The sequence below is a fragment of the Emydura macquarii genome, unplaced genomic scaffold (assembly GCF_026122565.2).
Source record: "Emydura macquarii macquarii isolate MOO-44397 ecotype Brisbane River unplaced genomic scaffold, CSIRO-AGI_Emac_v2 contig_431, whole genome shotgun sequence".
NCBI lineage: Eukaryota > Metazoa > Chordata > Testudines > Chelidae > Emydura > Emydura macquarii.
In genome coordinates, this window is record NW_027130568.1 from 13,382,508 (window position 1) to 13,526,686 (window position 144,179).

Consider the following 144,179-nt stretch of genomic DNA (forward strand, 5'->3'; position numbering starts at 1 on the left):
TGGTATGTCGGAAATCAGGCCTATTGATGAGCAAAATAATAAAGAGATGGGCTATTCCAGCCATCCCTCTATTTTGGGGGGCCTTAAAGAGACTTCAGGATAAAAATGGGCTACTGGACAAGTTTCAACATCTTCCCACACAGTCTCCTGGGACCCCGGATCTTCATTCTAATTCTGAAAGATGTCCTGACAAGACCAGGCCAGAGAGAGGGATTCAGATGACATTGACACCTCCAACAGTCCTGGCTAAAACCATCTAGGATGTGAGACTTTGTCACACACATTCCACTCCCTCTAGCATGTACTTTTCCTTCCCCACCTTATTTCTTTTTTTCTATCCTTCTCCTTTTGCTTTCTATCAAATAAAAGTCTGGCTTAGCTGGCCAAGCCTATGTATTTTGCAGCCTTGCTATAAGCCTATGACCAGAAAGAGGCAGCTAAAAGCGGTGCCCCAAAGAGCCCAATGCTGGTAGAAGTTTGCCAGGTCTCAGAGTGGCTGATAATGCATTGGTGTTCGTTTTTCGCCAGTGAGTTTGTAAGTGAGACACAAAAAAAGGGGAGAGAAAAGAACATCAAAGATAGAAAATGCAGTTCCTGTATGTCTTGTTTAGTATTCTAGGAAATGGAAATGGACTTTAGCAACAACAGCAACAACAACATCTCCAGCCCATATCAACAAACTTCTCTCTTCCCCTAAAAGGTCATTATTTCCATCTTTGATATCATCTAAAAGACTAAAACAAACGGGTTTTTCCTTCTAAAACCTCTCTCCAGCTAAAGGGAAAGGGAACGAGGTATCGTTGTTAAAATAATAGCTTTCCTTAAAACGTTATATTTCAAATGCTTTAACTGGTTTTCAGTATATTTAATAAAAGGTCAAAAGGATTTTTAATTGTGTGTTTGCTATGGCATTGAGCAGGCTGAGGGCTCTGTAGACCTCCACAAACCTTGTTTAAAACTCTTTAATGTTGGACAGTTTCAGAGTCATGTCGACATCTTTATCTCTTTGGGCCCATTTATTCATGTAAATTAATACAACAGTCCTCGTCTCTGTCCTAGGTTTTGACTATGTCATCAGCTGTAGCAGAGAAAACAGAGATCCCTGAATTCTGATCTTGGGTACTAAAAATGCATTTCAATTCACTTTGTAAATATATTTTCGTTTTTAAACACTGTCTCCCATGAAATATACTGTAGGAGAACAAAGAATGCTTCACCAGCAAGACGGTGTATAAACAGAATGAATAACATATGAAAATAGGAATAATATTTTTACTTACACTTGTTAGGAAAGCACTGAATAATTTTATTTATTGCTCCATCACACATAAGTTAATTATGAGATTTTCTTAATTTATGTAGATGATTATAATATCTGCTGTGGCCTTTATCCATCCTCCATTCCATCAGAAGTTCAAGATGGTTTTTCTAGAGCAATGGTTTTCAATCTCTTTACCATTGTGGGCCACATATGCAGCTCTATGTGTGTTATGTGGGCCACATCCACACAATATATGTGTGCCCTGAGGCTGTCACATGGGCCACAGCTATGCACTGATTGGGCCACAAGTGACCCACACACTGTAGCTTCATTCTACTGTATATTGTGTTTGTTTATGAAGGAGGATTATATTGCGGTTCAGAGATGCAGATATATAGCGCACGTTATGGGGCATTTTTCCAGCTGGCTCTTAAAGAAACTGAAGATGAAGGTTTTAGAGAAATGTTCGGTACTGGAAGACAGTGAGGAAGTAGCTAAAGCATTAGATCCCAGTTCCTTTTTGCTGGTGCACTGCTTTCTTGTAATGAACTAATAAATAGGTGTCATCTTTATGCCACTGGCCCTATTGTAGGATGGTGATGAACAGTGAATGAGCTCAAGTAAGGTTAAGCAATACACATAGTCCTCCACACTGAGTGGAATTAAATGTTAAGCCAATACCCACTTCCTTATCCTCAAGAGTAAGTGGTGAGAAGTGGGGAGTGGACTGAAGCAAGCTAAGAATGGGTAGTTAAGAGACCTGAGGCCAGATTTTTAAAGGTATTTAGGTGCCTAACCCCATAGAAATCAGAGGGGATCAGATACCTAAATACCTTTAAAAACTGTGGCCCATGGTCTTAAATATCCTCCTCTTGCGAATGAGGTGCTTAGCTGCGTGTTCCATTCTGAGGCTTTGCCCCTACTACAAAACAGGGATAACTTTGGAAGCAGGTAGAAATACTTTCACTAACGCAGGTTCATTTGCCCTCCTTGTCCCTCTTACCACCTTTTACCTTGCACTACTGCACATAACATCCACACCTGCACCATGCAGGATCGAGCAGTCTCAGAATATGAACATGCCACAACTATATTGTCATAAGGATATTCAAGTGCTAAGAGAAATGCTTTCTTTTCAGGGAAAACTGCTGTTCATCTGCAGACTGACAAAAATATCCTCTCCTTTCTTATTTCATTCTAAATGAAACTCACACTTACACTAAACTCAGAGGAGGGAATTTCTACAAGGACATAGCTGCAGAAAGGAAATATATATGTGAAGTGAAAATGTGCTTTTTCTGTACCTTACTATCATTTATATCCCTTTGATGTTAACTGAAGAGATTTCATTTTAAATAAGATCTTTCTGCCTCAGACATCTAGAGCTATGTAATTTTGCAGCAAAGTTACAGTTCTTTCTTTCCATCAAATCTTTTTTGTTTTAGAAATAACCATAGCACAGAGCTACATTATGATTTCATGGCAGGATTTGTTTATTTATATTTATAGGCATTTCTGTGGTATACATTACCATAGCATTTGAGTAAGCTGGAGGAAAAGATGTAGAGGTGCACTCTACTGAAAGAAAGACACCTTGTTTACATGTGATTGTGTTTAATAATTACTGCTTGGGATGGTAATTTGGCATGCACTTTGGGAAATATGAGAACCAGCTTAAGCATCAAGCTGAATTTATCTGATGGTTCAGATCTTTTTTGATAATTACTTTTTCATATGTGTACCTGATCCCAAGTCTGTGTTGCTTCTAAAGGCCATCAAATTAGTTGCAGATCTTTATATGAAGAGAGTCTCTGAAGGTTTGGGCTCCAAGGCTTCCCTGTGTTCAGAGGTGTGCAATGCATTCTGCAAAGCTGTGGGATTCAGGGAAACCTGGTAATGTACAATTTGACCAAAGAAAAGTACATTACATTACATTGATTCCTGTTTAAATTTGATAGTATATTGTTACATAGGCCCCAGTGTGATTGTACCCTGAAACTCAGTGATTTATTCTGATCTTTAGCAAACCGACAGTGTTCTAACAGAGCTTTCACTCTGAAGTATTTGTCTTACACGCTGCTGTCAGGTAAAGTATGTCACACACATGCCCCACACTCTATGTGTCAAAAATGACCCTTGGAATTATCACAAGAGACCCAAATCTGAACTAGTTGATTTTTTTGGTTTGGTGTGGATTTTTTGAGGCTGCAGATGCCTCAAAACTTGCATGCAATTTAGATATTCAGAACAGAAATAAGCTTGTTTCAAAGCGACATAGCATATTCAGTCAATTATTCACAATTTTATTAGGCTCTGCAGGTAAATATAGTACAGCACCATGGTGCACTAAGTACATCTGACATTGTTAGCTCCTTGGAATTTTCTTTTTAATTAGAGAACTTGACAAATAAAAGGTCTCCACTAACTAGACTAAAATAGAAGTGCAAGAGCAATGTTTATGGACACAGACATCCAGGTTAAAGGTTGTATGAGACAACATCAGCTGTGAGTCCCAATGAACCTTTTAAATATTGAAAAGGTTGTGTGAAGGATGACGTATGTTCAGTCTTGTTAATTGTTATGGAGTAACTTTGGCCAGCTGCAGTTATCATCCCAACAAAGAAAAGCATTACTGTATCATCACAGGATATTTTCTAGTGACATTCAATGGCATTCAGAGGCTTTAGCTGTTTGTTTTACAATTAACAGAAATGTCTTTTTTACACCATGGCTGCAATTCAGGTATTGCAAGCCTTTTGAAATTATGGTTGAAAATATACTAACTGCTAAATGAAGCCTTTTGCTCTCAGAATATCTCAAAGCATTTTACTACCTAGGGCAATGACACAGTGAACTGTGCATTACTTTGCTTTGACAGATGGGTAAACTGAAGTTTTGAAGGCCAAGAGTGAAATCCCAATTCCACAGAAATCAATGGCAGTTTTGTCCTCCTTGTATTAATCCCTTCAAATGGGATCCACTCTACGAGTCCTCTCCCTCCGAAGAGCTATGTTCAGTGCCAGATCCTGCATCGCACCACATGCTAACGTATCTTGCTTTGACATCCCACCGCTGCTTCTTCTTGGGTTGGCCTGTCTGTCTTTTGTCATTGACTGCAGTGGGGCCAAGATTTTTCCCCAGATTTTTAGAAATGCACACGAGCATTTATGAGCCTAATTTACAGATGCATCATCCATGATTGTGCATGCAATTTCATACCCAGATGGCCATGTATGCATCCAGCACATCATTTGCTCATAGTTATGATTATGATGATGGGGTGTGTACGTGTGTGTGTATTAACACTATTGAACATGGATTAACATCTGATTTTGTGTGCGCAGTTCTAAAAATCTAGCCCCTATGTAATTTGCCCATGATGAGGCTTGGCAGAATTTGATTTTTATTCTTTTATAATTTCAACAGCTAATATCGATGTTTATTTTTTAAGCATATTTTACAATTTTTATCAATTTAAATATTTACAATTCTGCAAAATTATGCAATTTTTAAATACTTTTTTAATTTAAATAGTCACAGTAGTGGTGTAATGGGGTGACTTGCCCCGCAGGCTGGAGAGTCTGGGGCCACGCCTACTCTGAATACAGGATGACCCCACCTGAGTGGAATCAGGTAATTCCCTACAAAGAGCAGCAGGTGGCTGCAGCAAGGGAGACAGGCTGAGGGAGAAGAGAGTTTGCAAGGAATGAGCAGGCTCCAGCAGAATCCTGGAATTGGAGACTAAGGATACGGTACAACACTTGTGAAAAAAGACCTGCAGCAGTGAGTCTCAGAGCATGGGTCAACTGACTTGGACTGGCGGGGCTCATGCTCTGGGACTAGAGATAGCAGTGTACGTATTCAGGCTCAGGCTGGAACCTGGGCTCTGAGACTCACCCCTCTCGCCAGCTGTCAGACGCTGGGCTCCAGCGCGAACCCAAATAGCTACGCTGCTATTTTTGGCCCTGTAGCGTGAGCCCCCTGAGCTTGAGTTGGGCTCTGAGATTCACGGCTGCGCATCTTTTTTTGTTGCGTAGGTGTACCTGAAGATTCCAGCCAGGATGGGCTGCGAGTAGTAGCCTGCTAAGGGAGGACATACCCTGGGCAAGAAAGGGAAAGCTCTCCAGTCAAGGAGGCCTGGGAGTAGGACGGGAAATGTTTATTTGTGGGACATTAATTTGGGACTTTGAGTTATTTTCTGTGAATAAATCCAGACCTCCAGGTTGGGGCATTTTGACCTCAGAAAAGAGCGTGGAGGGTGTGTAAGGAGCCCTTTGAGGGAGAAATTATTAACAGGGCACCACAGAGGGTGGCAGCCCCTGCTAACAAGGGGGCACTTGGGTGGCAGCCAATCTTGCTACGTGTGGAAAATTAGGTGGGGTCAGACAATGGGGGGATCCGACAATAATTATTTCATGACAGTAGACACTGAGATATAAAAAGTTAAAGCTTTATAATGGTTAAAACCCAAATTATCAGCATCACAGGTGTGATATAGCAAGGGCAGTAGGGGAGTGTTTTTTGTTTTTTGTTTTTTTTTCCACTATACTCTCTTTATTGACAAAAGGATAGTAGTTTTTTTTTTTTCTGGATTAAATCATTTAATGCAGCTTAGTGTAAGTCACTGTTGTACCTTGGGGAGAAATCCCCTTCATCTGTAAACTCCAGTGTAAAGAGATTTTATACAATATGAAGTCCAATGGTTTGGTTTGTGCCATATTGCACTAGACAAAATTTAAAATCACAATCCAAGTTTAGGTGAGAGTAAAGAGTTGAAGATTCAGCCAGTGCAAAGAGGGAGGAAGATACATTTTCAGAAAATGAAATGTACCTAATTAACTTCTTACAATAATTCAGGACAGCTGAATGGCTCAGGGCATTGAGAAAGTGCCATTCATTTCCAGGTCATTGGTATGAATTTGGCCCAGAGCAGTACTGACTGAAAGTTGTCACTATTGACACTGATTCAGTTGTACCTGTGAAATAAGTTACGCTCCCATCAGAGATCCTCATGTATGATAATTAACCAAAACTACATTCACTGCAACTGGCACCTTTGTTGGCATGCTGAGAGGCCATGTCTGCATTACAGTGGCACTGTTGTGGTGCTGAAGCTATAGTGTAGATGCTTCCTTCGAAGGGAGGTATGTAAGCCCCAAAATGCTCAGGGCTCTGTTCCCTGCAGGCTAGCTAGAAGTCATGAGGGGGCAATTAGGAGCAGCTGAGGCCAATTAAGGACCCGCCAGGTGCTTGATAAAAACCCTCTGCTCCAGACAGACAGGGTACGAGCTGGAGGAGTAGATGTGCTGCGCTGCGCGGAAGAGCAGAGGAGTCCTGAGAGAGGTGCTGGACCCAGGATGGGGGAAACCCACCCCTGACAGGACTGAGATACTCCCCCAGACACAGGGGCCTGGGTAAGGAAGCCCAGTCCAGGTGGCATGGAAGCAGGGCTTGAGAGGCCAGAAGGACCGAGGGGGGGAAATTAGTCCAGGGGAAAAAGACTGCAGCTGCGAGTATGGTGCCAGCAGCTCATAGCTGCTACTCATAGGACCCCTGGGCTGGGACCTGGAGGAGCGGGTGGGCCCGGGTCCCTACCCCCCTCTCTGGGGAGATGGGGTAACTGGTGACGCCCTGGCCCACTACAAGAGGCAGAAGCGTGAGACCCACTAGGGCGAAGCTGGCTATCTGCCACACATGTTAAAATGTACAAAGTAAATATCCTTAAATTTAAACTCTAATAACTTCTCAAGCAGCCTTTTTCTCTGTGCCTGTCTGTAATTTTAAGTTATTATCAATGGAAATATTTTGTAGTCGGTTTCTGTGTGTTTGGTGAAATCACTTTTATGAACACTTAACAATAAAAAACTAATCCTTCCAAGCCCATCCATGATCATCAACTGAGTTGGCATCACAGTCAGCAATAAAATTAGAGTCCAGACACCCAGCCCTCTGCTCTATCTGCTGTATTACAGTCATCTCAAATATGCAGTGATGATTTTGTAGTGCCTTTGAGTTTTGATTAAAGCATATATATAGAAGACTATTGTAGATCTTCCAACTACTCACTGGTGTATGGGAGATGTGTTTGTGCATGTGTATATATAATATAAAGAGAATATACATCATGTAGAGAGCCAGCTCATTAAATAATTTTAGTAGGAGAACTCTCTGCTGGGAGTAAAACGTCAGTGCTCCCAGCTTCTCTGGCACATACGCGCTATAGAAGACCATGTTAGCATCAGCTTTTCTACCTCATCCACAATTCTTTCTATTGTTTCCAAAGAGTTCCCACAACAACCATCGTGAATCAAGACCATAAACTGGGTACCAGTGTAACCTCTACAGCAGTATTTCACTGGGCACTATCACATGATTTGCTACCATACAGTGCCAAATACAGAATGTAAATGAGGTTAGAAAATATATATAGTGTATACATTGTCAGATCCCAGGTGCATATGGTAGTACAGAGCTGCAAGAACAGCTCTATAGGCTTAACCCACACAGAGACTCTGTTATAGCTACTCTTCTTTTCTTCCATACATATAGGCCATTGTTACATCTTCCTTCCAAGCAGAGCTTCCCTTTCTTGACCTTTACCCTGTAACCATCATCCTTTCTGCAAATGACAAAGAAACAAGAGGGCAGAACGTCAGAAGTAATTAACAGAAGGTTGTTTCAGCTCTCTGAGATATTCCTCACAGTGCTACTGTTAGAGCTTCAACAGGAAAGAAAGTATAAGGAACAGGAATGAGGAGAAGAGGGGGGAGTGGTGGGGAACTGGAAAGAACATAGATCAGCAAAAATGATGCCTTTGAGCTCTGTTTTATTAGTTGAAATAATGTCAGTGGAATTAATTATAAGTGGTGCTATTTATGTTGATATTTTTATAAGCTATAGCTGTTCAAGTGGGTTGCATAGTTATAACTCCATTCCAGCTGCATGGAAACCCTGAGTCACATGGCTTTGGGCTCCATCAGCTGAATAGCATTAGGAAAAAATTCTGTTAACACTGAGTTATTCAACACAGCATGGTCAGGTTAGCTAGATAGATATTGTAGACAGACAGACAGAAGAGGAATGTAAAGCAATTAAACAGCATTTCCTAGTTGATTAAGCTGTCCCATGAGTAATACAAGAGCCAATATAGATTGGTGGGTTTGAAATATATATAGAACAATGTATATAAAAGACACTGGTGAACCAATTCTTTGGGTATTATTAATAGGGTTTGGGTAATTAGTGAAAAGTTCTTGGTTCTGAACTGCAATTCTTTTAGTTGAAAAAAAGTAATGGCAAAACCAGAATATGTGGAACTGGAAACAAAACAAACAAAAAAACCCCCACTAAAAACTAATTACGATGGGAATAATATTAAAAATATGTCAATCAGTCTTTCATTGTAACTCTTCAATATTTTTTTTGTCTCAGGCAATATTTTAAAAGGAGAGCAATATATTCATGCCTTCTAGCAATGCTGGCTGTTTCTCAACTATTTAATAACTACCTCCTGCAGTGACTTACTATCATACCAAAAGAAGGTGAGGAGAAGGCTGAAATATCCACTGCATATTAACCAATGTTAGCTATCATCTGCTGGTATAATTGACTGCAGTTATGAAATGAAAAAGGAAGGATATTTTCCATTTGCAGAGTGAAATTGAAGGCCAGGGAAAAAGGACAAATACCATCCAATCAGTAAAGGGCAATCTGACATTGGGCCCAACTGAAGCCCTGCCAGAGGTGGAGAATTTATTTCACTTGTCTGCCCAAGTACACTGATCAAATTGCATCCAAATCAGAGATCGTTGATGGAGGAGGCTATAACCAGAGCTGAACAAATAGTGAAAAAAATGAATTTGAGAAATTATTTCAAGGGCAAAATTAAAAAATGTGCAGCAAATACTATTTTCAATGAATTATTTCCATCAGGTCTAATAATCTACCCTGCATTGGTTTGCTAATTAAATGGTGATATTTGAAGATAATAATCTAAGTATTTTATATGAGGCTGCCTCCTTTTTCCTTACACTGCAGTGATTAGATTCTTTCCCTGAATTGTGTCCAAAGGGATGGGGCTTAGCAATCCTATAAATACAAGATTGCATTGGAACTATGGCCACAGTGGTACAACGTGTGTAATTTCCCTTTCTACTACCCCATTGCTGTTGTTCTGAGGTGCATTGTGGCTGATTGCAGTTCCCTATTAAAAACTCTCATGAGAGAGAAATCTCATGTTCCTCTCCCCCTAGACAGTAGGGGAGCTTAGAACACTTGAAGGGAATGAAGGGGTGCCAAAAGTGACTGAGCCTGAGAAGAGCCTGGGAACATATACTGCCCTGAGAGCTTACAAGGTGGGAGCTAGCTGTCTGTCTGCCTTTGTTCCCATTTTCTGTATGTTTTTTGCAAATCAGCACATGGTCCAGACACTTACAAGTAGAGGTATTTGCAATTCTTAGTTCATAGCCTAAGGGTGAAAGAGATGGCAGTTAGGAAAAGCTGTCATAGACAGGACTGATTTGCTAGAGATTTTTTTTTTTTTAATTTGTAATTGTGTGCTACTATCAGCACTCACTGGATGCAGCAATGCACACTCTACTTTCCTGGCCAGCCAGCACCATACACTGTAGGGTGGTGCTAAAATACCTGCTGGCCCCCAGGCAAAGGGGAGTTGTAGCTGCTTGTGCAGCCGTAGTCTCCCTCCTAGCAACTGTCAACCCGAAGTAGCCCTGTTGCATTCAGTGTCACCCAGGCAGCGCCTCCTGTAGGGAAAATAGCACTCTGGATGAACTTGTAATTTGGTGCCCCTGGCCCCTGCTGCCTCCCCATCCATCTCCCCGATCCCTGTTGCCTCGCTGGGCTCCCTCCCCACCCACTCCCATTGCCCCTGACCCCCGCTGCCTCCTCAGGCTCTCTTCCCATCATTCCTGGGCCCCCCTGTCTCCCTGGGCTCCCCTCCATCCCATTGCTGCCAGGCCCCACTGTCTCTCCCAATATTGCCCCGAGCTTCCTTCCACAGCCTCACACCCCAGGCCTGCCCTGCTCCTTTCCTCTTGGTCAAGGTTGCCCCCCTGACAATGGCACCCTGGGCAGTCACCCACACTGCTCATCTGTAGGGCTGGTCCTGCACCCAGGGATGAGTTGAGCCCGAATTTCCATAATTTGTGAAAAGGTTAGCTGGTTTTTAATATTTTCAGAGATGAGAAGCAGGTTATAAAAAAATTATTTTGCATGTAAATATTGTGATCACACACCTTCCTAGCACCCCTCCTTACGGCATGAATCATTGCTGCAGAAGTTCTGCCTCAGTGTCCCTACACCCCTTCAGCTGATCAACCCAGATTCCAACACCTTCCGGCTTGCGGTGACTTAGCCCGCCAGGTACATCACATAGAAGTTCCACCCCTTCCAGGGTATGCAAAATCCAAAATAAACCCAGTCAAATAAACTTTTCTCTTCTCTGCCCTGAGAGACAGCAGTCCTTCCTCAATTTCACACCCCACTCAGCCTTGTCTCACACTCCACTAACTCAGGGGTTGCTCTCCTGCCCAACCAGATAGCAACTGAGCTGGGTTCTTCCTTTTCAGCTCCTCCCTTCAGGCTTGACACCTACTGCAGGTGTGACAGGGAGGGCTGAGAGAGCCCACAGGCTCTTGTTAACCCCTTTCTGGCCAGTGTGGGGTATGGTGCACCCCATGAAATACCCATGAAACAACACATGACATTTTCACACAGAATTCAATAGACAGCTAAAGTAGCAAATACTTAGTACTGAGGCAACTTTACAAAGTTGGCTCCACACATCTGAATTTCACATCTCTTTGCAACTATGGAGTCTGCTAGGTCAGGCCAATCTTCTCAGCCATAGGAAACTTGCATGACTCATATGCTCATGTTCTCCCAGGAAGGTGCATGAATGTATAAGATTGCTCAGGTGTGAAAAAAATCCTTTCTTAATTGAATACAAGTAACTGTGTTTTGGTCTCCTGAATTGTGTTTAATATAGTATGTTTTCTGCATCAACAGTATATTATTATAAGGGCTCAAAAGCAAATGTATTGATTTATCCTTTTGGTCCCAGTATTTGCAACCCATCATGCTTCCTTTCCTTATATGTTACATCAAATTATGACACCCATGGGTCTGCCATAGCAGGTGATTTTTAGAAGCAGCAGAATGTGATATAATTATTAGAATCTAAAGCATTCAGATACAGTTCTGCAGGGCAACTATCTCTTATAACTTTATTGAGAAGGACCACTCTGAAATGAAACCAGTGGATCAAGGTGAAGCAGATGGCTAAGTATCCATCTTATTTGAATACTGGTACTTACTAGGAGCTGGCATCTATCCAAATAATTTGATCACTTTAGTTCACATCAGCTTCCTTTCAATTTTTCTTTTTGTATCTATCTGTTTAAAAAAACTGACATTAATGAAGACAGCAGTAGATTGTGTTAGGTAGTAAGACCTTCTAAGACATCTACCTTTTAAAATTAGACTGTATAACTGATTTTCCAAAGGTCTTTGGGAAGATATGCAAATGCTTCAGAAAAGAATAGTTTTGAAAACGAGGAGAAGCAAGATGGTGAATTTTGTGCTGAGAGTCTCCCCATCATTGGAGTGTATAGACACTACATTCTGTTGGCTGGCTTCCTTGAAACTGGAGGGGACTGGCCTGTTTGCCAAAGGCCAAATGGCTCTAGAGAAGTCTGCATTGTGGGTTCCCTCAGACCTGGAGTGCAACGAAGAGGGAATGCTGGCTGGCTTGACTGCCAAAGACCAACTAGTTTGGCAGAGACAAAATGCTTCAGATTAGTGAAAGCAAAATGCTGGCCAGGGCTGGAGAAAGAGATTTCAGTCCAAGCTTTGGGGGAACCCAGAACTCAGTAAGAAGGTACAGGCCAACAGAGTGCTTTTTTTAAATCTCAGAGAAGGAACAACATGACCCATTGCTATTAACAATCAATGCGTTACCTAGCATGCTGGAGGTAGAGGACAAAAATTTCAGCTTTTCTATGGCTTTTGTGTGCCATGTATGTCAATCTATGATACATTACCTGGTACAGCAGGTAATGCACTCTTTTGGTAACAGTGTGCTAAATTAATACTCTGTTATAGTTTATATAGCAGAGAAATATTCACATCCAGTACATGCGCAATGACTGCCATCTTGGCTGACACTGAGAATTAAGGATATAAGAACAGCCATACTGTGTCTATCTAGCCCAGTATTCTGTCTTCTGATAGTGGCCTGTACCAGAACTTCAGAGGGAATGAACAGAACAGGCAATCATAGGAGTGGACAACCAGGGATGGATCACTCAAACTTCTGGTAATCAGAGGCTAGTGACACACACAGCATGGGATTGCATTACTGACCATCTTGGCTAATAGCCATTGTTGGACCTATCCTCCATGAATTCATTTATTTATTTTTTGAACCCCACTATAGTTTTGGCCTTCACACCAATGAGGTTGACTGTGCTTTGTTTCAAGAAGTATTTCCTTATGTCTGATTTAAACTTGCTGCCTATTAATTTCATTGGGACCTAGTTCTTGTGTTATGTGAAGGAGTAAATAACACTTTTCAGTTGCTTTCTCCACACCACTAATGATATTTACTGAACTGGGGACCTCCAAAAGCATGAGTCTCTACGGAGTGAGCAAAAGAGCCAGAGTCTCAAACTGAGAGCTGTAACGGTTTCACATTCTATGAGGATCAGGTATAGAGCAGGACATAGAATACACATTGATCAGTGGGTTACACATTTTAAGAGTGCTTCACATACATACACCCCAGAGAATATACCCTGAAAAACACCCTTTGCCTGACTTTCAGAAGTAGTCACCAAGTTGGCACCCAACTTTGGCAGGGGCCAATAACTGTGGGTGCATTTCAAAGCATTAAGTTCTATGCCGAGGTGGTCAGTTTATAGCTTCATATGTCGCCCTGCCAACAGCACCTTGCCTTAGGAATCATTTAATCCAAACTCTGCCTGGGAACTATGTACTTACTAGCTCTGGATCAATACCATATCAAAAGCATGTCAAGTTCAATCTGTTGTGTTCCTCCATTTTTTCATGGCTTCTACTGGAGTTTTGCCAGGCTAAAAACCAGCACTAGGCGTTTTGCCATCCAAGGCAGTCTCTTCCACTTGGAAAGTGTCTGTGGGTGGAAGAGAGGAGCAAGCAGCCAAAGCTGCATTGGTGTGGAACTTCTTGGACATATGGCTGGGTTCCATTAAAGTGACCACATCATAAAGCTGTGCTAGAGGGAGGGATAGCCATCACAGAGCAGTGCTAGTGAGGTTCCAGGCAAGGAGGAATGAGGGGAGCATGAAGGGGTCAGAGAGGAGGCTAGGCCAGAGGTGTCCCAAAAAAATCAATGCCGTGGGTGGCCTACATCTAATGCTGGTCAAGATCGTGTAAGGAGTTGGATCCCACATGAGGAGTTACCATCTCAGACTACGTACAAAATGAAGGCCATGTCTACACTACAAAGTTCAAATGATACAAGTTACCTCAGTTTACAGCCACTTCCGTCTGTATTTCACTTGGGTGCATGCATACATGCTTGGCTGCTTGCACTGGCACTGTGCACACTCACCATTCGTGCTTGTGGTGATATAAAGTGCGATGCACCATGGGTAGATAACCCAGTGTGCCCTGCACCACCATCCAGTGCAATGCCTTTTGAGACCTTTTTCAGTACTTTGTGGGTTGTCACAGGTTCACCCAGGGATTTCTGGGAGCTAAGGGTCAAGTTTCCACCATGTCACTTTCTCCATCCCATATAGTTTCTATTTTCCATGATTTTTAGATCTTTTTAAAACTCCGGCAGTCCTGCAAACTGCTTTTCCATCTATGTCATCTCTCTGACAAAAATATGGACCTATCAGAGCGCAGCACAATTCTCATGTGCATTGCTGTTATAGGCCACATGAATTTCCAGTATTTGCAGAGTTTGAGGGAATACACTCATCATTGTGGTGAGGAAGATATGGAGATTCTTGAGTACAATAATTGAAAGCTGATTGACATAATTAAAAAAAGACCCAGTTTGCTGCTGGCGTTCAGGGATCAACTCCACATGGTAGAACACCATTTCTGGGCCAGAGAAGTGAGCAATGTTTGGTGGGATCATACTGTAATGCAGGTTTGGGATGATGATCAATGGTTGCAGAATTTTTGGATGTAAAAGGCCACTTTCCTGGTTCTGTGTGCCAAGTTCACTCCAGTCCGCCGGTATAGATACACCTAAACAAGATCTGCATTGACAGTGGAGAAATGAGTGCCAATCATGCTCTGGAAACTTGCAAAATACCTCATTGCTACTGGTCAGTGGGCAATCATTTTGGAAATGGAAAATCCACAAGTGGGGGCTGTTATGATCCAAGAGTGTAATCCCATTAAACATCTCCTGCTACACGGGACTGTGACTTTAGCAGCATATAGGAAATAGTGGATGGATTTGCAGCAGTGGGGTTTGCAAACTGTGGTGGGGCAAGAGACGGCATACATCCCTATTATGACACTAGCCCACTTAGCCACAGAGTGCATCAACAGAAAGGGCTACTTTTCTATGGTTATACTAGGGGATGTTTCACAGTGTGGGCTTGTCAGAGAAGGTGCACAATGCTCGCATCTTTAAGAACATAGGACTTTTCAAGAAGCTGCATGCAGGGACATTCTTTCCAAATTGGCAGATTACAACTGGCTATGTTGAAATGCCAATAGTAATCCTGGGGGAACCCAGCTTACCCCTTCTTCCCCTGGCTCATGAGGCCGTACAATGGCCACCTCGACAGCATCAAGGAAAGATGCAGCTATCAGCTCAGCAGGTGCAGACTGACAGAATGGATGTCCTTTTGGTAGACTGAAGGGATGCTGGTGTGGTTTACTCATCAGATGGGATCTCAGCAAGAAAAACACACTAGTGCTTATAGTCATGCTGTGTACCGCGTATCTGTGAGGCAAAAGGAGAAAAGCGGGCACCGAGGTGGAGAGGCAAGGTATCTGCAGTGGTCAGCGGTATCCTGGTATGGTCACTGCCAAGTAAGGCATGCAGTTCACCGTAAAAGCAGCAAGTCCGCAGGCCAGCACCAACTTTTGTGTGGCCCTCCCCTTGCTTTGTGGTATGCCCGGCATAGTTCCTTCGGCACTGCTGCTGATCCCTGTCATGCCCCTTTGCCAGCACCCGCTATGCAATCTGCTTGTACATGTCACTGTTTGTGTGGCTGGTCTGTAGCTGTGATTGTACAGCCTCTTATTCCCACAGCCCCAGGATATCCAACACTTCCTGCTTGCTCTAGGCAGGAGTGTGTCTGGTAGCTCTCTGTGTGCGTGTGGAGCCAGCATGGTTGGTTGAGAAGTTGGCTGCACACAACAAAGGTGAGCTGGTACAATGAGGTGGGCAATCAGGAAAAGGCATTTCAAAAACACACAACAGTTTTAAAGGCAGGGGAGTCTTCCAGCCTCTGTGACCCTGGGCCATAGAATTCAAAATTGTAAACCAAGCAGTCACTCTCCCGGGGACATGGGTGTTGTAGAATACCAGCTGGAGGACTGTTAGAGTTGACACAACTAACACTGGCTACCCTCGCACTGCATCAACCTAAATAGGTTGACTGTGACTCTGAGGTGATTTTACTGCATCGCTGAAAAGGCTGCCCGTGTCTGCAGGAAACAAATTTTAATTTGTTTAATGAATTTTCACATTCATAACTCTATCCATGCAAGTGGACTTACATCAGTGTAATTTTGAAGTGTTGCTAATAGGACAAATCCTGAGTCCCTTATACAGATACACAGCAGATTCTGCCTGGCCCTTACAGGTGCCCAGTTGTGGTGAGAGAAGGGCACAAGAAGAAGTCCCCTCCTGCCTGTCCTTGTGCTTGGGGAGTACAGGCACTGCTCCATCCCTACTTCCCTGGGTGCACACCATACCCCAAAGCTACAAAGTCTGGGATACAGGCCTGCACAATGTATTGTAGACCCTGGAGCCCCAGTTTGGGACCTAGGGTTCAACAATTCCTAACCTTTGGGTTACAAGTGAGTGTAACCCAGGGCTTGGGGAGTACAGGTCCTGGGTTAACAACCCAGCTCAAGCCCTGGGCTAACAAATCCAGGGTCTGTTAACTCGAGTTATACTAACCCTGGGCTTACATTGCAGTGTAAATATAGCCAGTGTTTACTTGGGTTTTATTCATCCTTATTCAGCCAGGTACCCACTGCAATCAAGGAAAGTTTAACCTGAGTAAGGACTGAATACAAACTAAAGACCTGATTCACTTTGAGAAGTCCTATGAGTTAGTCCCACTACTCACAGGAGTAAGATTCAAGCCCTAAATAAAGACCTCAGGATTTGACCAAATGTGTTCTGATGAGATATGTATAAAGAATGATCATGGTTATTTAAAAAAATAAGATTATTCTATATAAAAAGTCTAACGAAATCTAACCCACAATAGAAATTAAGTTTTATAGTGTCAATAGCCATTTGCAATTAAATGTAATGCATAAATAACAAGGGATCACATATTTCAACTGCATCATGTTTCAATTGGTAGAAATAAGAAAAAGTATTACTTTGCTGCCACATGTTAAATTCAATAATAGTCACTGTGCTGGAAAGAAAAATGAGAAATCTTTTCCTTGGGTTAGCAGAGTGAAAGCTAATATCTGTCAGTGAATCCTATTATGATTATTATATATGACTCTGGGTCAGATTCATTCACAGATTGCACAGATATTACTAAATAAGACTTCAGGCGGCCATACATGAGTTTTCGTAAATTGTGATTGGGCTTCAGTGCAGCGCCTGCCAGATAATGAATTAACGAGCTGTCCGTGTGAAATTCATTCATTTCTCCTTATCATTCTGAGAGCAGGTGTCCTGTCACTCTCTGCCAGTCTCCATGCACCGTCCAGGAAGACTTGTAGCCTTTCCCAGAGAAATGGAGGCAGCAACAGATTTCATTTATCAGTAATAACATTCTGTTCATGAATTCTGACCTTTCATATCCGACACCTATGTATCCTCGGTCAGTCTCTGCCATTGATGCCTGCAATTTTTCGGTTGGGAGAGATGGTGGTAAATGCACTGGAATAGGATAGGTTCACAGTATCTGAATTTTGAAAGCTTGGAAGAAGGGAAAATAATACGTCCATATATGTATGTGCATGTTTTTGGAGGACACAGGGACTATGCTTCATTGAACCGCATTCTCTTGAACACACACGCACATGTGTATTGGCTTCAGTGGGTTCACAGGGGAGATAAGTCAGTGAAGGATTTGTCTTGTTCTTCTCAAAGAATCAGCCAGTCCCACAAACCTCTGCAGCACAAGTGGTGTAAATTCAGGGATAATTAAATCATGTGAATTAGACTGGCGGTGGGATTTTTTTTTAAATAAAAAAGCTAAACTGATAGTGTTTTGTTTTATATAAAAGAAAAATAACAGTTAGCACTAAGCCAGTCAGGATTTTTTTTTTTTTTTCTGTAAAAAAGCCAATAAAATGTTTGGCTTGGAAAAATGAAAAAGGGTGGGAAATGAATTCCATTTTGACCTTCAACTCAACAGCTTGTCTGATTGAATCTCCGTATACTGAAAGAGAGTGCTTTCTTTCACTAGGCAGTACCTTGGTGGGGCTGCACTTCCTACCCTTTCACAGTGGTTTGTTTGCACAGTTTATTTATAAAATGACCTCAGTGGCTTTAATGCACCGGCTACAATTGCACCATTCCCAATGTCAGACACTGGGGAAGCCAGGACAGGGTCAGAGAAGGGTAATGATCACCAAGCAAACTGAAGAATAAATTAGCTCAATGCTGTGCTGTGTTTCCTATGTCTTTCCATGAAAATAAAGCACATTAGTACACGATTTCAGAAGGGAACTTTTGAAAGGTTTTGTAGTGCCGCCTCCCTCCGGTGTAAAAATATGTATGTAGCTTTGGATTTTGCAAAGTAGATAATTATCCCTAGAACACCAAATCATGGTGGGGATTCCTGTCTCTGGTGAAGAATGCCCTTCTGTAAATGAGTCAGTTGAGATATTGTGGAAAATGAAGCAGTTTCTTTGACAGTATTATAGAATTAGCCATCAAGTGAAGGCTGCCTTGTCTGATCACTTCATTTTATTTTTCATTTTCACAAGAAAATGTTTCCTGCCAGCTAACAAAAGGATCCAGTATGAATTGTAAACCAGATGAATTGTTAAACAAGTGCAGAAGAAAACTCATCCTGAAAATAAAATTATTCACTCTGTTTATTTTGTGCCTCTCTATCTGAGCAATACTCACAGAAGTTAAGGATGTTGAAAACTCTTTTCTGGTGTCCCTATCAGGTGGATACCCTCAATTTTTTGAGATACTTGTATCTGCCAAACCCTTTCTGTAAATAATTGCCACCAAAACATTTGTGTTTTGTAGGTGTGCAATCACATATCCCCTGTCATTCCTGAAAGTCTTACCGCTGATAACGGTATTCATCGAGAATTATTTTACTTTGTAGCTGTTCAATGTGACATCAAGAACATAGGTATTTTGGAGTTGCCCCTATTGTGGCTGAAGATCATGTGACCACCTCATCATGTGACCACTGCAAAAACCCTCTCCTGATAGGAACTGCAGTACTGATTTGTCAAAGCACTGCAAATTTAGTCCTCCCCACTCAATACCATGGAACACTGAAAATAGCATAATTCCCTTAGGAACATTTTTTCCTTTGATCCCCTAGAACAGGGCCAGTTCTTGGTCTCAGATATAGCTCTTTGTGCTGTTCCAGTGGTACTAAATGGATGTAAAGCTGCCTTGGCTGGACAGCTGAGAACTCCCCTTGCTTGGGAAAACCTCTGGGTGGTTTTCCAGTGGTTTTCTAGCACAGTTGACACTACTCAACTACCTCTGACTGCCCGGAGCATGAGGCGCAGGCATGTGCAGGGGAGAAGAGGGCATGGCAAAGGGCCACTGAGTTCTGGCTAATCCTGAGCTGGTGTAACTTTGAACAGCCCTAAAGATGCTCTGTATGGCACCAGTGGACAAATCAGTTCCCAGCAGATCCTGTGATAACAGATGTACAAAGCTGGTGGTGTACAACCATCTTTGTCTCTGGGTCCTTCACCAAGTGCAGCTCAGATAGACCTACAGATTGGGTCTAAAACAGATATTCTTCTTCAAGAGGTGTGGTCCCTATGTGGATTCCATATGTGGGTGCGCCAGAGCTGGAACTGTTTGAAGTAGTTTCTATCAATCCACATACCATGCATGGTCCACCTGATTGCATCCAAGGTCTTCTGAGGCTGCGTGGGTTGACGCCCCCTCAGTTCCGTCTTACCGCTGCATGGCCAGAATCGGAACAACCTCTCCTCTTTACCTCGAATCTGTGTAGCTAAAAGAAAAAAGTTAGAAGAAAGTTAGTTAGTCGGTAGTTATAGCGTATATAGTTCGTATGAGTTAGTCAGTCATTTAAAAAACCATAGAATTGTTCCCTGACAAGTTGGGTTCAAGAAATGCATTTCTTACCCACTTTCCTTCTCGGTCAGTGATGACCATCAACACATTTGAATGAGGCTCATGTTGTCGCATGGTCTCCATTTGTCGGTCCTTCCCTACGAAAATCTCTGAAGCTAGGGAACTCAGACTCCGCAGGCACCTGTTAGAAGAGGTAATACATCTGGGTGCACACTCTGGAGTGGAACCGACGAACCCATCAGAACACCCAGCCGAACTGGCTGTGCATTTGTCTTCCTCCAGTACATCACCGGCAGTACTGACGGCTCCAGAGAAGACACATAAGGCCCACAAAAAGCATGGCCATGGGCATAAGGGAGGTTCCCTGGGCCGGGCAGCCCAAGTGCTGCATTCTCTCCCCGAGCCAGGACGAGCCAGGTGAGAAGTAGTGCACTGACCCTGAAGCACCTGCTCCAAAGAGGTCTAAGGCAGAACAAAAGACTAAACACCTCGACAAGCCCTTGCTTGCTGGTCCCCCACAGCCAGCACACCGCTGGTCCCTCCAGCCCCGTTGACTCCGCCGGGTCAATTATCACCCTTCTGGCAATACTGAACACACCCCCGGTGCCTCGCACACCAGGCAGATTCTGACTGCTGACACCATCAGTGGAGCTATTTCGACCGCTAGACAGCCCACCACAGTTCAGGTGTGACCTCCTATTTGGCGGATGAACCACTATTTTTACTGGCACTACCACAGAGAAGACCCAAAGAAATGATGCAGATGGTTTTGGCACCTCTGGCTCCATCAGTCCAGATGGCACCACCCTTCCCGGAACAACACTCAGACTCTAATTGGTCATCGAACCCAGGACCATCCTTCTCACTGGCACGCAACCCACGGTACCATCACCCATCATACCAACCATCATACACTCCCCCAGCAGAGCAATGGTTTCAGTACCCCAGTGGCCCACCACTGCCACAAGGCCAGCACACCTGGCCCTATTGACATCATTGGGATCCATATTGTGGCAGAGCAGCACCACCTCAATATGGATCCCCCTCAGATTTTACTACCTCAGTATATGAGGAGCCACAGGGGATTGTTCTGGTGCCAGCACCGGCAGAATCGATGGAGCCAGTGGAACCACTGGTACTGACTGGAGCGTCGTCTTCATGGGACAAGGTCCTCATTTCCCCAGTACTCTCCCTACCAGATGATATGGGGCAATACCAAGACCTTTTATGCCATATGGCTACCATCCTCAGTCTCATGGCAGAGGCTGTGAATGACCCCCAGAACAAGTTCCAAGATATTTTACAGCTGGCAGGACCATCCCAGATAGCACTTCTCATACACAAGGTGATACTGCAACCAGCCCAGACAATTTGGCATGTGGCAGCATCTTACACCCCCACACCAAAGCACTGAAGGACGCTACTTTGTCCTAGTCACGGACATGGATTTTCTCTTTACGCATCCACAGCTCAACTCTCTAGTGGTGCAGGTGGCTATGAATCGAGCTAGACAACAGCACTCCCGGTCCACTCCATCAGATCGGGCAGCCAAAAAATTGGACCTCATTGGATGGAAAGTATTTTCCTCCACAGGCCTACAGTTCCTCATAGCCAGTTATCAGGCCATACTGGCAAAATACGACTTTAGGTCATATATGAAACTGGCACAGTTCCACTCCTCCCTTTTGAAGGACAAAGAAACAGAATTCCAGGCCATTGTCAATGAGGAAATTGTAGCCAAGTTCGCACCTCAGGCAGCAATCAATGCAGCAGACACAGCAGAACAGTCCCTTTCCTCAGGAGTTGTGTTCAGATGGGACTTCTGGCTCCAAACCTCAGGATTCCCCGTGGAGGTGCAAACCACCTGGAAAGACCTCCTGTTTGATAACAACAAATTATTTAGTGACAAAACAGATGAGAGCCTACACTACCTTAAAAAATCTCGGGCCACTCTCCGGTCACTGGGCCTGTATATGCCAGCCCCTGCCCGATATCAAAACAGACCATCTTTCAGGCCATGCTGTCCCACTCGACTGGCCTACCAACCCTACCCATCACGCCAGCAAGATGCGCCGATGTTAACAATCTCAATGGCCCAGATTCTTGGCTACCTCTACCTCCACTGCATCCACTTCCCAACAACACCCCTCCAGATACCCCTTGTGACTCTTACAACAATAAACGTGAACCATGCCCCTACTCTTCCCCGGTTACCCAGTTGGGCTATCTTGCTATTTTCACCCACAACTGGAGCAAGATTATCACTGATCGCTGGGCGCTGGCCATTGTTCACAATGGATATCTTATAGAATTCCATACGTTTCTCACATGCCACCCTCCACACGGCGAACAGACACGCCCAACACAACTGGATCTCCTCCAACAGGAGGCCCGCAAGCTCCTCAACAAAGGAGCCATAGAGTAGGTCCCACACAAATATCAGAGCCATGGCTTCTACTCCCCCTACTTCCTTATACCAAAGAAGGGAGGAGACCACCCCATTCTGGATCTTTGGGCATTGAACCGATGTATCTGTAAATTCCATTTTCACATGTTTATTTTTCCCAAAATCATTCCTTTTCTATTCCCTGGGGCATGATTTGCAGCCCTTGACATGAAGGATGCATACTTCCATATAGACTTCCATCCTGTCCAGTGCAAATTCCTCCACTTTACGGTGAACCGTTTCTACTACCAATTCCATGTACTTCCCTTTGGGATCACCACTTCCCCTTGCATGTTCACAAAGGTCTTTGCTGTGGTAGCTTCATAGATGAAACACTCCTCACCCACCAACCAGGCCAAATCTGCCACCCCAACCCGCACCCTCTCCACCTCATTGCAAGATATTTGGATGGGGCTTGCAGGTAGAAGCAGCATGCTCTACACCAGTGTGGGATGCACTTTCCCACAGTAGATGCTCCTCCACCAGGGCATGATACCAAGTCAAGTAGCAGCACTTCAAGGAATGGGCAACCATCACTCCCTGGATACAGTGCCCATAACAACGATCCTTAACTATCTACTCAACCTTTGCCACTCAGGCCTCACCCACTCCTCTGTTTGAGTACACTTCGTGGCAATCAGTGCTTTCCTTCCACCAGTGGACAGCATCTTGATCTTCAGCCATCCAACCACGATGCGCTTCCTCTGTGGCCTCCTCAATTTCCCTTGATTAGGAAACCCCCTTGCCCCGTGGGACCTTAACCTCATGCCCTTGGCACTCACCAAACCATCCTTTGAACCTCTGGCCACCTCTTCACTCACTCACCTCTCGATGAAGGTGATTTTCTTAGTGGCCATTATGTCTGCCCACCAAGTTAGCGAATTGGCAGCGATGATGGCGGAACCCCTGTTCACAATATTCCATAAGGACAAAGTCTCCCTACGACACCATCCCAAGTTTCTCCCCAAAGTGGATTTGCCATTTCACCTCAGTCAGGCCATTCATCTTCCAACCTTTTACCCTAAACCGCATACCTCCACCAGAGCACATATCTTACACTCGCTTGACGTCCACTGTACGCTAGCCTTCTACCTCCAATCCACCCCACCTTCCAAGCCTTGCCCAGACTCTTTATCACTATAGAGGAACACGAAATAGATCTCCCGCTGCATCACGGACTGCTACTCCCTTTCAAAAGTCTCTCCACCATCAGGCATCACTGCCCACTCTACGAGTGCACAGGCTCCACATCTGCCCTACTCACAGACGTCCCATGGTAGGAGATTTGTAAAGCTGCAATCTAGTCCTCCATCAACACATTCACAGCTCATTATCCCCTGACCCAGTCAACAGCAGCAGATGCAGCTGTGCGTCAGGCAGTACTGCAAACTCTTACTCCTGCAGAACCCTCACTCCTGCCTCCCAACTGAATCCACATAGGGACCAACACTCAAAGAAGAAAGGGCGGTTACTTACTGTAACTGATAGTTCTTTGAGAGGTGTGGTCCCTATCTGGATTCCAGTCCCCCTCCGATCCCCTCTGCTATGGGCTTGCAGCCTGCTGGTAAGCGGGAACTGAGGGGGTGTTGACACATACAGCCTCATAAGACCTTGGACGCAACCACATGGACCATGCATGGTACGAGTCAACGGAAACTACTTCATACAATTCCAGCTCTGGCACATGGTGCGCATTCACACCCACATATGGAAACTAGATAGGGACCACACCTCTCGCAGAACCATCAGTTACAGTAAATAACCACCCTTTCCAACACAAAAATCTGCTATCCATGTGTAAAGATAGCTGAGACCCGTTCCTAACTGGTGTACAGACTAAAAACACAGGAGATCCTCAGCTGACAGTCTTCAAACAAATTGAACACTGCTTTTGTACCTCATATTTGAATGAATACGCTCTCATGGAATCATGAATCCTGGCCGAGGGCTCAAGATGCTACACAATATAAATGTTGATTAAATAATAAAATAAAAATTTACATGGCAACTTTAACTTTAACCAGTGCAAATAGAGATTCAACTTTTAAAATATAATATGTCTATGCTTATAACTGATTAAGGCCATTTCTGAATTCTACATTCTTAATAACTATGACCTTAGTCCTGCCCTTGCTGGGTCTCGGAGCCTGGGCTCCAGCCTGAGTGGGAATGTCTACACTGCATTTTTAGCCCTGCAGCCCAAGCCCTGCAATTGACTCAGGCTCTGACAGTTGGTGATGTGGCTTTTTCTTTGCAGTGGAGACGTACCCTTACACACTTAACTTTACACTCTTTGAATAATCTCGTTGCAGTCAATGGATGACACACACTTTGTAAAGCTAAGCATCTGAATAAGGCTTTGCAGGACGAGGGCCTATATTCTTACATCTCTCATATTTGTATATCCACTACATATGCTACATAAAACAGAACTTCACCAAAGTGAAAGCTGTATGATCAAACATTTTCATAAGATATATATGTGCTTTTTAGGTGTTCATAAATGTGTATGGTATGTAAATATTTTTCAGAGACTGGGTCTGATTCTCTTTGCTTTCCTCCTTTGGATAACCGTTTGCACTGGTGTTAAATAGGCCTGAAATGCTGTCCCTGCTGTAAGGAAGTTAGGAAGTGGTAGCATTTAACACCTAAATTGCACTCATTTACAGTGGATTAAGACACACAAAGTGCAAGGTTTTGAAGACTCAGACCCATTTTATTTCAGGCTATAAACCTACAGATAGTTTTGCCACACAAGTACTGTATGAAGTGGAAGGAAATATCACCTATTAGGAAAATTTCCTAAAAAAACATCTGACATAGGAGCTTCTTAATCCTACTTTTAACGTATATTGTTATGAAAAACAGAAAGGACTGAGTGAAATTGCTGTGCCCCTATTGTGCAAAGATTTAAGCACAGGCTTAAGATTATGCAGTGGGTATGTTTACACTGCAGCTGGGAGTGTGCTTCCCAGTTCAGGCGGAGAGCCACACACTAGCAGGTAGCTAGGGTTAGCGCAGGTGGCAGATTGGGGTTACCACCTGAGTATGTGCACCCAGGGAGTCTGGGTGGGTTTGTATTCAGGCCGCTAGCCCAACCTGCCGCCCATGCTACCCCTGATAACACTGCTATTTTTAGTGCGTTAGCTCAAGCAGAGCTGGCATGTGTGTCTCTCTACCTGAGCTGAGAAGCATGCTCCCAGCAGCTGTGCAGACATACTCAATGTGAATAGTCCCACTGACTTCAGTTCGATTGCACACAGTGTAAATAATAATACATGTTATAGAGCACTTTTTATCAGTAGATCTCAGAGTGCTTTGCAAAGAAGGTCAGTATCATTATCCCCAATTTATAAATGGGGAAACTGAGACACGATGAAGTGAAGTAACTTGACCAAGGTCACCCAGCAGGCTATAGCCAAAGGAAGGAAAAGATTTCAGTACTCCTGAATCACTAGATCACACTCTAAGGTTAAGAACGTGTATAAATCCATAGGATCAGGGCCTATGTGCATCTTGATTTCATTTTACACTTATTTGCAAATGTATAGATTTGAAATAATCTGAAAATCAGAATGACTGTACTTTCAATTCCCAATGGATACTATACTCCCAAAGGTTCTGGAAAGTTATTTATACTATAAAATAAACCCACTTTCAGCCCCTTGGCGCACAACATAACCTTTAATCTCAAAAATATGAAAATTATGCTTTCACAAGACAAGCCATTCAGTTGTCTCCTCAATAAATAAGAAAATTAACTAAAGCAATGCACACCCAGAGAAAAATAATTATTCTCTTTGCCCTTTTTCTACCTACTTCTCCACTGTCCTACTGTAGCTTAGTGTTTTACACTGCACTTTTAGTAAAAGCTAAAATAAGCAGGCTTTTTATATAAGCATGTTTTAATTTGGCTAGCTACCCAACATTTCAATGTGATATATGAAGTTAACTCTACAAAAAAAGAAAAAGGAGAAGAAAAACATCAGTTTTTTCTGATTTCTATTGGCAGCTTTGATCTTTGGTCCATGCTTCAGAAGGAAATGGTTGCTCCAAAAATATGCTAACCATCCATCCTTTTGTTTGAATTCTATTCAGTAGCTTCCATAAATATTCAGTTTCCATAGAGAAAGAGTGGAGCAAAATGCCTGACATTCTACTTCACATTATTGGCATTCCTTGTGGGACTGGGATAAACTGATAAAACAGCACTTGTTTCACAATTTTTAAATCAAGACTGGATGTTTTTCTGTAAGATCTGCTCTAGGAGTTATTTGAGGGAAGTTCTCTGGCCAGTGGTCAGACTAGATGATCACAATGGTCTCTTCTGGCTTTGGAATTGATGAATCTATGGGTCCTATTTTTACTTAACAGTTTGAATGAAGCCAAAATCTGATGAAAACACCTTGCAAGCATTTGGTGCCCCATAATCTATATCTATACTTTAGCCATGATTCAGTCCAGAACCTGAACCCTAATCTAAACCTCCTCCTGATCCAAATACCACCTTCTTAGTCCCTTTCTCATGCCTAACAACGTTCAGTATTTAGAGTTTGAAGAAAGAAAGGGCTTGTCTACACAGTGCATCAGTCCACACAAGTGGGATGCAAATACTAGTCCACACCAGTGTGTTGTGCACTAACTGGCCCATGTGGACCTTGTGGGCACTCACCAAAAGTTCCCTTGTGCACATTAACATATTCCCTTTTCAAACAGTACCAGACACACACTAGGGAACTTTCAGAGCACACCAGCAGGCCACACTGGGCCAGTTAGTGTGTGGTGTGCTGGTGTGGACTAGAATTTAAACCCCACTAGTGTGGATTGATGCACCATATTGATAAACCCTGTGGCTTTTACTGATTATACTGAATACTAATACATTTCTACTGCACTCAACCAAAAAGAGTTAGCCTTCCCATTCCACTCTTGGAAGGCAATTAAGAGTTTATAATTCTAATTGACTTTAAAAAGTTAATTTATATCCAATTAGAGTAGCTTGTTATATAGGTACTGGTACTGTCTGCCAGTTGAATACACCAAAGCACGCCCTTTAAGCAATTTAAATTAAAATATTATTTTATAATATTGTTTTGATTGTGGCAGCATATTGAGAATTTAAATAATTTTAACTTAATTTCAAAGGAGCTAGATTCATTTTGTACATCATTAGAATTAAATCATTTTGTCTGATTAACATTCCATTTACATTTAAGTATTTTGTACTTTTTACTCTATGAAGTTGCAGTTGTATTATGTTTTTTTTAAAGTGAACTGAGTGGTTTCCCTCTAGCAAAAGGAAAGGTGCACACAACAGCAGCTGTAGCAAGCTACCCTACAGTCCTCTACTCCTGTGTCTCATCCTTGCAGAGGTGAGCAGTATCCATGCTACAGCCTCAGTTAAAAAAGATGCCACTTAACAGTGCGCATGCATGTGTTGCAGACAGCTGCTTTTTACTAAGGGCATGTCTACACTACAGCTCTAAGTCAACCTTTGTTAGGTAGACTTACAGCCTTGCATTAATTACTGTGGTGGCTGATGTCCACACTACCCTTCTTCTGTCAGTAATGCACGTCCTAACCAGGAGCGCTACCACCAACTGTAGAAGGGAAGTGTGGGGAGCTGAGGGCCAAATCTCTCAGCTCCACGCAGCTCCCAGCTGGGAGCCCAACTGCCCCTCAGGCTCTCGTTTCCCCCACCCCCAGTCTGAAGCAGAGTCCAAACTGACTGGGCTCCTTGCAACTCCGCTCTGAGCTGGGATCAGGGTTCCAGCCGCCTGGATTCTTGACTCCCCTCCACCCTCCTGACAAGGAGCAGAGTCCAAAGTCACCCAGGCTTCTGCCCCGGCTCCCAGCTGGGAGCAGGAGGGATAATCCGCCAGGGCTTTCTTGTCCGTTTCTCAGCTCCTGCCATGAAATTGACAAGACAGCCAACAGCTGATGTGAGGGACACAGTGTCTACACAGACTAACTACACTGACTTAAGCGTTAGGCCTTTCATGGAGGTGGAGTTGTAATGTCAGTGCAGTAGGGCACTTATATCAGTGGGAGGCAGGCTGTAGTGCAGACACTGACATAATTAGGTAGACGTAAGCTGATTTATGTCGACTTAACTGTGTAGTGTAGACCAGCCTTAAGACCAGCACCACCATGGGTCATCTCTAGACTCATATACTCATCCCAATGCTTACTGGCCTTGATCTTCAGCAAAGAAGTGGACATAAGGGACATAAGCAACATACCACGGTACTGGTCTATCCAATATCCCAGCCAAGTGAAGATCACAGCCTTTCTTCCATTCCATCAGAGAAATTTACAAACAAAGATGGTCCACATTTTGAAATTCTTGAACGCTTTAAGTCTCCAGCATGCTCTAGAAAGGCAAACCATGAATGGGATGCCAATGAAATGAGAGAACAGCATAGTCACTTGATGACCACTACCATCAATGCCTTGTGACCCCCAACTTGCCTCTCTCCCTGCACTGACAATGAAAATCACCCTGGCTCACTGATGAAGTACATAGGCAGAATGTTAGAACATTGGTAGCAGAAACCAATTCTGAAACTATCCACCAGCAATACAAAGATCTCCTAGAGAAATATACCACCACAATAAAAGAAGCAAAGAGATACTTCTCCTCCTCTACCAGCACAGCTCATAAATCACAACAGGTAGAGGTATTGTGGATGGCAAAGCAGCTAAACAACCCTCCCTGTATAATCCAAAGACTACACCCAACCAGAAAGAGCTGGAAAGAGTTCTCTTCCTACTTCACAGAAGACGGAAGCCAAATACAAGCAGAACATGCTGAGGAGGAAATCTCTAGATCACATTCACTACCTCACCATCTTTGGTAGAGCAACATGTAATATCTGCCAATACCCTGGGTGGTTCACAATCTGGCTTCAGATGCGTGAACAGTATGGCTATAGCTCTGTTAGCACTAAACGATGACCATCACATGGCAATGGATAGAGACCATATCCAGTTCTCATACCACTCAACTCTCTCTCCAGCTTTCTCCACAGGTTACCAAGAGGTGCGCTGACCTACCTACAGAACATAGCTAGAGTAAATGGCTCAATGTTACAGTATCTGCAAGTTCAATCATTTATTCTCAACAGGACAGAGTGGTGATGAGCTGGAACTGTTATCTTCCCCGAAAGCCCTCTTCAACATCTACATGAGGCCTCTTAGAGAGTTGGTGAGATGCCATGGGCTTAACTGCTAACACTGCCCTTGTGACTCATTTTCCACAGACCTAACCAATGCCAAGTTTTGTTGGATTTGTGTGGTGTGTGTGTGTGTGTGTGTGTCTGTCTCCTGCGGTATCTCAATGATAACAACTCTTTCCCACACCAAAAATGAAAATACATTTCTTTAATTACTATTTTTTCATATTCCTTTTGTGTGATCCCCCCCCCCATCATTTATTTTAGATTATTTCTCTTTCATAAACATCCCTACAGTAACATGCAAGTGCAGAACTAGGGCACTGAGTCTCAGTTGTCCCCCTCACTCCACTATGATTCAATTTTCATTATTTTTGATTTAATTAAGTGAAAGAGCAGGGTTTTCCTTGGTTGGTTGGTTTTTGAGGGGGGTGGGGTTAATAAAACATTTCCGGTGTCATCAGGCAAAAATCAAACTTTTTAAAGCCATAAACTTGGCACAAAAAAGACAAACTGTGCCAGTTTTGATTTGTTTCATAAACCGTACTCATGGATCCAATAAAAAGTGTGTCCCATGCACCTGTGAGCAGAGATTTTCGGTAGTAGCATCTGTGCAACCCACACATGTGCTCCAGACATTCCCATGCCCTGTACAGAGGATATAGACAGCTGCATGGAGGAACTGCTCTCAGTTCCTTCTTTACCGCAAAATCCCGTGAGACTAAACTCCAAAGCAGAGGGAAGGGACAGTGGAGCACCTATAGGGACACACATCTCAAAGAACTCCAGTTACTGCACAAGGTGAGTAACCTCATTTTCTTTTTGGAGTAGTGTCCCTATGTGGGCTCCTGTTCAAGTGACTTCCAAGCAATATCTCCAGAAAACAAAACTGCATTGCCAGGTGCAGCATCTGATCTGGAAACATGAACCAAGGCATGGTGTTTGGAAAAAGTATGTACTGAGGGTCAGGTTGCAGCTTTGCAAATTTTCAAAAGAAACGTCTCTCAATAATTCCATAGAAATAAACTGAGTCCTTATAAAATGGGATAGTACTCTAGAAGGTACATTGACTGTTGGCCGCCTCATAACAAGAGATCATACACCAAGAGATCCATTTTGAGAATCTTTGAGTGGAGATTGCAAATCCTTTGGGGGCTGTATTTGAGTGATTCTATTTAGGCAGTACCTGGGTCAGTTTAGGTATCACAATATGTCTGGTACCATGATTTTTTGAAGAACTAGATGTCTTTGAAGAACTCCTGGTGCCAGAGCAGTTGGATCGTCAACAGTATGCCCCATGTGACCTGAGGTCTCCAAAGCAGTCAGTCTCTGAGGTGACTGGTTTCTCTTCAAAGGAGACTGTCTGTTAGGAGAACTAGAACTCCTTCTTCCATGAAGATCTCGGTGACCAGGATGTGGAGTTGTGCAAATCTCTAAGTGTACTTGAAAGCCAATGTATGGGAGTAGTGCTCTTAAAAGAGGTGCAGACCTTGCACTTCGATGGTATGTGTGGGTCTCTCAAACAGCGAAGGCCCCAAGAGTGCCCGTCACTAATTGGGATGGAATTCTGGCAGGAGAGGCAGCACTTGAATACTGGCATGCCCTGGCAATGACAATCCCAAGGAGATCCCCTCAGGTGAAGGGAGGAAGTCCATTAAATGGAAACACTCCTCCCCTCTTAAAAAACTAAAAGAGCTATAAGGCTAAGTAAACTTGAACTAAACTAAACTATTCTAAACTAAGAACTGTAAGGCTAAGTTATTGTGGACATGTTAGATGTTCAGTCTCTGACTGTAGGATGATTGAGAAGGAACTGAGGGCGATTCACCCATGTAGTCCTATATATCTTTGGTAGAGGGCATGAGGATGTCTGAAGTGCATGTACAGCCCAAATAGGCACGTCTACTGAAAGTCTCGATTTAAAGGCACTCCTGAAGTGGAGCACCATAGGGACATTCTTCAAAGAAGAATGGTGAGTATGGAAAAAGGAGACTTTTGGAAAATGGAAGAAATGAAGACAAGTAACAAAATCGGAAGATATGCACTTAGTAAAGGATGAAGAGGTAGGGAAGTGCAAGTTATTCTTGTTTAGGTTTTGGCAGCCTAAATGTATTGATAGGCAGATCTTGAAGCACATATCATTTCTCTTTTGTTGGAAGGTTATTCTGGAGTTCAGACCGTAGTTGAGGTGAATTACCTGGAACTAATCCAGTTCAAATAATTTGGATTGCTAAAGGAAGGATGTATGAAAGTACGTCTCTGAAAAATCTTTTAGCGTTAAACTGCTTATCTAAATATATTGAACATCTGGCTGTTAGCAAACTGGTTAAGAACAAGTGTGGATTGAACGTTTAACTTCTGAATTGCTATGAACCTCATGCAGGCAAATATTTCAAAATGTACACAATAACACTTGTGGTCAGTACACCTTTAAAATGAAGTGTCATAAGTAATTGCACACTTTCCTATGTCTTTTCTGAAGGAAATTCCATTAGCGGTAATCTGATTTTAGTCTCATCAGAAACAAATACCTAGAAGGAATTTACATCCTGTCTTTGTCTTGGTATTTGGTTTCGAGCTTGTGGATTTGTTTTCCCTGCTGAGGTTTATAAATGATTCTGTAGATGGTTTGTCAGCATGTGAAGATACATCATTTTTTTCATTGTCAAGCCTTTGCATTACCAGACTGGTAGCTGCAGTCAAATGATGCTAGCAGTGTCTCTTGTGAGTCTTCAGCCAATGTGGTATAAAACAAAACTACAAACAAACACACAATCAAAAAACTCACTAATAAGGTAAAGACATTCAGCAGCTAAAGCTGTCTACAAAATGATACAGGTGTTTGTAATGACACAACATAAACAACAACAAAACTATGCCAAGTATAGAACATTAAAAAACCATTCCAGCAATTGTATTTAATGTACATTCATTAGGAAAGCTGCAATGGGCTAGTATCCTTTTATGAAGGAAATTAGTTTTACAAGAGACAGGGTAGAGGAGAGCTGACTTTGTGGACTTTGTTAAAGGAGTAGATTTTTACATTTTGAATATCAGGACCAGTGGGCCTGATGTGGGATTAGCTGGGCCTATAGGCCTAATGTAAGATTAAACGCTTTAACTAATTCTTTCTCAAGAGTACACAAAGTTAAATTAACTGCCACAGTTAGAGTCAGGAAGGAATTTTCTCCCACGGCAAACTGACAGAGATCTTCTGAGGCAGGATGTGGCTTTTCTTTGGAATACTGATCAAGTGCAGTCCCTTGGGTTCGCACCATGTATCTCCTGTGACGTCAGGTGGTGAAGGAGCTGGTGAGCCGTGGCCCTTATTGTCTTCTCTGTGTTTATTCCTTTTCTGACTGATACAGCTTTGTAGGTAGTTTCCTCATGAAGCACAGTATTTCTACTCATGGCACAGAGTTGGCTTAAAATATCATCCTTCCCTCTGTCTCTTGCTTAGTACCATTGATTTCATTGTTACAGAAGTGAGTCCTTATTTTGAAAGTAATTACCCCTACTAAAAAAGCACTATGATGATACAATATAAAGTGTATCAAAAAGATCGTGTAGATTTTTTCTTCTTTCATTCTGTACTATGTGCCAGTACAGGATACGGCACCTTGCTCCTAGTACAGGATATGGCACCCCACTCCTAGTCTTTAGTTATCTACTTTTAATTAGAGATGAGCCAAAACTGGAATCTCAATTCCCAACCCCTTTGAATTTTATGGAGAAAGAAGTTCAGATTGGAGTTCTTGGATGTATACCTACCCCTACAGCTTTGGCTCTAGGTTAAATGAGCTAATCATATGAGATTTATATCATTTTCCCTCCTCAGAACTGAATTCAGTCCCTTTAGATGTTTCTTTACATACAGAGCAACACTGTATTTTCATTGGGAAAGGCCTATATTAACAGGACAAGGAAAAAGCAAAATCTCAAGAAGGGAGCAAGCAGACTTTTCTCTCTTGGAAGTATTCATAATCCTTCAGACTGGTTTCAGTTGGTGAGAGGAGGCCCATTGTGAACTATACAGTACTCAATTTACATGTAAACAAGAAGATAGCTACATATTTCTTGTCTCTCGTAAATGTTTTAACGCTCACGAAAAGAACCAGACTGACAGCTTTGGAGAGTGAAGCCCTTTATATAGCTGCAGAACAGGTACAGGGTGGGAAGCAGTAGCTTCCTTAGTGTCTCAGACCTGACTGTCTGAGAGAATAGCTCAGTCTTCATGGCCCATTCATTCTCCTGTGACTAGCACAACTCCCGTAGCTTCTCTGCTTCCAGTCAGATTGCAAATTGTGATAGTAGTTACTGTGAGGTGGCCATCTAGCCATTGGTGACACAACTGAAACCAAGAAACCCATTTCATGTAGGCCATAGAATGCCTATCCAAGAGTCCTGGCTTTTGCCACCACTGACCTGGATTAGCATGGACCTAGTGACCTGGAAGTGAAAGGTTGTGGCTCTAAGCTACCCCGACCTCTTTACTGTTCTGGAAGAACTGTGTTTAATCACAGCTGACAATAATTAATTAACTGAATTAGAAACTACATGATCTCAACAGTTAAAAACAATGGCATAGAAACCCTGTTTTCCAATTCAGGATGCCCAGACATTAGACAGATGGGGTCTGCTTGATATGAGATATACAAATAGCAACTTCCATCTGAGACAAATATAGCACAGCTCCTACTCCTTTGGCTGCAGAGAGGCTTCTGTTTGCCTCTCTCTTGGTACAGTTGCTGCCCGGGAACCATGCAGGTCCTTTTTTAGAATCACTGCTAAGAAAACATGCAAGATATTTTATCTGGTGAATCCAGCCAGTGAGTTGGAGAAAGGGCTAATAATTTGATAAAGTTGCTCTAATATGTGGCTACAAGTTAGTGGAAACACAACACTTGTTCATGCATGTATCTAAGGTAGGGCCCACCTCTTAGAGGCTAATCAGGGTCAGCCCTCAGGGGAAAAGATACAGGGTCACAATTTTACATAACTGTCCATTATAACAATGAAAACTAGGGATTTGCTGCATCTGCCTTGTAAGCACTGTGCAACTACATTGCAACTTCAGTCAAAATGTAAGTCTGCCTGTGATGATTAACTGTAAAAGAACAAAGTGGCAGACATCTGATATTTGTGCCAAGTAACAAATTTTCCTTGTTTTTCTTGTACGGCAAGTTTTTAGCACAGTTTTTACAAAGGTCATGTCTACTCAGAATTCCCAGACTATGAGTCAGCCACATTCTGTTATGAACCTGTAAGGTCACATGATGTGGCATGATGAAACTTCACCTTATGAAGGGGTCAGAGGAGTATTTCAAAGGATCTCTTTCAGATTTAAAAATATAAAGCTGTTTCCTACTGCCTCATTTAATTCTGTAGGGACCTTGCCAGACAGTTCACCACCAGATCATGGTACCCAGTATTCTGATTTACTGAAGCTTCTGCTGTTTTCTAGAGAGTTTATAGACCCCAGCACCACAGGGCCTCATGAACATTATATACTTTATTCTCACAACAACTCTGTGTGATAGGGAAGTATAATTAGTATCATTTTTACAGATGTTGGGGAAGGTTCAGATGTTAACTTACATGTAAACAGGCAGATAGAGAAACATTTCTTGACTTACCTAGTGACTTCTACACCATCCCACATCCTGGAGTAAGGGGCATGGCTGAGCAGTTTCCAGCAGTCCTTAGGGACTGGAAGAGTTCTTTGGGGCCATGAGCTACCAGAGAAAAGTTAGAGCAGCCCTGAGGCTGACACACTTTGGAGACAGTAATTGACTTCATCTGATTTAGCACTTACTGAATAAGACAAAGTTTTTCATTCTATAGCCCTCAAAACTATCCCATTCTATAGTCCTCCAAACCATCATTCAAGAGACATAATCAAGTTTCATATCTCAACAGGATGTGCTGCCTTGATGAACAGCTTCCACTGATTCTGTAAGGTGAAAGCCATTAAAGTGAAGATATTTGTGTAATTTGCAACATGTAAGCCACGATTACACAAGCAAGTCATTCTTGTCATGACATTATGGATGACATTTTGCAAAGACACAATTCAGTATTCTGAAATTAATAGGCTCAGCAAAAAAAAGATAATTTAGATGCGACACCACCATTACAGATACCTAAGAACAGGTTAGAGTAAAAGAGTGAATAATAAAAATGATCTTTTGTGGCCTCTAGTTTTATTCCTCTGATTACATTTTATGCTATTTTGGACCTATCCTGCAGCCTGTACTCACCCGAGTATTTCCTTTTGGTTTCAGGTTTCAAATAACTAGTAATGTTGGTAAAGCTCTATGAAGATGTGCTATACAAGTGCTATATAACTATTATTATTATTCCTCAGGTGGGTAAGGGCTAAAGCATTGGACTCATGTGATAGTTAACCACGAAGTGCCAATTCAGGAAAGCATCCTGATTCAGGAAGATCAGTTAAGCATATACTTAGTACTGTACTGATTAGGGATGGATTTATGCATTTGCTTAACAAAAGTGCTTTTCGGAATTGGAATCTAAAGGCCTGATTCAAACCCTCTGCAGTCAGTATATTTCTTGGACTGTGCATCAGGCCCTAATATGGTACCAAAAAGTCCCTAGTAACTAGGATGATGCATGACTGAAAATTCTTCTTCTTCTTTGTAAAAAAAAAAAAAAAAAAAAGAAAATATGATGAAATTTTTGTCTGTGAACCGGGTGAAAGGTTGATTAGTTCCATTACTCGTTGAAATCCTAACAGCACCATCCATTTCCACCTCCACTGCAGCCCTTTTCAGTTTTTGGAGGAAGGTGTGAGCTGAAGGCTGGGAGTACAAACGATTTCCACACAACAATTCTATGCCTGATTATGTTGTAGCTCATTTTTAACAAATGTCAAGATGGAAAATCAAGCTATCATTCCACATACTGAGCTCTTGTTCGCAAAACAGAGGACCTTGATAAGGAAGCAATAATGTATGGTACAGTAACATAGGTGTCCAGTGAGTTGCATGATGGGTGTACAGATTAACTTGGTGGGTTCCCAGAAGAAAACACAAGTTGGAAATCATGATTTTCATCTATGAGTCTTGTTTACCCCAAAGGTTTCTTATTTTGTACATGAACATATGGTTTAATTTGAAGCCATGGTACGGTGTCTGGCTTCTGAGTGCTGTCTTTACAAAACCCATTCATGGCATATGTGGGAGAATAGTTTTTTATTATTATTTAATAAGTAAAGCAACACAAGTTGTATTGATTAGAGTTTTTCAGTCATCATTCATACTGTCATAGACTGTCACAGCGAACTGTATTCCAAGAAGACACTATAGCATGTTTATGTTAAAAAGTAATTAATGATGTCTGGAAGATAAAACCAGTGTATTGCAATATAGGTAATACAGATTTGGTATCTTTGTATTCATAGTTTGTGTTTTTTATTTCAGACTTTGTGATGGGAGGGGCATTAAATGTTTAGCTTTTACAGTAGACCTACTCCTGCTGTTGTTGAAACATGTTTTACCATTTATTTCAGAGTGAACGGGATTGGGTCCAATATGTATATCTATGTGACCATATAGACTGCAAACCTACAATGAGCTCTGAGCAGGAGGAACCCTAAAGCCACATATGAGCTTTCAGAATTAAGTCTTTAGTCATCTTCAAAACCCATCAGCATTAGGCCAGACTCTGTGCAAACAATCTAAACAGGAACAAAGCCCCTTTAATTGTGAGGCGCTGTTAAATATTATAATAGCAGTTTATCTTATTTTTCAGACTCTGGAAGCCATATTTGAATTTTTGGTGCAGTTTGCCTTGCTGAGCAGTCCTAGCAATTTGCATCTATGATTAGGTTACTCTACTTCTTTTTCAACCCCCCTATGGGCAGAGGGGTAGCAGATCACTTTGAAGATAATGTTAACCAGGCATATCCTAGTTCGTAATAAAAAGACCAGTATGGATTTTTCCTTATCTGTTTGCTAATATGTTCCGTACAGCTCTGTACTGGAAAAGGCACTTCTAAAGAACAGGACATTATGAAAATGAAAAATGTCAATCCCTGTTTGTTTTTCTTTCTGGATGCAGTTCATCCTGTGCAGAACTCCAGGGCAGTTTTCAGCACCATTTCAGACCTTAGTCCCAAATTCAGTGCCCCACAAACAGTGCAAGTAGTTTGTTCAGAACCCAACCCCTGCCCTCCCCTATCCCCCGCAAGTCCCCTCCTCACTGACCCTATCCATGTAGGTGTAACTCACAGGTCCGTGTATGTTGCTTATGTCTCTCTGTGGCCAGTCCCCAGAGGCCGAGAGTCTGTTACAGCTCTCAGCTGGACAGCATCATTCTTTAGTTCAAGTTGTAGAGACTCATGTTCTTAATTCTAGAGTTCCAGGGTTCATCCGTCCTCGCTGTGGAAATGGTGCCCATCACATTGGCTTACCAGAGCCACTGCAGAGCTTAGCCCTCTGCCATGCACCTGCGCCCCTTTGCCATACAGACACAAAAATCTTATTCCCTCTTGCAAAGGAGAACCACTTTTGTTCTATTTTTAGCAGGGCTTTCTATGCTGGCAGAGGAGAGGGTCGAAGTTGCCTCTCAACCCAAACTTTAAGTGGAGTTTAAGAGTTGCTGAGGGCCTTGCATGAGGTAAATTCCACCATGGAAGCAGCCTTGTTGTATCACCCTTGTGAAGATTTCTGTGTGGTAGCATACAACATGCAGTGTGCATTGTGCTGGCCTTCCCTTTCCCCCAGTTATTTGCTTACATTAAGGGGAATTTGTAAGTGAGTGCAGGAATACGCATCTGTCCGTGTTTCTCTGAGAAAGCAAAGAGGAGATTTGAATCAATGTGGTCCTCAGTTCAGGAGGACTGTGTACAGAGGCTTAATGTTCAGCATTACTGAGGACATTCTCAGAAATAATGACTTCGTTTACTCAGCAAAGCCCAGTCTGAAAAGGGGAGATGCCTACAAATGAAGCCTCATAAAAGGATATAATTAAACACTGATGCTCCTCAGAATGAAAGAGCTTTGAGATAATGACTACAATGGTACTCTATACCAATGGGAACAAGATACGCCGCCATTATATATTTGCAGGTTGATTTAATCTGACAGGTTTCTTAGCAATAGGGGGGCTAGGCCTGGGCAAAAACAGTACAGTCCTGTGTGCCCTATAAATGAGGCATTTATCTATCTTTTATAAACTTGCATGTATCAATTAGCAGACTTCCTAATCTAGCTGGAAGTTAATGTCTGTTGAAAACACATCTCTTTATTTGCCATTTTGGCATACAGTAATTCTTTATGCTTAGACTAGTAGGCTTCTACCATTCCCCCCAGAGGAAATATCCGTCATTTTCAGCATATGATTATATAGATATCATAACAACAGCACCTACCCGTCTGTAAAACACTTTTAATAGTCACAAGCCAGTGCTGTGATGTACACAGCTACCATAAATCTAGAATGTGCCCAAATCCTGGTGCTGTAGAGCTCCCTCTGTAGGTGGTCTTGGGGTAGTGCCATGGAGGCAGCTAATCCACCCCTTGGCCCCCCCTTTCCATTTATGAGTGGTAAAATCTGCACACAGATTCCTTACACGTGAATCATGGGGCATAGCCCGGTTCAAATTGTCTTGCCGCTTCCAGGTATATAAGCATATAGATAAGCTTACCTCAGAATTTTCAATATGGCATTATACCACTATTGCTGAGGTAACTTTGTCTACTTATGGTTCCAAGGCATTATCTGTTATGAGTGAAATATTTTAAGAGCCCTCCTGTATTTTATTATCAACCTATAGTACTGGAACATGATTATTAAATGTGTAAGATAAGGAAAGAAGTATGCTGATGTTATGATACCAAAAAACAAATTCCTGAAAAGGAAAACTCCGACTGCTACAGATACAAACTGCTAACAGAGTTTAGTAGGACAAATAGCACCAAAAATCCAGATGTGAAGGAGATATCTAAAGGGTATTACAGGGAAAACTAACCTTAGTAGCATACTAACAAAATTTGCTTTCCAATAGCATGGTGGATCTTAGCTATGATGTTCTCACATTGCATGTGCAAAATTCACACTGGGGTTCCTAGCAGTCTGGGACATATACGGACATCAGAATATCAGAGCTGAAAGCAGTGTTTTGTCCTTAATCTTTTAAAATGGAAATGTCCATCAGAGCCCTAGACTTTTGTGTTACACATCCATCCATGCTTCATGCTCTTAGTATCTGATAATACAACGTGCCAATGTTCTGTAGCTCAGTGTGATCCTGCAGCATTTTACAAGGAACAGTTTTGGGAACTGCCTTTATAAAAAAAACAAAACAATGTTCCGTGTTTGTTTTCAGTCTTCACCCTGAAGTAGCACAGGCCTTTTATAGCTACCCAAGACAAAGGCAGGTAATGGGTATTTTGATTCTTTCTCAGATAACAATATTGGGGCACCAGGAGGAAGATGCGGAACATTGAGTGGTGGTTCGTGGTATTTCCTAGATATTGGTGATCAGTGAAGACTGCAGTAACATTCCATAGAAGTGAGCAGCATTTAAATCAAGTCAGTATTGACTTCTTGATCCTAGCTTTGGAAAATATTTATATTTTTTCTTTTCCTTTTAAATTATATGTGTATTGTGTCAGGTTCAGACAGGAGAGGGATGGCATGTCATTTTTGGAACTCATTTGCACAGCTTTCACGTGCACAAGAGGAGAGAGATTAAGTTACCATAGGGCATAGAAGTTCAATTGACTGCAGACAGCACACTATGCTTGGCATCCTTCAAAGGAAGATGGAGGGGTTCATTTAGAAATGATCCACTTATTTTTTTAAACAAAACAGACTCCAAAGGACAGGAACTGAAATTCCACCTCATTCATAGCAACACCCAAGTCTGCATATTATGTTACAGATCTTGCTCACATTTATGATTCAATTTAGGAGATAATGTCAATGAAATTGAACATTGTGACTGGATAATAGTCACCTGCTGAAAGATAAATGCTGAGGCTAAGACATTTATTTTCAAAGCAGGAGACTATTTTTGAGTCATAAAAGTTCAATTCCATTAATATTATTATGATTATATCAAATGATTTATAAAATAAATGAGGTCTACTATCCCTGGCAAGCCAAAAGAAGACCCATATATTATACTCCATTATGCTTTATTGAAAAGCTGCATTATGACGGGCTCAGAAAGAGGGAGTAAATCAGAGAGAGGATTTGTTCTGTGTTTCAGCGAACCAGAAAACTTACTTTCTTTGTCTGTAATCTGTCATCTCTGTCTCTCTTGTTTATCTGTCTAAGCACCAATCATCGTGGTACCTCAGAATCCTAGACTAGTGTCTACATTTACTGAACTAGTTCTGTGGGTGCATTTTTTCCCTATAGTTAGGAGTTAGACAAGCTATTTTCTGGCTAACACTGATTTCATACAGTATATTTCATACAAAAATTACGTTAAAAGAAGCTTAGGATTGTCCAAACACTCGACAGTTAGGAAATGTCAAAGTAAAGGCTATCTGTGCAGTCTTAATTTGGCCCCCTTATACATATGAAGGATGACACATTTTTTAATTACATGGTCTCCACTCTGCTCCTATCCCCCTTTCCCAACCCCTGCTTCTAGTCCCCCTCACTCTCACTCCTGTCCCTGTCCCCTCTCTCTGCTCCTATTCACCTCTGTCCTTCCCTTGCTTCTATTCCCCTCCTTCATCTCCTCCAGGCCCTGCCCTGTCCCCTCCTCTCCTCTCCTCCTCACCCCTCTCCATTCCAGTCAAGCAGTTTCCTCCTTCTTCTCCTAGGCACCATTGGGGAACCACTGAGGCATGAGGAGAGACTGCTCTCAGTTCCCATGTCCAAGATCACAGCAGCCAGGAATAGAAATTTTAAGGAAAGTCCAGCTCAGCCCCTCCAGCCCTGAGCTAGATCATAGAATCATAGAAGATTAGAGTTGGCAGGGACCTCAGGAGGTCATCTAGTCCAACCCTCTGCTCAGAGCAGGACTAACTTCAGCTAAATCATCCCAGCCAGGGCTTTGTCAAGCCACAGCTTAAAAACCTCTAAAGATGGAGATTCCACCTCCTCCCTAGGTAACCCATTCCAGTGCTTCACCACCCTCCTACTGAAAACCTTTTTCCTAATATCCAACCTAGACCTCCCCCACTGCAACGTGAGACCGTTGCTCCTTGTTCTTTCATCTACTACCACTGAGAACAGCCTAGCTCCATCCTCCCTGGAACCCTCTTTCAGGTACTTAAAGGCTGCTATCAAATACCCCTCATTCGTCTCATTTGCAGCCAAAACAAGCCTAATTCCCTCAGCCTCTCCTCATAAATCTTGTGCTCCAGCCCCCTAATCATTTTTTTTGCCCTCCACTGGACTCTCTCCAACTTGTCCACATCCTTTTTGTAGTGGGGGCCCCAAAACTGGACAGAGTACTCCAAATGCGGCCTCACAATGCCGAATAGAGGGAAATAATCACTTCCCTTGATCTGCTGGCAATGCTCCTACTAATGCAGCCCAATATGCTATTAGCCTTCTTGGCAACCAGGGCACACTGCTGACTCATATCCAGCTCTTATCCACTGTAACCCCCAGGTCCTTTTCTGCAGAACTGCTGCCTAGTTCATCAGTCCCCAGTCTGTAGCTGTGCATGGGATTCTTCCATCCTAAGTGCAGGACTCTGCACTTGTCCTTGTTGAACCTCATCAGATTTCTTTTGGCCTCCAATTTGTCTAGGTCACCATGTATCCTATCCCTACCTTCCAGGGTATCTACCACTCCCCCTAGCTTAGTGTCATCTGCAAACTTGCTGAGGGTGTAATCTACCCCATCCTCCAGATCATTAATGAAGCTGTTGAACAAAACCAGCCCCAGGTCCGATCCCTGGAGCACTCAGCTGCCAGCTAGACATCGAGCCATTGATCACTACCTGTTGAGCCCGATGATCTAGCCAGTTCTCTATCCATTTTATAGACCATTCATCCAACTCATGCTTCTTTAACTCACTGATAAGAATACTGTGGGAGATTGTATGAAAAGCCTTGCTAAAGTCAAGGTATATCATGTCCACCACTTTCCCTACATCCACAGAGCCAGTCACCTCTTCATAGAAGGCAATCGGGTTGGTCAGGCATGACTTACCCTTGGTGAATCCATGTTGACTGTTCCTGATCACCTTCCTCATGCTCAGTCACTGTATGGTGATGGCACATATACAGTCCAGTCAGCATGCAGAACAGCAGAGGGGCTAGAGCATGCTTAGTATAGATGGCATCTTTAGAGAATCTAACAGCCAATCTTTAACAAATCTTTACTGAGCATGTGCAGATTGAGATTTTTCAGAAAAATTTTTGGGCCAAATTTGGACAATTTTTCACAGCGATGGCAAAAGGCATATCCCTGACACCAGGGTGTCCCTCTTGCCAAATTTCAAATTCCTGCTCCGAAGCCTGGAAGTGCTAAAGCTTCTCAGATAAATTATTGTAATTTTTTTTTAACACAGGCAGAACAAGGTGTTCCCTTTTCCTTAGAAATAGCTGGGCTATTTTATCTGAAACTTTCAAAAATAATAATAATAATAATGCAGCCTGAGTCAGACACCTGGCATAGAAAAGTTCATCCCAAATAGTTACAGAATAGCAAAGTTATAAGCAAATGAAAATAGAATCTTATAATTAGGGCTGTCAAGTGATTTTAAAAATTAATCGTGATTAATCATGTGATTATAATAGAATACCATTTATTTAAATATTTTGGATGTTTTCTATATTTTCAAACATATTGAGTTCAAATGCAACACAATACGATGTGTACAGTGCTCACTTCATGTTCATTTTTATTACAAATATTTGCACTGTAAAAAAGAATCAAAAGAAATAGTATTTCAATTCACCTCATACAAGTACCGTCATGCAATCTCTTTATCATGACAGTTGAACTTACAAATCTAGAATCATGTAAAAAGAAATAACTGCACTCAAAAATAAAACAATGTAAAACTTTTGAGTCTTCAAGTCCACTCAATTCTTGTTCAGCCAATAGCTAAGGCCTGGCCTACACTTACCTTAAAATTCGGCAGCAGTCGATGGGAGTTACACAAGCTACACAGAGTAGCTTACGTAACTCCCGTCGACTTCTTAACTTCCGGTGCGCTGTGCCACTTGAGGGGGTGGTTTTAACAAGTCAACTTCCAATGAAGACATACCTAAGACAAACAAGTTTGTTTAGATTTACAGGAGCTAATGCTGCCCACTTCTTGTTTACAATGACACTTGAAAGTGAGAACAGGCATCCACATGGCACTGTTGTGCCAACATAGCAAGATGTTTACGTGCCAAATGAGCTAAACAGTTGTACGCCACTTCATGCTTCGATCACCATTCCAGAGGACATGCATCCATGCTGATGATGGGTCCTGCTCGATGATGATCCAAAGCAGTGCGGATTGACACACGTTCATTTTCATTGTCTAAGTCAGATGCCACCAACAGAAGGTTGATTTTCTTTTTTGGTGGTTTGGGTTCTGCATCAGAGTGCTGCTCATTTAAGACTTCTGACAGCATGTTCCCCACCTCGCCTCTCTCAGATTTCGGAAGGCACTTCAGATTCTTGAACCTTGGGTCGAGTGCTATAGCTATCTTTAAAAAATCTCACATTATGTAACCTTCTTTACGTTTTGTCAAATCCGTAGTAAAAGTGTTCTTAAATTGAACAACAGGTGCTGGGTTGTCATCCAAGACTGCCATAACACAAAATATATGGTAGAATCCACAGAGCAAAAGACATACAATTCTCCCCCAAGTAGTTCAGTCACAAATGTAATTAACACATTATTTTTTTAATGAACACCTTCAGCATGGAAACATGTCCTCTGGGATGCTGGTCAAACCATGAAGGGGTATATGAATGTTTAGCATACATAGCATGTAAAGACCTCGCAATTCAGGCTCCAATAGTGCCATGCGAATGCCTGTTCTCACTTTCAGGTGACATTGTAAACATGAAGCGGGATGAATTATTTCCCGTAAATGTAAACAAACTTGTTTGTCTTAACAAGAGTCCTGTAGCATCTTAAAGACTAACAAATTTCTGTGGGCATAAGTTTTCATGGGCTGCAACCCACTTCGTCAGATGCAGGTGCTACAGGACTCTCGTTATTTTTGCTGTATACAGACTAACACGGCTATCCCTCTGGAACTTGTTTCTCTTAGTGACTGGCTGAACAAGAAGTAGGACTGAGTGGACTTGTAGGCTTTAAAGATTTGCATTGTTTTTGAGTACAGTTATGTAACCCAAAAAAATCAAGGTTTGTAAGCTGGACTTTCATGATAAAGAGATTGCACTACGGTACTTGTATGAAGTGTATTGAAAAATACTCTTTCTTTTGTTTATCTTCTTTACAGGCATAGGTGGCCAGTAGAATAGGCTGGGGAAGGCTAAGCTTTCCCAAGCAGAAGCTCCTACTCTGCCTCTTGCCCCACCCATGCTTCACCCCTCCTCTGCCTCAGGCTTCAGCCCAGCCCCAATACTCCCAGCAGCAGCCAGGGGCTCGCCTGGGCTTAGTCACCAGGTGACTTGGGGAGCAGCAGGGCTGCAGCTGCTTCCCTTCCGGAAGCAGTATTGTCTCCTGGTGGTGTTGCTGCCCCCTCCCCCCCACCACCACTTGCGCCTCTTCACTGGGGGGACTAATTGACAACCCTAATTATAATGCACAATGTTAACTATAGGCAGTCCTACTAGCCCTGCCTGTAATAATACATGTTTATCTGATTGGGCTAGATTCACTGCAGAAAAGGTCCTCTGGTGGTACTGATAAGTGTGGACAGACTGAAAATTTGACTGGGACCCCACAAGGCTAGCTCAGGTGGAGGCTGCAGCATGGCAGAATCAGCATATCTCTTGGCTCTATCCTCCACACATGTACACAGCTAGCTATTAACATCCATGTTTTGCACTTTGATGCTCCACAATGTCCAGTTCCCCCATCAGGACAACTTTCCATTTTGGTTCCTTGCATGGACTTTACCTGCAGAAGCTGGTGGAAATGTGGTCTGAATCTGACCCACTGCCTGCTGGTTGGCATTACAATCTTTAAAATGTTGTCTTTTTCTTAATGAATTTTACTATGGTATTTATGGCATTCTTTATGGGTAATACAGGAAATCTTGCAATAACCTTTGTGACTTTCAAATACCTCATGCTATGGAAGATTTTATGTATTATAATGTATATATAGTATACAGAAAAATATTAAAGATTGTAAGATGTTTGGGGCTAGGACTGTCTTTGTTTTTATGATATGAATGTACAGCACCTAGCACCTGGAGCCTTGATTAGAATCTCTACGCCCCACTATATTAAAAAAAAAATAATAGAAAATAAGAATATGTTAGTTACAGTCTCACTGAGATGCAAAAGGAAACACTGAAGCTGTTCACCTTTTATTTGTTTAGGTGAAAACACTGCAATATGCAGACTTAGTTGGCTTCTTTGGGAAGAGCATTATTGATTCTCAGTGTCTATTTCAATTAAAAACAAATTGCTGCAAATCACAATGTTTACTACCAAAAGACAAAGAAGGATTACCTAAAAATAATAAAAAACTGTCAGTACTATTAAGCGTGTGTGTATATTTGACACACCACACCTGGGTATAGTTCAGTACTCTACAGTGCTCATGGAAAGCCCAATTTGCTTTCTGTTCAAAATCTTTAAAAAAACCCATAAAGCAGAGTATATTGCTTGATGTTTTCATTAATTTTTTAGAAGAAGTCAGCTATAACACAAGCATTTCATTTCACACTATATGCAGGAGTTCTCGCATGCTGGGCACAGCACACAAAAGAAAAACTCAGATTCAAAAATTCACAGATTTTCTTCTACCAATAGGGACTACATGGGATTGATTTCCAGAATGTGTTTACATTTTTTACCATCTATATTGGTCATATAACTTCATATGAATATGAGCTGCCTTAAACATCAGTGAAATATTATAAGTCTGCTGGAATGAAAAGCAATGCATAATTAAATAAAGAACACCAAAGGGAATGTGCAATCCTTGACAAAGTTTGTAAATTGTTAATAAAAAAAAATATGTCCCTGGAGATTGCAAGCACCCTTAATAATAAAGGCATTTGATGCCTTTGTTATTTTTATGGTGGAAAATGGTGGAAAATGATTTCTATGGGAAATAGTCTTAAATTCAGTATTGCAAATACAGTTACCTAGACTAATTTGTAAATGCAATATAGTTAAGATATTCATAGGAACTATTAATAGAAACCTGAGCTGAAGAAACAAGACAATGGGAACTGCATAACTCTCATGGTTCACCAGGGAAAGTAATATAATTTATCTACTTTTGATATTAAACAATACATATACTGTAAGGTATCCTGTACAATACTGGCATTGGATCAAATTCAGAGGTCATTATAAAATGGCATTAATTAAATAGCCTTTCATTTCCTAAGAAGACCTTATGCTCAGATACCCTGAGACTTACTAACACTGACTCACTAATGTATGAGCATAAAGGAATATACAGTTACACACCAAGAAGGTGGACGAAGTTCTAAGTTAATATAGACTCAGATTCAGTGGACCAACTTCAGAAGTGTGTATGGAGGAGCTACATAGTAGTAAACAGGTGTGCATCTAAGCAAGTCTAAATCTAAGGGACTCTTAAGTCTAAGGAACTGGTGAAATGTGTACATTGAGGGAGGCCAGATGAAGATATAATACAATAACTTAGAGTCCCTCTAGACTGACTTAGGCCTAGTCTACACTTACCCGGAAATTTGGTAGCAGTTATGCGTAACTCCCATCAACTTTGTAACTTCCCTTTAGCATGTGGTCTCCACTGTGCTGCGTCGCCGCAGTGCTACACCTTTTGAGGAGGTGGTTTAATTGAATGGACTTGCGGATCGACTGAGCGGGTCTTCATTTCCATTAATCGATCTGGACAGATCAATCTGTCAAGTGTGTACATAGCCTTAGACTCACTTCTAACAACACCCACCCATGCCTTCCATCCCTTTTCCTGGATAACTTTCCAGCAAACCAAGACCTTGTTCTTTCCGAGAAGGACTAGAAATAGCTCTGAAAACACCGCGTACTGAGAAAACTAAAAGCTTGCTTTTACTTTCCACTCTTCACACTTTCAGCACTCTTCAGTTCAGTCAGCAGGACAAAAAACAACTGGAACTCACACAATACATAAATCTGCCATGAATGCAGGCTTTTGCTTTGAGAGCTGTCTCCTACAGTGGTAGGCTGAGGTTACACCACTCACCACTAAAGAATTTCAACTTGTGGGGGGTTTTTAATCCTAAAGTAGCCATGGGATAACCATGCTATTATGAAATCGTAATTGTTTTCCTATCATTTGGATAGGAGGAATATATGATGTTATCCATTCTGACAATGTTATTAATTCACTGCAACAATAAACCATGACTATCTGTAATGTGCACACTGCACACTGAAATTTGTATGCTATATTAGCTAATAATGTGGGATTTTATCTGTCCCTTTTCATTTGTTTTGCAGACAGCTCTTCATGCAAATTTCAGATGTCTCCCTCTCAGTGGCAATTCATTGTATCTCTTCGTATGAAGCCAGGGCCTTCACATCGTATACAGTGTACGAAATACTGGGCTTTATTTTCCCTTCTTCCAGTAATATTTATTTTTCTAAAATTTTTGTAATTATATTCTGAAACTTCTTTTCATCTGTGTAAAATCATATAACCATTATAAAACTGAGCACTTTCCTATGCCATATTAGTGGAACAGATTAGAATTGTGTTTATGTGTTATCATATACATGCAAGTGTTTAGAAAAATGCTGGCTTAACCAAAAACCGATTCATTCTCTTGAGAAACAGCTTCATCTCATTCTCCTTCCAATGGAAAGCATTCAAGTTTGAGGCACCTGATCTATGGATAATCAGAGAAGTTTACTTTCTAGTGCAAGCAATCTGCCACTTTCCATGGACGCTAAAAAGACTGCACTTAAAAAAATCAAGACCCCCCACTTACACATGTTCCTAATTTGTGAGTTGTCCCATTCACTTCAGCAGAACAACTCACATGTAAAGTTAAGCATTCATGCAACCATTTGTAGGATTGAGGATTTAGCCCAATAATCTGAGGCCTCATTATAGGCAAAGCTGGCAAAGCTCCCTTTAGTTTAGGCTGCCTACCAGTTTCCGTTATAAGATCCTGTTTCCATTGCTTATAACTAACCATTTGGGGTGAAATTTTCCATAACGGGTGACTGCTTCAAGCTGAAGTTATTGCAGAAGTTTCAGCAAAAACAGATGAGCCATTTCTGAGACTGAGATCAGGGGAAAATATGTCATTTTACTAATGTTAGAAAATTCTTACAGCCATTTAATTGACAAGCCTCATGTTTTGATGCAGTGATTTGAAATGTTGCAGGAGAGTCTCCGTAGGGTGAGAGAAATATCTTTCACTGCCCCTGTGAAAATCCAAACAACAAGTTATAAGGCTCTGTTTATCACCATTTGCTCATGCTTAGTAGACATGTCAGAGTTTGGCAGCAAAATTCTCTGAAGATTCCATCCACCCACACAGAGTTCCATGCCAGCCACAGGGAGCATGCTCTAGAAGGGTCAGAGGCTCAGCAGGATTTTTCTGCAATTGCTGCTTCTAGTTGCCAGGGGCTGCTGTGGACCAGCCATTGGAACTGAGCGCAGGGAAGCTGTCTGTCCCGTGCTTTCTGCCACTCCCAGCTTGTATCCAGGTAATGAGAAGGAGGAGGAAGAAGTATCCAGACTTGAATGCAGAGGGGTGAGGAGTAGGCAGGCAAGAGCAGGGGGAAGGTGGGGAGGGGAAGAGGAGCAGAGAACAGGAGCAAGGGCAGAGGTCCTGTGACAAAAATACTATGTAACAAAGATGCACAAAAGGCCAAATTGAGAGATTTGTTTTGTTTTGTTTTGCTCTGTATAACTTAACGGGACACCAGATCAAGCAGTTTGAATCCTGTTTCTGAAGGGAAGTTCCCAACTCTCAGGTCCCATAACACAGTGAGAGGTACAAGTAGCTACACCTGTAAAGTACTTACAGGATCTGCAAAATACATTCACCTTCCACCCAGTGAAGGGCAGTGGCTTGTATAGCCAGCCATTCTTCACACACTCTTTAACTATTGAGGTACACATTGTCCTTTAACAGTTTCCTTGGATGCCAAATAAATAAACTTTCAGACCCTCATTCCTAGTTCATCAATTAGCTTCTATTTACTGTAGAAAAGCTGTAGAGAATTAAAGAGGGACAGGTAGGGATTAGTAACCTGGCACATCTTTACTGATAACCACCTCTTCTCATGAGTCAGAGGTAACCCTTTACTTTTGAGCCTGAGCCCTCACCTGCACTCATTGAGATCTCTACTTGCCTTACTAGATACTCAGGTGAAGTGAATTAGGCAAGATGGGCTCTGATGTTTTTGAGATGATCTCCACAAATGTAACATTCATGGGAGATGGCAAAGACAGTCCCTCTCCTGTACCTGATGAAAGAGGTGCTATTAACAATTTAGTTCAGTCACAGAGTAAGGGAAAGCTGTTCTTGAACAGAGTTGTGGGTAAGAGGCCCCAAAATGGGGGATTTTTGTTTTATATGTTATTGTTTTTTGTGACTAAGACTAAGGCTTTTCTCTGGAATGGGAGAGCTGGCTAGTCAGCTGCTCCTGTGTTTTTAGTGTTGAATTCCTTCACCAGTTTCAGTGTGATCCACTTTTCTTAACCCTCTGATTAGTCTTATAAAGGAAGCAAATGAATAAAATATCCAGAAGCCTGAAAAGTAGCTTTCCCAAATGGTGTGAAATCCCAGCATTCATGGCAAGCCAGAGTGTACAAAGCAGGGGAACACTTAGTGTACATGCAGGAGGCAAACACTGACCTCCTAATAGTCAAATATGCTGATTAATCCTCTATGCCACATCTGAAACAGATTTATATGTCTTAAGATGGGCACCCAGAAGTGAATTCTGAATATTTTGGACTACGTGTATGTTAGAATAGAACTCACTCCAAAGCATGTAGGTGGTTATGGGAATGAACATATACAGGATGCTGTAATAATGTGTGGCTGTTCTCTAACCACATACAGCCAGCCAATAGGGCGTAGGGAATAAAACCTAGAACTTTTCATTTCCAACCCTGAGAAGTTTTGAGCACCCATCACCCCCTCAATGTCAATAGGTACTAGATGATGCTTTGTGCAACAGCTCTCAGGATTAAGAGACTCTTCCACTGCCCACTGAAGTCGAATGAAAAGGCCACTATTGAGTTCAGTGGGAGTTGACTAGGACCTTCAAGCTCTTTGACTCTATAAACATAGATTTCTATAAATTGACCAAAAGAAGCACTTCAGTTAGCTTAGCCAGTAGTGAGAAACATGAAAGCAGATAGTATACGTACTCTTTCCAACACCCACGTGCATGCGAGCCAACACATCTGTGTGTACCTGCCTTTCTTATTCACGGAATCTCTTGTTATCTCATCACATTTTTCTGATAAAATATGGAAAGTCTTAGCCAAGAGCAAATGTATGTGGCTACATTATTATAAACCTCCAAAAGCAGGTGTTTATAAGGGAATTATTGACACAACCTCTGCTATCTGGGTACATATCTTCATCTGCAAATAGTAAATGCCTCTATGCACTCCAGAACTAATGTGAAGAATATGAATAGTTTTACATCAGCACTATCACGAAAAAACTTTGTTGAGCTATATTCTACAGCATAAACTCCAATAAGATTTAGTTTGCCCTTTCTATATAGCTTATGCAAAACAGCTCATTTTGACTGTATAATGACAATGGTCTAGGACTGGAAGTATTTTAATTCCAGTTTATACTTCTATTTATTATTACAATGGTATCTGCTACTGTCACCATTCACTAATTGTGCCACAATTTCTATTGAAAGAGTTTCGCTTCTCTTTTTCCTGGATAGTACCTAAGTAATTTGAAAGCTATAACATGGCACACATGACAATCAATTTGGCTGCTTTAACTTGAAGGAGTGCATTGTAAAACATACCATTTCTGGTTTCAGATATATTTTGACATTCCCATAAGTGGCTTTGCTCTTTCCAATGAGGTCACTATTTGGACCACTGTTATGGGAAATGAGATGCTTCTTCAACATAGGGCTGGTTGCTAAGGTCCAGTCCCTCCCACTAGTCCCCCACACTAGAGTATTCTGTGTGAAATGATCAGTAGCCAGTGATTTGTTTAGGAAACTGGGTGACATGGAGAGGAAGCCAAAAAGGTCTAGAATATGACATAAATAAATATCACGACACTTTGAATAAATTCATACTGGGATCCAACTTAAAAATAACTACATGGGAGAAAAATGCATGCATGCTATTTCAGTATCCCCTTGGACCACTGGAAACTGTTCCTTTCACTCCTTAGCATTTACTACAGCTGGGCAAATAATTCTTAGCAAATTGAGGAAATTATCAGTTAAGACTTTTTTTAAACTGCTTTCAGAATGTTCATGAGCAGATCAGCATGTTCTTGATTTTTGTAGTTCAAGTTCACTGGACAATTTTATTATTGTTTGTTTAGATTTTTTACTCTATGGGCCCTGACCCCTTAGTTCCCAGTCTGAGGAAGAAGAATGATGCTCAGAATGTTGAAATGTGATGGGGGAGGAATGGGGACTGTTAATTATTAAAATGTGTTCTTGTTAAGCAATCTGAAATCCCCAAACTACATATGTATAAACCCATAATAAATATGTACAGAAAAGAGAGAATGGAAAACTTTCCAAAAATAACCACTCAACTCTCTTGGAGTGTCAAACCTCTAATAAATTTTAACATAGAATATCCCCTGAACCAAGGTGCTCTGATAGGGTGAAATTCATCCCTGTTCACAGCGCCTACAGAAGGGTTATGCTTGAAGGAGGTCATGGTGTGTACTGTACCTAGCACTTACACAAGAAGCAGCTGGGCTCTCTTTCCCTCTTGTGCAACCACACAGGAGCCCTGAATGTTATCTTAATATATCAGTGTGTGTCTGTAGCTTTTTTCAGTTGAAATAAGGAAACAAACAAAAATGCATGAATGCACATGTAAAGATATATCATGGTTGCAAAACCATGACACAGCCATTACTTCAGTGTAGTTATTTTTAGTGTGGCTACGTATTAATGAGTACCAGAATCCTGAACAGCAATAGCTATAGAGCTATGTTGTCATGGCTATTGGTTAATTATTTACTATAAATCAACTTTGTGTGTGTGCATGCTGTGCCTTTTCTTAAACCAGATTTACTGTCAAAATATGAGCAGCACGTGACAATGATATTTAGTTTGTTTATTTATCTTTCACAGAGCTTGGATTATTGCTTGCTTCTATTATATTTGGTTGTGGCCCTCCTGCCAAAAGATTTATTAGTGCCTACTTGGTTGGTCAACATTTCCCCACCCATCTGCCCCTTCCTCATTTTGCACTATGAATTTTTTTTTGCTTGTAGTTTTGTTCATTGATAACTGATTTCCCTACGAAATAATACTGAATAACCAGAATTAGAAGTATATTTTTTAAAAATCTGACAAGGAATACTATACACATCTACCATTTGCTGTCTTTTATGTTCCCTTAAGCAAACATTTCAGATAGCTAGATATTTTGTTTCTGCTCATCCTAATATATGAATACAGCTATCTGTCTGTCTGTCTTTGATTTTTGAGGTGGTCAGTGTGAATGGTTAATTTTCTTAGCAATAATTTGTAATAACAGAAATATTCTGATTTTAAAAAAAAGAGGGGAATATATTGTTATCTATAACTGCATCCACATGAAAGAACACACTTTTTTTTTTTTTTTGGTTTTATGTAAATGCTCATATCCTTGGCACTTTATATTATCTGCAAAAAAACAAGTGAGTGAAAAATGAACAAGTCATGGATTTTCAGTGCTCTAATGACTTATACTAATGTATTCCTTCATCTAAATACAGATTTCTATTTAAAATTCAGTATGCAAGAGTATTATGAATTCCAGTTTAATAGATTCCAAATAATTGCCCTTTAGAAATGATGAATAGCTGTTTAAAGCCACTGATAAGAATATACTATTCCTCTCCTAACAATGGGCCTTCCACATGAACTGTGTCATATATGCCTGAAATTAGTTTATTAATGTTTTTATTGATATGCAAAACACAGGCTGATGGCAGATGCCAAATAACCCCTCACTCCAATCCCCAACCTTCCAAAAAAAAAAAAAAAATCCCCCTGTTACTGTTCATGTGGAGGGTGGAGGAAAAAAAAGGAGAAGATAGCTTTTTTTTTTTTTTTTTTTTTTTTTTTTAAATACTGAAGCCAGGCCACTGAAATGCAGATGATGCCACTGTCTCTTGTACTTGGTTTTCTTAGATTTTCTGGCTTTAAAAGAGGAGGATCTAAGGTTGAATTAGATTTTGCAAAATTCCACATTCAAGAAGCTTTCTGAAGGCTGTTTGTGCTATCTCCAAATGCCTTTTAAAAGAAACCATTCCAGACATGTTCTTTCATTTAAAAGATGAGCATCCAGAACTACTGAAATTAAAAATACATTATTCATTTACTCAATGTGGCAACATTTTCACTTAACTGAAAAGATGGCTTCTTTTATAATGTAAGAAAGTCTTTGAATGCACAAAACAAAATAGATTCAGTGCAGCTATAAATGGAATATGCAGTTATGAGTGCAATTTGATAACGTACATTTCAGAATCAACATATGTGTTTAGCATAGATACAGATTATGCATCTTTGAGGAAAACATGTACACTGACGTGCATCTTTTACAAAAATATGTATACCGATATTTATTAATTAGGAAAATAATTCCAATCGTATTTTTTTTAAGAGGAGGCTTGGTTTTAAGTGAACTAGAACACCATATATTTGGAGAGAGGCCAAATAATTTTTTGTATGTCAGCATTTTCATCAGCCATTTGATAATGCAGAAATAATAACGGGATGCTATAGAATTGGTTATTTATCAGCAAATGGCTGGATGCTTCAAAGTTCTTAGAATTGCAGCAGAAATATGCTACTTTGTGTGAAAAATAAACTTTTATGTTCAGAATTAGTAAAGTTATGTGTTCACTGCTAGGTGCTATGTGTCATTATGGTTAATATAGTATTTCTGCTTGCTTAGGATTATCTGCTTATATATGTTGCACAGGTCATGCATACAGACACATCTGTCTGTACATAGATATAGTGTGTGCATACATGTCTATAGCAATTCTATATGCATAGTGCAAAGAAAAATAGAGTTCCAGAATCTATTGCAGTGTATGCCACCAAACTAAATGCCTCTTACCTAGGAAAATATTTCCCATTTCCGTTGTTTATTTCAGCAAATAGTATAAACACAATTCTTCCTATTAGTTCTAGAGCAGGGGTTCTCAAGCTGGGGGGTTGTGACCCCTCAGGGGGTCACGAGGTTATTATGGGGGGGGGGGTTGGGAGCTGTCAGCCCTCCATGCATGCCAGTAAGGGTGGCATGGCATGGGGGGAGAGGGATCATCACTTGGGGGGTGGTCACAGCCTGAAATATTTTCAAAAGGGGTCCCAGAAAAAAATGTTTGAGAACCCCTGTTCTAGAGGTCAGAATGTAGAAAAAATTGTTAGTGGAAAGACAACAATGACTCTTTTCCATTCCTCCATCTCCTCCTTCCTATTTCAGAGCAAATTGTGGGAGAAGTGGATTTACTCTTATTTTCCATCTGCCTTTTCATTTTACCCTCACAAATTTAGCAGCCCCTTAAAATGTCTTAAAAATGGGTTAAAGCAGTTAGCTGTAGCATACTTGTGTCTATAATCCTTGGCTCTAGTCTCTTTAGCCTTTTCTTTTCTCTATAGGAGCAGGGCAATTATCCCCTATTCAGGGCCATTTCTTTCTGCCTCCAGGGTAGGCTGCCTTCTCCACACACCACTGGTAACCAGAGAAGAATGGCTCTTCTGTTTGTCCAACTGCCTGCATATTGCATCCATTGCTCCATTCAGCCTGCCTTTTCAGGTCTTCTAGCTGCTGTACAACTTAGCTTTTGTGCTCTACTGCCAGAGGTTTTCTGAAGCCAGACGCTTTTTGAAAAGAGGGTATATTTGCATAAACAATTCCATGTGAGGAGGTCTGCTGGAAACAAAATCAAAATTCAGTCAAGCAAATCTTCCTGATCAACTCATTTCTTACAGCCGACACCTCCTATCGTTACCATCTGTATACTAAATTATGGCTGAAAATTTGTGCAACTCTTCCTTTTCGCTTCCTCTGTGTCCAGCTTTATCAAATAAGCCAAAGTATATTTTGTTTTCCAATTTAGTCTGAACAGAACCCACAAACAGAATTTGGTATGTGCAATGAGGAAAATATGGTGAGTTAAATAAAACAGGAGGCCAGCCATGCGTCAGCTAGCTTGCAACTCAAATTGGATTTGTACTGAGGGCTCATCAAAATGCACATCGGAAACAAGATCTGCCCATCAGCTTGCTGAGATTGCAGGTCAGTGATGGCTGGGCAGCTTTATCAGAGCAGACCAGTGAGGGGAGGCATATTTACCAATGTGAGTGGTAATTGAAAGAAGCATGCTGAAAACATGTATGTTTAAAATAAATGGCTGCTAGTTTCAGATATTTTGCCCATATATATGTGTGTGTAAATACACACACTATACATATTAAAAAGCATATATACTTACATATGTGTGTATACCTATATGTTCAGACACAACATATGTTATGCTGTATGGCCTCTATGTATTCATTTATACATAGACATGCACAGAGGATATAGCTTCTCCATGTGATAAAAGGAAAGAAGATTAATATGTAAAAGGGAAAAAAAAAAAAAAAAAACAACCACACAGAACAAAAGTGGCCAAGAGTTGAAAAGGGATATAATTTCCTAAAGCACTGATAAAAAAAACCCCAACAGTTATTGGAAATATTTTTAACCTGTATATCAAGCTAGATAATAGTTATGTAACTATTCCATTAAAATATGCTAAGAGAAGGTTAAGATTGAACAGATAAGCACTTAATAATCAGGAAACAACAACATTAAGGCACAATCTTATTTTTGCTCCCTTATGCATACACAATACCATTAAATAATATAACATAGATTGTTTTTATCACATTAGTTATGCATATGTATCATCTTCCTCTCTGCACTACCTACTAAGTTTGCTAGACGGAGTCTATGGAAGCCATTATTGTACGTGGTGCACAGTGAATGAAGTGAGGTCTTGTCCTTTGGATCTGTTGCCTCAGTCACTGCCCACTTTGCAAGCTACAGAAGAAAATACATTGTCTGACATAGTATTTTTTTGTTTCAGAAATTAATGTGGTCATGTCACTAAAGCCTGTTGTGCATATGCACAAGGGGACAGAATTAAGGTTGCACAGGCAGCCTTAACTCTGGCAAGTCTTTACTTTTTGAGTGTTTGACCACTGAGCCTTGAAGTTATCTTAACAGATTTTTGTTGATGGAAATTTTTTTATATAAAACAAAAGACTCCACAATCAAGCACCATCTGGTAAGACACCAGTGAAACATACTGCCCCTCTGAAGGATCCCACTGTACTCACTTCCCAGTTGCACAATCCAACGTGCACCCAGTAGGGCATATATAAATGAGTCCCCGAGTATTAAGGACTATTTATTCCAATAGGTTATTAGCACGGAAAGAGAACGTTATCAATATCTGGAATAAGGGTTAACAAGGCACTATGTACTAGACAAAGGTTTATTATATATTGGAAGGTGTATCCTCAAAAGTACCAAGTGGCTTCTTCAAGGAGGGCCTTCAACTTCCATTGATTTTAAAAGATGACAGTGAGGAGTACCTAACCTGGTGCTAAATAAATTGCAGGACCAGATCCTAATTATCAGGTAGCATCTGTTGTGCATACAGTAACATTATCATTAAATTCAGCAGATATATAGTATGATAGAGGTGATAAGTCCTTATAAATATTGAAAACTAAGGTTCAAATGACCTCTTCCCATGATTGCACAAGGGACCAGCCCAGAGAAGAACTCTCTAAGGTTCCCTTTGTGGAAGAATTCAGAAGTTTGTCCATGTGTGGGAGAAATTGGGATCTGGTGTCCAAATTCTCGCTTCACCTGAGATCTGGTAGATATATAGGGCCCTGTGCCACTGCCCTGGCCCCACCAACACTGCTGTTCACTTTGGCTCCACAGCAGCATGCTTCTCTTGGAGCCATGTTGCTAGGGTCTCCACTGACAACCCTACCCTGGAGCCCCTCCTGCAGGGCCATCTCCGACAATACAGCCAAACCTGTAGCTGCAAGGTATCCCCACATCACTAGGGCCCTACCCAGCCCCTACTAAGTCTTCCCACACATACAAACACACACAGAGCATGGTAGAGTAGATGGATATAGGTATTGGAGAGAAGGTCACATACTGAGTTCAGACAGAGGCCCCACTGAATGGCTTTGCAGTTTTCTTTGAACTGGCCCTGCCTCCATTAATCATGGTTCTCTGGTGCAAACGGCCTACACTTAGGCTACGTTAGCCCCTAGCACATGGACTGGGAATGGAGTGAATGTTGCACATCTTCATCCCACTCCATCCCCATAGGTGGGTTACTGAGGCTGTATAACTCCCTCTGTGGGGTTGAGGAGAGTGGTGCAGGATTGACTGCCCCTCCATCCCACCACACAGTTAGGTACTCTTTGCAGTGTACCGGAGATATGAGGCATGATCTGGCACAAGTTTAAATAGGAAGTGTAACCGAATTTGGGATGTCCATTTCCCAATTCTTCCATGAATCATACACCCAAATTCTATTCTCCTTCTCATTTAAACATGCCAGATTATGTCACTAGATTTATGCAAGGGGAAATGAGGAATAAATTATATTAACTCCTGGGTTTCCTTTTATTCATTTTCTGTAATCTTCATATCCTTCTAAACTGTCTTTAGCTCTATCACTCTTGCCTTCCTGGAATGTAAATGGCCTTGAACCTACATAGTCAATAGAAATATGGGGTCCAAAGCATGTTGGAAAATTAGGGTCCAGTGTTTCTTTTCTCAATACTTCTGTTTGGGAAAGCATACTTTCCATGTGTTGTATAGACAACTGCTATGCAAATAATGTATCTGAAAACACATTTATTGAGGTTTAACAGCTGTGTTAGAGATGTATCTATTACATAGTTTCATAAATGTGTTTTTAATATTCTACTTCATTGCATATAATACAGCTCTTCTTAAAGTGAAATTAAAAGCATGTTCAGTACCTCATAGTCAAAGCAGCACTGGTGGAGGTTTATAATGCAAGCAAATGCATCAAGAAAGAGAATTTAACAGAATGCATTGCTTGGACAGTAAAAGGCACAAATTATTCCTGGAAGATATGTCATAAAATAGTGAACTCTGTAGCCTAAATGCTAGAGCCTGATGCAAAAGTACTGCTTTTAGTTAAATCAGAATATGGGAGATTATTTCTTCCGCACTTCTGTTCTACTTAATTAATGGTGGTTTCAAAGATTGTGTGTAAAAGAAGTTTTTGACAGCATATTGCTAGAGCTGCCTGTTTGTAACGCATATTAGAGCAACAGCCAGTCTAAGGAGAGGAAGGATGGACCTGGGATTAAGGCAAAACTCTGACAATTGGAGACTACCTCAGTAGGCAGAGGTGTCTGGAGGTCTACTAGTTGGTTGGTATTTTGGCTAAAAAGTCACGACCTTGAATTAGTTTTTTTTAAATTTTGTCTTTAACAAGAATAATGCAGAAAAGAAGTTTGACCATTCAGTAAGGAAAGAAAAGCCTATACAAATACTGTGAGTATTAATACAACAGAGGCCCTGGGATACTTGGAAAATTTGAACAGGACAGAAGCAGCCCCTGAAAGCTTTATGTCTGAGACTATGAAACGAGCTGGTAGCTTTAGTGAGCAGATGTCTGCATGACAAACTTTGCCATCACCGTGTCTGCTCCTGCAATAAGCACCACACAGAATGATGTGTGCACCCGCACAGAGCCCCATTGAGGTAACTGATTTCAGTGACGCTCTGCATGGCCCCAAGGGTACAGAGCTCACTGAAGAATCAGGGCCTTAACTGGTACACTTATTGGCTGCCTCTGCAGAGGTCAAAGACTAGAAGCCTGATCCTGGATTCATTGAAAGCAAGAGAGAAGCTCCCATTGGCTTCAGTGAAGCAGAAGCACGTAATAAAATGAGGGTGGAGAGTAAACTACGCTCACCCCACTAGAGGCAGTTCCTCCAGTCAGCGCTGAACTAGAAGCTTGCACTTCTGCTGCCAATGCTGGCCCTGTTCTTGGATAAAAAGACGATATCAATTTAGCTTCTTTCAGGAACACTAAAATCCACTGCGTTTTTTGTTGCTGTTGTTTGTTTTTAAGTGTAAATTACTTTATGTCCAGCAGACCAAAATGGAGGCAAACTGGTAAAACAAAACCCAGAAACATGAGGCTCTGATGGCAGAATTTGCCCTTCAAAGATTACGCAGTTATGTTTCCAGTTGTTAATAGGCTCCACATATGTTAGTGTGTACACTAATCTGTGCGTTAATCTTTGCTTTCCTTAGGATTTTCTCTACATTTTTTTCAATAAATAAAATTCATAGAAGAAATGATGTAAGAGGGAGGCAGATTGATTTAGCATGGGCTGTGTGCTCATTATAGTGCAACCAAAATGGGGGGAAGATAGGGAGAGCTCCATATTGTCAGCAGATTGTGTATTTAACAGAGTCTAAATGAGGGAGTCTGTGTGACTAGATAGCTTTAATCCTTATAACTTGGAAATCAATAAGATAAATGAAGGAGAACTTAACAGCTAGTGGGCTCAACCCTGATGGTTCCAGCATAAATCCCTTTTAATAAACATTAAACTGCAGCAGGCCAGAAATTCTGAGTTCTGGTTCTGATTTGAAACTGTTTAGCTGCCACATTGATTGGTTTTTGGTTTTACTCCTCCTCTCTTTTTTAATTTTTAAGTCTGTCCTTCCATTTAGTTCAATGTTTTGTGCATTTCTTCTGCAAGATGAAATATAGATATAATGCTGCTTTCTAATGGCTCCCAAGAAGGATTAAGGGAAAAAATTCTGTCATCCTATAATCATTTTGTTCATGCTTAATACATACTATTGTCTTTTGGGGAAATTCAAATTTGTTAAACATGCAGGGGGGGGGGAAAGGAGGGAAATGTCATTTACAAAAAGCTGCTACTCATTTTTTTTTTTTTTTTTTTTTAAAGTAGCATTTATGGTAATGGTAGTGACAAAGGAATTTTTTTTTTTTAAATGAAGCAAACAGTATATCTTCTACAGCATTAACACTCCCTGGCTAGTTAATGCATCAGAACTGGGATTTGACAAGGCTTGGTTTGTATAATAGATGTCTGATTAATTTATTTGTTTCTAAATTATAACAAGAGTTTAGAAGTTCAAGATTTAATACTGAGGCTTCCCTTGATATGCACTGGGAAAAAATAAATGTAGATCTCTCTTTATTTTCCAATTAAGCATTCTTTATCCATGCATTAATATTACAGACATTTCAGGAATAATTAAAACAGATAAGCAATTTATAAAAATCTTCACATTTCATGCTAATTATCATAATGTAATTTTACATTTCTAGTAGCAGTTTTTGTTTCCTTCTCCCCAACCCTTTACTTTTCTGAACCCGTGGGCCAATGTTATACATCTTTGTTAAAACACAACAAGAAGCTAAGAAGCTTGCAACCAAACAAACTGGACAGTGATGGAGCTTTCCTTTCTTTATCCCTTCCTGACAGCCAGGTTGTCAAATTTGAAAGTGATGAGGGTTTTCATAACTTTTCACTGTGAAGGCTAAAGGATTTTTAGCACGCAGAGGAGCAAGTGAGGGTTGTAAGAAAAGAGCTGTGCCATTGGTAAGGCTGGTGAACACTGCTTTGTTACTCGTGATCCAACGGTTGGAAGAGAAAGCACAAGTAATGTATAAAGATTAGGTCACCCAATCAGGGGATAGAAGCAATGCTATATGATTTAGATGGGCCGTCACACATCTCCACCAGCAAATGGCAGTTATCCAAACAGTCAAATGAGTATTCACTGCGAACTGTTCACGAGCACAAATATTGTGAGCTGTTTGTGGAGAATGTGTGGGGGAAAAACGGGGCAGGGGGGAATGAGCTAGGGCCCTGATCTTGCAAACACTTTACTTCACTGCAGTGATCCCCATTGCACTCAATGGCATGCTTCACATGAGTAAAGTTATGCACAGGCGCAAGCATTTGCAGGTTTGAGGCCTAAATTTGTCCAATAAATTGTTCAGAATGAAAAATCTGACCAGAATAATTCTAATAATAAAAATGACCACATACACATTACTCTGCATCGATGCCGAGCAGAACAGCAGAGTGCTCGTCTCTAGACCTTTGCCTCTCCAACCCTCTTTCAGCAGCCTGTAGGACTGAATCTTTAAGCAGTAATTGGTATCATAATGCAGATAGCATACCTCCATATGTTTCAAAAATACAATCATCTAAGTTTTCACATATAATAATGTAGTTTAGGCTTCATTTTGTTTTTATTCCTGCACTAGACTTTGATATAAGCCAATGGAAATGAGGTATAAATAAAAGACTAACTCCAATGGCAAGTTCTGAAACCTTTCTTTAGATACAACAGTACTTATGAGGATCTGTTCACATATGACCCAGTCTATTGATTCTAAGCTATAACACTTTTTTTCTATATTACTTAATTTATCTTTATTTATTGCAACATTGATAGCATTCAAATTGCATTAGATAATGTACTGGATAAGATACCTTTTTAAAACCTCTCAGTGAGATCCTATTGGGACTGGCATGTAATTGAAAACACTTAATGGAATATTTCAGGGAATATTGCCAGAGAATGAACAAGAGAATCACATTTCATTTTAAAATGCCAGACAAAAATCACTTGAAATGATCATAGCTGTGATTTGGAAGGGGAGGGATGGGTGTTATAATTTACATAGACTTTATTTCTTTCTTAAAATTATTTTCTTTCTTTGTTGCATTTGACAACTTACTAGTGTCTTTTCAGAAATGTCTGACATTCCTTTTAATTAAGTAGTAAGAAGCGACAGGCAATAATAGAGTGCTGAAGGATTACTGCAGAGCATGTGCTAATGTGTATTTTATTTCAGGATTGGGGACTAAATTTGTAAAGTGCCAAGTAAATGTTCGTTTCTTAATACATGTATAGGAATAATAAAATCTACCAAGTATTCTGAGAACTGACTGTATCTTCCTTTTGACCTGGAAGTAAAGTTGAAACTTGTCAGATTGCATCAGATAGCACTACCCCTGCAGGTAGGTCTCCACCACTGGAAATGTATAGATAGTTGGGCCCACCATTAAGTAAATTGAAATGATGTCCTTAAATCTGGGAACTGAAGTGGCAGCAAGAAAGTTACAACCGCCAGAATTGTTTTTAGTATTGAGCTGCCTTATCAACTTGGATTCCCTAATCCAAAGGTCAGCCCCAAGCACTGACTGCTGCAGGGAGCTCTAATCCTACTGCTCAGAAATAAAAAGCTGAATATGGATGAGCTCAGTGGGACAGAGTTCCTCATAACAGGATGGAGAACCATAGCCATCTAACCACCCCAACCAAATTCAGCCCTATCACGTACATGGAGACCCACGTAGCAATGAGAGGCATCCAGACCAGTATTTGAAAAACAGATCCTTACCCCTCCTGGTTAGTAAAAATCAGCAAAGACCAGCTGCCCCACTAATAATGGAAATAATCAGTGCCTCTTTTGGAAAATATCTGAACCTCCCTAAAGAGCATGATAGTTTGTCTGGTCCTCAAGAAACCAAGATTTGTGCAGACAATCTCATCAGCTGTTATTAACCCCTCCTTCCTAGGCAAAATGATCAAGAATCTAACAACATGCGGCATCTACTCACATCTTGGACTTCTCACAGTAAGACCTTGGACCAGGACACGGCCTAGAGATGGCTCTATAGTAGTGATAAATGTCCTCCTTATGGGTATGGATCAAAGCCAGATCTCAGTGCTTAGTCTATTCAATCTCTCAGTAGCCTTTAACACAGTCAGTCACAAGATACTGATGACCCACTTCTATTAGCAACATATACCTGGAAAAGATATTGCCTTAAAGGGCACACTTGATATTTCTCCCATTATCTGAGAGAATAAAAATAGGCAGGGGACAGAAACAGGTCATCAACTGGATGATTTTGCCATGCAATTTCACATATCCATTGCGGTGAAGGAATTCTCAAAGCTATACTGGAAGTATTGCTTGCCAATAGACAGATTGTTTCACTGTCACCTCCAGGCGGCAAAACTGGTTGCCAGTTCAAGTGCCAGGTAATTTTTATAGGATAATTATTACCCTGAAACAAAGTTATTAGAGATTAGCTAAGTATGAATTTGTAAAGTATGAATTATCACGATCTGTCTGAGCAGCAAGAATAGCTAATCCCCACAGATATTTTTTCCCACACTGCAGATCATTCCCTTTTCTTAGATATTAGAAATAGTTCTTCAGAAAGGATCAAATCACATCATTTTAACAGTTATGAGAGTATTTACAAGCTACTTATTTTTCTGTCATTGCAACAGTATGTCAGGAAGATATCCTGCTGTCCCAGTCTTCTCTGGCACTTACGCGTACTTAGTTCAGTGAGCACTGAGGGTGCAGTGTGACTCTGTGAAGGATATGCCATGCAATGTCTTCTGTGCCAATGTCTCTAGGGATGATAGTAGAATCTACTGCATCCTTCTTAGATCAAGTAGTGCTAAGCCAGCCACTGCAACTACACCATCCCCTGCCATCATTTTTCCCATGCACGGATAGCTGAGAATATAGGTACTGAGTAAACCTCAATTCCTCCTGTTCTCTCCCTGTGGCACACAATCATTTAGTCTCTGGAGGGCTGTAATATTTTGTTTTAATACCGGTTGTTGAACTTGGTGTGGAGGCGGCTGGGAGGTCTTTTATGGCCTGACAGGAGGTCAGACTAGATCCTCTGGTGTTCCCTTCTGGCCTTAAACTCTAGGATTTTATTCCCTTCTCTCTCTTTCCAGCTCCTGCTCTATCACCTCCACCAAGGTATGTGTTCAAAACCCAAGCTGAACCTTTACTTTTTGCACCTCCCTCAGATGGGGCAGGGAACGTCCATAACATTGATCCTGCAGGATCTCTCCAAAGCCTAACATTCTCATACCTCCACTCACCATCACCACAGAACATCACAATTTCCCATCCTCTACAGGAAAGGCTGAATAAATAAGCAGTTCTGCATCTGCCAGAGTCAAATTGCCTTGAGGTTGTGACTCGCTGCACCTCCACGTACACCTCTTATGGTGTGATTGTGTATCATTCATGTTCACCCTTATAGTGTAATTGTGTATTGTTTAATGCAAAGTCATGTAAGGGTTTTTTGGAATGCCCATGACATACTGAACATTATTGTTAAAGTAGTATATTTGTTGCAATGTCTTGTGTTTGGTTATGAAGCTCTGCTATGTAATATTCTCAAATATGTGTCTCATGGCTTGAGGAAGATCTAAGTAAAACCCTTCAAAAGCAAAGCAGCATTTCACGCCTCAGTAAGGCATTCATAAAACAACCCAGATCTTCCAGGAACAATGGACTAGCCTAAGCCTCGATAAGGGGATACTCATTTTGACTCAAGTGGCGGAAGCCATGCTAGACATTATCTGTCACCTGACCTCAGGGTGTGGCAAAGGACGTGTTAAAAGAGGAGATTTTTGCAATCTTGAGTTCTCTTACTCTCTCTCCCCCTTCCATCTACAAACAACATCCAAGCAACTGAAGGACTGTCCAGAGGGGGAAGGCCTGGCTGAAGGAGATCAGCCAGCCTGTGGTGAGCATTATCTAATGCTGTAAGATTACTCAAAGTGTTAAGTTTAGTTTAAATTGCTATTTGCTTTTATTTCATCCTGATCAAATCTGAATCACTTAAAATCTTTCCATATTTAATAAACGTATTTGTTTGTTTTATCTAAAGCAATACATTTGGTTTAAGTTGTGTCAGAGACTACATTTGACATGACAAAGCTGTGCATATCAATTTCTTTGATAAATTGACGAACCAATGAGCTTGCTTAGTTCAGTGGGCAGCACTGAACTTTGCAAGATGGAAGTTCCTAGGGTTGTATCTGGGCCTGGGGGTGTTTGCTGGGATCATTCTATTGCATAATCCCATGAGTGGCTGGCCAGAAGCACTCACTCACTGAGTTGAGGGCTGCTTTCTTGCAGGAGGCTGCACATGGGCTGACCCAGGAGTGAGGGTTCACACAGCAGAGCAAGTGCAAGATGCGCTCCAGGAGTGAGGGATTGGGGTGACACAGCAATATACCAGTCCAGATTGCAGAGGGGAACGTCACAGAGATATACAAAGCCCTCAAGGAAAACAGCAGTTGCTAAAGGGGCAAAAAAATCCTCCCAGAGAAGTTACTAGCTCTACTAGATAACTTCTTCTGTTTCATGAGGGAATGAGAGGAACAAAATATTAGGTACACTATGCCCCCTCCCAATCCTGTGTTCTGCAACTTTCTTGCTACTCCTTCAGCCCTGCCTTATCCCGCAATCCTCCCAGCTGCTGCTTTCACACACTCTCTTTCTTGCTCATGCTCACACGCTCTTTCTGTCTCTTGTATTCATGCTTTGTTGTATTTAACTTGGAGTGGGGATCCCAGGTGTGTTGTATGCAGAACAACCAGAGTGTACCAAAGTCGCTTACTCTACAAATTCTGTCCATGCTGCAGTTGGGAGTGCAATTGCAGCATGTCTAGACATGCTAGCAGCACTGACTGAGCCAACTAGCTAAAAACAGCAATGTCAGCACAGGTTAGAAGCACAAGTTAGCTGCCTGAATACATACCCAGGATCCCAAGCAGGATTGTACTCAGGTGGCTAGTCCATTCCGCCATGGCTACATTGCTCTCTTTAACAAACTAGACCAAACAAACCTAGCTTGAGTAATCCTACACATGCTGCAATCACACTTCCCAACTGCCATGTGGTCATACCCTTAGTCAGGGCCCAGAGTGCATGTGAGGGCCTTTAAGCACCCTTGACAAAGCTGACCGAATGCCCAATCCTTTAGCTATGCTCCAGCACAGTTTTCTTTGGGTACCATGGGAACCCACAGGACTTGACCACAACTGTAACTGGTTCTGAAAATCCCCTGGGCACCCAAATTGGCTCTGAGTCCCAGCTGCAGCTCCAACAGGCCACTGGCATCCATGCAATGTTTGGGAAATTCTGGCCTTGGTGTGCAGACAGTAAGATGGTTTGTTGAGGTCAGTTAGTGTCATTTCCAATTCATAGCTGGCTATACTATCTGTTGGAAAAATTTGTCTTTCAGGTACTGCTTCTCCTGACACTAGTGACGGCGGTAACATTTCAGAGTGACCCGTCCTTTGTTGTTTTGCTACCAGTCTCACTGCTGCTTCCTCTCCTTCCTTCTACTTGTCCCCCGTTAAAATACCAGAAGTGTAGCTGCATGCTGTGGTGAGGAGCCGTTCCTTTGTATGTAGCTGCCTTTTCTCTGCTGTTCTTCCATCTACACAAATATCTGATTGCTTTTTTACTGTCCTTTTTCTCGAGAGAGAAAAATAGAAGGCGCCGATGATTTTTTTTTTTTTTTTTTTAGGGTGCTGGTGCATATGTGCATAAAACACTCTCCCCTCACCATTAGCACTGTTAGTTACAGGTGTTTTGGCTTTACCTTTTCTATTTTTTAAGGCCAAATCCTAAAGTGCCTTCTGCAAGACCCAAAAATGCCAAATATTATCTGTTTTTGCTGAACTCTGTGTGGGGAAGAGGGGAAGGAGAATCTGCATGGGAGCCATCCTATAGGAATAACTTCCATGTGGCTCTCCACAATGATGTTACTCTAGATTTACACTGGTGTGACCGAGAACATGGGTTAGCTAATAAGACTAATAAATGGCACACAGGACTGTGACTCCTAGCTGTAATTCTCATGCACTGCCACAGCAGCAGCTGGTTTGGCTATTTTTTTGAGTCTAGCACTAGATTAAACTTGAACACTATTCTTAGTGCTGCTTGCCTGTCTCTCTCTGTCTTTCATCTCTTCTTGCATGCTTCTTTGGTGTTGTCAGTATAGAAGTTAAGAGGCAGGCATGCTCCCACCAAAGAACTGAGATCGATCTGTTGTATTAAAAAAGACGGCAATGCTGCCACGGCCATATTAGCTGTTCCTTTTACAGAGGAAATGTTGGGGTACATATTCTTTTCTTAGTTTTTTCCTCCATACCCTTGTTTTATGCTGCTTTGTCTTTGTCTTTCTCCAACTTGGTCTATATCTAAAATTAGGTTGACCTAGCTATGTCAGTCAGGGCTGTGAAACATTTCACACCAAGAGCACTGGAGTTATGTTGACATAACACCCTTTGTAGCCACAACTAGCAGAAGGCTTCTTCCATCTACCTAGCTACCATGCTCAGAAAGCTGGATTACCTGTGTCGACCCAAAAAAACCCTTCCTGCGATATAAGGCAGCGTTTATGCTTCAGTGTTACACCGGCACAGCTGCAGCACTGTAGCTGGGATTTATCAGTAAATGTTGGAGCTGAAATATGTTAGTTAACAAAGCCTCCCTGCACTGTGCAACAGCTAGATGAGCCAACTCCAGCTGGTAATTCCCTATGGAGTAATTCATTGGCCTAATATTTAAACTTTTCCCTTTGACAGTCACAGGTAAATCCCACACTAGAATTTCCTGTTTATAGTACCTTATCTCAGTGGTTCTCAACCAGGTGTGCATTTACTGCTGGAGGTACACAGAGGTCTCTGAAGGTGTACATCAACTTATGTAGATATTAGCCTAATGTTATAACAGGCTACATAAAAAGCACTAGCGAAGTCAGTACAAACTAAAATTTCATATGGACAATGACTTGTTTATACTGCGCTATATACTACACACTGAAATGTAAGTACATTTATTTATATTCCAATTGATTTATTTTATAATTATATGGTAAAAATGATAAAGTAAACAATTTTTCAGTAATAGTGTGCTGTGACGCGTTTATATTTTTATGCTTGGTTTGCAAGCAAGTAGTTTGTAAGTGAGGTGAAACTTGGGGGGTACTCAAGACAAATCAGACTCCTGAAAGGGGTACAGTAATCTGGAAAGGTTGAGAACCACTGCCTTAATTAACACCCCAATTACCTGTCTAATGACAATAAATAAGACACTGCAATTAAAATATTCTTACTATATATTTCAGTTTAGTGTAGTACTTCCATAATGAAGCAGTTGGGAAACTTCATTTTATTTATCAGATATACACTTTATATTTTCTCAACAAACTTCTGTAAATATGTATTTTGTTCTTCTTTTATTATATATTGTGAAAAGAATAAGACAATGTGACCCTTTTATCCCTTTTCTAGTTACTCCTTGTGTACAGTCAATTGTGATACAGCTTGGGAATTAGAGAATTCTGGGTAGCATTGTTCCAAGGGAAAGTTTTAAACGACTCTCTCTTCAGATGAGATTATATAATTCATTAAAATGTTGAGATTTCTGTGACAAATATTGCAATCCCATGTAGTATCTTTGGGGAACCATAATGCATTAAATTTGTGTATCAGTGTGCGTCAAGGACTGTATGCCGCTCCAGTGGGAAGGGTTCCCACAACTCCTCCAGGAGCCAAAAATAGTGGGAGAGTGATTAAGATGAATCACTCAAGTTGTAAGCACCTCCAGAGAGGTGACACCCTGGGAAGGCTTGCAGGTTCCGATACTGGTTCAAACTGGGTTTTCCACAAGCCAAAAAGACCCAGGAAGTGTTTTTGGCTTTAAAAGCTGTGTTTTAAATGACTCTGGGCCTTATGATCCACAAATGGACAGCACCTTCTGCCCAAAGAGGGTGGGGGGTAAGGCACCCTTGTGGAAGGGTCAGAAAGACTTTGGCCCCCTAAGACCCCCATAAGACTGAGGTTGATTCCTGTTATGTTTTGTGTGTGTTTACAGCTGTTTGATTTTTTTAATTGGTTTCTGTGTAATACTTTTAATCTTAAGAATAAATGTGCTTGCTTAGAAAGAGCCACGTGGTAACTTGTAACTGCTGGCAATACAACAATCATAGCTCTTGGAGAGAAAGCAAAGCATAGGCACTGGCCTTCAGACAGACTGACTTGTTGGGGATATTGCAATGTAAGCTGGAGCGTTGCAGCCTTAAACTCACCCTCCCCGAGTCAGACAGAAGTAGGATAAGGGTTCCTGCCCAGACACAGGTGGTGGCAGGAGACCTGACTGGGAACTCCTGGAGTGGATCATGGAAGGAGAATACAGGCGCAGTTAGACTGAAAATTTCTATTCCCACAAATAGGATAATTATAATAAAACTCAGGCAACATTCACTTTGTTGAGCTTCAGAGAAAAATAAACTATTGTACCCACTTTTTAATAAAAAATATTTAGTTCCAAATTCTTTCCATCTACAGCTCAGTGGAAACTCTGCATACAGGGCAACATAGTTCAGTAGATAGGGCACTGGACTGGGACTCAGGAGACTTGAGTTCTATTCCTGGCTCTGCCACTGATATGTTGGCTGACCTTCAGTAAGTCACTTGACCTTTCTATTTCTTCTGACTATTTATATTGTTTGTTAGTTTTTTAGGGAAAGGACTGTCTCTTACTCTGAACCACCCCATCCAACCTCCTCAGAAAAAAAATCTGGGTAATCAGAAGAGCCTTGCTGGATGCATCAACAAACTAGGATTTATTTGGACCAAGGTTGGAATGACTTGCCGAATGACTAAGGCATCTATATGGCCCCTATTGCTAAAGTAAACAAATGATTCACAGTTTTTATCCTGTGACGTAGGGAAGCACTATTATCCCCCACTTTACAGATAGGGAACTGACACACATAGTGGGTAAGTGATTTGCCCAAGATGACAAAAGATGTCTGATCTGGAGTAGGGACTTGAACTTGGCCCTGGCTAGTGATTTAACCACCGAAGGCATCATTCCTAAACACCAGCCCCCAGTCTTTTGAAACAGAAACTTAAAAAGTGACACCATGAATAGCTCATAGATTCCAAGGCTAGAAGGGACCACAGTGGTGATTTAATTTGACCTCCTGCATAACACAAGCCATAAAATGTCCTTGGACTAATTCCTGTTTGAACTAGAGCTTATCTTTTAGCAAAACCCCTAATCTCGAGAGATTTCAGCTGTAGAATTTAATACGAAGAGGATGGTTCAGATACACAGAACCAATTTAAAATCAACACGTTGAATTGCAAGAAGCTGGAACCATGTTCTACTTGGAATACTATCCAAGCACTTCCCAAACAAAGAAAGAACAAACAAGACTTTGTCCATATACAACCTGTATGATTATCTTGAAAGGAAGTTGTTTTCTTGGTGGGTGTTTTGATTTTATACTGTGCTTCCCTGATAGAAGCAATTCAAAATAACCGATTTGCTGCCTTATGTTCTGTACTAGCTAAAATTTCTAAGTGGAGTTCAAGGTTTGTACAAAGCAGAACGTGTTGCAGGAATTCAACTTTTTAAAAAGTTATACAGGCATTAATCATGACTAAGGTCTACCCCTTGACAAGCGCGCAAACAAACCCACCTACTCCATCCCACAGAACTCCAAGCCAATGCTGCGTCTACTAGAGCAGACTGGAAAATTTCCAGTGACTTTTTTTCCCCCATTTGGAAAATACTGATTAATCAAAATCAAAACGTTCTGTAGGAATGTGTTGATTCTGACAAAACTTTCCATGGAAACCAGGCAGCACGTTTCCTGCCAGCTCAGCTGCCTGCCTGCCCATGTCCCTGTCCACCTTGGCTCCTCAGTAGCACAGTGTTTCCTGAGATCCCAGGTTCTGCAGCAAGTGACAGGATGGGAAGTTGGGAACAAGTGGGTGGGGAGCCAGGCTGTCAGGCAGCCCAACTTTCTGAGCAGTTGGGCTTGCTGGCATGTTGGGCAGACCCGCTAGACACCTGCCCAGAAGTTGGGCAGCCCAGATAGCCGGCTTCTCAACTCCCCAGGCAACCAGCTTCCTGACCCCCTGAGTTAATTGACTTCTCAGGCTGCCAGCACCCAGATCCCATGGTCAGCCAGTTTCCTGAACTGCCCAAATCCCTTGGCAACCAGGTCCTTGAGCTGTCTGATTCCAGAATCCAGCTACCTGGGGGGTAGGACAGCCCGAGGAGTAAGCCAAAACCACCTGTTTCATTTCTCCTAAAAAGTTTCTCCCCCTCCGGAAAATATTGTGAATTTTTCACTGTTTGTCCCAATTCAGGATGTCCTCTTTCCCCCCCCGCACCCACCCCCCCAAAAAAAATCCCCAGCTCTACTGTATAACTCCTTAAAAGCAGCCAAGATCCAGCAAGATTATCTGCTATTACCTTTGAATTCCTACATTGCTTGAATGAGTTAGTAAAATATGAAAGACTCCCAGAAATCTTTTTTTTCTCTAAATAAGCTGATAGGTCAAGTTTGTTCCAGAAGATGGCACGGCAACATCCATTTGAGTGGAGTTGTTTGTTCAGGTGCCAGTTGTGAATTTGGTCCATTATGCAGTATCATGGGATCATTAGGAGGTTGAGAAGGGAAAGAAGGGGCATGAACGTATTTTTGCCTGGTCTTTTTATTTTGTAAATAAGGAATTCTGGTCTGGATATTACTTCCATTTCAGAAGTCAATGAGCAAAATCCTGAGCACTTCACTCAAATGCCGTTAATGTCAATGGGACTTTGCCCAAATAAAAACTGTGTTAGTGTTTAAAATCTAAACCTCTAAATCACTCAGCTCTGTTCACATCCTGGCTCATCAGAGTCTTAAAATTTAGTGAAAATAAGTCTGACTCCTATTGCACCCAATATTTGGGAAGAACTATTTTATTAGAACAAACTATTTACATATGTGTTGATTTCAAGGGAATGTACCATTTTCAGTTCTTTGGTTTCTTTTCTTTCTGTTCTTGAGATGTAAATCTGCTGTGGAATCATCAGCATGGCTTTTTCTTTATTCTCCAGTTATTGCTAGATTCTGGGCTCAGGGCCATCAGTTGTTAATCTAGGTGAATGGTGTAAAAATTGACATTTCTCCTGTTGTATGTGCATGTGTAAAACAATGTTCTACATTGTGGAAAGCTTTGCAAACAGACTGGGTGTCATAATTTGCTTCTCGTAAATCTATGCAGTTGAAGTAAATGGGTAGCCTTTATTGATGCATGCAGATGGCACAGACCTATCTCAGTGTTGAGACACCATGGTGATAGGCACGTCAGAGATCCTGATAGATAGTTGGGACTTTGAAAGTCTTGTTTTAATCCTCTTCAGATGTGGATGGATGTTTTCCTTCATTCTGGGATGAAGTTCATGATTGTATTTCAAAAGAATCGGTTCTGGTGCATAAACAATTTTGTCTCATGCTAAACTCTAATAGGAACTGAGGGATTACTTGTGGGATTAAATAATATTAGACTCCGAGAGACTGCATTTTGATATAGTATATTTATCTTTTTTTATTTAACATGAATTAAAGTTCTTGAAGCAAAACAAAGGATTAAATCCTAGTACAGTTTTAATGAATCAATCACCTTAAAGGCACACTGTTAACAATCAGATATTAAGAAAACCCTCTTTATGTTGTGGGCCATGTGTTACGTGGCAGTGGTCCTGTGGTGCCCAGTTCTGTGAGTACAGTTCCCTTCTTGTGAGGTGCTAAGTGCTTTCAATGTCTATTGGTTTCAGAGGTGGTTAGTGTCATGGTTACAGGACTAACTGCACCTCTGACTCCTCAGATCTCTCTGAACCCATCTCTTCCCTCCCCAGGTGCCATGTCTTATGCCTTTATCTCCATAGGGTGGAATCATGATTCTTCCTCTCTTAGACTAAGTCCCAGGCCACAGCACTCTGGCATCTGTGCTTAACCCACCAGTCTAACTAGTGTTAGGTACTTGTGGTTCTGCCCTTCTGGAGCTTGTGACTAATGATGAATACAGTGACCGAAGACAACCTTCTTTAAACAAAGTATTGTTTAATCTTAACAGCAAGAACAAAACATTTAATATAAGAGAAAAGGCTTGTAACATCACAAAAGGCCTACACATAAGTTTATCTTACCTAGAGTCCATTCATCCTCTGGATGGTGACCCCTCCCCAGCGATCTAAATTCCCTAATAACCCTACCTCTAGAGTCTGGGTTCACCTTTGCCCCCCATGACTCTCTTTATCCAGACCCAAGATATCTTGTTCTCCTGTGTTTTCTGAGCCTAGTTAACCTGCTTTGGGCAGCTCAGCAGCATGTCAGAGGTGAAATTTCAAAGCAGACAGCTATCGCATTGTATCTTAAGTGTTTGCAAGGAAGTGTATATCAGACTCCAACCCTCCTTCCCAGATGCATTTCCCAACATCCTTGCTATTGAATTAACTCTGTATATTGCCTACACTAAACAGACAAACAGAACATATTAATAAATTATTATAGGCAGCTCCAAATTTATCACACTCAGCATCTTGCAGTATGAGATCATTAATAGCTAATAGTTCTAATTTTGTAATTAACTTATTTACGAGGCTGCCGTGCATTGTAGGTTAACCTGTTTGTCACTTGTTCCATCTGTAATATGAAAGCTTACGGCGGGTCTACACTACTGCTTAAGTCAATCTAACTTACTTTGCTTAGGTGTGTGAAAAAGACACTGTAGCCAGGAGGGGTGGTGCCCCTCTGAGGAGGACCCAGAGAGGGAGCCAGACCCACCCTGGCTGACAGAAGCCTGCCCCAGGGAAACACCTGACCGGAAGCCAGGCGGCGGGACTAGGCCTTTAAAGGACCCAGTGGCCCCACCTGACCGGAAGCAGGGGGGCGGAGCTAGGCCTTTAAGAATCAGGCCGGCGAGCTCAGTTGGGGAGAGGCAGCCGAAGGGGAAGGACGCGTCTCCTCCGGAGCTCCTAGCCAAGGCCGGGCCAGGGAGCCGGGCCGAGAGGGAGTGGCCGGCCTTAAACCCAGCCTGGGGATCGACCGAGGCCTCCCCCAGGTACCCTACGGCCGGGGAGTTGGAGGGACCACCAGAGACCCCTACGGCCTGGGAACCGGAAGAAGGCCCGTCGGGGCTCCCCGAGGACTACGAGCCTGAGGAGAACCCCCCGGAAACACCCGGGGCCTGGGAGCCGGAGGCGGATCTGCCAGAACAGTGCCGAGCCTGGGACCCCGAGGACCTACTGGCCCTGCCCGAGGCCTGGGGACCACAGGACCTGGAGGAGCTACCCTTCGAGGATGAGCCCATGGAGCTCCTGGAGCTGCCGCCCGTGGACGAGGAGGGCCTAGCAGGTCTACCGAACCTCAGCGACCCAGAGGAGGCAGGTACCGGGGGTTTCGGGGAGGAAGAAGCCCAGGGATCGCCACACGTTAGTGGCTGAGTCAGGGGCAACCTGGGCGGCGTGTTGCGGCCGGATCCCCGCCAACCCAGTGGCAAACGCTGTTGCCACTGTCAGGGCCCTGGGCTGGGACGCAGTGGAGACAGGCGGGCCTGCGTCCCCCTCCCCCCTTCCCTATCCTCCGTGAGGAAGCCTTCCCCGCCGTGCCATTCCCGAGAGCGGCTTGCTCACCTGATAGCCCTGCTTGAGGGCCTGGCCTTAAGACTGCTTGCCTGGCCAGCCCTGCCTGAGGGCCTGGCCTTAAGACTGCTTGCCTGGCCAGCCCTGCCTGAGGGCCTGGCCTTAAGACTGCTTGCCTGGCCAGCCCTGCCTGAGGGCCTGGCCTTAAGACTGCTTGCCCTGAAAAGGGCACAAGACTGCTCCCGGTGGGAGGTAGCCGGGAGGGGTGGTCCCCCTCTGAGGAGGACCCAGAGAGGGGAAAACCCAGACGCTGCTCCCCGGTTCCAGGGGCACGTCCACAGACACTCTTCCCGAGCAATGCAAGTTACACCAACTTAAGCGCTGTCCACACCAATGTTACAGCAGCAGGAGATGCTCCCCATAATGCTCTTGCAGAGGTGGAATAAATATGCTGACAGGAGACGCGCTACAGTAGCACAGCTGAATTGGTGCAGCTGCGCCGATGTAGCACTTCTAGTGTAGACCTGCCCTCAACAGCATATAAGGGACAGGACAGCACATTGGAGCCTCAACAAGCCAGTGATTTAGGTACTTCTCATCTGCTTTGTATCACTGGTATATGCCCTGCCAAGAAAGCTTCTTTAAGAATGAATAGTGGGTGTGTAGGTATGGGTGGGCCTGCGTGGGACACGGCCTACCCACTTTGAAAACAGGCCGACCCAATCTGTTGTTTCTGCTGCCGATGCTCCACTTAAGCTACCCTGGAGTGTCAGGCACCTTTTGGCCAGTCGCTATCTGAACTGGAAGCAAGAAGTGGCCCAGGCCCACCTGAGTCTATCACAGGCTCTGCCAGAAAATCATTTCTGGTTACGCCCCTGGGCTTTTCCAATAGAAAAAAGTTCTGTCACACAAAATATTGATGCAATGTGACAAAAGGACAGACCACTTCCCAACAGAAAAAATCCAGGTGCAAAATGCTACCTGCTTATTTTCAGTCAGGAAAGCTTTGGGGTATTTTCTACATATTAGACCTTTTCACTTGAAATAATTCAGAGCAGGACCTGTGGCAAGGGGTGACTATTTTTCAGCTGTGTGCAAACAACATATGCCCAGAAAAGATGAAGGAAGCCTGGGGTCCTCTACATCACACATTTGGTGCTTGTAAGAAATGTCACTTGATAACCACGACAAGGAACAGGTGCAGTGACAGTGTAAGTTTTCTGTCAGCATGCCTTTCTCTAACCCTATAGGAAGGGGAAGCTCAAGGGTGGATCAGCCTATGTTGAGAAAGCCAGTTGGAATGAGAGTATTTGTGATGGAACAGTTGACCACACTGAACTGGTTCACCATATCACTTGGCAAAAATTACTGACCGACTCTCAGCTTTTATCAGATGGTACAATTTTTAGTCACTGCCAGCTTAGGCTTCAGTTACTTTGTGAACTAAAGGTACAAGATTTGTATTCTATTAGCAGTCCTGTGCACTATTTGATCCTTTTGTAATACACAAAGATATGTGTAGGGGAACTGACTATGATTCAATAAAAGCAAATTAAATAACTTATTATCAATCATAGAGATACAGGATTAGATCCTCAGTTGTGTCCAAGAAGCACAGAGCACAATTCTGCTATGGTTGCAAAGGTGCCTTTAAGTAACCTTTCTACTTCCCCAATCCTGGGATGGTGGTGTGTTGGACTGGTTCCCCTTGAGGTAAGTTAGAGTCGCCTGAATGCTGCTCAGACTTGTGCTAGCTGCCAATGTCCTTAAGGGACTATGGCAGCTGGGCATCAGCAGTGCTAAGGGAAGCTCTGGAAATGCTCCCTTGCCCCCTGCAATTCTCCTATAGGGAAGGGGAATGACAGAGAAGCCACGGCTGCCTGTGTACCACCAGATGTTCCTCCTAGACCGGATTGATCCTTCCATAGCTGGCTTTAGGGCATATTTGTATGGGTGATGAGGCATAAAGCTGCTGTACTGCAGCCCAAGATCTAGACTAGAATGATTGGAGAGACAGGACACTTCATTACAATAAATATATTTATATTGGTTTATTGGCCAGCTAAAAGAATGAATGGCTTGTGGTCTAAAACCTAAAGAAATATTACGTAGTGTTTAGTGACTATCAATGACTATTTTTTGTAATATTTTCCCTGCTATTGTTGCCTCATGGGCAAATCGCATGTTCTCTGCACTTAGCACCAAGGAAAGCAAAGGCTAAACTCTTTGAATCACTTCATCTATTATCTGACCTCAGTTCAGTTGCTTCAAAACATGTTCTTTGACAAGTGAAACATCAAAAAAGAAATACACGAGAACCATTAATTGTGTAACACAGCATTTTGTTTCAACTCTGGACAACAATTAACTATGAATGAACCCCCGCCTCCCCCAAACTGTTGATCTTTTTTTAAACCAAGAAATGAATGAAAAAGAGCTATAATGTAAATACAAATATCCACCGTCACTGAGATGCAAAGGCAAATCTGGTGCTCCTGGTGTGGCGCAGGTTACAGTTCAGCTCTCCTAGCTCTGATTGCGAAAGGTTTAAGGGTCTATTCAAATATAAGTGCTCTTAATAGGCAGATGTACTGTAATCTTGGGGGCTGTAATTTACCCAGTTGTTTAAATAGAAAGGGATTGGCACTGAGAGGCCTCATAGATCCTATCATGTTGTCGTTATTATAACAGTGTTTTAATGTACAGAGAATGCTGTGTGGAGTGATTTATCCGCTAGCATTGATTATGTTTTTAATAGCCCAGATGGCTCAAGTTTTGGAGTGGGAAATTTCTTGTCACTTGAGCATGATGGAATAAACGCTTAGCTGCCAAGTGGGGGATAAAGGGCCTTCACACTATGAAGAACTCATTACCCATCATGTGTGGATATGCAAGTTACACACAGTGTCTCTCTCTCTCCTTTTTCCTCCTTTTCCTCACTGGGGGGGGGGTGGGTGAGGGCCTGTTTCTCGACTTCTATTTTTTAGAGAAAACATGCAGTAATCTGTTAGTACATTCCTTCAGGGAGAGTTACCCAATATTTTCAGAGCCTCCCAGTGAATTCTTGTGCATAATAGCAGAAAAGTGGCCAGTAAATTGACAGGTGAACAGCATGTTAAAATCCAAGAAGGGGCAGACTGACAGATCACACTAAGGACTTAATTCTGGGTAGCCCAACATGGATTCATTAGGCGAAGGGAAGAGAGCATATGAACCTGCTTCTGCTCCTCTTAAGACCTGTGTAGGACCCAGCCATATGGTGGCCACTTGTGCTTCTTGAATACTCCAGGGGAAGAAAAAGGGAAAGTAGAGAGCTCTGCTGCTATCAGGAGGATTGGGCCACCCTGTGCCTTCAGAAATGACCAGCACGGGCACACTTGCTGCTGAATGCTTGAAGTTGAGTGGGCTCCTCTACCTTGCCCTGAGCCATTCTGTTTCCATCTGACCTGAGCAGGCGGGAACTTTTATTCAGCTCAGGTGGGGTGGGCACAGTAAGGGTCTCTCTTTAGCACAGAGAAGTCAGTGGCCATGATCACACTGAGCTGGCTGCACTATGGATTCCTGGGAAAGCCTTTCCGGACCTTCTATAGGTCGTCGCACCAATTTTGATAGCCTCAGCTGTTCACATTCTTGGGCCAGTTGCCAAGGAAGCTGTCTCACTCTCTCACACACACACACTCTCTCTCACTTCAGGTTGACAGCTTTCTTGTTACAGTGAAATGTAGCTGTCGTTGCAGGTCATGATCCTGCTATGATCTGCTGGATAACTTGGGCTATGTTTCCCTGATGCAGACCAGGTCAGGCTGTTTTAGTGGAGATGCTATGGATAATAAAGGACATCTTGGCCACTGATTTTGCATTGATCAGCAGGCGCTTAAGGACCTGGTAGTTGCCTTTTCCTATATGCTTGGATGAAGTGAACGTTGCATCACTACATTTGATTGACTGCACATACCAAAGATCTGTTGTCTGAGTGCTAGTTTGCACATCCAGTGCATTTCTTCCAGATAAGACTTGGACTGCATAGGCACAATGGCCTGTGTTAGCTGTGGCTGTTCATGAATATCTAAGGAGCAAGGGGTGGTTTGACAACCCTTGGCACTGTGGAAGGGGCAATGATTCACTCCAGGGCAGTGAAAAATAAGGTTGCAAGTTGGAGGCATTTTTAAATATACTTTGTGGTAGGTGTTAAGCTGCTTGGGCCTTATGTACCAAGGAGGTATTGTACCAAGGGGCAATGAAGAAAGCTTTTTGCTGGGAGTCAGCAGAGGAAGACAGCGAGGAGCTTCTTTCAGGCCTACAGTTTCAAAGCAGCAGACAAGGGGCCCTGCTTTGTTTCCTACTGGGAGGAGGGTAGCCAGTGTTTCCTTACATGTTAAGTGCTTTTCATTGGTGGTGAAGAGTCATGTCCACTCTGCTAAAGAGCCACCATTCACTGACCCTCTGCAGAGAATATGCAGGACCAATGAAAGCAAGGGATAAACTCTGAATCGCTCCAGCTATCCTCAGACCTGTGAAAGAGCTTCAGTGTATCACAGCTCCACAAGGATGTTTTCCTACTAATATACATTCTATATTATTATACAGTAGGAATATAGGGGGGTTTGCCACTGCTCCTTGTGGACAAGCTCCTGTTGGTATAGAATAGAGCCCCTTTCTGACTGTCATTTTTTTTACTGCTATCCACTGGCCCTGATATAACTAACATAAGGTTGAGTGGCCTTATGAACTAAGAACCTATCCTTCACCTCTATTCATGAGAAAAGGGCTCCCATGTAGTGACAGTTTAAATGAGAGGGGATGTCTTATTGAATCACACCACAAAATCTTTCATCACAAGAGATAGGGTGTTTTTAAAAAGCTACCTTAAAATGAGCGAGCCTCACTCAAAATAAGTGACAGTTGTCAGGTTTGGTCCTGTACGCTATAATTTTTTTGTACGCAGGGACATTCTTTCTGTGAAGATTTTCCATGCTCCATTTAAAAGATTCTTTCTCCTTGCACATACTGTCAACAGAGAAACTGGCTTTAGTACCATATTTTTCAGGAATGTATTTCTGGGAGTGGAGATGGAGGAAAGATAACCTTTTCCCCATGTGGTTTTATAAATATCAGCAAAACTTAAAGTTGGCAAAGGAAGAACATGGTGAAGGAAGGGGATCGGAATCTCAAATATATCATCATCATCATGGCACATCCCAAAGGGACATCTCCTCAACAGAACAGGCTTCCTTTACCTCTTCTCTTCAGCTGTGCATCTCTAATGTGCAAGTCATGGGCTGCGGAGTAATGCTGACAATACCAAATTACTGACAAATTACACCACTTGGATCAGTCTCTAATCAAATGGAGGGTATGAACAAAACTTTTACTAGATGTGACACCAAAGCACCAAGTTTGGGGCTGGAGTTTTGGTTTAGCTCATTATAGAGGCCTGCGATAAAGTGCAGATCAGGATCTGAACTGCCTCAGTGTTTGGGGGTGTTCACATCTGGTTTCTTGGTTCAACCTTGTCAGTAATTTAGTATGGTCTGCATTATTCCACAGCCCATGACTTGCACATTAGAGATGCACAGCTGAGGAGAAGAGGAAAAAGGACATCTGTTCTACGGATCTTGGAGGAACTCTGGGAGCCAAAATGGTCCCAAATATACCTTAGAATAGGCTGCTTTAAATTACACCAGTTGGAGCAGCCCTGATATGGCAATCGTTGCCCCTGACATGGCCCCAATATGGAACTGGGAACAAGTGACGCTGTACTGGTTATAGTGGATTAACATCACATCAAGATTCTTCTAAGTCACCTGTCCTTTTAGGGAAATTTTCTGTCTCCTTTGGATTTATTATTATTAATTTAGTACTTACATTGTGGAAATGCCTTTGTATTGGGTAGAGGCCCAAATCAAGATCCAGACCCATTGTGCTGTATAGCTATAAAAGAAAAACACGGGTTCTACCAAAAAGAGCTGACAAAGTAGTTGGCACTGGGACCAAAGAGCTGGCTCTACATCTCAAGTTTTGTATTCCAGAAGTTGTTTTTCCACTAATACAATGAAATCAACATTTCCATTATCAGCTCTTTTGAAAGAAAACAAAAGGAACAACAGGGGAGTTTGAGTGGGCCTTAGGGGCAGTGGGTGAGTTTTGTGGAGTTGTGTCTGTGTGTTTATTGTTTTGTTTCATTTTTCTTTTTTCCCTTCAGTTTGCAGGAGCTGGTAGTGGGTGGTGTACTGAGATCAGCTGACCCTAATTAGGGGGCAGGGCTTCCCTAATTAGGGGCCCTATAAAGGCAGCCACTCAGTCAGGCAGCAGCACAGGAGCCAGCAAACAGAGCTGAAAACAGGGGAGTTTGAGTGGGGGGGAGTGTGATGTTCTGGTGTTGGGGTTCTTGCTGGGGGTTGTTTTGGTAGGGTTTTTTGTGTCTCTCACTGACAGGAACTAGGGAAAAGACTATGACAGATACAGAGGCGGTAATAGTAGTCAGTCAAGCAGTGGAAGAGACAATGAAGATGACTGGATGTGGACTTGATCCAGGAGGGGGAACCCTCAAAAGAGCTACGTTTGTACGAAGTGCTGCCCCATAGAGCTGATGGAAGAGAGGATTTGAAGGTTGGAGATGTAGGTGGAAACTCTGGTTGAGTTTAGAAGGGGGTTCGAGCAGATGATGGAGCAAAGGCATGAGGAGGCTGAAGGGAAAATCCCGGGCTTGCAGATGGAAGCCGGAACAAAGAACTCTGAAGGGAGACTGCTGGGTGAGGAAAGAGGCCAGTGGAAGCATGTGACTCCGAGAACCCGGCCGAGGAAAAGATGGGCTAGTGAAGGAGAAATAGAGCTCAGAAACAGGTTTGTGGAGTTGGAAAATGAAGGGGCACAGCAGGTAGTTGCTGAAAGTGGGAGGGCAAGGAAGAAAAGAAGAGCAGCTAGTCCTATACAAAGAGTGGTTGAGCCAATGGAGATACGACCAAATAAGAGCCCCAGGAGGATAAAGGAACAGTTGCAGGCAATTGCAAAGGAGAATAGTAGACAAGATTACTTGCAGCCAGAAAGAACAGAGGATAGGCCAGAGAATCGCACCGTTACCAGGAAAAGGCAGGTCTACAAGATTGCGGACTCCCTGCTGTGAGAAGAACAGACAGGCCTGTAAGCAGAGCTGATACAGAGAACAGAAGGGTGTGCTGTCTGCCGGGTGCTAAGATATGGGATGTGGACCTGAAGCTGAAGAGGATCCTAATGGGAGCAGGAAAGAATACACTGATTGTCCTTCATATGAGTACAAATGATATAGCTAGGTTCTAGCTGGAATGTATCAAAGGAGACTATGCCAGGCTGGAGAAGACTCTTAAGGAAATCGAGGCTCAGGTGATCTTAGTGGGATTCTGCCTGACCCTAGAGGAGGACAGCAAAGGCATGAGAAGATGGTCATTGGGAAGCATTCATAGACAGAGGACTGTTCTCTTGGGATGGACTTCACCTGAGTAGGGAGGGAAATGCACTTCTAGGATGGAGGCTGGTGCAACTGATTAAGAGCTTTAAACTAGGGAGCTTGGGGAAATGATTGGGAGATGCCCAGGTAATCTCCACACCTGATTTTAGCATTGAGAGGGAGGAAAATGAAGTAAGAAAGGACACAGCAGTGGGGAGCACAAGGGACATTAAGAGGAAGGATAAAGTAGATACCAGTCTAATAGGCGATATTAGCAGTAGAATGACTGTGCCAAATCAGGTAAGAAGCATGAGCGAAGCCAAACAGCAAAAATTAAGATGTTTGTATACCAATGCGAGGAGCCTGGGTAACAAAATGGAGGAACAAGAGCTATTGGTAGAGAAAATGAAACCAGACATTATAGGGATAACAGAAACATGGTGGAATAGTAGTCCCAACTGGGATACTAGTATTGAAGCATATGTGCTGTTTAGGAAAGAGATATAAAGGCAAAGGTGGTGGAGTAACATTGTATATCAATGATGAGGTAGACTGTAAGAAATTAGAAGTGATGAAATTGATAAGACAGAGTTTGTCTGGGTAAAAATCACATTGGGGAAGAAAACTACTAGTTTCCCCTCGGATAGTGCTTGGGGTGTGCTACAAAACACCGGGTCTGATTTGGACATGGATAGAGACCTCTTTAAGGCTTTTAATGAAGTAAATACTACTGGCAACTGTGTGATTATGGGAGACTAACTTCCTAGATATAGACTGGACTGGAAAGATGAATTCAAACTGGAACAGGTGCAGGGAAGGGCTAGTAGGATGATCCACGGAATGGAAAACCTGCCTTATGAGAGGAGACTCAAAGAGCTTGGCTCAAAGAGCTTGGTTTAGCCTAACCAAAAGAAGGTTGAGGAAGATATGATTGCTCTCGATAAATACCAGGGAGGGAGAGGAATTATTTAAGTTCAGCGCCAATGTGAACACAATCACTAATGGATATAAACTGGCCATCAGGAAGATTAGACTTCAAATTAGATGCAGGCTTCTAACCATCAGAGGAGTGAAGTTTTGGAACAGCCTTCCAAGGAGAGCAGTGGGGGCAAAATATCTAACTGGCTTCAGAACTGAGCTTGATACATTTATGGAGGGGATGGTATGATGGGGCAGACTAGTTTAGCAATTGACTGATCTTTGACTACTGGTAGAAGATGGCCAATGGTCTGTGAAGGGATTTTTTAGATAGGGTGGGTTCTGTGTTATTACAGAGAATTCTTTCTTGGGTGTCTGGTAGGTGAGTTTGCCCACATGCTCAGGGTTTAACTGATCACCATATTTGGGGTCAGGAAGGAGTCTTCCCCTGGGGCAGATTGGCAAAGGCTCTGGAGGTTTTTCGCCTTTCTCTGTAGAATGGAGCACGGCTCACTTGCTGTTTGATTCTCTGTACCTTGAAGTCTTTAAACCATGATTTGAGGACTTTAATAACTCAGTCATAGGTCAGGGGTCTATTACAGGAGTGGATGGGTGAGATTATGTGGCCTGCATTGTGCAGGAGGTCAGACTAGATGATCATATTGGTCCCTTCTGATCTTAGAGTCTACGAGTGAGTCCTCTGTAAGGAAGTGGTGAACTGATGTGAAAGACTTTTGACAGTTTCTGGCCATTAGGGAAATCAACTAGTTAGGGCAGAAGATGAGCCTAAACCTGCTGTGAGTAAAAGCATTACTGTATTAACAATCCGGTTGTATTTTCTCATTAGCATGCACACACGCACACTTCAGCTTCACTTTGGATTTGATGATGCCCCTACTGAAGTCAATGGTAAACCTTCCATTGAGTTTGATGGAAGCAGGAGCGGGTGTTTATTCAACATCCAAAACTGATGCAACAGTTCACATGTCAAATCAGATTGATGGGAAACCAGAAACAGCACCAGGCCTCCTCCTAAGGTTCCGTCCCAAAGTATCAATGCATCCACTGTCATGAACTAGTTAGGGAACATCTAACTATTACACTTTATAACTCAGTCTGTGTTAGAATATGTTTTTACCAACTTGCCAGGAGGTAATTAAAATGCCCACGGTACTGAGAATTTGTGCAGGAAGGCATGTGATCCATTCTGTATCTGAGGTAGCACAAGGAGCACCGGAGATTGTAAGAACACCCAGTTAGAGACATAGGACCGTATATTAGGGATCAGAGCCAAATCAGACATTTCTTTTGCGGAATACCATGAATAATAGTAATATTTGTGTTCAGGAAAAATTATTGTAATGGATTCTGTTTCTAACTGAATCACTAGGAGAGACTTTGGGCTGAGTATGCTGACTCATGCTTATTCACTATAGCGGTGCCTGATTTTACACTGATTAAGCTGAGATAAGGTGAACTAATCAGTGCATTTCACACTCTCTGCCCGAAGGTGTTTCAGTCACTGCTGAGCATATTTTCCTCCCGAACACACAGGAGGAGAGAGAAGAATCCCCCAGACTCCTCCTATTGGGAGGAGAAAGAAACAAATGCTTCTGTTATGTTTTGTGTCATTGTTAAATATGTGATAAGGACACACTTTGCTGGTAAAACTGCTTTTCTATCCAGCTGTTCATTCTACTTTATCTCCCATGATAAAAGGAGTGCATAGTTGTTATACAATTCACAGTGACAGAAACCACTAATAAAGGTGATTTGCAACCACATTCACATCCAGCCATTGGATATAATATGGTCGCTCAGTATTTACCTGTTTAACAAAAGGCTTCAACAACTATCATCCTGTTTGACAAGTTCGAGAGTATAGTAGACAATATTAAAAAACACAGCAGTCTCCATTTCAGATGAAGTTCCTGTAGTGATTTGTTATATATGCTGATGCATACAAAAGGAGATACTGTAGTACCTCAGCCACTGCCAAAAGTCATAATTTGCATTTTTAGCACCACCCACTGTGTTAGCATTCAGCAATAAGATTGGCTTATTAGTCTTGATATAGTAATGCATTTTTTTGTCTTGCAACCTAACTTGCCATGAATCCAATCCAAATACTTCAGATACTGTAGAGGAAAGCAGTGAGCAGAGAGATCATTAGGTATATTCCAGTACTCAAGCAAGTAAAAATAGTAAAAATCCCTATTGGATATAGCTTAGTGCAATACGTGTTTCATGGGTTGGACTGTTTTTTCCTGTGTGTACATACAGCAAACATGCCTGTGGCAAAACTCACTAATTCCTTTGCAGAACAGTGACAGTCATTTTCAGATCTGATCCTTTTTGGGATTCAAAGTATAGCAAATATAGATCAATTTGACTGTTGTGGTACTTTTGGAATTGTGCTATTTTTTTTTAATTCAAAGAATTACTGTAGATCTATAATAATGACAGTCTGTGTTGTTCCAAATAAACAAATCAATGCCAATGATCTGAGCCAGTGCTGTTGGCATTTTATATGGTATCACAGGCTCATTTGTGTTTCCCATACACATAATAGTGGACACACAGCCATTTAGACAGGAGTTGGGCAATCTTCTGACACATAGCAGGCTAAAAGAATATAAACCTGATTCTCTATTCTGATACACTTCTTAAAATTTTGCCATGAGAGCTCATCACTGTTTCCAATATTCTTTAAGACAGACATGGACATTTCTTTCCACTTTCTTCCTACTAGTGCAGTATTCCTTTTTTACATCCTTGAAGGATGAGCTGTTTGTCTAGATCACTTGATAGATCTAGTTTATAGCAGATAATGTGTATGTTTGATATCCTGGGGAGAGAGGAAAGAGATGATTGCTAGAGAGGAGGAACAGAGAAACATGCAGGAGATGCAGAGAATGGAGGTAAACAGAGTCAGAAGGGGACAAGAGACAGAGAAAAAGAGCAGATGGGTAGAGCTGCGTCTGAATTTGTCACAGCAGATATGTGAAACAAGCCTGCTATCCAGCATACCTCACAAAGACACAGCGGCCTGAAAATGTGAAAATTAAACCTCAGTTGCTTTCCACTAGGCAGTAAGTATGCACATTTTATCCGTATCTGATTTTCAGGCATGTCACTGGCCCAGTGTAGGCAGATAAGTGAAAACCAATCTATTTTAATGTAAAAGTACTGGGAGGTTGGGATGAGAGGGACAATCAATATGACAAGCTGCTCCAAGCTGTATAGTCCATTGTTCTCTACCTCTAACAAGAATCAGTGTCTTGGATTAAATATTTCTAATTCATCATAAGATAAGAAATAGGAAGCATCCATTTAAAAAAAGCAAAGATATTAAAACCAACAAGAAAATGCATCCCAAAGACTGAAACCCAAAGCAGCAAGTGAGTGACAGGAGATTCAAAGTTGGTCTGATACTCCACCCTCCTTTCACATTCACGGGCATTCTTTTAAAGCTGTATACCCTTCAGCAGGTAGAGATGGGGGCAGAGACTGTGTCTTATATGTTTGCAACATGCCTAGAACAACAAGGCCTTGTTCTCAGAGACCCCAATTAGGTGATATTAAGAGGGGTAGCCCTAGTTTTGTATTTCTTTCAGTTTTTGCAACAAATACTTACATTTAAAAACACACCTTCAAATGATCTTTTATAGCATGAAATCCTAAAATTCTCTGTCTTTCCTAAGGGGAAATGCCCATTGATTCAGGAGAGTAAGATCTTTTGCATTTGTCACACACTTTGCTTTCCGTCCTTTTGCCCTCTGATATGAAAATTAAAAGATCATCACCTACCAATTTTGTCCTTCTCCATTAATAAAGATCCCTATGTTTTAAATGAAGCTGATGTTAATGTGGCCAGTTTTGTTTATCAACCACAACAGAATCAGGATTTTTAATACTTAAGAATCACAGTCAGTTTAAGGCCAAAAGGAACCATAAAATAATCTAGTCTGAATCCTGTAGATTACAGGCCGCCACCACCACCAGCCAGCCAGCCACCCGCACGAGAAATCCAACAACCAAAGTATTACAGCGCACAGGCTGTCTAGGCTATTATGTGCCACAGGCAGAGAATAGGTGGGACCAAGATGCACCAGTTCCTGAGGCCCCTGCAATGGGTGGGAAATTAAGTGAGATATACCCAGGTAATCCTGGCAAGTGACCCGCACCCACACCACTGCCGAGGAAGGCAACGACAAAAAACCCAAGGTTATTACCAATCTGAGGTGAGGAAAAACCCTTCCGAACCCCACATATGGCGATCAGGGAGACCCTGAGCATAGGAGCTAGAACCAGCCAGTCAAGCACCTGAGTGAGAGAATGCTCTATGTCACCTCAAAGCCCTACCTCTCTTCCCCCATCCAATGTTCTGTCTCCAGCCATGGCCGTCTCTAATGCTTTAGATGAAGAAGACCAATCCTAGTGCCCAGAATATATTGGGGTGGGCTGAGATCACTTTCTGATCCCTGAAGCATGAGCTTTTAGGAACATAGGACATAAACTGGAAGTGAGTCTGGGGCAATTGAGCCCTGCCCCCTACCATCAAAAACAAGCCCGTCATACAATTGCCATCCAGTTCTCTCTAATTCAGTTTTTTCCCCCACAAGTCCTATTGGGAGATTGTTCCAGGACTTGACTGGTCTGATGGTTAATAACCTCCTTCTAATTTTCAGCCTGAATTTGTTCATAACCAGTTTATATCCATTTGTTCTTGTGCCAACATTGTCCTTTAACTTAAATAGCTCTTCACCCTCCCTGATGTTCATCCCCTGACGTATTTACACAGAGCCACCATAGCCTCTCTCAGCCTTCTTTTTGCTAGCCTAAACAAGCCAAGAGCTTCCAGTCTCCTCTCCATAAGATAGGCCCTCCCTTTTCCTGCTCAACCTAATAGTTCTTCTCTGCATCTTTTACTGTTTGAATTAATCTTTCTTGAACATGGGTGACCCAGACTGCGCATAGTATTCCAAATGAGATTGGACCAGTGCCTTGTACAATGGCATTAATACTTCTCCATCTCTACTGGAAATTCCTTGCCTGATACATCCTAGGATCACATTTGACTTTTTCACAGCTGTACAACATTGGTGGCTCATGGCCATCCTGTGATCAACCCACATACCCAAGTCTCTCTCCACCTCCGGCTTCTAACTAATAATCCTCTAGCTTGTAGCAGAAACGCTTATTATTAGTCTGTAAGTGCTTGACCTGGCATTTTGTACTATTGAATTTCATCTTATTTCTGTCTCTCCATCTGTGAGCTCATCCAAATCTTCCTGTATGATAGTCCAATCCTCCTCTGTATTAATGATGCCTCTCAATTTTGTATCATCAGCAACTTTCATTGGTAAATTACTTTACCTCACCAAAAACATCTTCATTTGTGTTCCAGCTTCATCAAGGGTATTATCTCAGCTCTAGAAAGAGGGGCAAAATTGCCAAACCTTCTATCCCAAGCACCACAGTGAAATTAATGGAAAAATAGTGTTATTAAATAGAATGAGGGAAGGGATTTGTGATGGGGAAACCTTGAAAATTCAACACAATATTTGTAAGTGTATTGGAACATCTGGGTTTTGGGTCACTGATCTTGTAAGATTTAGGGTCTCCCATGATATTTCTAATACTACTCATGATACATTTATGAACGTTACTGTGGCCCCTGCTGAAGGCAGTTTCACAAAGATGTGCAGCCTTCACACAATTCTGGGGAAGCAAAACCCAAGACAGACATTAATATTGCTGTGCTACAAAACGCTTAGCATTAGCTAAGATTTTTACCTTAGAGAGAGAACTAATTTTCATGCATATTAGAGACCCATATTACAGAAACAAAACACCCATACTACAGCTAAGTTAACTGAGAGCTTGCAGATAGCCACTTCAGGAAAAAGATAGTAGTTAGAACCCGCAGTTCTATATAGTAGAACCAATGCTCATCCACTTTGACACACACACTTTCAAAGGGAGCATCTTAAATTAGGTGCTTCTGTAATCCATAGTACTTCTGTAAGCCATACTACCAGTGTCGCTCTGTCTCACCTTTTAGCAGGAAGATATATACAGGTCAATGATTCTGCTATCATGTTTACACCAAAAATGTAGTACTTTATGCTTTTGCTTTTATATCCAGAAGGCCTAGGTTCATTTCCTCCCCACCCCCAGATAACCCAATGATACAGGCACTGTTACATTTGGTTGTGCTGACTGTAACCATTAGACCAAAATCTACTGCCAGAATCAGAAATAGAAATAAGAATCCTGATACCCAGTGCTCCAAAGCTGTCTCACACACACTTGTGTAACCTCTTAGCAATGTCTGTTTTGTGTCCCCATTTATAGGCTGGTCCACATAATGGATGGTCCCTTGCTTACCATCATTTACTTCTATAGCTGGAATAGGCAGAAAAAAGTCTATGCTGTAAATCAGAAGGTTGTGGGTTCCATCACTGCTGATGACCCATGTAAGGGGTATTAAATTAGTATAAGTATCCTTGAATAATTGTTAGAATGGTTTTATATTGCAAAATCGTGTATTAGGAAGTGAATTTGGATGAGTTGGATGTTGTGTTAATATTTCTTTTACTGTTGCATTCTTTTACTGTTGCATTTATTATTTGCTTTTTGTAAATGGGGATTGTTCCTTTACTCACAGGATCTGGCAAACAGGTCAGAGCTTGACTTAATAAATGTATCTTTCCAGAATGCAACCCTTTCGCTCAAAGGGGGAGCATTAGCATGTGTGGGAGACTGAATGTCTCAGAGCATTGCTAATGATCTATAGTCTTTCACCTGTAGGTCACCAGTTTGAGTCCTGTGCATCTTAGCTAAGGGATGTTGGAATCCCCTCTCCAAGATGAAATTGGTCATTTCCTGCTACCACGTCACAAACTGAGCTCCACATTAGAGACTCTCTTTTACCATATGTTTGTACAGTCCTAGCCCTTATCTCGTTTGGGTCCTCTTTCAAGAGCGCTTACTTGAAATTTGCAAGAGTTAGCAACACCATCATTAGCTCTCTCTCTTTTACACAAACACACACAGCACAAAAGGCAGAAGACAGACCAAAAACCATATATAAAAAGATCAGGGTTTGGCAGTCAAGCTCATGATTTTTGTAGCTCTGAATCATGATTTCTGAACTTTTGAGGGTAGTGAGACAGATTTGCACAGGGTATAAATCAGAGCAGAATCTGGGATGGGTTTGGTTAGCTGTAGTTATAGTTTTCTAGTCACTGTTTGCATATCCTTACTCCTTGTACTTACTCTTAAGTTAGTTTGTTTCCTTCTGCAAAACCTGCAGAGAGAGTACAAAAGAATGCTTTTTGATTGCTTGAAAATAGACTTTTTAAAAAGTTCAGTGACTGAGTGATGAATTAGGGGGAAAAAATCACAATGAAACTAGATAATTAAAATCTTGAGAACTTTTTCAACCAATTACAGTCAGTTTAATTAGTTGGAGCATGTATGGTTTGATAGAACCCTTTAATTTTATAGGGCAATTTCATAGGTGGGGGGAGAAAATAAAACATGAATGTCCTTAGCAAGTATGGGCCTGTGGGTTTGGATAAAATGACATGAACCTTTTCTGAAGTCTGAGAAAGTTTGATTCATTTTTTCCCCTAATTTTTCACTGCACCTCTGCACTTCCAGCTTTTGACTGAAATTGACAGCAGAAATATCAAAATATCACAAACAAGCCTGTTCTCACAGTATTTCTGGCCCAACCAAAACCAAGACATTTCTCCTTCCCTGACCACTGACTGATTGAAACTCATTCTTTCAGGACCATCATTTAAGAGGAGTGCCAGTTAAAACCACCTAAGAAATGTTTACTTCCTCTTCTCGTCCTCCTCCACCTAGATTTGTCTTTTTTTTTTTTTTTTTTTTTTTACAGTTGTACAAATGCTGAGAATAGAGAGTTCGTCAACATTCCTGAGAGGTGTAAAAATCAAATACTTTATTCCAGCACTGCTGGGGACTGTTTTCTTCTTCTTTCCATACAGCCAGGTACAGTATGTATTCTCTAATATAGGGAAGTGCTGTGGACACAGATCAAAGCTGCTAATAGAATCAGGAACTAAACTAGGCTTAATAGGCTAACTACTTCAAATGTGATTAAAGTTGCAAGAAACCAGTTCTTTTCCTTAACCAGGCCTGGCAGTTCCAGGTTAAAAACTGATTTTATAAGACTATATGTTCTTCTTCCATATTAGCAAAATATAGCTATTTGACTGTTTCCACAAGCTGCAATTTGTACATTTCCTGACAGAGCCATGCCAAGCCATCAAACAGACAAGTTGGCAACTTCACGGACTGAGCATCAGTTTCAGGGAAAAAAGAAGGAGCTGGCCAACTATTCAGCCTCCTTCCCTCTTTCCATCTCCTAACAAATCACTCCTGTAGTTTTGTGGGAGCTGATGTTTATGTGGTCACCTCATGCTACTGCTAGTTTATGATGTCCCCACTTGAACCTTTGTTGTCATGTTGGAAGTTGAGGCACACCAACATGTAGAAGAGCTGTTAAACTTAATATCCAGTGTTTTCCCTCACAGCAAATACTACATGATCTATGTAATTATTGCATTCTTCATAAGCATTGTTACCTGTGTTTTCACATATATTTTTCACTGAACAAATAAAAATCAGCCCATTTTCATAATAACTAAAAATGGGATCAGTGTACACATTTTAAAACATTGGCTAAATTTAGGATATTTCAGGTAAATGTAGTATTTTTACATTTGTTTTCATATATATGAAGTACATCATAGTATTATCTATTTGTTTATATGACAGCAATCAGCTCAGAGCAGTACAGGACTCATGTTTAAAGCCTGTCCAGGTCCTGACAAGATCACAATCTCAAAGGTAGACATAGGGAAGAGAATGTCTGGTAAACATATATTGTACTTGTAACATCCTTTCCCGCCCACCCCCTGCATGTGCTAGGTGGATAAAGCTAGATAACTGATCCCAAATAAGGCCCCAAACTGCTTCTCCACTTCCATTGAAGCTACTAAAAGAATGCCTGTCATTTGGGCGAGAGGGAAGGGAAATATACATTACATGGTTTTAAGGGGTGATGCAACTCTCACTTGGGCATATGTTCCCACATGTCCTCTGGATATAGCCATAATGCCCTTGGGAACTCCTGTAATGTTGTGAAGCCTCTTCACCCACCAAACTGAGATATGGCTTAAAAGCAAAATATAGTCCTAAATTTTCAGCCAGTCTTTCTGGTATAATTATATATACTCATATTCTATGTTCATATATAGTCTTGATCTTGCACCCACTGAAGTTAATAGGAGTTTTGTCATTGATTCCCATGGTGCAGGATCAGCCTCTACATGCATTCATGTGCACACATAGAAGATACCATTTTAAGCTTCCTGTTGGGATTCTGGCAATACACATTTTTTCTCTTCTTACTACAAATGATACTTTCCAGAATAAAATAGCACAGCAGCTATATGAAGAAATCGATTCATGTACATACATGTACATGTGCAATATCTTCTCTAACCCCTAAAGCCAGCCACCTGATCTCCTCAAGGTAACTCCATGCTAACCTTATGCTAAAAATGATTTTGCATTCTTTGGATTATAGAAGCAAAAAAATAGCCTATAAGACACAAGTTATATCTGAGTAGATTCAGTTTTCCAAGGTGTCCCTGTGCTGTTAATACCTAAGAAACCCAAGAAGTATGAGTTCATCACAAAGTAATCCAATATTCCAAAGGATGATCAATGTTCATTTATGAATGCATGTATAATGCATATGTCTCAGCCATCAGCTGATGGGCTATGCTCTTGTAAAGAAATCAACAGAAACTTAAACAAGAAGCTGCCCTCTCATCAGCCTTGAAAAGCAGAGGCAGCAGAAAGAGACATTTTGCTAATGGAGCTATGTTTCTATTTTTTCTCCCTATCAAATCATTTTCCTTCTGTAAATTAATACATATAGTGGAATAAAATACTTTAATTTATGCTTCTGAAGACTATGTGAGAAAGCTGGATCAGAACTTTTCTCCCATGCCCCCAGCCTTTAGAATACATTTCTATTTTTGGCACACTGGATCTTTGTTCTACTAAATGAACAAAAATATTATTTCTTCTTTAACCGTAAGCTCACCTGTTGAAAAGGTGAAACAGTTATTTATACATTTAGATTTATACATTGCACATATCAGTAACTAACATTATCTTTCAAGCGAAACATATATCGCCTCTTCCATATTGCATTGGTTCAAGAAAGAGACTCCATTTTCCATAGACAGCAATCCCTTACCTTTCTAAAGCATGAAAGACATCAGTTCTTTAAAATTTTGCTTACCGTTTAAATCCCTGAACTACAGGCCCTTAAAAAGCCAGAAATGCATCAAGATTTGCTGCTGTGAATGTATATTCTTTCAAAACTGCTTTAAACACCCACCCCTGCTTTTTTGATCCCCCCCTTTCCATTTTTCAGTATCTGCTGAATAAGGTTCCTGATTTCTTTCCCTGCAGAGGGCAACAAAGAGCTTTGGTGCTGGTTGTATGATTTGATTTTCACCCTAATGAAATATTGTAACTAATTATGGCGTTCTCTTGCTATCAGACCTTTGTGAGTCCTTGACAACCAACCTGAATCATGTTAGTTACTCCAGGCAGACTGATTGCTTCTCTAAATGCACACTACTGCTTTGCTGCTGGTATATTTCACAAGCCTGACTGGCTGGCTAGCTAGTCTTCACATCAAAGGGTTGATTGTTCTGGCTTATTGGTCATGTGTCTCTCAAGGAAACATACAAACCTTTTAGAAAAAAAGGAATGCAGGAAAGTTAGATTTGCTATCATTCAAACTAGCATATGAGGTTTTAAGTCCAATTCCCAAACCTAAGTATTTAGGTTTTGAAATAGATTCAATAAATCAGTTGTCCTGTTAAAGAGAAAAAATGTTGACTTAGGATAAGTGCAGGATAATACTTAAAATAGTGTTAAATACAGAAATCATTTTAGGGCTCTATGCTTTGAGTCAGGGAAAGTAATTAGAAAGCTTGAAAAATGTACACATACAATGGTTCAAGCTATTCTGTGGTGTGTTTGTGTCTGTCTGTCTATCTATTTTATATCTATATATAGCATGTGTAACGTGTGAGTAATATTCATTTTACCAGCTTAAAGGTTTCTAGTTTGCTGTACCTAGTATCATTTGTAGCACAGTTTCATGCCTGGAGGCTGACATTTTCCTGTTCTATATCTCTTCGTTATTGTGAACTTGTGACAGCACAACTAAACATTCAGACAGCAGGACGAGCTGCATGAATCCACATCTCAGTGGAATGCAATCAGGCATATCAGTCGTCCAGTAAAAGATTGTACTGGCAACTTCTAAAGAGAGGGGGGGAAATATCCAACTGCATGGTGAAAGGTGGAAGTGGAAAAAAAAGCATAAACCAGCTCTCATACAAAATATACCATGCTGTTAGTTCTACTTTGCTTTCCTATAAAGGGCTTTGCTATAAAATATCTAAAAACACCAAATTACTGCTGGTCTTACCAAAATATCTACATTGTTGTTTTCCATATAAATTATTAACTCCATGAAAGAGGCAGAAGAATATGTGAACAATGAAACCTAATTGTTTCAGTTCATCCTTGTCCTGCCCCTCTATCTCTGTGGAAAATAAAAATGAACACTAGAATAGAGACAATAAGATCTGATCCTGTAATGCAGTGGCCTATTATATGAGAAACCTATGGACCAAACAACCCTGACCAAATAAGTCTTCATTGTCTTTGCCATGGAACCCTAAATACACACACTTTGGGACATCTGACTCAAAGTATCATTGGAAGCAAGAATCTGTCTTGGGTGCTAGCTCACCTGCTTGGCACACATCCTGTAGGACAGGGTTTCTCAACCTGTGAGTCACAATCCAAGCTCAGATTTGCCCCAGTGTTTCAAAGGGTCCTGTGGCAGCAGTCCTGCGGAACTAACTGGGCCTGACTCCCTGCTTCAGGCGTTGTGACATCTCGGGTTGCAGCCCCACTCAGGTTGGCGCAGCTGCCCCTCCGTCATGATGGCGGGGGCAGCCGCACCAAATTTGAAAGTGAGGCACTGTGACCCCATGCACCAGGTCACAATGGCACTCTTACATATTTGGCCGTGCTGGCCACCGGTTTGGGGCCAAACCTAAGCAGCGCTGTGATCCTGGAGGTCAGAATGCCCAGCATTGGGAGCTGGGCTCAATTGGCTCCCCCATAAGCAACCCAAGCTCAGTTTCCATCAAGACACAACATCTCCATCCAGCTTCTTTTGTTTGTGGCATCAGATCTTTTGGACACTATGCTGGTCTGCTAACTAAACACTGAGAGGGTTCATTATGCCTGTACCTTACATCCAGTTATGATTTTAGAAAGCATTCCCAAACACTGGTCTCTGTAGGGACCAGGTCCCGCTCCTACTGAAATCAATAAAAACACCCCACTGAGTTCAAGGGGAGCTAGATTTGGCTCTCAATCTACTGGTGTATCACCTTTTTAATGATCTAGATATAAGAAGAGGCCAGTTTTAGAAAAATTTGTGTCTAAATTATTTCCTTTTTACCCTTTTTCTAAAGCAGTCTCCACCATGGTGCTGTAGGTCAGAACCATGCAGTTAACAGGTCCCTTCTCCAACCTGCGGACAGATTAAAGACATGAAGGAAAACAGGAACAAAAAAGAACTACACAGAACATGTATACTGTGGGACTTAATCATTAGAGCTTTACAGTTTCCTGAAGAGATGGTTACATCTACTTCCACTGAAGTTTTGAAGAGACAATATGTTTCAACCTTCATAGGCAAGAATACAGTATCCATCCTTCTAACACTGTAAAACTCTCCTTTGCATTGTTCAAAAATAGTTACTTCTAGGGCCTTCTCTCACATACAAGACTACTGGCTCCAATTCATTTGGGAACAACTACCTACAATAAATTGGACTTGTCGAACACATCCATGTTTAAAGTTTACTCTGGAAAGCCACATCTTTAAATAGACTCAGACATCTCAATAAAAACAGATCTGGGGCAACACCTCCATAAATCCCAGAATAGCTTCTCAGCCACACCCAGAACAACTCTTAATGTTAACAAATTGGACCACAGGTTTTGCAACCACCTCAACCGCACTATGGGTATGCACTCACAGGACACCCACACAAATACACTCTCCCATTGGCCTCTGCATCTCAGTTTTCTCAGATCCTACTCTGATCTCTACTAGAGCTGAGAAAATAGTTTGGGGGGCAGGGGAAGGGAATTGCAAATATTTGTTCTAATTCAAAATTAATTTCAATTTGAACATCCTTGCAAACTTTCTCGATCACCTTATGTGAACCTTTAAGAATTCAATCTCCATCCAGTAGCATGAATATTTGCATAGTAGACTTTTTTTTACCTCATTCACCCTAAATGAATTTCCATTGTCTATTCAATTGTAAAATCAATATAATACCTTAGCCAACAAAAATTGTGATTATTTACTATTATACATATAATTCACAGGTCATGAGGTGTGTCAAACACACAAGTCCCGTGGTATTGATTCTGTTCCCTGATTGCATGAAATATATAACCAATCAAAATAGTGTGAATAGCAAATATTACAATTGACTACATAATTCAAAATGTACTCCATATTGGCTAGTTATATTGGACACCCTATCACGGAACAAAAGGAATATTATGTGACATACGTAACTAATCAACGCAGCATGCATTGTGAATTGTCTATTCAATTGTAAAATTAACAAGTTGAAATGTGAATGATGTTCTCAAAAATAATTATTTACTGACAAAAAACAACAAACAATTTTGAATAACAATACTAGCTGATTTTTCGTGATCTGTTCTTAGACACAAAGAAAAAGAATGGAATACTTTTTCACCCTTCTCCAGTTTCAGCTGTTTCCTATATTTTGCCTTTAAAATGAAAATATTGTTAAATCTGCACTGCAAATATAAACAATGTACACAGTTCAGCTGTTGTTTCTTTAAGCTATAGGAGCTGGAATGTTTCTAAACACATACCATAGCCAGGATTTATTGATTACTTAGCATAGCTTTAGCAAGATGAACTGGAAACATGAATGAGGCCAGGGAAACACATAAGGATCCTGTATCTCCAGAGGGCCTGGCAGCAAGCCCTAACTCTAACTTTGACCAAATATTCTTTTGGCAGATACAGATGGCACATTTCTATATAATCCATAGGCCTTGTTAGCTCCCACTGAAGTAAATCAACCTGTAAGCATATTTCTCCTCTAGATGAAATGGCTCTGAAATATTCTATGAGCCAACAAACATGATGTTTTTGCCTGATCTGCTAGTAGATTCATTTTAGCAGGAGTTTTTTAACAGCAGGTGGCAGATTTAAATTCCATTGGCTATCTGCCCTGTTCTTCTTGGAATTGTACTTAAAGATCTGACTTTATCCAAAAGTATTATGTATGTGATCAATGGCTCCATGTCTAGCTGGCAACCGGTCACAAGCGGAGTGCCCCAGGGGTCGGTCCTGGGGCCGGTTTTGTTCAACATCTTTATTAATGATCTGGAGGATGGGGTAGATTGCACCCTCAGCAAGTTTGCGGACGACACTAAGCTGGGGGGAGTGGTAGATACCCTGGAGGGTAGGGATAGGATACAGAGTGACCTAAACAAACTGGAGGATTGGGCCAAAAGAAATCTAATGAGGTTCAACAAGGACAAGTGCAGAGTCCTCCACTTAGGAAGGAAGAATCCCATGCACAGCTATAGACTGGGGACCAACGAGCTGGGCAGCAGCTCTGCAGAAAAGGACCTGGGGGTAACAGTGGATAAAAAGCTGGATATGAGTCAGCAGTGTGCCCTGGTTGTCAAGAAGGCTAATGGCATATTGGGCTGCATTAGGAGGGGCATTGCCAGCAGGTCACGGGAAGTGATTATTCCCCTCTATTCAGCATTGGTGAGGCCGCATTTAGAATATTGTGTCCAGTTTTGGGCCCCCCACTACAAAAAGGATGTGGACAAGTTAGAGAGAGTGCAGCGGAGGGCAACCAAAATGATTAGGGGGCTGGAGCACAGGACTTATGAGGAGAGGCTGAGGGAACTGGGTTTGTTTAGTCTGCAAAAGAGAAGAGTGAGGGGGATTTAATAGCGGCCTTTAACTACCTGAAAGGGGGTTCCAGGGAGGATGGGGCTAGGCTGTTCTCGGTGGTGGCAGATGACAGAACAAGGAGCAACGGTCTCAAGTTGCAGGGCGGGAGGTCTAGGTTGGACATTAGGAAAAAGTTTTTTACTAGGAGGGTGGTGAAGCACTGGAATGGGTTACCTAGGGAGGTGGTGGAATCTCCATCCTTAGAGATTTTTAAGCTGAGGCTTGACAAAGCCCTGGTTGGGATGATATAGCTGAGGTTAGTCCTGCTTTGAGCAGGGGGTTGGACTAGATGACCTCCTGAGGTCCCTTCCAACTCTAATATTCTATGATTCTATGATTCTATGAAGAAGAGAGAATTTTCGGTCTATTTTCCAGGCTATGTCTTAAAGACCCACATTGGGAGGTGGTGAACAGTATGGAGCCTTATTACCCCAGGGAAGTTCCAAGAGGCACTCACCTTCCCAGGGCTCCAGCCAGGGTAGGGTAAGTAAAGTGTGTCCCTTCTCCTACATATGGGGTAAAGGGATTGGTCATAATCTTATCCTGTTTTACCATGGTACATTGCAATGTTTTGAGGTATGTAGATAGAAAAACTATGTATGCTATAACAACCAGTAGGATTTTTTTAAAATTATTATTAGTAGAGTTAACCAGTTAAGCCTTTACACAAAGCATCAATATCAAATTAGTATTAGCTTTTATTTGTCTTTAAAAATGAATTGAAGTGCTCATAGAAGATGCTAGACTGACTACACTGGAGACTAAGGCCCAGATCCAGAAAGGAATTTTGGTTGTAGGTCCTGTATTTATCCACAGAGCAGATAAAGAATGGGCAGTTGCATTATAAACTTTTCCTCATAAACCCAGTGTACTCCCCCATGGACTTTCATTAAGAGTAACTAATTTGTTCAATCTCCATTCCTTAAAGGTTTCTAATGCACCCATCACCACAGTATCTTAGATAGAGAAATGAATGCCCATTCTGTTGTTGGCCTCTAGGTGAAATTGTTAACAAGGATGACAGTTGCTACCAACAGTCATGGTGGCTTTTTGTTGTAAACACTTGATCCACTAAAAACTGAAGTGTGACCACAAGCTTCTTTTTCCCATGAAACAACTAATGGATGTTAACCATTTTCAGTTGCTGTGTACCTGAGCAGCTCTGGAACATATGTCCGAAAACTTAGAGGTAAAAGGCTACATATTCCATTACCAAATACCTGTCTCCTAAGATATTCATTTGACTGCTAGATACAAGTCTCAAGTTCAACTGGAATTTAAGGATTTATCTGAAAAAAATAAAGGGTAAAATCTTCAAAAGCACTTATATGATGTAGACTCCTATGTCTTATTTTAAAAAATGACAAACACTTAGGGGCAAACTTCACAAACAAGCTTAGGTGCCTAGAAAATCACTGGAATTTCACAAAGACTATGTTCAGAGCCTAGGCTCCCTGTACAATGCAAGGGGAAAGACACCTTGCAATGGGATTCAACAAAGGCATCTCCTCACCTAAAATAGTTAGCGGGAGATGACAAGCCAAGGGATGTGCACTAAGCCCTGCCCCCTCTCAGAGGTAGGCACCTCCCCTTGCTTGGGATTCTCAACTGTAAGCCCTGTAGTGGTGTCACATACCTGTGCTGTTTTATCAAGAAGCAGAGGAGGAGGAGATTTTAATTGGAATTTGCCAACTCAGCTCAGAGCTGAAACCACTGGGCTATGGGATATTCTGATGTGGGGCTCCCTCAGTCTCTTCTGTTGAAGCTGTTCCACTGTGGAAAGAAAATGAAAGAATATTTGGGCCAGAGACAGAATGCAAGCATGAGAATGTTTTTGTAGCCTAGTTCTTAGCACATGCCTCTAGGAAGTGAGAGAGCAGGATCCAGTCCTCCCTGCTGCAGTGACTTTTTTTTTCTAAAGCCACAGTGGAACAGCATCAACAGGAGAGACTGAAGGAGCCCCACATCAGAATATCCCTAACCCAGGGGTTTGAGGTGGCAGATCCTTATTCAAATCCCTTCTCCCCCTCAGATGGATGGGGGACTTGAACTGGGGGGTCTCCCACCTCCTAGGTCAGTGGTCTAACCACTGGGATAAAACTTACAAAGCAGCAGCACCACCATGTCTGTCTCTGCCTCCATTTTGTGTAAGCTCACCTATAGGGGCCTGATCTGATAGGTGTGATCTAGGCATGCTTACCAGACTGGGCTCCACAGGTGAATTAGGCAAAGGAACACCTCTCTTCCCCCACTTTGTGCATCACTGTAGTGCTGCACTGTGCATGCTCAGAGGCAGACACAGGGGCACCTAGGGAACTTTTACTGCAAAAATTTAGGCACTGAGCAAATTTAGGCATCTACAGGGTTCGGAGGCAGTGACTGGGTTATGAATGCCAGGGGGTCTGATTCTGGGATTTTAGGTGCCTAAAGTGGCAGTTAGGTGCCTGAGGCCTTCTGTGAATCTAGCCCTTTGTATCCTGTCATACTGAAAGTGAAACCTAAATGGTTTTGAGGCATTTTGAAAACGCTATTCTAAATGTTATGTTCTTTTTTGTCCTTTTAATTAGTAGTGGTCTTTAAGACTTTGGATCTGATTTTCCACTACTTTTCACCTTGGGTAACCATTTATACCTGTTCAAGAGTGGATATAAAATACTGCATATTCCGATTGGTTGAGTTTTACCCTTACTTTACTTACACTGGTGTAAATTCTTAGACTAGGGAAAGCTGTGAAAAACAGGCCCTCAACCAAACTCGTTAGATGGTACGAGTAATAAACAAAGTGTTTTAATACTGCTTAGGACTGAGCTTGGAGAAGAAAATACATACCCATTCTATCCCTTTCCCCAATGCTCAGCAGTGAACTTCACATAGCATTGATCAAGATTTATGGATGGTATTTATTTTAATGCTGTTAGGTGAAACCATTTTATGTTTTCTCAAAGGGAGTTAATGTAATGCTTTTTGAGTAAAAAATAAAAACAATTTATAAAATAAATAGGACAAGCTATTTGTAGGAAAGCGCTGTGGCCTTCCTCAGAGCCTGGGCCCGAGGAAGGGTCATGATGTCCCTGCTGGGCAGAACAGGGCCCTACAGGCCAAACTGCCTGGAAACAGAGGGGCGGAGCCAAGGCAGGGAAGGGAACTATAAAAGACAGGCTGAGCAGCTCAGTAAGGGGGAAGCTGTTGCCGGAGGCAGACATGTCTTCCTGGAGGCCCAGGCCCAACCCCAGCCCCCACCAACCGGGGCTTCCAAATCCTGGCTGGACTGCCAGGCCCTAGTGACTGGAGAGGGCCCCAAGGCCCTAGTGACTGGGTGGAGCTGCCAGGCCCTAGTAGCTGGGATGAGCCACCCAAGACTACTGGGTGGGGAAAAACCTCCTGCGGTCGGCCCTGACCTGGAGTAGCTGTCTGACATTGGGGACCCCCTGGAGGTGACTGAACCCTGTGGACTGGAGGAGACCCTGGGACCCTGGAGGAGCTGCCCTCCACTGAAGATGCAGAGGAGTTTCCAGACCTGTTGCCGGTCGATGGTGAGGGACTTGTGGGTCTGCTGCTTGCAGTCTACCGCAGCGACCCGGAGGAAGACTGCTACCTGCAGGTACCTGGGGACAGGGTGGGAGAAAGTGGCCCATGGACAGTCAGCTAAGCAAGTGGCTGAATCAGGGGCTAAACCCCGTCAGCGTGTTATGGTTGGATACCTGCTGACTTAGTGGCAAACGGCTTTGCCACTGATAGGTCCCTGGGCTGGGACGCAGTGAAGTCGGGTGGGCCTGCGTCCCCCTACCCCCTTCTCCCTAACCACCCCGGGAGCACTTGACATCCTCTGAGCTTGGCGAGCAGAGGATACCAAGCTCTACCAGCCCCGCCTATCTGCAAGGCTGGGGTCTCCAGACTATTTTGCCTGTCCTGCCCACTGGAGGGCCGGGGGCTTTTGACTGCCTCATCCGCCCTGTCCGGCTTGCAGGCCAGGGACTGTGAACTGCTTGCTGGCCCCACCCTGCCTGAGGGCCGGGGCCCCAGACTGCTTTGCTAGCCCCACCTGTGGGAAGGCCAGGGCTACAGACCCCGTATCAGCCCAGCCCTACAGGAGGGCCGGAGGGCTACAGACTGGGGAAGAAGCCCACCTCACTGGGGGCCGGGGCTAAAGACTTGTAAACGGGCACTGTTTATTCCCCTAAAGGAAGACACATTGGCCTTCCTCAGAACCTGGGCCTGAGGAAGGGTCACGACGCCCCAGCCGGACTGTGCCACTGGCCTACAGCATTATTTTTGGCAAACAAAACTTTTTTTTTTAAATGAGGTCAAAGTAAAAAAAAAAAAAAAAAAAATACAGAAACCATTTTATAATGCGGCATGAAGAAAGAGTCATCAGCAAAGCCTATAGCTTAACACAAATGTCTTGGACTTGAACACTACCTCAGCACGGGCTCTCGCTGCTGACACGACATGCTGTTATTCTTCAAAACAAGTATTAAATATACAGAGGAAAGGGGTTACAAGAGCTGTACTGAAGGAAAATTACTCCGATTGCAAAAACAAAAATGGTTTCACTGTCACAGAGAGCATTCTAATTTGCAATTTGAAAGTACAATCTTATGCTATAGGCAAACCCGTGATTACTAACAAAATCACCTCAGTTTTCTGAGAGAGAGAGAACACTTTTCCACCCAATTTTCCTTCCCCTCACCTCCAACCTTTTGTGTGCTGCATTCTAACGAAAGGTCAGAGGTTAGGACTTTATTTTCCTCCGGACCATGAATGCTAAATAGTGCTAGCACGAACAGTTCAATGACCCCTGTGTATTCTGAAGTTCCTGAAAAATGAAAACAAATGTTAATCTGGGTTTCAAATCAGACCCTTTCTGGTGAAATATACTCATGAAGAACATTTGGCCACTTTCAAAAATCAGGCTGAATCGTGACTTCTGCCCTAGCTCTGTTTTAAAACAGAGCTAGCTTTATTTGTTGGAAGCCCAAAGCTGTCGCTGGGCTAGCAGTCCAAGTTCTCTCATGTAATTCTCACTTGGTGACTACTACTGGTCAGGTGCAAGTTACATAAGCCAGAGCAATCTCCAGCACACATCAAGGGCACTGTTCCAATTTAAAAGTAGATGGCTGGAGTAGGTGTTATTTGTACCCTGTGTCAAGCTGTGATTGCTCACATCTGGCAACAAGCTGAATAGGACTTCTGATTCAGGGTGAAGAAAGAAAAAGTTGGTGGTAAGAAAAAGAGAAGGAACATGAAGTGGGGTTTATCTTACATCTTTGTGACTTGAAGTGAGATCTCCTTTTAGCTAAAAGAGATTGGTGTAGTCCTGTGTATGTGCTGCGATATTGCTGAATGGCCATAACTACAAATCCAAAAACCTAGTCCTGTGACATTTAAAATCCCCACATTCAAAAATAAACCAGTTGTTTGCTAAAAGCTTCTGAGATATGAATGCATCCTCATTTGTGATAGGATAACAGATATTTTCTCTCAAGTTCGTATTAAACCACGGCAATGCTCTCTTGCATCTAATCTTATCACTCTAGGCCAGACAACTTCTTTTTAAATCTCATTTTCATTTTTTTTCCTTCTTTCGCTCTCCAGGTCATTGTCTCAGATGCAGATACAGAGCAGAAGTTTGAGACTGCATTGTTGAGACCCAAAGATTACTATCTACCTGCAAATGTGGGTTGTGCGACTACTGATGCAGAGTCTGCCACTGCTTTTTCTTGAAAGGATTCTCCTGGAGCAAAAAAAAAAAAAACAACACATACACCACATTGGCTGCTATTTGAATATTTAATCTCATGCCCTGCTGCAGAACTGCCTTAAAAAGCTGTACGTTTTGCTTATACTATACTGTGGAGAAAAAAGGGTACAGAGGAATGCTAACAAAGCTTGCAACAATTAGTAAGTTGGTATTTATGTATAATTCTACTTATGAAAATCCAGATACTTAGAAATGAAAAAAGCATAAGGGTCTCACTCCCTTCAGGAGTCTGAAAAGTGTAGATTGAGTACATTTTGGAGCTTACAGGTATTTAAAGCCCTGATATAGTACAGTATTATAGTATTCTGCTGGTACAACTAAAAGCAACGTGTAATTCAGGAGTACTACACACTAGGGCTCAGAAATCACCAGAGGTTCTCTTTCCCAAAAGCAGTAATTATTCAAAAGCTTCCTGAGCACTTGAGAACAATTATGTTTAAATATTTTAAAAGAACCTGATTTGCTAGCTGGCATCACCTGGCATCATTTTTGTGACTATGGAGCTATTCTCTGTCTGCTTCTGTAATTGTTGGTTGCTTTTTTTATGGAAATAGATTCAAGGTGGTTTCCAGGCAAATCTGAGAGAATCATTAGCACTAATTTGTAAATGAGAACATGTTCACGTGGATTGGTTTTAGAATTATTTGAGGGACTTCATATTATGTTTCTTTACCTTAGTGAATGTTTTTCATGTTGATCTTTTCTGTGATATATGTATTATTTGCATGGGTCTGGTCTATCTTGATGGATATTCCCACAAACAGCATTGTTCAGAGAAGTGGTTCAGCTATAATTGTATGTGTACATATGGTAATTCTTATTACAACGTCAGAATTTACTAAAAGTTTCCCCATCATAATGTCTGCCCACACATAAGGGGAAGAAAGAACTACAGCATAACAGCTCCAGTAATGCGTGAAATATCAGTAATAGTGAATTTTTAATGGTAATAACTCTAGGTAGATTTGCTATAGATATTTATTTGCTGAAAGTTTAAAAGGGATCTGAGAAAAAAAATGAGATATGGGAAGAAAAGAAAGGAATCAATAAAAGCTGCAGCTAATTGCCCCTCTGAAAGTCATTAAGTATGGCTTTAGATAGCTGCATTTGAAAATTCTCTATATTTAAGGCTCCCCTCTCTCCTTGAAGCCACTCCTATTTTAAAATTTATCAGCGATTTCTAACAATCAGTCTAATTCAACTCTGACAGTGACCTCTCGGCTAGATTACACTTCATGAAAACTTACTCTTGAAAACCACTTACAGACTACAGGTGCTGTAGAACAGGAACATGACAGCTTGACTTCTCAGGAGACATCATCCATGAGATTTAGAAATATAAGTTCCACGAACAGCATTGGCTACCTATAGACTAATGGGTGTCATTCATGATATACATTAGTACATAATGCCCTGAATAATATAGGATTCATCTTCCTTCAGCAAAGCACTCATTTATGGCCCAGCAGTGAGATTGACTTAACTGAATTTGTTGACCATCCTTGCTCTGAATTTTTGTTTCCATTCTCTTCTGGACATGGACAAAGGCTGATGCCTTGTGCCTTTGTAATTTCTTAATTCCATTTGCTAAATCATCCAGAGGCCTTTGGGCATGGTTGCCAAAGATACATAATTTATTATGCTTATGTAATGTAGCATTATTGGCACTGAACAGAATCGAATAAAGTACAAATTCAGACATGTACAAAGTGGAGTTTTCTTAGATTATTACCTCATCTGGTTTTTTTAGATGAGATGGGTGAGAGGTGAGTTATATGTGCGGAAGGTTTCTCTCCCAGCAAGACTAGTTAACTAACTGCTTTACCTTCTGTGAGGACATAGGGAGTGTTTATATAAACACTCCCTATCAAGTATAATTTCTTCTATGTGAGGTTATTTATTTAGTTTGTCCTGGCTTGAGCTTTCAGTGTTTGGTATTCCTTCCTTGCTCCATGGGAGCTGAATACATATAGCATTACACAAATGAATTTCTGAAGGCCTGGTTTTAGGTGATAGTAAGGTATCCACATACCCCTTACTCTTTACAGGCACTCCTACCCAGTGCTGAGGCTGGCCTGGAAAGGGTTGAGGAGCTATTGAAGGTAACTGGGGAGCTCATGCAAAGGAGACCCCAAAATTCCAATTAAGTTTCCAAGTACTTCTGCTCCCCACAGCCAATGTTGGAGCTGCAGTAACTCCCAAGGATGCGGCAATGGGAGACCACAAAGTTCTTCTGAGGCTGGAATGGATGGGGCTATTTACTTTGCCCAGCTCCCTGATGAGAAGTGAGCTCACCTAACTGATATATGCTTGGGCTCTGTTGTGCATTTGAGATTCCTGCAGCTATCCATCAGCTACTTAGATCCAATCTCTACCTGGGGTGATTTAAGGAGGCTCCACACAAGTACAAAAGTCATCCCCAAAGACTTGGGATGTCTTGGATTCCACTGTTTGGTCATCGAGTAAGGCTGCATTGCAGCTGTGGCGTTCCAGCTGGCTCCATGCTGTCTGAGATGGGACAGATTTGGTCTTCAGTGCTCTGAGCAGATAGCGTATATGTTCAAACATTCTCATCTTGTTCCTGTCACACCTTCATCCTCCCTCAACTTGATGAAAATAAGAGAAATATTTTGTTTTTTGTTGCCCTGGGACAGTAATAGGGAATTTCAGTATTGGTTTCATTAAACTAAATCATCACCAGCAACACTGATGGCACATACAAAAGATACAAAGAAGTGGCAGGGGTCAGGAAAGGAACAAAGAAATGCATTGTTTTCAGGTTTTGGAAAGTTCTGCCTTCCACATGGGGCATGGATTCTATTGTACTGTAAAATTATCCTAACAACTGCACCCAACTTTCTCTTCAAGAAGATGAAGATCCCACTGCTGTATGGAGGGAGTTTGCTGAATGATTGTGTCATTCCAATGCATCGAATTTTTTGGAGCAGGGACTGTCTGTTGTGGGTTTGTTCACTACTTAGAACAACATTGCCTTGACCAGGAGTAGGGACCGAAGGCAGTACCACAATACAAATAACAAAAATAATAATAAATCCCCATGCACTGAACAGGAATTTAACCTCAAATAATAAAATGTTTTAACTATGTTTTTGAAAAACTATTGCTTGGATGACAAGCCACACAAAGGGGGTATATTTTATAGGCCTGTTTGCCTCTATGGATGTTAAAAGATTATATGCCATAGTTATACAGGGAGAGGTAAAACAGAGAAGAAGGCTGGTCCAGAGGTTAGCGCATTAGCTTATGAGAGACCTGGGTTCAAGTCACTTCTGTGTCACAAACTTTCTAGGTGATCCTGGGCAAGTCACTCAGCCTCCCTGTGCCTCAGTTCCCCATTGGTAAAATAGGGGTGATAGCACTTCCCTACATCACACTGGTGTTGGGATGATAAATACATTAAAGATTTTGAGGTGCTCAGACACTATGGTGATGGGGGCAACAGAAGTACCTTAGATAAACTATGGTACAGGCCCTATTGACTTTTATAGGAGCTGTGCCAAACTCTGCCAGTGCTGAATTTGGGCCATACTCTCTAGGATTTAAGACATGGATTTAATTTCTCCACCGAATCCAGAAAACTAACTGACCAGCAAGCTGTTCCCACAGCAACAAAGAACAACCCAACCATGTCATTCTGATTGTTCACACATATTTTACTTTACTTTATCTCTTTGCTCTCCCAAAGCCACTCTCATGAGTTTACCAGATTGGAATACAGCTCAGTCACATGCTTTTGTCCTAGAGATTATAGTACCAGTCACTGTCTAATTCTAACACAAAGCCATCTGCTGCAGCACCACACGAATAAAGGAAAAACCAAAGTTGTTATTCTCAAATCCAGTGTTTCAGCCACTATGACCTGTATGATTTTAAATATTTTTTTAAATGTGGATTTAACTGCAGAATGAAAGGGCTTGGTTAATCACTGAATTGACAGCAACAAAGTCATGCTGAGAAACTGAAAATCCAATACAGTGAAAGACTAGGTGTCATCCCCATTTCTTATTGCTTTCTGTGAGTAGATGGCATTCAAACTAAGGAACAATAAGGATGTTTTTAGGATACTGGAAGCTTTCTGTTTGCTACATTTACAAAGCACAAGCTACCCTTCATGTAAGAATGCATGTCTCACGAGATTTTCAAAAGCATAAATGATAAATAGACGCCTTTAGATCTTGCTGAAAATCAACGACTGTCAGGTGCCTAATTGCCATTTGTCCCTTTGAAAATCTCCCCCTCAGTTCACTTTTCATGAATATACATGACCTGAACTTCCATGATAATAGTTATGACTCCTATCTAATTGCATTTAACACCTATTTTTCTTTCTCTTCTAAATTATTTTGTTGGGGGGTGAGAGGTAAGTTTATATTTCTTAATCAAGCGGAAGTTTTAGGTTGGATTTAGCAGGAGAGAAAGTTTAGGGAAAGTCTATGTTAAGCTGCAAGATGTCATTTGCTTTGTTTATATTCTTTTTATTAGAAAGCTCATACAGAGAGAAAAAACAAGTATTAGACTACGGTACAGAATCAGGAATAGGGAGATGGGTCAGGGAGTGAGAACATCTGAACTCAAGGACTGAACATGAAGACTGACTCTTATGAAGTCTGAGGGAAAGGAACTAGGCTTTTCTCCTAGTAGAGCTAGCACTTTCACATCACCACAGGTATATGGCCTGACCTCCACCAGTCTGTGTGAATGCTGGAGCACATTAGGCAATCTCTGCCAGCTCTGCCCTGTTGAACTCCAAAACAAGCACCTTAAGGATACATTTCTGTATCCACCTTTCCAAGGCAGGATTTTAAATCATAATTTTACCAGATACAGACAGTCACTGAAAGGAGAAAGGTCCCATAAATAGAGTGTTGAATTCAGACCCTGTATCGCCTCTCTTCCTATTCTCCAGCTCATGGATGTGAGCTAAGCAAAACTGAAAAAGAAAAAAATCTCTTTCATATTTTATTTGAGTTACTCATTAGCATGTGACTTTGCTGCAGATACAGTTTGAAACAGACCCTCCTTGAATCTCTGGGGTAACTCGGAATATAAAGGAGGCTAAGGCAACAATGATGGCCATGCAAACTACCACAATTAGGGATAAATTAAGACCCCCATTTAATCTTAATTCTCCCAATCCAGCAAATATCTTGAGACTCCACAAAATTTTCAGGGCTCCCAGCCCATCTCTTCCTCTCATTCCTGACTCCACCTGGCTCCTGGTCATTGAATGGATGCTTCCTCCCCGCCTCCCAGCCCAGCTCTTCTTTTCTTTCTTTCTTAATCTTTCATCTTCTTAAATGAGGCAGCCCTTTGTGCTCAGGCATTTGGCCAGAAGCAATCCGATAAGCATTGCACCACCTTTCATTATTATTTATAGTGCAGTAGGGTCTAGAGAGTCCCAACTGAGATCTCACCTCAACCATGCTAGTCATTGTATAAGAGACAGGCCTGGCCTACGCCTCAAAGCTAGGTTGCCATAACTATGATGCTCAGGGGTGTGCAAAATTCACACCCCAGAGCACAATAGCTATACCGACAAGGCTTAATTTGTGCTGGGGCTTGCCAGGGCTGAGCCCCAGCACCTCTAGACTTGGCAGTTCATAGCCCTGGCACCTCGGGGCCTGCCACATCCGTTATGAAAGTAAAAAAATTACCCGGCACCTAATTGCTTGAGCCCTAGCATCTCTTTCATGACAAATTAAGCACAATATGCCAGCCTAATTCCCAATGGGGAAGCAGATAGGTAGGCAGAAGAATTCTTCAGTTTACCTAGCTACAACCACTAGGAGAGGTGGATTACCTACAGCAATGGAAAAACTCTTTCCGTCGCTGTAGGAAATATCTAAAGTACAGTGACATAGCTGCACCATCACAGCTGTGCCGCTGTAGCATCAGTAGGGTAGACATGGCCACAGTGAAGAGATTACAATTTAAATAAGAGACAAAAGGGTGGGGAAATAGGCACTGACTCGCCCAAGCTTACACACCGGATGAGCTCAGAACAGAACCCAGGTTTGCTCATTCTCAGCCCTGTGACCCTATTTCACTGTCTACTACATCTGGGATCTCCACCCACCAGGGGACCTGGATCACAAATATCCTGTCTTAATTCAAGGCTAGCAGCAACAGTGCCAAATGGCTATACCCCTCTTTCTAGAGTGCAACACAGCCTATAGATTACCGATTTCCTACTAAGGCAAATTTAAAGTTATATGGACCCCTATTTTCTAATTGTTTTAGCAAAACATTTGTGCAAGTATAAAGCCCACATTTACATGGACACCACCAACTAGCTGCCATAAGCCCAGGTTTGACAAAGATGATCTCAAGTTTTCAAAACTCCTGCTAGGGAACAGGTATCTTGGTCAATGTCCTAGGGCTGTGTTGTGGCAGCATGACAAAGCTTTTCTGAGCTACCCCTATCTTGACAGAAGCTCAGCAGTCCCCTTCCTCTCCAACCCATAGTTGTTTCACCTCTCTCAGAAGCAGCTGGTTCCAGCTTTTCCACCTCTACCGCTGTCTTTCAGCTGTTCACAGAGGGTAAGGGCTTGCTGTAGCTGAAAAGGAGAAACACCCCACAGGGAATGAGCAATTGAGGTGTGGCCAGGAGAAGAATCTTCATGGAACACACAGGTCAGTCCCTATGGGACAGAAAGTGTGGAAAGAGGGAACAGCCATGCCTGGGAGACAGATTCTACTATGGAGGGGTAGGGACAGAAGCCAATGTGATGGGAGAGGGTGTAAAGGATGAACAGAAGCAACCATGATGTGAGAAAGTGTCAGAGGGAGTAGGTAGACATGGTGAGGGAAATTATGGAGAGAAGAGTTGTTTCCTCAGCCAAACTTGTCTACAAGTTCTAGAACATATTCAGTTCAAGGTTGGTGCTGTTTGCTGTATAGGATTAGCATAGAGATGACACAGAAAGAATTATATAGCCACCATGGGGCAACTACCAATAGCATTTTCATGGGACAAAGAACCAAGTGTTGAGGATGTGGTGGTCTAACAAGGTAATAAAAATAACAAGGTCATCAACAGTTGGCTCTGTGCCTCTTTACAGTGCCTCCTTTCTGTGGATCAACTGTGCATGAACCCTTCCCAAAAAAAAAAACCTGAGTGCTGTCTGGGAGCCACTACAACTGAAACATCTGTGTGTCACATGGGCACAGTGTTACTGTTATATGCCCAAGTAACAATCATTCCATAGTACATGCCATCTATTTGACTTTAGGTAAAAATGGAGTGGCAGGCTAGTTTTGCTAGAGAAACTAATGATCGCACTTGTATAAGACCTTGTTTTTCTCTCCATTGAATGCTCTTTCTTCTTCATCTATCTCTAGTCATGTTTCTGTTCCAGCCCTCCCTCCACCTTACTCATTCAATGGCTGTAGAAATGAACACCAATGAAACTGTCGTTTAGTCATCCACATAGGTGGTCATTCTCCAAGTAAATTCTCTTTGACACTGAACAGTTGTTTCACCCTCTTTCAATTTTGAGATTACCACATTGGTTCAAAGTATGTTGAGAACATTGGTGAACTGCTGCATGTCAAACCAAAAAATATCACCTTTCTAGAATAGGCCTGTCTGAAAGTGTCTGCAGTTGCTGAAACAGAGTCCCTGGGAATGTTTGTCTAATTCTATGTTTTGACTTTACTACATAACAAATCAACCCTACCCAACTTCACTGGGGCAGGATGTTGGCTTCATAAAGTGCCCAGGTGGCCTAAATAAATAATAAAATAATTAAATAATGCTCAGAATATTATGCTAATGGCTTAGGATTCCTGTTAATTTTTGAACCAGTTCATGATCATGGTACAAAAATTCTATCAATGCAATAGCTATGCCCCGAAGTAGCACATGTCAGATACCACGGGCCATAAAAGCACTTGTGCCCTTAACTGTGGCAAGTGAAATATACAGGAGGAAAAAAAATCTGTTTTATGTCTACCTTGGTCTAGTGAACTGTAGCTTATACAACTGGCACCTTCCTAACTACCACAGTGGGATAGACCCTTAACACAAATGCACAAGTAAAGCATCACACAAAGTGTCTCCCCCCTTACCGTCACTGCCTACTCAAGAGCTTTTCTCAATTTCTATCCCTGTGTTTCCACTAGTGCAAAAAACATTACAATCATAGTTAAAAATGGGTGTGGGGAGGAGCCATGGCCCCATCTCCAGTCTGCTCCAGCCCACAAACATCCTGATGTATGGGCATGTTCAGCACAGTATCCCTGTACACTGAGCCAATAGTAGAAGAGGGAGTGTGCCTAAGGCAGGACACTGTTCCTCTCAGAGATTCCCATTGAGCACTGTAACATTGCATTGCCTCCTGCTCAGGCTGATGGCTAAATGCCACTGCTTGGTCTGAAGCCTGTTTTCTAGGCTCTAGTTTCATTCATCTGTGGTGTTAAGATTACTGGGAGAGCAGTAGGAGACTGACCTGGAAAGAATGAAAATGGTAGCATACGCTTGCCAAGAGTCAGAAGAAAAACTCTGAAACAATGTTTTGTTTTTATGTTTATACATTAAATAAAACTTTCCAGTAAGATCAGGGTTTTTTTTTTGGTTTTTTTTTTTTTTTTTTTTTTTTTTTTTTTTTTTGAAGAACACAATTTTTAAAAGGAGTGCAATGAAAATTCCTTGTGTAAAGCTACTTTCCACCCTTCAAGCTAAGTCCAATGCATCTTAAAGAAAACCACAACCATATGTGCACAGAGAATATCTGACAACCTGATTTTAATAAATGAGCATTTATTTATCTCTGGTTCCTTTTTTCATAAGTGTTCTCAGTCACATCACATCGGATCTCTTCACAAGGATTCACCAGAGGGGCATAGACAGGAGGAAGGCTAATACCATTCCAGCCATTGCTACTCAGCTCCTATTTTTCAGAGCAATTTCTAGTGATCTAAATTCACTTTCTCAGTTATCTTTTGAGGGGAAAGACCTTTTCATGCGATGACCAGACAATCAGAATTAAGAACTCCTACCATCTTTACCCGCAAATTTGATGAAAATATTCTATTAAAAATCATGTCTAGTCCTTACTTTTAGTAATTTAGGGTGGGATTTTTAAAGGAACCTACAGGGTTTAGGTGCCAAAGTCACAATGAAATGCAATGGGAATCAGGCACCTCACTCCCTTATGCTTCCTGGAAAATCTCAGCCTTAGTCAGATGAGACACACTATTGTAGTTATGAAATTAAGTTAGTATTCATACGGGAGTTTGTCCCCCTTTAATAACAAACAAAAAAAAACTAGGTTCACACAAGGATAAAATTATAAAATGATTAAGGGAAGTTATGGACACTTATACTTAGCTAACATGGCTGATCCCAAATATAAAGATGATAAATTGAGGTCAAAGAAGGAAGTAGAGGCCAATATGTGGTTGATGGAACATAAAACTTTCCGTCCCGAGTTTAAAAAAGATCCAGATTTCTACCCCGATCCAGTTTCCTATGGAAGTTGTGTCTCAAAATGGTGGAAAACTGTGGAAGTAAGACTGTAGAAGAAAAGATGATTGCATGTGAAATTTTGTCAATCTTTTTAAAAGACCTGCACTTCTGTTCAACCAACTCAATGTCAATAAAGAGTTTTTCTAGGACCTTTGTATTGGTTTGGTCAAAGAAGAGGGCTTGATTCTGGAAAAGAAAATAAATTGGTAAAAAAGCATCAGTATCTAAGGGTAAGCCTACCTATGTAGCAAATTGAGGAATCAAATAAGTTCTCATGTTTTACTTAAAGAATTGCAAGACGCCTTGAAAAAATGAGACCTGAACCTCACAAATGACTTAGCATGGACACTCCTTGTACTTGCATGGCACCTTACTGAAGTCAAATTATTGTCTGCCCAAAACAGCACATGTGTATTATATATATTCACACATTCATAGTCACCTAACATGCAGACACCACTGGGGTGGAACACAGCAGCTGTTTAACAGTGCTCAGGTCCTAGCACAGATAGATAGGCACACGTTGGAAGTTCACACGTATTCAGGACAGACAGTGAAGGAGAATATTGTAGTTAAAGGAAACAATAAAGAGAATTTACAGAGACAGAATGTAATTATCTTAGAATATGGCCATGACATCAGTGTTAATATATCCCTAATACTATAGAAAGTGCCATGGAATTTTGATGAATAAAAACAGTCAGGATTTCATTTGTTTCATCCTATATGTCAGGTGGCATCTTCAGTGGCACAGTCCTCCTCTAACTCCTTACTAAGGCACTGGATCAGTACTGAGTCAGAGGGAAGAGTACCTCCTACTAAAACACCACTTCCTTCAACAGCTGAATTTTTCCATCCCAGTACTAACCCAACCTGTTCCTGCTTAACTCGTGAGGTCTAATGAGATCACATTTTTTATGAGACGTAAAAGAAGCTTAACTTAACTGAACACTTAGCAGTTAGAAGCAACTTAGTTCAATCCAAGTGGAAAGTTGGGGAGTGACTGGTGTGTGGCAAGGGAAGGGAGCACTTTTGTTACTTCTGGAGACTGTAATTAGGATTGTGGAACATTTATTTGCCTGAGAAGTAAGAGCATTTTTAAAAAGAGCCTAAAAGCCATATTTTCAGAGAGATGTGGTAGACAGATTGCTCTTTCCCATCTGTCAGGCTCCCAAGAAAGGCATCCATTTTGCCATACCAAGTTGACAACTTGGGCACAGATATGGAGATGTTCTCACGTGAAAGAATATTTAGGAAGTAATTTTGTATGATAGTTCTCATTTGGCATTGCCCATGTTAATGTCAGCTTGAAACAAAACAAAATATATGGCCAAGGGTTTTAGAAGTGATTTGGGGAGCCAGTCTTAGAGGCCCTGATTTTCAAAAAATGTCATCATCCACTCTCTAAAAATCATTTAAAGTGTCTCACGTTGGGCACCCAAAATCACTAGCCCCTCTTGAAAATCACGACCATATGCATATATGTTTTGAGCAGCAGCTTAACAGCAAATGCCCCAGGCAAATATCTATGACTAAGTCTGGCAGGCAAAAGGGCAGTCACAGTTCAGAGCCATCACCTTCCAAGGGTCAGAACCCTGAGTCAACAAAATGGTCACTGAAATAACATATTTATAAAGTTCCACCAAAGCGAAACCGGGATGTTAGAGAGGGAAAATTCTGATTCTCATGGGAAAAAAATTTGGTAAACATCTCTTCGTGTTTCACAGTGAACACATTCCACCCACACACAGACGTGCCCAGTCTACAGCCCTCTTTGTGGATTTTTTTCCCCCTTATTTAGTAAGAAATATATATATAAATATAATCCTTTTCATTTTCTTGTGGCTAAAGTCTCACTTATGGGCTTCCAAAATGACACCACTTAAGAGCATAGCATAACCTCAATGTTTAGTGAAAAAATACTGGAAAAGCAGCACCTCCCTTGTGGAAAAGGAAAAGAGCAAAAGCACTGATCAGTATTTCAAACACAACAAGCCACCACACACCACCAAAGCAGCCACTAGAAAGTTAGTGCCTCTCTTTTGGTGGCTATTTAAGGTGATTCAAACAAAGCCATGCAAATGGATTTTAAATAAACACCCAACTCCAGGCCAAAAGTTCAGAGCCCTGGGCCATTTTCTTATGTTATTTCATAACATAAAACTGCAAAGTGCAGCATTTCTCCTTATACCAGATCTCACTAGCTATTTTAGGATTTTATATCATTGCCCTTCACTGTAATATCTGAGTGCCTTCTGCATAAAATCAATAGCAATACCAAAGTCCCAGTGGACTGGGTTTTTTGAAGGGTGGGTTAGATTTTATAAATTTCCTTTTTTGATACTATTTATTTATTTGACTGTTTGGTTTTGGTTTGGTTGGTTGCAAGGGGATTTCAAAGTTGTGAGTGTCATTCTCATGGTGGTAAGGCCTTTTACCAGGATCCAAGTATTGTCTAATATAAAAGAGGCCCATGTAATGTGATCGCAAGATCAGCTTTTTACCAGACAGCTGATAAGCAATACCAATAGCAACTTATCCCATACTAGTGCTGAAGAACCATTCCACAGAGCTGCTAGGGAATATACAATATAGTTGGAGCACAAATACAGATTCCAAAGAAATTACACCACCTAACTAAGACAATATTTACCTGACAGTCCCATTTTTGACAGAAGGATCGATTTAATTAATAAGGGTGGGTTTTTTTAAGTTTTAATTGTTTGTAAGTGCAGTCCCATATTGATGGTGCCTCTATATGCTAGTTCACGAGCATTAACATTGCTCAGATAATCTTGCTGGCGAGAATAGAAACAGCTATCATGTTACTTGGAAGAACTGAAGCTGCATTGTGTACCAGTCATTAGTCTCCTTGAATCGGCTTATAATGATGAATGCATCATTCTGCTTGCAAGCAACTTTGGTAACAAACAGCACAGCCAAGACTTTTCCAGTTCTGTTATTCTGTTTTAAAAAACACTGACATTTTCTTAAACAGACATAATTTACAATTTTAAGTAACACAACAGTGCCTTGGTGTATAAGGGCCAGCAAGCAAACAAGACTCCTTTCAGAAAGATTAAAAAAAAAAACCAGTCTCGTGCTCCATGAGGTCACTACAGCTTAAAGCCAGGGAGAGGAAGGGTGCAAATCTCAGGCATTTCTGTGATTTTTTTTTCTTTGAAATGTATATAATGCTCCCATTGCAGAGCCTCTGAGGGCATGTAGAGTGAAAAACAGCACCTCACACATGCCCTGTGGGAATAAATCTAGACACAGAAAGATCAAACTGGGACCTGTGCCTGCTTTGGTTGAAGTCAATGGCAAATCTCTCATTGACTTTAATGGTGCAGGATAAGACTTTTAAGTTCTGATCTTACTCCCTAAGAAGTCAATGGGAGGCTTTCTATTGACTTCATTGAGCTTTAGATCATGCAATTAATGCACTCATTATCAGAACTCCATCAGTCTGTTCTATATGCTGAGACTAACTTCCTGCAGAGCTGGAGGTCTCAGGTTACGCCAACAGGATAGCCTTAAAGGGAAAGATCATTGGGACACTTCCTGCAGGTACCCCAGTTCCCCAACTCCACTGGCCGTTGGCAATTCAACCACTCCCCTTGAAGCCTGTACAGGCCCCGCCCTCTCTCTCTACATGTTAGTGATTGGCACACTCCAATCCCCAAGATCTCCAAGCACCCCCTTGGATTGACAGGCCTCTGATACACTAGAAACAGAATTCACAGGTTAGCTGCTCCCAAATAAACAGGACACCCAAGCTTGTCAGTTTCAGCTCAAAATCACCACTCCATTTAACACACAGCACTTAACTAGGTTTATAGTGCAAACAAGTAAAAGGTTATTTAACAAAGAGTAGAGATTTAAATAATGGTAAGGAGAAATATTGGAAAAAATGGTTTTTATGGAAAATAAAATCATAACATGCATTTTAGACCCTAGGCTTACTTAACTAGTTACTATCATGTCTGATAGTCGTGCTGCCATGTTTTTCAACCAGGCAGGCTGTAATCCCTTTTTCATGAAACAAGCCACGCTCCCAGCTTGTCTTCTCAGTGAAAGATCCCAGGTTCACCTCAGTACCTCCAGTTATAACCCCAAAATCCATTGTCTTTACTCGTAAACAGGATGCCCCCTGGCTATTTTTGTTTTTTACTGCAATGCTTCTGTGTGAATTCACAACTTTTTCATTTGCATTAGGCTCGTAATGCACAGAGACTGAGGGTATGTCTACATTTAAAACACTACAGCGGCACAGCTCAGCCACTTTAGTGTAGACATTACTGCCTCTCATTGGTGTCATTAATCCACTTCCCGGAGAACTAGTAGCTAGGTTAATGGAAGAATTATTTCATTGACCTAGTGCTGTCTGCACAGGGACTTAGCTCAGCTTAACAACGCCATTTAGGGGGTGTGGATTTTTTTCACCCCCCAACTGACATATATAAACAGACCTAATTTCCTAGTGCAGATTAGGCCTCACACTGTGAGACACACAATACACAATGACCAGCCGGGAAGAGAAACTTTTTCTACCTCCTGCCTGTAAAGAACCTGTTTATCACCTTCTGGTAACCTGTAACCTGTTTTAACTTACAAATTTTAAGAACATAGTTTTCAGCATAGATATATAACTCCTTAAATATCATCCATCCATACATTTCACTATGACTGTGATGATCAGTAAGTTGCTGGCTCTCAATAGAGACCCTACATGCCACGTTTTGGTGAACTATTATGTCGATACCTGACCCCAGGGATCTCTTTAAACCCCTAAGTACCCCTTATGCCCTCTACCAGCTGGCATCAAGAGATCTTTGGGTCACAAGAATTACAAACAACAATTGATTAATGTCACAATTAAATAAACTGTCCCCAATAAAGTAAAACTCCATAAGCCATAATCCAAAAAAAGATAAAACGGTGAAACTTACATCATTCCCTTAAAGTCAACAATTTTGGTCTTTGTCACACTAACAGGGGAAGTGGGTTCCATAATCAAGGATCCTCCATTGAGAATGCCCTGACTCTAGTCCACTTACATTTATATTCAGGACTTTTAACAGAAACATGCTAGTTGATCTCAGTTGCTGGGATGATGCGCATGGAAAGAAGCAGTGTCTCAAATATCCAGGATTTAAAAATCAATAGATTCAAACCTAAAATTTCACCTTGACAGATGGAACCTAGTGAAGTCTGCATAGAACAGTTGATGTAGGAGCCACAGGACTGAAACTGCCTCCCGAAAATAAGTGGGTGCTGCATTTTGCAGTAGCTAGAGTTTCTACCTGGTCTTCAAGAGCAATCCCATTTAGAAGTGCTACAGAACTACTAGCCCAACAATGTGAATTAAATATTGGACCAATTGAAAATCCTGGATCCAAACACCTGAGCTTTGAACATCAGCTCTGGATTCAAGCTTTCTGGGTCTAAATTCATGTTTGTTTAAATACTTTTAGGCCCTTATTCAAAAGACACTAAGGTAGAATAAATACGTGTCTGCACTTCTGGTTACAATTGGGAGCACAATTCCCTAAAACATGTAAACTTTTGAATGTTTATCTGAAATGAACTCAAGCTCTGACTCTTTTGCAAGTTACCAGAGACTAGTGTATACACTGTAAATATATTCATACTTTTGACTATATATTTAGTTGAGGAATCCAGTTTGATAACATTGCTCCCTGCCTCTGCAGTTGCCTGGATAGAGTCAATTTGATCCAAGAGAGGCAATTATGCTTGAGACATCTCTCTTTGTTCTTCATAGATTATAGCAAATTTGAATTTAAATTAGAAATAAAAATTATTGGCTGAATACGGTCAGAGGTAGGTATTACCATGAGCTTCACTACTGAATATGTTTGCCTGATCAAAGCAATACTCTATATTCTACTGAAGCTTTTGAAGAATATTTAGAAGTAAAACAAAGTGGGAAAATTCCTCCTTGTGCCAAACTAGGATGTTTTTTAAACACACATCAAGGCAAAACCCTAAAGCAGCCAGTAGCCCTCAGCCAAAAGCAGCACGCTCTCTCGCTTTCTCCTCCTCCCTTGAAATAAATGAGATCTAGATCAATGAAGTTGCACCACACCCATACTTTTTACATTTGCAGAAATCTCTGGTTTGCAAAAGGACCTTTTTGTTTTCTTTTGCCAACCCAACCCAACCCACCATCTCCTCCTCCTCCCAAAAGTATCAGACTTGCCCTGCACCAACGGTCAAAAGACAAATAAAGCCTGTCAGTTCTAGAGCTGCAGTGGGCTGTCCAAACTATCCACGGCTTGCAGGGGGCCTCATGCTAAATCTGCTAATGGTCACAACCTTGCTAGGGACTTCTGAAGTTTCTCAAGATATCAGTTCAACATGAGAAAGTAGGAGGGGAGGGATGGAGAGTGTTCTTATTCAAGATTACCTGTGACGAAGATAGGTCTAATGAGAGTGAATCTTTTAGGAGCTAACACAAAAGGAGGGGTTCTGGGATATTTTATCGGAAGGGGTTACAGTAAACTCCTTCTACACTGTCTCCTGCTCCTCTTTTTCTTTTCAAAATACAGTATACATGTTGTTAAAGGCCTCTTATTGCTGCAACTGGGTTACATCAGCTTCCCCCCAGTCACATGCTGAATCAGCAGTTCTGAAAACAGTGTTTCCTCTGATGGGCACTGAATCTGGATATGTCACTTTAGTGCCGTGAAGGGCAAGTGGCCAAGGGTCAGCAGAGTAATTCTGGAGTCCCTGCATACCACTTGCTAGCCCACAAGATATTGTTTGTGGATTTACGCTGATACTCCAGATCAAAGCAATAGGAAATATGGCTCATCATCTAGAATCTGAAGAGTAATTTGCACCCCGGCTTTAATGATTAACCCACATTATATGATGCTCCTGACGATGTGTATCAGAAATTTTCTCAACAGGTAAAGTACCAAAATGTGGTATTGCATGAATGCAACCGTAACCAGAATCTGGATTTGGAAGTGATTTTTTGGTAGCTGGGACATAGCACTGGTAAAAGTAAGAGAAAACTTTCAATAAAATAAAATTAACATTTCTATAACTTCTGTTTTTATTATCTCTTCCTCCCTATTCCCCCCTTTCTTTTGCCATTCAGTAAATTTTTCAACAGGTCTCTTTCCTTCAATAATTTTTCTCTGCTAGTTAAAATGTTGTACACATTTCTCCATTATTCTCACTCTTTTTCAGTTTGTTGCTTCCCCTTAGGATTCTATTACCTGTTGACATCTTTCATTGTCACCTCTCTAACCCAATTGTTCTTATGGCCCCTCCTAAATTCTTTGCTGATACAATATCTCTTTCTGCCAACCCTTCTCTCCTGCCTCTAAGGATACCCACTTTCTTTTTTTCCCTCCAATGGCCCCGATGAAGCAGTCCATTCTTGATTAACAAATCATTTAAACATTGGGCTTAATTTTGACTTCAATGGGCCTTAAGCACATTCTGAACTGCTTCACTGAAGAGGATCAGATTATGCATGTGTTTAGATGCTTTGCTGAATTGGAGCCATAAACCAGCATCAATAGCAAAGCATCAGGCAAATTGTAATGAGCTTCTTTTGGCCCAGCTAGCTAAGATGTACACCACATCCATCACCATGGTACTTCAGTGCTTACAAGAGTATGTAATACCTTGCATAATCCACATTCTCCAGCAGGAATGAGAGAGGCTTCTTTTTAAAATGTGGGTAGCTCTGTAGCTATGGCATAACTGTTTCAAAGGCTCCCAAATCCTGCATAAAACAGAGTAGAACAGTTCCTTGAAAAGAAAACAATAGCCTCCCAACAGACAGGTGTCTCAAGTCCTGCTCAAACTGGCTTGGGAGAGTAGCACAGGGCTTTTAAAAAAGGGAAGGTCTAGGCTAAGATCTGCCTGAAGTAATTTGAAGAAGCAGCCATCAGTGCAAGTGACAACAAGGGGAGGTGAAGCCTTTCACTTATTCCAGAGGTTCTGGCTTGATCAGACTTTCAAGTACTCAGCAGCTGGAGAACAGGCCAGGTGTGGCAGACTGTAGCAAATGTACCACACAAACGTATGTTACAATTCAGAACACTAATACATAACAACTCATTAACTAGATCCTGGCCCCCTGTGTATGGCCTCAAAGGGCTACAAAGACCCCTGCATGGAAGACACCTCAGGTGCTGTAATGTTGGCTTAGCCGGCTTTCTGGCAACCCACCTCACAGACTTGAGGTAGGATCTACATCAGGGACCTCAGTCGGTAACAGGAGCACGTTCAGGACACTGTTGCACTCTGGTAATCCCCAGCAAATAGAACAACCCGTTGAGGATGTGGATAGCTGGGAGCAAATTAGAGCAACTTTGGGGCTGCTCTAATGTGTATCAGAGGTTGACTCATCCTGTAGCTGCCACCAGGGTCAGAGAGTTGTAAAGTTTTGGGGTTTTTTTGCCCCTCCTCAGGTCCTGCACCAGGCAGAGCTTGGCCATTTAAGATTCAGGGCCCACCTTTTTGTAAAATAAACCCCTCACTCTCAAAAGCCCATTATTGCATTGAAATAGCGCTCTTTGTGAATGCAACAACAAGTTTAAGGGTGTGCATTCATCAGACTTGATGCAAATTTCTTAAGGCAGCTGATCTGAGCATGCTCAAGAGGTGTACAGGACCAAAACTCATTTGCTTAACTCACAAAAATAGTCACATTGCCTTCATGAACAATACACACTGGATTTGGCCCCTAATCAATAAGGACACAATTCTGCAAACAGTTAATACTGGACATAGGCCCTAATTCAGCAAAACACTCAAGAACATGCTTCACTTTAAGCGCATGCATAAATCCCACTGAAGTCAAGCATTTATTTAAGGATTGAAGGGCATCCTCACAGTAGTAAGAACGAGGTTCAGTACTAAGTATTTGCAGAGTTGGGCTGTAATTTTGTTTTGTTTCTAATTTCATAACCCTCACTCAGTTTCAGACCTTTTGTGAGGAAGTAAAAAGGTCATTGCTTCCACTGAAAACTGCTAGGGGAAAAAAATGAGAACATTTAATGCATTCCCCCAAGGCAAACATTCTGTAATTATGGTAGTATACTACCTCACTCATGACGCGGTGAAGTATAAAATGCAGCAACTTACCTATCTTTAATTAGCTGTATTTAGTAGTTTTTATGGACACTGAACATGGTGTGTTAATTTGCATACATTAGTATGTCATTTACATGCTTACCTCAAGGTACTCAGCTTTATTACTTTTTGTGGCCCTATGTCTCTAATGAATGTAATGGAAGACAAAAGGGATTCTTCATTGTGCTTGTTCTGTTTTATATGAATTTTGGAATAATGCAGCCTGCTGAGATGTAGGACTCTTCAAGTAGAAGCTTTTGTTTTAAAATTTGAGCCATTTCAAAGCCACCGCACCCTATTGAATTTCCTGTCCAGTCCATATTTTCTTGCCTGCTTTTCTATCCACCCAAATAAGTACTCAGAATTTATTAAAAAGTCAGGTACTGGGTAGAAATTTGCTCCAGTGCTAGCTTAAAAAGAAAGTCAAGCACAAAAATTAATGAATCTTACTCAGTCTATCAGCACCTAAAGGCATACAGAAAGAAAAATAACAGCTGCAGCTGGGGAAAGCTGAGAAGGGTCAAAGGTCAGTGCCTGCATCTGCATTCACTGAGAGACAGAGAGGAAAAATAAAGGGTCTCTCTTTGTTGCAACTCAGCACTATTTTAGAAAGTGCAGATACTAACTTAATTACCACAGTTCCCTTTGCACTGGAGCACTGCAGCAGCTATAAATCAATACCTAAGGTCACATTGCTAAAAGCACTAAAAACAGCCTTTTCTCTTACTCTAGCATGTTGTTTGCTGCTTCTGCATCCGTATCACTAGAGTTCAATATCAGATGGGAAACCGAGGGCTAAAATAATGATTAGAAAAGGAATCAGAATTGGAAAAAATTATGTTTAAAGTGACTGAGTCAAACGCAAGGCAGATAAGATGACTGCATCAACTCTTCTACCCTTTCACAGTTAAGAGATCTGTGTAACACCAGCTGAGTGCCCAGCTGTTTAAGGAAATTTAAGTGTGTCCTGGATGCTTGTTTTGGGTTACAGTTTGATTTTATTTTTTCCGACAGTAAATTTCTGCCAAGAATATCTTTGGCAACATGAACATGTACCTGAAATGAAAAATACATGTGAATCCATGGCATCTGATTTCAATAAGGTATTGGGTGCAGAGCTCATTTTAACAAAGGATAGATGTTCTCATTTGCTTTTCTATTATACCTGCTGACCCGGATATTTTACAACCCTGGGGGGAGCAAACAATTCATATGAAACTGTAAGATATGGAAGGAGACAGTTCCAGCTGCGACAAGCATGGCACAACTTCTAATGGCTTGGCCAAAGGGTGCCATTTTTCATTTTGGTTCACATGGTCAAGCATCTGCCTCTGGTATCTCAGTTGCAGGACACATGCCCAGGGGCCAGAGGATTGAAGCACATTATGCCTAGATTAGATTAGAGGACTGATGCTCCACTGCCTGGCACTACGTGCAATCATTCATACTTGTGCGAGGTCAGAGCAACGTGAGTATAAAAATCTACTACCATTCCGAGATGGTAGTATGTTATGTTTCCTTTACACAAGTGTAATAGGCTATTCAAGGCAGAAGGAAATCAAGCCCTAGATCTCTGCCTTGATACCAAAGATCCCCAGCAACTTGGAACTAACTGGTAGAGAGGTCACCTTTCCCTCTGCAGTTGTGGTCTCCCTTAATAGCTGAAACTGTTAATCAATAGGAGTTGGCTAGAGACCAAGGCAAAATATTCATAGGAACTGGACCTAGATTTTGGAGCTCACATGCATTTTTTTAGACTTGGCTTTCAACAAACAAAACTAATCAAAGTCTGCAGGCTGGGAAGGAGGAAAAAGAGAGTATTAATATTTTTATTTTTAAACACTTGGAAGGTGCCTAGATATTAAAATGACAGGTATAATAAAATATCCTTGGTGATATAATAGATAGATACAACGTACAGGAGACAGATATGGATTCATTTGAATCCACATTCAATTAGTTGGAGTTTAATTAGGCCAAGTCGGAAAACTGAAAACTTCGAGCAAAAATATTTTAGTAAAATTTGGCTACTGCCTCCCCATAAAGTACAGTAAAAATAAGTAAAATTCTGATACTCAAAACTATGTTCAGAATAATTGTATTCTATCGTCAGGTTCATTATTCTTTTGGACTGTTTGAGTTACCTAAATTCTTTGTCGAAAAAAACAACAATATAATGCAATCAGGTTTAACTTTTAGTAGTCTTAAGAGAATGCGTTCGTAGGTGGGAATAAAACATTCCACCAAAATCCAACTCAGGAAAACCAAGTTTTGAGAAAAGAGATTGTATATTTTGAAAAATATATATTTTAAAGAACCCTCAAGAGAAACTGAATTAATATCTACTCCCCAGTATACAAAATTAATTTTCTTAATAATTATGGGTGTTGTAATAGGGTATACACAAAACCCAAACAGTAACTCAGCTTGGGCCTTCATGTTTAGAGACACTGAAATTTGCATTGCTGCCTACACCACATTTCTGCCACTAAAGAAGTCTGTCCTTTTCATAGAGGGGGTTTGTGTGTGATCATTCAGCATAGACTCTCTCGAGTGTTGCCCCCATAAATACTGATTCTGCATAAAATTCTCTACTGAAATTGCACTGTTTTATTTTTTTCTCATGGAATAGCAAATGCAGACGTGATAGAGAGGAAGTCAATAACAGACAGAACAGAAAAAGAAAAAACACCTCCCTCCATTCACTGGATTATGCTTAGACATTTTAAAACAGTACTATAAACTTCTTGCATCTCTCTTTAGATTCTTATGTATTGTACCTGGCTCACTTTCTCAGTCTTAATACACACACTAATCCTCAGCTACATTAAAGTATAGCTTCAACATATTTTGACTTTTTAAGTATCAATGCTTCAAATTTTTTGAAGTTTTTGGAATTTTGATTCCACAAAATTTTTTGAAATTTAAACTTTTCAGTCTGGTATAGAATGGAAACAAATTTAGAACTGTTGGAATTTGTAAAATGGGGATAATACTACTTACATATTTCATGGGGGTGTTTTGACTCAATGACTTATGTTCAGATCATTAATTGTTTTACACATACATGCAGAAGAGTTATTCCTGTGAATGGGTGAAACATACCACAGATCTGTGCATGGGACTATAGCTAAGAGAGGTTGTAAAAAGCTACACAGAAGGAAACTACTTGCAAAAACAAGTTGTTTTGTTTGCCTCAAAAGACCCAGGAACCATACTTTATATTCGTGAGCACCATCTTATTGGCACTAGGGCTGGTCAAAAAATTTCCAAAAATACTGTTTTTGGGGGGTGGAGGGGTTAAAGAAAACTGAATTTTTGACCAAACAAAATTTTTCATGAAATATGTCTTCTTTCTCTAAAAATGTATTATTTTTCATCAAAAAACAAACATTTGAAAACAAATATTTTGGCCAAAGACCAAAATAGTTTGATTTGGATATACTGCCACAGTGTCTCATGGGACTTGTAGTTTCAGGGTTTCATGTCCTCACTTTCTTCTGTGGGCTGGGCTCCCCAGCCAGAGTACATCTCTCATGCTACAAATCCTCCTGTTTCAAAGAGGAGAGACCATGGTGCATTATGGAAAATGTAGCCTAATGCTGGAGCCCTGTCTATAAAGGAGAATGGGAACATGACTCACCAGAATTACAATACCCATGAGACACCACCAAATCAAAATATTTTGATTTTGGCTAAAAAAATTGGTTTTCATAATTTTAACTGAAAAATTGATTTTTTCCAGCAGAAAAAAAACATTTTCTGACAACTCTAATTGGCACCTTCTCTAGTAACTATTTACATCTGTACAGCCAGCTCTCATAGCAAAAATTTCACATTCTATGGGGCTACTATCCCCGTTCCATAGAAGTGGGAGCGGAGTAGATTAAGAGGCGAGGCATGAGAGGAACTTTGTCCCACTCCAATGCACAGGGCTAATCCAGTTGATGCACTGCAGAGGGGGAAGTAATCTGCTGCTGGTTTGCACTGGTAGTAGATGACTTCCCCAATGGAGCAAGATGGAAACTAAGGAGGGAATTATGACTCTTAGGCTAGAAGCAACTTTCATATTTTGTCTCAAAGTTTATTTGAGAATAGAAGCATAGCTCCGCAGTGCTGCTAATCACAAATTAATCAAAGTTGGGAGCAGGATGGAAACACCGGTTCCTTAGAAACAAGAGGATTCTGAAAGTGGGGTGGATTTGCTAATTTCAGAAATAAAGTAATCACAGAGATTAAAGAAGAGCTAAGAAAGTAGAGCTGAATCCAGTGTAGTTGTTTATATATTCCCACAGATGAGCTTTAGTCCTCATGAGTATGACTGATAATGCCGGGAAGAGTTATAGTGTGCTAAATTTTGTTCTCATTTGCAGTAAAGCCAATGGGTTTCCAAGGTATAACTAAGTGCAGAAGTTGGTCCTGGGTTGACAGTTGTTATACAGAATCCTGCAGACACAGCAGTCTGATATTTTTATGCTAATCCTCCATGTTGATGTGATGTCAATTCATTTCCACTATCCAGTTTGTGTTGAAACCACTAGACTCTCAGATCTGAACACAGATTATCACCTGTTGCACCTTACCTCCACTTTCAACACATACTCTGCCCTTTCTTTTTTCCCTTTTGTGGGCGGGCTCTTTCCTTGTCCCTTTTCTAAATTAATTCAAAAGATAAAGAACATAAAGTCAGAGCTTTCTCCTAACAGCCTTTACCAGTGAAAGATCAGAGGGGAACCAGGCAGCCAGGCTAACGTGGAAAGAGTTAAGACCAATTATAGTCAGGCAAATTAAAATGTTTTATAGTTCAGGAGTCAACTTAGCTGTAGGTCAAGTACTACAGAATTGAAGGGCTCAAAATATTCACCTTATTATTCCTCTGTGTGCAAAAATAATAACAGATCTCACAGCTGCTCTAGTATTCCAACTGCAGGTCACCTCATATTTGATAGCTGTTTGCACCAAAAAGTACAAGGTCAGAAATAGAATTACCAGCAAGTTATTCAGAGTGTCTGTTTCCCCTTCCCAAACCACCATCTCTCCCCTTTCTGAAGCATTAAGGGTCCATAACTCTAGCCTTCACTCTTGCACATTTTTTCTTGAAGTTACAGGCTGCTCTGAAAAACTTTCAGCAACAACACAAAATACAGGGAGGTCCCTAAAATGTCTGAAACCCTTCCCTTTCACCACATAAAAGGGCTGAAAGGCTGATTTAGATAACTGTGTCTTCTTTACAACCTACCTGTACCATATGTTCTCTTCAGCAATGCTGTCTGTCCCTTTAATAGAACAAATATTTTGTCCATTGTGGGGGCATTTCCTGCAACTGTAGCATATTTCACTACAACATCTTTCAGGTTTGAGACCAGGTTTTCAATTCCCCTGAGACAAATACATATCTCTATTGCCTTCTGGTTGCCCATGCTATAGGGAACTTCTTTGTAGAACACTAACAAAACATAGCCTCAGTCTCCATGACTTATTGGCTTTAGGGTTCTCAGCTCCTGCCATTTGTCCTGAGCTGCCAAAGCTTCGGTAGGAATGTGGTGTTCCAATATAAGCATCCAAAAATTTGGAACTCCTCACAGCCTCACACCACTTGTGTACCATGACCAAAAAGCTGATATTCCCAGTGAGGAATACTCACCGTGCAAGAGTGATTCCTTGGCAGCATGGCCCTACTCTGTACCACGTGCTTAATTCGTAATGAAAGAGGGGGCCGGGGCTCAAACAATTTTTTTTTTTTACTTTCAGAACTGCTGCAGCAAGCCCCCGGCACTGGCTGTCCCCTTCTTGCTGTCTTCACGGTAGGGGCATAATGGGGCCAACTGCTCCCCTAGAGAGCTGTTGACTTTCAGTGGGACTTTGGTGCTAATGAAAAATGTATCCAGTCTCTCTCCATCGCTCTCCAAAGCAGAGTGGACCTGGCTTCACATTTTTTAAAAATGCTTTGAAAGTAAATGTTTGACTGATCTGTGTTGGTAACTATGATTTCCTACATAGGCTTTGAGTAGCTGCTGCCTCCTGTCCTCTCCCTCGGTTGCTCAGTTCAGTAAAGATCACAAGTCTCTCCTATGATATAATAAAAGGCAGTAAACAAATTTTGGCAGCATTCTAAGCTTTAGCGAATGGGATTCTGGCTATCTCTGTGCAGAAGTGCAAGGAAAGGAGGAACGCCCTGCATCTTCTTCCCCCCATTTCTTTGCACGCTCATGCAAGGGGAAAGCCAAAATCTTACTCTGTAAATTGGCTTCACAAAACCCCTGTGGGCCTAGGTAATGTTCTCCTACCCCATTTACAAATGAGGAAACTGAGGCACGAATGACCTGCCCAAGTCGATGACAAACCTGGGAATAGAATGTAGGACTCCTCTGTCCATCCCCTGCTCTATCCATTAAACCACATTGTGTCATGATAGCAACCAGGTTTGGTCCATGTCACAATTCGAAGCATCAACGATCTAAGCTATTAGCCCATCCCTTTGCATATTATGCTTTTTCTTTCATGTTACCATCATGGGAAGATATAGGCACAGCTTTTTTTCTGGGGACATATACTGTTGAGATTCAGCACAAGAGATCTAGTTACAAGGTTTTGCTTCAAGAAGTGACTGTGTACCTCATTACAGACAAACCAAGAAATTCACCCAAGAGTTTTAACAGAATAAATAGGTCCAGACCTTCCATGACAGCCCCCACTTTCCACTAGCTGAATGATTAGAGAGGTCATCAAAGACAACCTCTTTCTCTCTCTCTTGCCAAGCTTTAAATAAATACTATCTAATTGCAGATAGCAGCAAAATGCAGCACCAAATGTTTCAAAACTGGCATGGATGTGAAAGAGAATAAACAAGCTATGGTAGATTAAACACGGCAGAGTGGTGTTTTTCTGTCACTGTCAAAATGTGTAATAAAGAGTCCCATGCTATTTTACTGTTCCTGTCCTTGTGATGCATGCCGGATAACTATAATTTATGACACAGAGCCTTTTCTTCATGAGTTGCACTTCCTTTTAAACTGATGCTGAACTCGTTAGTGGAGGAAATGTGACAGGTTGATAGTGGTTTCTTATCTTCAGGTTAAACATTGTCAGAATAATTCATGGTCAGGCAACTGTTAGAACTGTAATGTTTTTATAATTGGAGCTGGAGTGGACTGTTCACCAAGGATTTGAGATCTGGCAAACAAGACTCCCCTGTTCTGGAGCTCATTGTCTGCTCATCCATCAGTGTTCACAAAGGAAAGCATTGTGAACATTATTTCACTGAGCTTGGAGGAAATTTCAAAGAGCTCCATGCATAGGAACCAGAAGTGCTGAAACATGAAAATCATTGTATTGCCAATTCTGAATGATCAAAAATAATAAGTCCAGTCCCAAAAAATAATGAGATTGACTTTAAAATCATGAGATTTAAATATTAGTTAATTAATTAATTAATTAATTAATGTTGGGTTCTTTTTATTTTTCTTCTGGACTTTGAGCTGTTATAGTTCATGTTTTCAAGATTTTCCTTTTAAAAACAAGTAAGATTCTAGCTCTCATGGTTAATGAAAGCTGAGGTACTCATGTAATCACATGACTTCAGGAGCTGGGGATTTAAGAAAAATAGCAAATAAAATCCTGAGAGCTAGCAACACTGAGGTCACATTCAGAATAGGGTCCCTACATCAGCTGAAAATATGAAACTATATCTGTTTTCTGGGAGTGTGTACTCTGAATGTTGTATGCATTGTGTACTTGTGAGTGTTTGTGCGTGTGCAGCCCAAGACTTGACTGAGGATAGTGATGTGAGTTTCAAAACAGCAGGAAAAAAAAGGTGTGTTAAAGTTTACACAAAATATGCGGGTTGCATTCCAAACTGGTTTACCCAAACTTTAATTGTTAGAAAGAACTAGCGTTTCAAATAGAGGAAAAAGATCAGCTGCTATTAACATTGACCCTTTGTGACTAGCTATCAGTTGCAACTCAAACTGCTTCTTTATTTTATTTCAATGTATTTTCATAAGCTCATGAGACCCACAAAATGCTCTGGTACCATGACTTTGAAAGGTGGCACCTACTTACAAGATCTGTACAATAGAACACAGCACAAAGGCTTGACAGAGCTGGCCTGAGTCTAGGAACCTGTTTTGTGTCTTTCCTTACAACAGATAGGAGCATAAGTTTATTTCTCTCAAAGACTCAGTGAGACAAGGTGGGCAAGGTAATATCTTTTATTGGACCAACTTCTGTTGGTCAGAGTGACAAGCTTTCAAGATACTCAGAGCTCTTCCTCAGGTCTGGGAAAGGTACTCAGAGTGTCTCAGCTAAATACAAGATCAAACAAATAGTTTATCAAAGTAGTTTACATATATTCTAAGGAACCATTCAAAGTGAAGTGGCCCATTAACACCCCTGTAGTCATAGGACAAAGAGGGGGTTAAGTGGGTTACAGATTGTTGTAATAAACCATAAATCTAGTGTCTTTATTAAGATCATGATTTTTACTGCCTAGCAAAGTTATGAATTTAAGCACCCAGGCTCATCTTTTGAAAGTGTTATGCAGATTTCCTTTGAGGATGAGATATAGAATGATGGCTTTGTGAAAAGTGTTCACTCACACTTTGTCTTTTATCATTTTCCTGTGGGAGTTTATTTGAGAGTGTAATGATTGTCTGGTTTCACGCAGCTAGTTGTTATTGGGACATTTAGTGCACTGGATAAGGCATACCACATATTATGTGGTAGGACCCATGGATCTTGAAAGATGTGTTGTGGGGGGTGTTAATCATCATAGCAGAGGAGATATGTCTGCAGGTTTTGCAGTTGTTGCTCTGACAGGGTCTGGCATTGTTTTGAGTTGGTATGTCCTGGTGTGTGTGGAGGTTGCTTCTGATGATGAGCTTGGAGTGGTTGAGGGGTTGTTTGAAGACCAGAAGAGGGGGCTCAGGAAAGATTTATTTCAGGATGGGGTCCCCATTGAGTCATGGTTTGTAGCTGATTAATGATACCCTGTATAGATTCTAGTGTGTGATGGTAGGTGACTACTCAGGGTGTGCAGTCATAGGGAATTTTATTTCTGTATTGAAGCAGGTTCCCTTTGGGGCATTTGAGTGGCCCATTCCATGATGCAATCCACTTTTCTGGTGGAGTGTCCTTGTCTGGTGAAGGTGGTTTTGAGTGTGTTAAGGTGTGTATCCCAGTTTCTCCCTGGAGCATATTCTGTGGTATCTGAGCACCTAGCTGTAAATAACAGATTTCTTGGTGTGTTTGGGGTGGTTAATGGATCCACGAAGGTAGGTGTGGTGATCCATGGATTTCTTATATATAGCTGTCTGTAGGGTTCCATTGCTGAACTTGGTCATGGTATCCAGGAAGTTGATGCTAGCATGGGTATTTTCCAGAGAGGGTTTAATGGACGGGTGGCAATTATTGAAGTTATGGTGGAAATTTATGAGGGAATTTAAGTCATCTGTCCAGAGGATGAAAATATCATTGATGTATCACAGGTATATCATTGGTTTTTGTGGTGCATTTGTCCAAAAATTCTTCTTCAAGGTGGCTTCTGAAGAGGTTGGCATATGGGGAGCCATCCTAGTACTCATGGTTTGGACAAAGTTTTTGTTGTTGAATGTAAAATTGTTGTGTGTGAGGATGAAATACATGAGTTTGACAATGTGTTTGGGGTGGATATCGGAAGATTGTTCGTTGTCTTGTAAACATTTGAGTCAGGCAGCTATGCTGTCATTGTGAGGGTTGGTGGCGTACAGGGAAGTGATATCAATATGTTTCAGACACTCAGTGATTCACTCAAGCACCATTAGAAAAAGAGAAATTCTGAATATTAGACACTTTTTGCTGTTGGCAAAATAGGTTTTGTATAAATAAATAAATAATGAAAAAAATTAATAAAATGATGCATGCACTCTTCTTAAAATAATATTGATAGAAGAGCTATGATTGTTATATGTCTAAAAATCCCAAATGGCAAAATATAATTAAAGCCAGAACTGTTGAACAAATAAACCTGTTAAATACACAATATTACCAGGCAAGATGGCTATGCGTTTATCACTTTGCCACTGTAATTACATTGACTGCTGCTCTTCATGCATATATTAATATCTTGCTAACATTACGGAAGCTAAGACATAAATTACAGTGCACAGACTTGAAGGAAGATTGTAGTCAGACACAGCGCAGTAGTAGCAAGCATTTTATGTTAAAAAAATTAAACTCCTAGCACTGAATCTGATTGCTGTTTTTACTGGGACATTCCAGTTTCTTGCAATCCCAAGCAACCCAATTTCTCCAAAATGGTAATTAATGAAGTGTCAGCTTGGAAAGCCTACCTAGACAGGGTTTACAATACCACAGGTCACCTTGCCCTGGCTGAGATTACAAAACTAGCTGAAGTGTGAGACTCACAGAAGACATTCAATTTATCTTGAGACAGGAAAGGAAAAACCCCATGTCAGTTCTATTTTCTGTGTAAATAAGACAACTATTTTAAGGCCTCTCAGCTAATTTCGGCAAGGGTTCTGTATAATCATTGATTGGCTGGAGTGGGTGTGCTAGCTATTAGAGGTGAAAGGGGCCAGGACATTCATTCCCATGGGCTGAACTTTTTTGAACCTGGAAATGAGAGAAGAGACTTGGAAGTGATTTCTGACCACTTGCGACAAATGATGCCAAAACCGCCTTTATAATTTGTGTGCTGTATTTAACAGTGCCTGGTTTTTGAAGGTAGGAGTTGGTAAATATTGTCCTTGAGACTCAAAAATGACAGCGATTGTGATGTTTTCCTGAATAAACTCCTGGAAAGATTTTCAGGTAGCATTTTATTTTAAGGTTCTATTTACAATGGCTTACAAAAGATTAATAAATGATGGGTAGATGTTATACGCATGATTAACATCAGTTATAGATGGTTAGAAGTACAACAGTAGAAGATGTTATGGATGGTTATTATTTCCAAAAGAACTATGGTAAAAGAATGTTAAGGTTGCAAATCCAAGCATTCAAAAATGATGAAGCGCCAGATTTAAGATTGCCTGTACAACCTTAATTCAGTCCCTTTGTGTTTATCCATTATGATCAATCTAGTTACATGATCACATAATGTTTTGTCCATGGGACTCCTGCCTCACCCTGAGCACAGGATGGATAGTGCTTACTGAATGCGTAGCCATTCGATATTCTTTTTAAACCCCATCTTTCAAGGGGTGGTTTTATGCATTATTTTTATGCATTATCTTTCAAGCTGTGGTTTTATGCATTATTTACTGCACACCATCCAAACCATGCACTGACTGTAGAATTATTAATTTCTTCATGGTGCTTTTCCATGGTGTTCTCATTGTACTATCATAGCACTTTACAGACATTAATTAATTTATCTTTACCACCCCTGACTGAGGGGGTAGTATTTATTCCCTTTTTACAGATGGGAAATTGATGCATGGAGAGATTATGATCCAAAGTATCTAGTACTTTTGGGTGCCCAATTTTAGATGATTGGGATCTGATTTGTCATAGTACTTAGCATTTCATAGTACTTTATATGTTCAGAGCAACGCTCCATTTGACCTTAGTTGCAGGATTAAATGCTCAGCATATCTGCAAATCATACACCAAGTATCAAACTGGGTACACAGAAAACAAGGCAGACAGTGGACACCTGTAAAAGATTTTGATTTACATATCTTATCCAGCATCACACAGGAATTTGTGGCAGAGACAAAGATAGAATCCAGTTATCCAGGACAGCATTAACCATGAAACCATCTTTTTCTTGCCGTCCCCTGCCTCATTCTCTATAGATGCTCCAACTTCTGTGACAAATGAAAAGGATCCCAATGGGTTTCTCAGCTATTTGTGGGACATCAAAGGAGTGCTGAGTCTCAGGAATTCTGGGTTCTATTCCAGGTTCTGAGGGACATGTTCTCTAGCGCTTAGAGAGCCCCCACTCCTCAATCCCCAGTCCCTCGATGCCTTTTTCTTCACCTATCCTCCCTTCTGCAGATATTGTACTTGTGACCAATACTCCCTACCTCTTACCATTTGCTGCTATCCCTTCCAGCTCCTATCCATCCAGACAGGCCTGGTCCTATTCTCCACATACATACGGCCCTGAGCTGAAGCATGCTCAGTTGCTCTGTGTGGATGGCACATACACAGTCTGGTTAGCATACAGAAGCTGGGTGTGTGTGTGTGTGTGTGTGTGTGTGTGTGTGTGTGTGTTAGTATGCTCAGTGAGGAATTGGGGAATTTAGCTGCCAACCTCTAACAAGTCTGTGCTGAGCGTGTTGAAATTGTAATTTTTCAGAGGTTCATAATCTGGCCAAATGTGCTGAATTTACACAAGTACAGATGAAGGCACATACCTAACATCAGGATACCCCCCTGCCAAATTTCAATTCTCTTCTCCAAAGCAAGGAGACAGCTAGAGTTTCTCAATGAAACTATTGTAATAATTTTTTAACATGGACAAAACAATGTATTTTTTCCCTAACCACTTTCTTGGAAATGGCTTAATCATTTTATCTGAAACGTCTCCAAAACATTTAGTCTCAGGCAGACACCCAGCATGGAAAATTTCAGCCCACACAGTTTAAATTTGGCAACATGATAAGCAGCTGAAAATAGGTTTTTTAATGGAAAATGGACAACCATAATTAGAGGCATCACTGTCTGTACCACCTTTAAGCAGCCATGGTTATAAAGCAGCCTATTGACCTGTTGGGCTCTACAATAATCTACAACAATTGATTGACTATCTATTAATCATTTATTAATTAACTCTTTATGAACTATTTATACATGGAACTTGATATTAAAGTGACTGATGTGTGGGAGGGGAAGGGGGAAGTTAATCTTTTTCATGATGTATAGATTTGTAATTGTTCTTCATAAGAGGCAACTATCCCACTTTAGGAAACTTTCCCATGCTCAAAGAGTTGTAAACTGACCATGCTCAAAGAGTTGTAAATGACCGTAGTGCATTTCTGTATGGGCTGAATGAACTTGCATCATCATTTGCCTTTTTAATCATTACAATAACATCTTGCCATTAAAGATAGTCAAGAAAAAGGCAGTTGGGTCTTGCAAAAACTGAGTTTTCCATGTTTTGGGTTTGGACTCTCAGTCTACAGAAATATGAAGTAAGTTTTACTTTCCAAATCACACAGAACTAGCAATGGGGTAACTAAAGGGCTGATATTCAGATTTGGTTCAGATAATTATTTAATGCTTATCAAAACTATGAGATCTTCCACTAGGCCCTAAACCCTCAGTTTCCGTGCAACTCAACAACTGCCACTCTACCCATCAATCTTCAAACTATCCCCCTCTAGTTTTGTAGTCTTGGGGAAAGCTACATAGCCTAATAATCCCTCCTTCATTTCCAGTGGCGTGCTTTTTCCTGTCTAATGTCTTCAGAGGCAGACAGTAGGCCAGTTCTCCAGAAAGCAGACTCAGGAGCAGACCTACTTCATTTCTAGAATCTTCAGGTACCATCTCACTTTTCTTTCTGTTCTCCTTGAACTCTCTCCTTCCTCCTTTCCCTCATATCCTGAGTTCTTTATTCCCACATGACTTCCCCCGCCTCCCTCCCTTTGCTGCTGTCTTCTTTTCCTTCCTCCTCCCAGCAATAGTTCACTTTCTTGATCTTCCTGGGAGCAAAGAATTCGCAAGCTTCTTTGTGCCGCTTGTCCATGTGAGTAACAATTCGCTAGAACTGATTCAGATTTACATCTCAAAGTCAGAAACACACCCCTTTCCAGAATTCAGAAGGGTTCATGCTTTCTGGGCTACTTTTAGCTTGTCTCTCGTCACCATAAATGAAAAAGTTAAAAATATGTCATCATAACCTATATCACTCATACACACTATACATCAATGCAGTGGGCCCAATTCTCCTCACACACTCATTTTACACCAGTGTAATTCCATGCACATGTTGGAGTTACTCCAAGTTAGCACTAATGTAAGTGAGAAGGGAATCAAGCCCACTATGTTGAAGGGGTTTCTTTGTGCACTGACTAATTTTCATGGTGTTGAGTGACTTTCTTGGTTTTGGTACTGTGAGTATTTCTTGTTTTCTTTAGATATTTTAACTTACTATAGGGAAGTTTATTGAATATTCATGTTACAAAAACTTACGGACTCTCTATAAATGACTTCAACTAATAAGTCCAAAAAGTATGGGTATTGATGTGTTATTGAAGGTGTCTTTCACTGGCTGGCAAGCTACCTTCTTTCCATTATATCTAGTCACCCTCTTTTTGAGTGATCTGGGCTTGGTTTTGTTAAGGCATTTTCAGTGTTGATCAGTTGTGTGTTTTTATAGTCCTATGGATGGTCACAGCATTAGCTGGGTTTGGGCAATTAACATCTGGTAAATTAAACACAGTTGCCCTGCCATGTAACAGAGCCTGATCATGATTTCAAGAACCACTTCTTGAAACCACTTCTTGAACCATCTATGAAATAGTATGTCAGTTCCCTTTACATGAAGGAAACAGGCTGGAAGGACAGTTATTTCCATGGTAAAGTCCCAGTTAGAGGATTTTAAAAATTTTATTTGCACTTGTAAAGCCCCATTTTGCTGACACTGGTAATTGTAATACTGCTACTGTTTTAGGACCAGATTTTAATATCCACACTAACATGGAGTAATATTTTGTTCGCAGAGCAGTCTCACTGAACTCGTGAAGTAATATACTACTCATCTAGAAAAAGGATACTAAAATCTGGACCTTAATTATTATGGACCGTTCCTGAGGTTTTTATTTCATGAGCTGTTTAAAGTACTTTTAGGGCATTTGTCACGTAAGTGCCACAGAAATAAGTTTGACTTCAATAGGGATTTGCTAATGACTGAGGGAAATCTGAGTAAAAAGCAAGTACTTCAGGATTTGGTCCATAAGATTTGTGAAAGATCAAGAAATCTGCAGACATTTAAACTCAAATAAGGTATCAATTTGTGGGGAGTCTTTTGAGTGCAATCTCTAGTCACATAGATTTCTTTGGGTCCCTGCAAGATACTGTAAACCTTACTGTAATACCTTGCCAGGAAAAAAAAATCACATTTTCAGCTGTTTCCACTATATAGAGAATATGGCCCAGATCTTCAGCTGGTATAAATCAGCATAGCTCCATTGACTTCAACAAAGCTACATCAGTTTACACTATCTGAGGATATGACCCCTTGTGTTTAATCTGAACAAAATATATATTGGTAATACAAAACTGTTAGAAGATACAAGGGGAAACAAGCTTATTTTTAAGGATCTCAAATAGAAATTTAAGGAGAAAAAAAATTCTCCAGTAGAAATGACACAGTCAGAGAATAACACAGACCACTGGAATAACAACCATGCTGTCAAAACATAGCCAAAGGACCACAGTTTGCAGAGAATTACAGTATCATTATCAGTGACATGGGGAAAAAAAGATAAGAGCAGCTTAACTACTGCCTGTCAGTGTCTGCACCTAGTTCAGCACCCAGCTTAAATAGTACTCAGACAGCTGCCTGTGGATATACCCAATATTACATGTTAATATAAAAGTTAGACTGCCAAGTTAGAATTCCCCCCCCACACACACACACACTTTTCTTTGTTCTCTGAAAGAAGCATATCAGAAACTACTTTAAACTTCTTCCATGACAGTCACTGTGATCCCAAAAATGCAGAAAATGCACGTGGCTTCATGATTCACAACTGTGTTCGTTTCTGTTCTGTAATAGAGCAGGAAATAACCAGTTAGAATTCAGAATACCAGTTACTCTTAATGGCTTTTATTTTATTTTAATTCCCTTCTTAACTCTGACCTTGGTCTAGTCCTTTCATCTCTCTGTAGCTCAGATTCCTCATCTATAAAATGGATGGATAAATAAAATAATAATAATAATTGCCTACCTTATATAGGATTGGCAGGATACTTTAATCCTAACCAAATCAAAAAGGCAGTGTGGTCCAGTAGATAGGGCACTGGATAGGGACTCAGGAGATCTGGGTTCTAATTGTGGCACTGCCCCTGGCCTGCTGGGTGATCTTCGGCAAGTCACTTTCACATCTCTGTGCCTTTCTTTCCTGATGTCTGTCATATCTACTCAGATTTTAAGCATTCAGGGCCAGGGACTATGTCTCACTGTGTGTTTTTATTTTCCCATTTATGGAGCTTTGCTCAATGGATGCTCCAGTTATGCAAAGCATCCACTACTGTGACTTAACTTTTTGACGGATACCAACTCATTTTTTAAATGTATGGTTTTTATGTGCAAAATGTTTTGGTCCAGATATAAGTGGTCTGTAGCTGGGCTGAAAGAGCCCCAAAAAATCTATAAAGGCAAATACTATGTAAAATTTAAATACATGTTGAAATGATACAATATAATGGCTGAGAAGGAGAAGTTATAGTCTCTTATGAAGAAAGGAGGATTGGCTTAATACTAGAAAAGATTTAGATGTGTAGCTAGTTGGTACTAGACCATTAAAGTATACCAGTGAAATACAGATTAAATGGATTGGACTGGTAATACCAGTTAATTTGTTCTTTGACAGTTTTACAAACCGCCTGAAACTCAAATTAGCAGTACATTTCTGCTAGTACAGAGCACAATCCTTTGAGGTGTTGACTTGCCCCCTCAGCTTTCAATTAATATATACTGTTCCACAGAGCTTTCAGCTATGACAGATGCATAACATCATCTCATTCTTCTGTGGGGGGAAGGGTGTCAATCTGGCTAGAAACAAATCTAATTCAGAGGTGTGCATGTTTTCCCAGATTTTCTGTCCTAGCAAATAGGTCACTCCCATTACACAGCACTAAAAACCTGAGCAGAAATCCTGGCCCTACTGAAGTCAATGGGAGTTATGCCAATGCCTTTGACAGAGCCAGGATTTAACTCCTGGATCAGAAAATAGCCACTAGATATGGCATTTGGTTCCTGGTCTCCCCCCACTCCCAAAGAATATAATATGTTTGTACACTCTCAGAGCTGTTGCTTTAATTCTGCATAGGTGGTACCCATACTGGAAACTTCTCAAGTTATTTTTGAGTGAGTGGTTAGCTTTTTACCTGCAGCAGGAACTTTTTACTTCTATTAACTGAGTACATGAAGGAACATTTTGCAGCATGTGTGCAACAATCCCTTTTGTTTTGTTAAGAGGACTCATCTAGGTTTTCCCAAAAGAAGTACATTTTGTTTTACAAATATATCCTCCTACTGATATTTGGGTCCAAGATGTAAAGTCTTGGAAAGTTTGGATCTGGCTCCAAAATTCAAGGATGTTTGGATCTGGATTTAGCTCATTATGCAGAAATGGTCCTGCTCAGAGGTTTAGATCTGAACTTTTTTAAATTTCAAGGCATTCAGATTTGGGATGTGCTTTAGGCCCAGCTGTTAGCCTCATCTCTGTACATGGCCCTCTAATAGATTTGGAGATAGCCAAGACTATATTTGTCACTATGTAATTTAACAGCAATCAGTATTGTTTTTGATGTTGTAGGTTGGGTGGATTTTAGTTTGTTTTGTTGGTGGTCAGTTTTAATTCTTTGTGTTTAGCTATAACATTACATTGTATTTTGGATCTTCAGTGATGGAAGCTTTAGAAATATGCAGACAGGCAGAGAGTACCAGAAATATATTAAATTGGCTTATATTACTCTCCACAATAAGTCAGTTGTAGGATGAGTAATGAAAATCAAATAAATAAACCAAAATTTGGTTACAAATTATTTATCCATGTTTTTTCCAGAAGTACCATCACAAGAATAGGTACTAATTTTTAAATGTTTCAAAATTTCCAAACCAATTCTAACACCGATCAAAAGTTCCTTTAATGTACCTCATCTCAAAAGATACTCACATCTCAAAGCTTTGATATTGATCCTTTGTTCATGAAACAGACGTGACTGTCATCATCTGGAAACCACTGTCATTCTCTAGCCTACAGGAGAGGTTTGTTTCCTTGGGATTTGCTTATTTGTTTTACCAGAGTTTACAAATATGAGCATGGTTTTTTCATCTTAGTAGAAATGGCTTAGTCCAAAATCCCTCACACCTGTTGGTGTTATGGGCCTTATCTGAACAACTAGGGCCAGACCCTCAGTGTAAATTGGTGTAGCTACACTGACTTCCACGGCCCCCCATTTGGTACCATTGCGGTTTAGATGGAATTTCAAATCATCCCAAATTTGGGAGTGTTCAAATCTTTGTTTTGGGGACAGCTCTTTACAGAGATCCAGTTTAGCTCTATTTCTACCTATTAACTAAAGTCATAACAATTTGAGATGTGATATGCATTGATCTTTATTCCCATCACTATAATTTCAACTCAGTGATTACACTGAACCCAAAATATTTCCTGAGCATAAAGCAAGGGTGGCTAAACTATGGCTCATGAGCCACATGCAGATTTTTACAATTGAAGTGTGGCATGCGGAGCCCCGATATCCTCCCATTCTCCACCTACCAGACTGGGGTGGGGGACTCAGAACTTCTGCCCTGTGGCAGGGTGGTGGGGCTAGAGGATTCTTCCCAGTGGGGAGGAGGGTGTCGGAGGGTCAGTAAGTTTCGCCACCCCTGGCATAGTCTCAGGATGCTATTCATTTCATTACTGAAAATCTGGCTGCAGGTTTCATGCTGTCTGCTACTGGAGCACATGTTGGAATTCTATATTATATGCTATTGGCCCATGTATATAAACTAATTTGAATCCAGGAACACACAAAAACAGGGTCTTTCAGAAGCCAAGAGAAAACGTAACTCTCTAGGAAATAGATGGGTGCAGAAAGTCACCAAATGGCACAGCCTCCTCTTCTGGAGCTGGGGTCACTAAAAGAGGATGCTGCAAAAGAGATATCTGTGTGAGGAGATTCTGATGCAAACATCTATTCTGATATCTAACTACTCAAGTTCAAAAGCTAGTTAGCATCTAATAGTTATTAATACCTAATAGCATTAAAGTATTCAGTATTGAACTTATTTCACTGAAGTCATGGATCATGCACCGTAGTAAAGCAAGATCAGAACTGGAGTCTCCGACTGCTTTCATTTCCATCAAGTCTTGTGTCTCAGACCAATGGGGAATTATGTCACTGCCTGACCTGCAACCTTGGGTCCCTCACAATGCTTTGCTGTTGTAGCTCCCCACCTGGGTTGCTCACAAACAGCCTACCAACATGCAAGTCACACTCTGAGTGTCTGTGTATAATTACAGCCCTGGTTCAGCAACTCTGACCCCAGCAGCCTATCAACCACAGTCTGGCTTCCAGGAACCATGGTTGCTACTTGCAGGGTGACTCCAACACACTTAGAGTCCCAAATTTTCCCAAAACTGTGTTCTGCACAGTCCAGCCCTCTCCTGGCCGATTCAAATATTAAAGGTCCGTTGCCCCTGTAAAAAGTCAATATTCAACAATTTGCTACAGTAACTGGAGTTACCAAACAGTTCAGTTTAAACACAACACTCGATTAGTTTAGATTAAAAATAAATCAAGTTTATGTAGCTATACAGAGAGAGGTTTTAAGTGAGCACAAGTCATTAAGACTTTAAGGCATTAAAGTCAGAAATGGTTACAAGAGAAATAAAGATAAAATGCTTCCTAGTAGCTAAAACTTAACAAAGTAGACTTGGTTCAAGGTAAAATCCTTACCACAGGTTCCCAGCAACATTGCTGACCAAATTCCCAAGTCAGGATCTCCCCCCAAAGTCAAAGGACTGGTTCTTTTGTATTTTTAATGTGAAAGAGCGAGAGAGATAGGAAAAGATGCCTGGGGATGTTTTTGCCCCTCACTTTTATTCACACAGTAAAGAAGGTTCCATGCGCTTTCTTTTCCCTTGTGCGTGCTGAAATGCAGATTTGCCTCACTTCTTGCCATTTCCCCCTTTTGCTGTCTCAAGGACTCTATTTATAACTTGTATGTAAAGTGAGGTGAACACACATTCCTTTGTTTAGGATAGACCTATTCAACAACTTGTGCCTAGTCAGGGCTGTGTGGATTTGAACATGTGCTAACAACATAATACAGAGGGAACGCATAACATTACATATAATGTTGCTACATACATTTCACCAGCAAGTTATTAGTTTTCAAATGATTTGTCGCAAGGCATATTTTGTTCAAAAATTATTACAATAGCATGTAGGGTGTGAATACATGGGTGCTTTCGATCACACCTACTTAACTAAAAAGATCATTCACATTCGGGAAGCCTTCTCAAACAGCATAGATTTGCTCCTCCTATACCCCACCAACGATCAAACCACATGCATTCCTAGAGTTCACTACATTCCCTCATCAATAATTTCTAAAAGAATAGCAACCTAAGACTTATGAATCTGACCCAACCCCCTCTTGGCTTGTAAAAGAGAATCATTAACAACTGATGTGAGCAAAATAACTAAAGCATCTTTCAGAGAAAGAATCTTCCCTTCTGTGACCCTTCCGTTCCTAGGGCAGCCACCTGAGAATGCCAAGGTCAGGGCATGCTGTAAAAAGGGAGCAGATTCTCCCAGCACTGGTGGGTGGCACTGAAGCCAGACTTCCCAACCATCCACAAACTGTGCTTCTGATTCCCTCAAACCTGTTATCATGAAGCCAGTACACTAATACACACAGCTACCTTTACTGCATTTCAGTCTCTGGTTCCCAATCAGCCACTAGGTCCAGTAAAGAGGCCAGTTATTTAAACTCTATGCTCTTTACTAAAAAGGTTCCCTCTGACCCCAAAGGGTCAACCACAGTACCAGATCAATATAAGTTTGGATCTTACCCAAAATACCATGCTGCCAGTCAATCCTTTAGTAACTAAAACTAAAGGTTTATTATAAAAAGAAAGGAACAAACTATAAGAGAAATGTTAAAGGATTAGAGCAATCAGATACATACAAGTGATTGAAAGTCCATATACATCAAGTTTCTGGGAGAATTGTGGAGTTGCAGGCTTGTACAGTTCCTCTGGCATACATCCAGTATCTGGATGGGTCTTAGTCCTTCGGTTCAGTTGCAAGTGAATTGATCCAGAGGCAGGTATGTGTCTGTAGCTGAACAGGAACAAAAGACACTCACCATGATATCACCCTTATTGTTCTTGCTTCTAAGCTTAACCCAGAGACTCTCAACTGGCTTATCTCCAGTTTCATACTGGAGATCAGAGCAATCATAGTGCTCTCTTACATACAGTGCAACTCCTCCATCCTTTCACCCTGCCTGTCCTTCCTGAACAGTTTATACCCATCCATGACAGTGCTCCAGTCGTGTGAGTTATAATGTCTTCCCGTCAGTGACAA

At 41.4% G+C, this 144,179-nt stretch overlaps 2 long non-coding RNA genes across 2 annotated transcripts; one reads left to right on the forward strand and one right to left on the reverse strand.

Moving 5' to 3' along the window:
• Window positions 1–48,478: 48,478 nt before the first annotated feature.
• On the reverse strand, window positions 48,479–49,550 carry LOC137146274 (uncharacterized). Its single transcript, XR_010917893.1, has 2 exons — window positions 49,455–49,550; window positions 48,479–48,848 (listed from the first exon to the last, which is right to left on the reverse strand). It is a non-coding gene; the product is annotated as an uncharacterized lncRNA (long non-coding RNA).
• A 325-nt stretch (window positions 49,551–49,875) lies between these two features.
• On the forward strand, window positions 49,876–105,989 carry LOC137146275 (uncharacterized). The gene is made up of 3 exons (XR_010917894.1): window positions 49,876–49,973; window positions 98,905–99,012; window positions 104,125–105,989. It is a non-coding gene; the product is annotated as an uncharacterized lncRNA (long non-coding RNA).
• Window positions 105,990–144,179: the final 38,190 nt, after the last annotated feature.